General features: G+C 43.4%; 1 protein-coding gene across 2 annotated transcripts; it reads right to left on the bottom strand.

Annotated features, from left to right (window-relative positions):
• Positions 1-27,438: 27,438 nt before the first annotated feature.
• On the bottom strand, positions 27,439-143,366 carry MFHAS1 (multifunctional ROCO family signaling regulator 1). Of its 2 annotated transcripts, XR_007514994.1 has the most exons (4): positions 140,102-143,366; positions 48,127-48,253; positions 40,953-41,063; positions 27,439-33,942 (listed from the first exon to the last, which is right to left on the bottom strand). XR_007514994.1 is itself a non-coding variant. In XM_049866864.1 (3 exons), exons 1-3 carry the CDS (start codon positions 143,097-143,099, stop codon positions 33,909-33,911), a joined length of 3,159 nt encoding a protein of 1,052 aa, XP_049722821.1. In that variant the 5' UTR covers positions 143,100-143,366; the 3' UTR covers positions 27,441-33,908. The 2 variants fall into 2 exon arrangements, 1 of the variants encoding a protein (XP_049722821.1); XM_049866864.1 differs by lacking the exon at positions 40,953-41,063 and having other exon boundaries at positions 27,441-33,942.
• Between the last annotated feature and the right edge of the window lie 813 nt (positions 143,367-144,179).

Below are 144,179 nucleotides of genomic sequence, written 5' to 3'. Positions count from 1 at the left end.
CCCTGTCCTACAGGGTCGCTATGAGTCGGAATCGACTCAACGGCAATCGGTTTGGTTTTTGGTTTTTTTGGTTTTGCTTTTATTACCCTTTCTTCCTCTTTTATGGAAGGCCTTTCTCCAACTTGCTAGTGTGACAGGTGATATTCTTTATCTCTTGCTGGAATTTTCCATATCCTTATCATTATTACGTGAGGGGCTTGAATTGCTTTGTGTCCCTGTTGTCATTACTAGCTGGCCGTCATGTTGACCTCCGACTGATGGCATCCCCATGCATAGCTGAACAAAACTCTGCCCAGTCCTGCACCACCCCCGCCATCTGCATGATGAGATATGAATTGGACCCTTGTGATCCATAGAGTTTTCATTGGCTGATTTTCGGAAAATAGATTGCCAGGCCTTTCTTCCTACACCATCTTAGTCTGGAAGCTCTGCTGAAACCTGTTGGGCATCATAGCAACACACAAGCCTCCCCTGACAGACTGGTGGTGGCTTTGCATGAAGCACTTTGGCCAGGAATTGAACCTGGGTCTCCCGCACAGAAGACAAGAAGTTGCCCCTCTTCTTGTGTACCTAGGCAGAAAGTAAACCAGGTTTGACACATTGGCCTAAAAAACTTTGAAAGATAACTTTATTAATCACGAATCTGATCCTCTCATGCTTTTGCTTAAAAATGCCAACAGGCTGATCTTTTATTACCAACGGGATGACATCCACATTTCTTACATGGTAATCAAGGCCATCTAAGATCTGTCCCTAGCCTGGTTTCTAGTGCTACCTCTTATTACGTCTGCTTTATAAACATGCTCCACTCTAGCCACCATGCCCCATTAGTTCTGCTGGAAATCCTCTCAGTCTATGATTTCATGTCTTATTCATCTTTCCTTTTCTTCTCCTTCTGTGCAAATTCTACACACACTTCCAGATCAGCTTAGATGTTCCTCCAAGAAGCCTTCTCCAATCCATCTGCTTAAAACCCAATTGTCCTCTTCATTAAACCAAACCAAACCTGTTGCCATTGACTTGATTTCGACTCATAGTGACCCTATAGGACAGAGTAGAGCTGCCACATAGGGTTTTCAAGGAGCAGCTAGGGGGGTTGAACCGCAGACTTATAGGTTAGCAGCAGAGCCGTTCTCTTCATTAGCACCTGTGATATCTCGCCTTGTCTTACTCTTCAAAATATGTCCCCTTGTCTCTACCACAACCACAGTCTATTAGTTTCCTTGGACTGCCATAACAAAAGACTACAAATGGATGGCTTTCAACAGCACTAATTTGTTGTCTCAGCTCTGGAAGTTGGGAGTCTGGGATCAGGGTGTGGCTGTGTTGATTTCCTTCGGAGGTTTTGAGGAAGATCTGTTCCACGCCTTTCTTATAGTTCTGATAACTCTACACAGTCCTTGGCTCACAGTTGTAGCACCAGGTGTTGCTTTTTATAAGATGCCACTCAGATTAGATTAGAACGCACCTTATTCCTGGTATGATCTCGTGTTAATTTAACTGATTGCATCTGAAAAGACCCTAATTCCAAACAAGGTCATGTTCACAGGTACCAGGGATTAGGACTTCAACATAAACTTCTGGTGGACACCGTTCAATCCATAACACATGGTAAGAAATGGAATTTTCGTCCCATTCATCTTTGTATCCACACCTCCTGGCCAAGTGACTGACACTTAGTGTGTGCTCAATGGATATTTATTGTATGAGCGAATTAATTCTAGGTGAGAGATACAAAAACAAAATATATGTGAAGAATGGTTGAGGACTCCCCCTAACACAGGGTTAGTGCTCAGACATAAACACTAAAGAGAGGGTCAGTGATGTGGGTTAGCACAACCAAAATATAGCCGCCAAATCACTCATATTTGACTAAATAGATATTTGTTTCTTGCATTAAAATTATGTAGTGGGGGAAGGTCTATGGTGGGAAGGACAGGGTTATGCGATGGAAAAGTGGGGTTATGCCTTTGGGTTTAGGAACTATAGGATCTCAAGGTAGAATACTTGAAGACCTGTGTGCCTAAAGACCCTATAAGGCTCTTAGAAAACAGTCACAAGAACTTTGGGGTACTTTTTAGGACACTGGATACTGTGGTTAACATTTATGAGCCAAGCCTGAAGATGCTCCCCAATGTTGCAGAGATGAGGTGGTGACTTCAGTGAAGAACAAAAGCCCTAACTTGTTTCTCAAGCGCCCTTTGACTCAACACCTAAGAATTTATCTGAAAATTCTTAGTATAGGGGATTGTAAACTAAACGAGGAGCTGAAAATGCTAGTGGGTGAAGAATGCTCTCCATCTCATTGAGAAGGGCACAAACAAGGCGGCAACAGGGCATTCCAAAGCCACTGGCATCCAGTTGATTCCAACTCATAGTAGCCCTGCCACAGAGTGGAACTGCCCATAGGATTTCTGAGACTGTAAATCTTTACAGAAGCAGAGTGTCAACATCTTCCCCTGCAGAGCAGCTGGTGGGTTCAAACCACTGACCTTTTGGATGGCATCCGAGTGCTTTAACCACTGCTCCTCCAGGGCTAGGGCTCCTCATGTCAATACACGAATATTAGCATGGAATACCAAACCTAAACCCACTGCCGTCGAGTCGATTCCGACTCACAGCAACTGCTAATTGCCACCATCAGGTGGCACAGCAGAGCACAAAACTCTCAGCAGGAAAGGCAGCCCTCAGAACAGTGGCCCAAAGAGGGTAGAACTTGGGAACCTCAAAGGTTTGCCTGGAAGAGGGCTCAGAGTCTGAAACCACTGAGACCATAACCAAGACTTTAATTTCACCCTTCCACCAATTTTACACCTAAAAGTATTTCCAGAAAATGTAGGACCTGGTGGTAAAGAGGGAAGGAATGGGTGAGGCACTGCTGGTGCTCCAGCTGGCCAAACTGGCCCTTAAGAGACAGTTACTAAATTTTTAGGAATTAAAATTTTTTTAATTGGAATTAACTTACATAAGCTTACAGTTAAATAAATCCTGTTTAAAATAAAAGTAATGATTACTCCAATCTCATTTCCTAATTCTCTTATTGCATTGGCCATGGTGGGAATATTTACACCACGAAAATTGGCAAAGACCACAGGTCTTGGGATGGCTGGTTGTAAAACACTTGCCACACACCACTGGGTAGAGGGCAGGAGAGACCTCCTCTAATCATCTGGGAGGCTCAGGGACAAGAGTTCGACACTACAGTTTGCCTCCAATAATAATTCAGACATAGTATAATTATAATGCTGTAGAAGGACCCATAGTGACACAGTGGTTAAAGCGCTCCACTGCTAACCAAAAGGTCGGCAGTTCAAACCCACCAGCCGCTCAGCCAGAGAAAGGTGTGGCAGTCTGCTTCCATAAAGATTACACACTTGGAAACTGTATGGGGCAATCCTACTCTGTCCTATGGGATGGCTGTGAGTCTAAATAGGCTGGACAACAATGGGTCTGGTTTGGGGTTTATAATGCTGTAGCGAAAAGCTTGAACTCTGTAGGCAAGATTTAGGATTTGAATCTGTGCTCTGCCAATTACTAACCCTGCAATTGACTCTCGGTGCCTGTCTCTTTGTCTGTAAAATGGATATAGTACTGCCTACTCCTTTTTTTTTTACTCCGTAGGGAGAAACCCTGGTGGCATACTGGTTAAGAGCTCGGCCACTAACCAAAATATTGGCAGTTTGAATCCACCAGGCAATCCTTGGAAACCCTATGGGGCAGTTCTATTCTGTCCTATAGGATCATTGTGAGTCAGAATCAACTAAACGGCAACAATTTTTTTTTTTTTTACTTCATAGGGTTATTGTAAGGATTAAATGAATTAATATGTATAAGTCACTTTAAGTATATATTTATTTCTAGAAAATAAATATATATATTTCTAAAGGCTTTTATCCTGTTTCCTTAAATATTTTGTAAATATTGGAAAATTGGTTGGGTTTTGCCAAACAGCATGCCATATAAAACCCTTACATTGGGTGAGGAACATACTCTATCCCACCCACTTTTCATGCCTCTGGAGTTCTTTGAGAGTATACTTTTCCTGCTGAAGGTATTTGCTTCCCTCCAGTGGGGACTTGTGTAAGGGGAAAGGCAAACGAAATATTCGTTGAAGCAAAAGAGCTGGGGTATTAAGCAAAACCAGAGGTGCCCCACGTACCCAAATGGAAGGCGTCATGGAATAAAGCCTGTTACCCAAGACAGGTGGGCCAGGTGCACTCCCACAAATCATGTATTTTCAAATATTTCTCAAAATCTACACTACCAATAAAAAATTTAAACACAATGACTCAGCATGCATCCCATTACTGAAAACACATGGTATCAACAGAATATTCAAAGCAGAAAATAATTAGGTTATTTTCTTGAAAGTTTAACACACACACACAAAAAAAACCACAAGAGTGTACCTTAAAAGGTCTGAGTCAAACAGAGAGATGGCTCAGAAATTTGGATTAATAGAAACTCCGAGTCTCATTTCTCTAACCAGAGGTTAAGAATTTTTCCCGATATTTGAACGTTGGCAGCAGTTGACAATAAATTCAGGGAATGATCTCTCGTAGTAACAGAAGGGAAGGAGAAGAATTTGAAACAATTAGACCTGTGGCTTTCTCTCTCTCTCCGAAACCAAAAACTAAATAAAGGACCCAACTTTGTGATCTGAAGAGCTTAAGCAATTAGGTCTGGGTTTTGAGGGATATAAAATTCAGAATGTCTGCTGGCATAAAGTTGCAAAAAGCCTTTCTGAAAGTTTTGAAGAAACTCTGAGATCTTCGCTGATAAAGCACTAGCCTTTCTGAGGCCAGAGGAAAACTCAGTGACCTGCCAAAGTTACTTCCAAATGGTAGAAATTGGAAAGCTGGGAAATAAGTCGGCCAGAAAGAATGACAAACCCACTGCATAATCCAAACTTTAAAAGCTGGACTGCAGAGTTTTTGACTCATGCCAGTTACTCACGCATTTCTGACTCATTTATTCCAGTTAGCTCATCAAACTATTTATTGTCTGTCTATTATTTATGCCCAACACTGTGAGAAGTGCTGGTTTAAAATTTATTTTAAAAAACCATGACTAAATAGAAAAGAATACTTTTCCGAGGCACCTAAAGATTAAGAGGGCATGTTCTATAATCCATAATAAATAATCATTCGCTTTACAACATCAGATGATACTTTCAACAATGCAGACACCCTCCAAGGGCAGCATTCTGGAACTCTTCGGCTTCCAGAAATGACAGGATGCTTCCTCACCAAAGAGTACGCACAGAGCTGTTTTTAGAATTCCTTCTGTCCAACAGTATACTCGTCACCTCAGGGGAAAAACATGCGACACTCCTAAGTCATGTGAGACTACAGCTGTCTTACTGTCAGGATCGCACCCAGGACTATTTTGGCACCTCCACAGCTGCTGGGGGAGCCAGATGGGCGTATCCATACATGAGCAGAGTAGCGACATGCACCAGACAACTGATACTGAGCCGGTGCCATCGTGGTAGCCAAATCAAAGGCCATAGCCACTGGTAGTAAGTCTTAAATTTTTAAATAAATGTATATTATAAAAATAAAAACATGCTCATGGTTAAACCCCAAAAACCCGTTGCCGTCAAATCAATTCCGACTCATAGCAACCCAACAGGACAGAGTAAAACCGCCCTATAGGGTTTCCAAGGAGCGCTTGGTGGATTTGAACTGCCAACCTTTTGGTTAGCAGTGGAAGCTCTCAACCACTGCACCACCAGGGTTTCCGATGCTTATGGTTGGATATGTGTAAAATAAGAAAGCAAGAGGAATAAAATTTAATGTGATCATTTAAGTAACGTGTTATGGATTGAATTGTGTCGCGAAAAAAGCTATGATGAAGTCCTAACCTCTATCCCTGTGATTGTGACCTTGTTTGGGGATAGAAAGTTGTTTTTTTTTTTTTTTTGCAAATGTTTTCTGTTAAATTAAAAAAAGTCATATGGAGTACGGTGGGTTCTAATCCCTTCCAAGTGGCATCTTACAAAAGAGAAGGACAGACACAGAAACAAAGTCCCACACACAGGGAAGACAGTGTGTGAACATCTGTCTACACGCCAAGCTATGCCAAAAAATGCCCAGGGCTAGAGAAGCTGGAAGGGACAAGGAATTTTTTCCTCTAGAGCTAGCAGAAAAAGGACACAGCCCTACCTACACCCTGAATTCTGACTTCGAACCTCCAGAACTGTGAGAAAATATTTTTTGAGGTAATAAATTTTGTTCTTCAAAGCCGCTCACTTTGTGGTATTTTGTTATGGCAGCCTTAGGAAACCAAGACAATATGTAATGCCATCATCTGGAGATCATTTTCTCCAAACATGTTTCTATGTGTGTGTGTGTGTATATCCCCACTTCATCATGGTCATTAACAGGAGTACTACATTGTTTTAAAATCTCTGCTCATTTGGTAGGCACAAAGGTATGTATGATGGTTCTAACTTAATTTCACTAACAATGGGGTCCGACATTTGCATATGCACACTACTCGCTCCTTGTATTTTTCTCTTTTGTGAATTGTCCGTTTTTCTAAATCTAAATTACTTTTTAAGATTTCTTTGTATAGCATATCATCTCTTCCTTCACATATGTTGCAAGTGTTTCTTTTAGTCTATGGTGTCTTCAGACGGACAGAACTTTGGAGAGATGCTTATAGTCAGAAGTGGTGATTTCCTTCATGGCTTTTGTTAGAAAATCATATACTATTCTGAAATCAGGTAAATATTGACTCTATTCCCCTAGTGTTTCTTTAATTTCAATTCTTACACTTAATCTCTGTATTCCCCTGGAGAGTATATTAAGGTGGATGCAAAGAAGAACATTCTAACTTTTTTTTCCCTCCACAAGTAGTTAAACATATTTCTCAGGACCATTTTGGTGATATTTCTAATGAATTAAAAAAAAAAAAAAAAAACTCCAAAGATTTCTATTTTTCTTGTCCTGGTTTTCCTATCTGTAAAGTGGGTATAATAATCTCCACCTCATCCATCATGGCCTCCTACATAGAAAACATTAGCTCACGTCCTGCCAGGCTAGTTGCTTCCTCCATGCAAGATAAGTGCTTCACAAACGGGATGTGAATAGCTAATGCCCTGAACTAACGCACCACCAAGGGCTTGATTTGATTATACCTATGACCCATCTGCAGCCAAAATGAAGCGCTGGGGGCAATGTTCTCACTAAGGGTATCCCCAATGTCATTCCTAAACATCTTTTTCTTCTTTCCCAATCCCTGGATGGACCATTCATCAGATATAAAGGATTGAGAGGCGCTGCAAGACCAGGGAAGGGAAGCAAGCAAGCAAGTGGGTAGTAAAAGCCACCAGATTAAAAATGATATCTGTAAATAATTCCACCTACATGAATTTGACGCCAGTCTTACTGTCTTTATACATTTTTACTGTCACATTTATTCCTTAGTCACACACATTTGTTCAAAATGATGTAGCGATGTACTGATTCTGACTTTGACATATTATTAAACATTGCAAAGATAAACACAAAATCCTAATGTGTAAAACTCAAGTTTATATAAAATACAGAGAGTGACTATTTAACTACAAAATTAACTAGTCTATGGATCCTTTTGGGGTCCCTGGGTGATCTGAGTAGTTAATGCACTCCATTGTTAACTGAAAGGTTGGAGGTTCAAGTTCACCAACAGGCTTCTAAGCAGAAAGGCCTGATTATCTACTTCCAAAAAATCAGGCAGGGAATACTGTTCTACTCTGACACACACGGGGGTAGCCACGAGTCGGGATCAACTCTCTGGCAACTGGCAAAACCACAGATTTTTTTTTTTTTTTTTAAGAGTTAGCTCTCCTGGTACACTTAAACTCTGCCTCGGTTGACAAAATGCAATAATTTCTTCACCGAAAACCAAAACCAAGCCCATTGCCATCTAGTCGATTCTGATTCACAGTGACCCTATAGGACACAGTAGAACTGCCCCATGGGGTTTCCAAGGAGTGGCTGGTGGATTCGAACTGCTGACCTTTTGGTTAACAGCTGTAGCTCTTAACCACTGCACCACCAGGATTCCATTTCCTTCACAGGTGCAGAAAATGAGCTCGCGCCATGTCTACATACAGCTGAGCTTCTACCTGGGAACACTGTAATCATCTTTTTGAATAATATCCAGAAAGTATTTTATATGTGGCCTTACTATTTTTAATAATACAGGAACCCATCATAACAGCATATGATCACACAGACTTAGATATACCATTGGTTACATTGTATACTTATAAAAGAGAGTCACTGAACATACTTCTGCTTTATGAGCATTTTCAGCCTTGCGGATATTGGTCCTTTTCTTCTCTCCAGCCCCACGCAGATAGAATTTGAAAGGGTCTCTGCAGGGGTGAATTACGCTGACATACTACTAGTGAAGCCTCCTTCTTAAAGGGCTTGTATCTTCGTGGTCGGTCTCAGGAGGGGCGATGTCATGCTCCTTATGTATCTAATGGCATCGTGACATTTTAATGCTTTGGGATCCACTTTATTTTGAGTCCAGTTCTGAGGCATCTACCGGCTCATCATTTTTGGAGGGAATAGAACTCCTCCTGATCTTGGCGCCTGGAGAGAGGATAGGGAGCGGGCAGGAGAGGAACGGAATTGGGAGAATTCTGTTTCAGAAAGTAGCAGAGAAAAGTGAGGGCTGTTGTCAGATGCTGAAAAAGGAGGCATGGTGGCCTTGAGATCCGCCAGTAAAGGCTCCAGGATTCTAATGGACTGACTGCAAATTCTTCCTTATGCCTGTCCCTTCCCCCATTTTCAAAGCTTTCAGCAAGCCTCCGCCGTGACTCAGCTGGGCTCCTCCATCACTCCGTGGACCTCTCCTTCTCGCACATACTATGCAGTGGTTCTCCATGCACAGGTCCCAGGACGGCAGCACCAGCGTCACCTAGGATACCCAGTCCGGAAACTAGTTAGCCATGTACATCCTCGGGTCTCATTCCAGACTGGCAGGATCAGAAACTCTGGGGGCAGAGCCCAGCAACCTAAGCCTTAAGAAGCCCTCCAGGTCCTTCTGAAATCACCAGCTTTTGAGAACCACTACAAATGTCTATGAACTTACCTCTGTTCTCAGCAAGACAGGAACTTCCTTTAGGACAGAGACGAATGTATTTATCAGTGCACTTAAAGCATGCAATATAAAAAATGTTGGTTGAATGAATGAAGGAACCAATGACTGAAGCAAATGGGCTCCTGCAGGGACCTAATTAGTAGATGTTCAGTAAATATTAGTAACAACACCAGACCTCAGGTGTGTGGCTCTCCAATGAGCTGGAACCACAAAAATAAACGGACATCCAATGATGAAATAAATCTTTCTCCAAGATCCGTTTAGGACTCTCGGACATTTAAATAAATGCCTATTTTTTTTTTCTGATGTAAAATGGAATGCAAAACAATCAGAAAATGCAAAGTTTAAAAAAGAAAATAAAAAATATATTTCTTTGTTGTAAGTTGCCATCAAGTTGAGTCTGGCTCATGACGACCCCCTGCACCACGGGGTTTCCAAAGATGTGACCTTTAGGATAGAGGTGGTCAGGCCTGCTTCTGGGTGGGTTGGAACCATCAACTTTTTGGCTAGTTGTCAAGCACTTACAAGTTTGCACCACCCAGGGGCTCCTAAAAGCCACACATACTCACTCAGAACGATGAGGAAATACAGAAAAGCACCACAAGGAAAATAACACTACCGATAATTTCACCATACAGAGAAGTTTATGTCGTTAGCTGCCGTTCAGTAGGCCCCTGACTCATGGTGAGCCATGCACAATGGAAGGAAAGGCTGCCCAGTCTCAACCCATCTCCATGATGGGCTGTGACTCAGACCATTGTGACCCACAGGGTTTTTAGCCATGGTTTTCTGAAGTCGATTCCCAGGCCTTCCTTCTTAGCCTGGGCACTCCGCTGAAACCTATTCAGTATGAGGTTGCTGTTATGTGCCGTTGAGTGCATTCCAACTTTCATCGACCCTACAGGACAGAGTAGAACTGCTCCACAGGGTTTCCAAAGCCGTATCTAGTGCTGCTTTACTAGAAATACCACAAGTGGATAACTTTATCAAAGAGAAATTTATTCTCTCACAGTCTAGGAGGCTAGAAGTCTGAATTCAGGGTGTCAGCTCCAGAGGAAGGCTTTCTGTCTCTGTTGGCTCTAGGGGAAAGTCCTTATCATCAATAGTCCCCTGGTCTAGAAGCTTCTCAGCGCAGGGACCCTGGATCCAAAGGATGCATGCTCCCAGCTCTTCTTGCTTCTCTCTTGAGTTTGACTCAAGATAGAACCTAATTTTGTAGATTGAGTCCTGCTTCATTAACATCATAAAGGTAGGATTTACAACACAGAGGAAAATCACATCAGATGACAAAATGGTGGACAACCACACAATACTGGGAATCATGGCCTAGCCAAGTTGACACACATTTTGGGGGGACACAATTCAATCCATAACACCTGTCTACAAGGTCTGTAACACTAGTAATCCTCACCAGCAAAAGCGAATTCTGTAGCTTGGATTTTCTCATTTTAGCATGTGTATTATTCAAGGTTCTCCAGAGAAACAGAAACAATAGGAAATACATATACATAGAGAGAGAGTTGTTGTTAGTTTGCATTGAGTCAATTCCGACACACAGCAACCTCATGTGTTACAAAGTAGAACTGTGCTCCTTAGGGTTTTCTTGGTCGTCATCTTAATGGAAGCAGATCTTCAGGCCTATCTCCTGTGGTACTGCTGGGTGGGTTCAAACTGCCACCTTTAGGTTAGCAGTTGATCGCAAACCATTCACCCCGCCTAGGGATATGTGTGAATATGTATACATATACAGTGTTATTAGTCACCGTTGAGTCGATTCCAACTCATGGCAACCCCATATAAAGAGAGAGAGAGAGAGAAACTGGTTTTAAGAAATTGGCTCATGTGACTATGGAGGCTGGCAAGTCCAAAATCCACAGGTGGCAAGCTAGAAACTCAGGTGGAATTATGTGTTCCAGTCTTGAAGCAGAATTCCCTCTTCTCCCAGAAACTTCAGGTTTTGCACTTAAGGGTTTCAACTGATTGGATGAGGCCCCGTGACGTTACCGAGGGACTCTCCTCTACTTAAGGTCAACTGTTCGCAGATCTACAAAACACCTTTACAGCTACCTATACGCCGGCTTTTGGCCAGACCACTGGACACCACTGCCTAGTCACGCTGACACATAAAACTAACCATCACGGTGTGTCTGCAGAGAGGAAGCAAACGCGGTGATGAACAGGGAGACAAGACAACCTCAGGTAGAAGAAGGGGAGGTGATCTAAGGGGCGCGCACATCAGTTCATTATTGTTTTGATAATTTTTATAATTTCAAGGCAAACCATGCTTATTCTGGGTAATTTGTGAAACAAAATATAAAGAAGGAGAAAAAAAAAAATCACTGTTCTCCCAAATCTAACGTGATCTCTGCTAACATTTTCTCTTGAATCTTTTTGTCTGTGTTTTCCTTCACATGTGTTGAAAAATTGTGTATATACCATTTGCAACCTCATTCTTCTACTAGAATTGTAGCCAGAATTTTGGTATATTACTGTTCATTATTCTTCAGAAGCATCCTTTTAATGACATTTTTCCTCAGATGGTTGTTGTTGTGTGCCATGGTGTCGATTCTGACCCATAGCGACCCTACAGGACAGTAGAACTGCCCCGTAGGATTTCCAAGGCTGTGATCTTTACGGAAGCAGATTGCCACGCCTTTCTCCCATTGGTGAGTTGGAACAGCTGATCTTTCAGTTAGCAGTGGAGAGTCTAACCACTGTGCCTCTATACTGTACTTCATCATTTCCCAATTGTTGCTTTAAAGTTTTGCTAGGAACAACCTTACACGTGCATCTGTGACCATATCTCTATGATTTTGGGAGAGCTTCCTGAGAGGGGTTACTTGATGAAAGCGTTTGGGCTCTTGCAGCTATTCCTAGCTGCTTTCCAGAGAGGGCCAACTTCCACTGCCATGACTCCAGCATGTGAGTGCAGGGAGGCCAACCTGAAGGGGATGGGGTATGGGGATGTCCGTGGCATTCATTGCATGGCACAGATGTCAAAAATAAAGTGCATTCTTCTGACACGATCCCTCCTGGCATTCTCATTTTACACTTCCAATAATGCAATACAAGTCCATTTGGGATCCCATCTGGGGAGTATGGCCCCCCAAAAGGCCTCACTTTATAGTCTGTGGTCAGGCCTTGTTTCAAAAACACGGGTTCCAAGAGCAGTGTTATAGAACGTCCCAGGGTATACTCGTTTCTGATGAAGCAGGAGACTTACTGTTTTCCTCTGGCTGTGCTGAACGTCCTCCACGTTTTTACAAGGATCACTCCTGCACGGAAAACCTCACTCACCCAAACTCTCCACTTAAGAACTTGACATTCAGTTCTTTTCAGTTGAGTTTAAAATAATAACATTTAGTTCTTTTCCTTGAAGGTCGGTGATCCTATGGGTGGGTTCCTTTGCTGTCTGTTAGTCTGCTGCTAAGAAGACAGCGGTCAGAAACGCCCGGCCTTCCCAGGTATGGGTAGGAGGAAACAGTGCCACCGTCTTGCCCTAAGGGCTGCTGTGTGACAGGTGCCTGTTTGGTCACAAGCAGAGCCAGACCAGAACATGTGTGTGGATCAGCACACTCAGAAAAATGACCCTAATGTTGACAGATCAGCTCCAATAACTTTATAAAAGAGGAATGACAGTCTAGTAAGCCGGCAAAGATTCAACTCAAAATGTGGAAAGGACCCTAGGCAATCCTTGGCTACACAGATGAGCAAAACAAAAGCCTAAAGAAGTTCAGTGACATGCCCACGATCCCATGGCTAGTTAGGGGCTGAACTCAATTAAGTCGAAAATCTAGCACAGTCATGCTTTTTATTTTTGAGTATTATTAGAAGATATACTCCCATTCGGCGGTGTTCTTAGTTAAGCCATGGCTTTGTTAAAACTTCAAGCGTAAATTATGGAGGGTTTTGTTTATGTTTATTTTATATGTAAATGTTACCAAGCCAATTGTCATTGAAGGCCAAGGTCATATATTTGTTTATTTGGAAATCACATGCACTATTTTATCTTTGTGTCTCTCTTTTTTTGTATTAGTTGTGCTTTAGGTGAAAGTTTACAGCTCAAATTAATGTCTCATACAAAAACGTATACACATATTGTTTTGTGACATTAGTTGCAACCCCCACAATGTGACATCACACTTCCCCTTTCCACCCCTGGTTCCCTGTGTCCATTTGACTGGTTCTTGTCCCTTCCTGCCTTCTCATCCTGCTTTTGGACAGGAGCTGCCCATGTGGTCTCATATATCTGATTGAACTAAGAAGCACATTCCTCACTTATATTATTTTTTATTTTATAGTCCTGTCTAACCTTTGAAGAGTGGGCTTCGGGAATGGTTTCAGTTCTGGGTTGGCAGAGCGTCTGAGGACCACAGTTTCAGGGGTTTCCTTTGTTGTCTCTTCAGTGAGCATTTTAATAGCTCTTGGTTTTTTTTATTCATTGAAGGGTCCCACTCCCGTCCAGAGTTTTTGAATGTGACTGACCTTTCTCACAAGATGCTGTCTCCAGCGTGTACCTCCTCTAACGGGGGCCTTCTGCACTTGTAGAATGCACTTAATTAACCTGGCTACCGAGTACTCTCGCTTGAATTGACGTGTATGGTGGCCTACCATGTGCCAAGTATTATTTTGAAAAGGGTGACTGTTCATGTATTGTTGGAATGGAAAATGCCCACATTTACTGTATTAAACTGCTGCTGGAAGAAAATTTTAAGATTAAATTTCAGTCTAGAACTAAAGAAAAAAAAAAAAAACCATAAACTGCAGGTCAAGTTCAATGCTCTTTCTAGTACTACGTTGGACTGGATCTCAGGCCCATGTCCATGGGATCTTGGCAAGACCAACAGGGCTTGGAAGGACTGGCTGAAAGAGCAGCCTGACCTGTGAGAAGACATCTTTTATTATTCTCTATGTTGCTGCCACCTGCTTGTAGTTCGTGGAATTTTCTGGTACAGCCCGGAAGCTGTAAACTTCACCGAAGCATTCATTTCCCCAGCTCGTTTATAGCAAGCTTCCTATGCATGAAGGAATGGCTCCAAGGCAAGAGTCCTTCCCGATGAGGTGCAAACACATAACCAGGGAACTTTAATTTCCTGACCGCAAACATCATTAAACTTCGGCAATGGCATCACACTAGCCTGTTGTCATGTAATTGAATAAACACAGTTTTGCTGGTTCAAGGCACTTGGAGGTATTTCATTATGCCTTCTTGCTAGCTATGCAATACTGACCACATGCTAAGGCTGTGGTCACCCACGAGCTAGTGATGATTTGCTTGCGTAGGAAGACGACTGGACTAAGTCTTTAGATACATGTGACCATTTTATTTTAGGAGACGGGGTGATGAAGAGAAACTCATGACAATATTCTTGGAAATGAAAGCTGAGAATAAAGAATGAGGGTTAATGTCCTCTTCATAAACCAAAACCCGTTGCCATCAGGTCAATTCCAACTCAAAGAGACCCTATAGGGCACTGTAGAACTGTGCCATAGGGTTTCCAAGGCTGTAAATTTTTACAGAAGCAGACTGTACCATCTTTCTCCTGCAGGGCGGCTGGTGGGTTCGAACCGCTGACCTTTCAGTTAACAGTTGAGTGCTTAACCACTGCACCACCGGGGCTCCTAATCATAAAAAAAAAAAAAAATAGGCTGAGTTTAATTCCATTTAACCATTGAACGGATCCTATGGGGCAAGTCCATTGATAAACCCTGGGCAAAGAAAGAGTTGCTACCAAGAAGGAATTAGTCCCATTTCATGTTCTCCAGGAGTTTAAGTTCATAAAGATGAGACAGGCATACATATTAGTAGCTCAAGGCAGAAAGGAGAAAGTGCTGTGATGGCCGGAGAAGTACTAAAGGGTATATAAGAAAGGGGAAATTAATTTTGCCTGGAAGATTCTAGAAGGAGGTAGACTTGATTGTTGTTGTTGATAGTTGCTATTGAGTCAGCTCTAACTCATGGTGACCCCACGTAGGACAGAATGAAATGTTGCCCAGTCCCACACCGTCTTCATCATCGCTGGCATGTTTCAGTCCATTGTTGCAGCTACTGCTCAGTGCCTTCCAATCTGGGAGACTCATCTTCCAGCCCTGTATCATGCAATACTCTGCTGTGATCCATAAGGTTTTCACTGGCTAATTTTTGGAAGTATGTCACCGGGCCCTTCTTCCTAGTCTCAGTCTCAAAGCTCTACTGAAGCTGGCAGACAGTTGGTGGGCAAGGAAGGGAGGTGAAGGAAATTCTATGAAGAGGACATACTGTGAACAGCACACACAGGTACATGGTCAGCGGTGCTAGGGGTGAGAAATCCAGTGTGAGCAGTGTCTTTGACCATAGAACATTACCTACCATGGATGCCAGGTACCCTCTCTGCATTACACATCTGTTGCCGTCAAGTTGATTCCAACTCATAGCGACCCTGTAAGACAGAGTAAAACTGGCCCATAGGGTTTCCAAGGAGAGTAGGTGCATTTGAGCTGCCAACCTTTTGGCTAGCAGCGGAGCTGTTAACCACTGCACCTCCAGGGCTCCTGCGTTATCTGATGCCAAACCATCAGCACTCAGAACAGCACTCGGTACATAAACAATGCCCAGTGGTTGGCTGAAGGAATTCCTAGGACACAGGGACAGGGCTAGTGTTGGGCTGGGTGTTTGTGTTGCAAATGTAGGGAGCCATCCAAGTTACCTGTAGCAACCTGTTAGGTATGAGGAGGTGGCTCGTTTTAAGAATGTATTTGGGCTGGAACAATAGAGGCAGCTTTCAGGGCCCCTGATTTTCTCCAGTCCCACTCACAAAGTGTGTGGTCTCGGGCATGCTTTTCTCCATTGTACGGTTCTCCTTTCTTTCAGCTTCTTCTGCTTCATTCACACTCCTGCTCCCTCTTAGCTTTGCCCTTGATGTGGTCATCATGGTTACTCCGGCCTCTCTCTCCATCTTCCAACTTTCTCCCTTTAGCTCCTGCAGTTTGCTGGCTCAACCTTTCCCACTTCTAACCTAAAGAACAGTTGCTGTCAAGTAAGTAGATGCGGGCGGACTCGAAGTGATGCCCTGTGTGTCAGAGTGGAACTGGGCTCCTCAGGGTTTTTTTCAATGGCTGGTTTTTCAGAAGTAGATCTACAGACTTTTTAATGAGGTGCCTCTGGGTGGACTCGAACTGCCAACCTTCGGTTAGCAGCTGAGCGCGTGAACGGTTTGCACTACCTAGCAGGAAACTTTGTGGCCTGATCCCTCTTTGCATAGAAGATTTCCACGGCTACTTCAACCTGTAACCTTGGGCTGGCAGAGGGGCACTGGCCCGTGGGCTGAGTGCGTCCCTAGGAAGCCAGGGTCACTGCACTGATATTCTTGAGTACATGTGTGGAGGGAAGAGAATTAAGTTAGACTGGAGCCAATGAACCAAGGAATGTGTAGCGTACTCAGCAGGCAGGACGCTGCAGAAGGCTGTTATTGGGGGGCCATGGGCAGCTGGCTCTACTTCTCTCCATGACCTAGACTCCACCCTCCCACCCTCACCAGCAATCCCACAGTTCGTTCCCCTTGATTTTATCCTTGACTTCAGTTTTGGGCCTTTCGAAAATCTCCACACTCCACTCCCAAATTCCATCCATCACGTTCTGCGTACAGGCTCAGGGACTTTCTCTTAGAAGCCAGTATCCTCAGCTTTCCTACAGCAGAGAAGTAGTTGGTGTGGCCTGGGCTTCTGAGGCTGAGCTTCTTGGTCAGACTACATGGAATTACAATCCAAATCCACCACTTACCGGCAATGTGACCCCAGGCAAATCACTTTGACTCTATGCCTCAATGACCTCGGAGTAAAATGGGGCTGATAACAGTACCAACCCCATGTGGTCACTGGGAGGATTCGGTAAGGCACATAAAAGCACTTGGATCAGTATAATGATTAGTAATTAATTTTCTGGTCTCTTAACCCACCACCTTGTCCCACTTCCTCTTATTAGTATTGTCCAGTTCCTGCCTGCACTGCCCCACTGAACGTCTAGCTTCAGCCTACCCCCTGAGATCCATCGTAAGTAGATTTCTGAGAGAAGAAAGGAGAGCGATCATGTATGTCTAACGTTTGTGATGACAACCTTCTTCCCATGTTTGAGTCTCTTCATTCTTCCTTTGGATTTCTGTTACCATCTGGTGTTGTTTCCTTATTCCAAAATGTTTTTTTTTCCAACCCACCTCCTCTGTGTTGTTATTATTAAATATATTACACTCATGTGGTACATTTGCTTTAGGGCCAACAAGACAATTCCATATGGTTTTGTGCAATTGCTTTGTCAAATCAGTCAAGGCAAGAAAGGAAAAGACATAACTACATAGTCTTGTAATTACCTTGGAGTCCCTGAGTGGTGCAAATGGTCAATAGGCTCAGCTGCTAACCAAAAGGTTGGAGGTTCAAGTCCATCCAGAGGCACCTCAGAAGAAAAGCCTGGTGATCTACTTCCAAAAACTCAGCCACTGGAAACACTATGGAACACAGTTCTACTCTGACACGGATGGGGTTGCCATGAGTTGGAATAGATTCCATGGTAACTTGTTCGGTGTTTTGTTTTTTTGTAATTAGCTGTATAATTTCCTTTGATGTCTCTGCTCAGATGTTTTTTTTTTTTTAAATAACTTTTATTAAGCTTCAAGTGAACGTTTACAAATCCAATCAGTCTGTCACATATAAGTTTACATACATCTCACTCCCTACTCCCACTTGCTCTCCCCGTCTTGAGTCAGCCCTTTCCGTCTCTCCTTTCTTGACAATTTTGCCGGCTTCCCTCTCTCTCTATCCTCCCATCCCCCCTCCAGACAAGAGTTGCCAACACAATCTCAAGTGTCCACCTGATATAATTAGCTCACTCTTCATCAGCGTCTCTCTCCCACCCGCTGACCAGTCCCTTTCATTTCTGATGAGTTGTCTTCGGGGATGGTTCCTGTCCTGTGTCAACTGAAGGTCTGGGGAGCATGGCCGCCGGGATTCCTCTAGTCTCAGTCAGACCATTAAGTTTGGTCTTTTTATGAGAATTTGGGGTCTGTATCCCACTGATCTCCTGCTCCCTCAGGGGTCCTCTGCTGTGCTCTCTGTCAGGGCAGTCATCAATTGTGGCCGGGCACCAACTAGTTCTTCTGGTCTCAGGATGATGTAGGTCTCTGGTTCATGTGGCCCTTTCTGTCTCTTGGGCTCTTAGTTGTCGTGTGGCCTTGGTGTTCTTCATTTTCCTTTGCTCCAGGTGGGTTGAGACCAATTGATGCATCTTAGATGGCCGCTTGTTAGCATTTAAGACCCCAGACGCCACATTTCAAAGTGGGATGCAGAATGATTTCATAATAGAATTATTTTGCCAATTGACTTAGAAGTCCCCGCAAACCATGTTCCCCAGAACCCCGCACTTGCTCTGCTGACCTTTGAAGCATTCATTTTATCCCAGAAACTTCTTTGCTTTTGGTCCAGTCCAATTGAGCTGACCTTCCATGTATTGAGTGTTGTCTTTCCCTTCACCTAAAGCAGTTCTTATCTACTGATTAATCAATAAAAAACCCTCTCCCACCCTCCCTCCCTCCCCCCCCGTAACCACAAAAGTATGTGTTCTTCTCAGGTTTACTATTTCTCAAGATCTTATAATAGTGGTCTTATACAATATTTGTCCTTTTGCCTCTGACTAATTTCGCTCAGCATAATGCCTTCCAGGTTCCTCCATGTTATGAAATGTTTCAGAGATTCGTCACTGTTCTTCATTGATGCATAGTATTCCATTGTGTGAATATACCACAATTTATTTACCCCTTCATCCGTTGATGGACACCCTGGTTGCTTCCAACTTTTTGCTATTGTAAACAGAGCTGCAATAAGCATGGGTGTGCATATATCTGTTTGTATGAAGGCTCTTGTATCTCTAGGGTATATTCCTAGGAGTGGGATTTCTGGGTTGTATGGTACTTCTATTTCTAACTGTTTAAGATAACGCCAGATGGATTTCCAAAGTGGTTGTACCATTTTACATTCCCACCAGCAGTGTATGAGAGTTCCAATCTCTCCACAGCCTCTCCAACATTTATTATTTTGTGTTTTTTGGATTAATGCCAGCCGTGCTGGTGTGAGATGGAATCTCATCGTAGTTTTAATTTGCATTTCTCTAATGGCTAATGATCGAGAGCATTTTCTCATGTATCTGTTGGCTGCCTGAATATCTTCTTTAGTGAAATGTGTGTTCATATCCTTTGCCCACTTCTTGATTGGGTTGTTTGTCTTTTTGTGGTTGAGTTTTGACAGAATCATGTAGATTTTAGAGATCAGGCGCTGGTCGGAGTTGTCATAGCTGAATATTCTTTCCCAGTCTGTAGGTGGTCTTTTCACTCTTTTGGAGAAGTCTTTAGATGAGCATAGGTGTTTGATTTTTAGGAGCTCCCAGTTATCGGGTTTCTCTTCATCATTTTTGATAATGTTTTGTATTCTGTTTATACCTTGTATTAGGGCTCCTAGGGTTGTCCCAATTTTTTCTTCCATGATCTTTATCGTTTTAGTCTTTATGTTTAGGTCTTTGATCCACTTGGAGTTAGTTTTTGTGCATGGTGTGAGGTATGGGTCCTGTTTCATTTTTTTGCAAATGGATATCCAGTTATGCCAGCACCATTTGTTAAAAAGGCTATCTTTTCCCCAGTTAATTGACACTGGGCCTTTGTCAAATATCAGCTGCTCCTACGTGAATGGATCTATGTCTGGGTTCTCAGTTCTGTTCCATTGGTCTATGTGTCTGTTGTTGTACCAATACCAGGCTGTTTTGACTACTGTGGCTGTATAATAGGTTCTGAAGTCAGGTAAGGTGAGGCCTCCCACTTTTTTCTTCTTTTTCAGTAGTGCTTTGCTTATCTGAGGCTTCTTTCCCTTCCATATGAAATTGGTGATTTGTTTCTCTATCCCCTTAAAATATGACATTGGAATTTGAATCGGAAGTGCGTTAAATGTATAGATGGCTTTTGGTAGAATAGACATTTTTACCATGTTAAGTCTTCCTATCCATGAGCAGGGTATGTTTTTCCACTTAAGTATGTCCTTTTGAATTTCTTGTAGTAGAGCTTTGTAGTTTTCTTTGTATAGGTCTTTTACATCCTCGGTAAGATTTATTCCTAAGTATCTTATCTTCTTGGGGGCTACTGTGAATGGTATTGATTTGGTTATTTCCTCTTCGGTGTTCTTTTTGTTGATGTAGAGGAATCCAGGTGATTTTTGTATGTTTATTTTATAACCTGAGACTCTGCCAAACTCTTCTATTAGTTTCAGTAGTTTTCTGGAGGATTCCTTAGGGTTTTCTGTGTATATAATCATGTCATCTGCAAATAGTGATAACTTTACTTCTTCCTTGCCAATCCGGATACCTTTTATTTCTTTGTCTAGCCTAATTGCCCTGGCTAAGACTTCCAACATGATGTTGAATAAGAGTGGTGATAAAGGGCATCCTTGTCTGGTTCCCGTTCTCAAAGGAAATCCTTTCAGGTTCTCTTCATTTAGAGTGATATTGGCTGTTGGCTTTGCATAGATGCCCTTTATTATGTTGAGGAATTTTCCTTCAATTCCTATTTTGGTAAGAGTTTTTATCATGAATGGGTGTTGGACTTTGTCAAATGCCTTTTCTGCATCAATTGATAAGATCATGTGGTTTTTGTCTTTTGTTTTATTTATGTGATGGATTACATTAATGGTTTTTCTGATATTAAACCAGCCTTGCATACCTGGTATAAATCCCACTTGATCAGGGCGAATTATTTTTTTGATGTGTTGTTGGATTGTATTGGCTAGAATTTTGTTGAGGATTTTTGCATCAATGTTCATGAGGGATATAGGTCTATAATTTTCTTTTTTTGTAATGTCTTTACCTGGTTTTGGTATCAGGGAGATGGTGGCTTCATAGAATGAGTTGGGTAGTATTCCGTCATTTTCTATGCTTTGGAATACCTTTAGTAGTAGTGGTGTTAACTCTTCTCTGAAAGTTTGGTAGAACTCTGCAGTGAAGCCGTCCGGGCCAGGGCTTTTTTTTGTTGGAAGTTTTTTGATTACTATTTCAATCTCTTTTTTTGTTATGGGTCTATTTAGTTGTTCTACTTCTGAATGTGTTAGTTTAGGTAGGTAGTGTTTTTCCAGGAATTCATCCATTTCTTCTAGGTTTTCAAATTTGTTAGAGTACAATTTTTCATAATAATCTGAAATGATTCTTTTAATTTCATTTGGTTCTGTTGTGATGTGGTCCTTCTCGTTTCTTATTCGGGTTATTTGTTTCCTTTCCTGTATTTCTTTAGTCAGTCTAGCCAATGGTTTATCAATTTTGTTAATTTTTTCAAAGAACCATCTTTTGGCTTTGTTAATTCTTTCAATTGTTTTTCTGTTCTCTAATTCATTTAGTTCAGCTCTAATTTTTATTATTTGTTTTCTTCTGGTGCCTGATGGATTCTTTTGTTGCTCACTTTCTATTTGTTCAAGTTGTAGGGACAGTTCTCTGATTTTGGCTCTTTCTTCTTTTTGTATGTGTGCATTTATCGGTATAAATCAGCCTCTGAGCACTGCTTTTGCTGTGTCCCAGAGGTTTTGATAGGAAGTATTTTCATTCTCGTTGCTTTCTATGAATTTCCTTATTCCCTCCTTGATGTCTTCTATAACCCAGTCTTTTTTCAGGAGGGTATTGTTCATTTTCCAAGTATTTGATTTCTTTTCCCTAGTTTTTCTGTTATTGATCTCTAGTTTTATTGCCTTGTGGTCTGAGAAGATGCTTTGTAATATTTCGATGTTTTGGACTCTGCAAAGGTTTGTTTTATGACCTAATATGTGGTCTATTCTAGAGAATGTTCCATGAGCGCTAGAAAAAAAAGTATATTTTGCAGCAGTTGGGTGGAGAGTTCTGTATAAGTCAATGAGGTCAAGTTGGTTGATTGTTGTAATTAGATCTTCCGTGTCTCTGTTGAGCTTCTTACTGGATGTCCTGTCCTTCTCCGAAAGGGGTGTGTTGAAGTCTCCTACTATAATTGTGGAGGTGTCTATCTCACTTTTCAATTCTGTTAAAATTTGATTTATGTATCTTGCAGCCCTGTCATTGGGTGCATAAATATTTAATATGGTTATGTCTTCCTGATCAATTGTCTCTTTTATCATTATATAGTGTCCTTCTTTATCCTTTGTGGTGGATTTAAGTCTAAAGTCTATTTTGTCAGAAATTAATATTGCTACTCCTCTTCTTTTTTGCTTATTGTTTGCTTGATATACTTTTTTCCATCCTTTGAGTTTTAGTTTGTTTGTGTCTCTAAGTCTAAGGTGTGTCTCTAAGTCTAAGGTGTGTCTCTTGTAGGCAGCATATAGATGGATCGTGTTTCTTTATCCAGTCTGTGACTCTCTGTCTCTTTATTGGTGCATTTAGTCCATTTACATTCAGGGTAATTATAGATAAATAAGTTTTTAGTGCTGTCATTTTGATGCCTTTTTATGTGTGTTGTTGACAATTTCATTTTTCCACATACTTTTTTGTGCTGAGGCGTTTTTCTTAGTAAATTGTGAGATCCTCATTTTCATAGTGCTTGACTTTGTTAGTTGAGTCGTTACGTTTTTCTTGGTTTTTATCTTGAGTTATAGAGTTGTTATACCTTTTTGTGGTTATCTTATTATTTACCCCTATTTTTCTAAGTAAAAATCTAACTTGTATTGTTCTATATCGCCTTGTATCACTCTCCATATGGCAGTTCAATGCCTCCTGTATTTAGTCCCTCTTTTTGATTATTGTGATGTTTTACCTATTGACTTCCATGATTCCCTGTTATGTGTATTTTTTTTAATTAATCTTAATTTGTTTGTTTTTGTGATTTCCCTATTTGAGTTGATATCAGGACGTTCTGTTTTGTGACCTTGTGTTGTGCTGATATCTGATATTATTTGTTCTCTGACCAAACAATATCCTTTAGTATTTCTTGTAGCTTTGGCTTGGTTTTTGCAAATTCTCTAAACTTGTGTTTGTCTGTAAATATCTTAATTTCACCTTCATATTTCAGAGAGAGTTTTGCTGGATATATGATCCTTGGCTGGCAGTTTTTCTCCTTCAGTGTTCTGTATATGTCGTCCCATTCCCTTCTTGCCTGCATGGTTTCTGCTGAGTAGTCAGAACATATTCTTATTGATTCTCCCTTGAAGAAACCTTTCTTTTCTCCCTGGCTGCTTTTAAAATTTTCTGTTTATCTTTGGTTTTGGTGAGTTTCATGATAATATGTCTTGGTGTTTTTCTTTTTGAATCAATCTTAAATGGGGTTTGATGAGCATCTTGGATAGCTATCCTTTCGTCTTTCATGATGTCAGGGAAGTTTTCTGTCAGGAGTTCTTCAACTATTTTCTCTGTGTTTTCTGTCCCCCCTCCCTGTTCTGGGACTCCAATCACCCGCAGGTTATCCTTCTTGATAGAGTCCCACATAATTCTTAGGGTTTCTTCATTTTTTTAAATTCTTTTATCTGATTTTTTTTCAGCTATGTTGGTGTTGATTCCCTGGTCCTCCAGATGTCCCAGTCTGCATTCTAATTGCTCGAGTCTGCTCCTCTGACTTCCTAGTGCGTTGTCTAATTCTGTTATTTTATTGTTAATCTTTTGGATTTCTACATGTTGTCTCTCTATGGATTCTTGCAACTTATTAATTTTTCCAGTATGTTCTTGAATAATCTTTTTGAGTTCTTCAACAGTTTTATCAGTGTGTTCCTTGGCTTTTTCTGCAGTTATCTTAATTTCATTTGTGATATCATTAAGCATTCTGTAAATTAGTTTTTTATAATCTGTATCTGATAATTCCAAGATTGTATCTTCACTTGGGAAAGATTTTGATTCTTTTGTTTGGGGGGTTGGAGAAGCTGTCATGGTCTGCTTCTTTAAGTGGTTTGATATGGATTGTTGTCTCCGAGCCATCACTGGGAAACTAGTTTTTCCAGAAAATCCGCTAAAAAAAAAATGCAGTCAGATCCCTATCAGAGTTCTCCCTCTGGCTCAGGCTATTCAGATGTTAATGAAGCCGCCTGGGGAGGGTGGGGGAGGGAACAGAGAGATAGGAGAGTAGCACCTCAGAATATAGCCAGAGTTGCTTGTCTTGCTTGGAATGACTATTATATCTGAGATTCCCGCGGGCGCGTCGCCTATGTGTGCTGGCTGTGTGGAGATTGCCCCCGGGGGGTCTGGCCCGCTGGAGTCACGGTCAGATCCTCCGCTTCCAGCCCCACGCCCAGCGTCAAGGCTCCCCTACTGGGACGGTGCCCTCTCGACTCCAAAATCAGTCGCTGCCTCCCGGGGACTTCTCGTCCCTCCAGCCGCGTAGCCGTGCCACCTTCGAGAACCAGTTGGGCCTCCTCCCGGGGTTAGTTCAGGGGGGTGGAGCAGCTCTCTGTGCTTGTGCCGTACCTGACTGGTATGCTGGCTCCAGGCTCTGGAAACAATCGCTGCTTCCCCGTATTAGTTCGTTCTCCGTCTCTAAATCTGTGTTTGTTGTTCAGGGTTCGTAGATTGTTATGTATGTGATCGATTCGCTTGTTTTTCCGTGTCTTTGTTGTAAGAGGGATCCGAGGTAGCGTCTACCTAGTCCGCCATCTTGGCTCCACCCCCTCAGATGTTTTTTGTTATCTTTTTAGCCTGGCTACCTACAGGTCACTCCCGCTGCATTGGCATAAGTCACTTACTGGTCAAAGGTTGTGTTTAAGCCCCCTAGTCAGGTAGAGAATGAGCCCTGGAAGTGCAGTGCTTAAGCACTCAACTGCTAAATGAAAGGTCAGCGATTTGAACCCATCAGCCGTTCCATGGGAGAAAGATAGTGGCAGTCTGCTTCTGTAAAGATTACAGCCTTGGAAACCCTGTGGGGCAGTTCATCTCTGTCTAACAGGGTCGCTATGAGTCAGAATCCACTAGATGACATTTTTTTTTTTTAGTGGTTGCACAACTCTGTAAATACACCAATAATCATTGCACGTATATATTTTATGGTACGTAAATTGTAACCCTATAAAGATTTAAAAGCTGTATCATTTCCTTTTCTCGAGGACGTCACAATTTTTCAGAGCAACTGCACGGCAATGGATTGGTTGGTTGGAGCGGCTTGGAGCTCCCTCTGATCACTCCTGAGTGGGCAGAGTCTTGGGTACATACTCACTTTACGTGCTAGGAACGAGCGTGATTTCATTTTTTTAGCCTGGCTTCTTAGCAGTCGCATCTAGGTGGCATAGTGGTTAAGTGCTATGGCTGCTAACCAAAAGGTTGGCAGTTCGAATCCACCAGGTGCTCCTTGGAAACTCTATGGGGCAGTTCTACTCTGACCTATAGGGTCGGTATGAGTCGGTATCAACTCGATGGCAACAGGTCTGGTTTTTGGTTCTAGGTCAGTGCAGCTTGTAGCTGAGTCAGTGTTTGCTCAGAGGTTGTGGTCCAGCCCATTGCAAGGTGCCTGACCTGCATTGCTGGGTCTGTATGCAGCTGCGAGAAGGCTTTCTAGTCTGCTGCACCCCCTGCACTAGAGCTCTTGAGAGATGCTTCCTAGCGCATGTGTGTCCTCGCCCAGAATTAACTGTGACCTCAGGACAGCTCTGCCTGCCCATCTCTCTCTCTGGTTCTGTTCAACTTCCAGTTGCTGTGCTATTTACTTCTATCATGGAGCTACCAGCCACCTCTTCATTGCTCCCCAAGATCTCCACTGAGTATGACAACCCCTTTAGGCAGGCACTGTTCCAGGCTCTGTTCCAAATAAAGCCAGTCCTCTCAGGCACAGCAGCTGAGCTCCTTGTCCCAACGGCCTGCTGTTCCTGGTGGGCAAGCCCCTAAGCCTCAGCACTGGAACTGGGGGACAGGAGCCCTCTTTTTCTGGAAATGACAACTCTGCTCTACAAATAAGCCCTGGGAGAGGGGGCGGCTGGCAGCCCCTGGTCTCCTTGGCTTGTCTGTCCTGAGTGAGATCTCAGCCTACTGCCCCTGGAGTGGAGCTCTGCCCTGCAGCGGGGGCTGAGTGGAAGAAGGAAATCCCTGGTCTCCTCATTTGCCTGGAATAAAGTGTCTGCGATACGGAGCTGGGGAGGGTGAGAAACGCCAGCAGGCTGCCCCTCCCGAGGTGAACTGTAGCCCCAGAGAGCTCAGAAAAGATGTAGCTCCCATATTCTTAGCCACACCTGCCCAGAGTAGAGCACCCAAGGTAGAGATTCTGAAACCTGGAGCTGTGGGGGAAAGGAGTCAAGGAAGCAGGTCATGGCCAATATGCCATGGACTCTAAACTGCTCTTAACAAGATTTAGTAGATTTCCTTGAATGAAAGTTTCTCTGTTCACTGTATGCCCTTAGGACAATTTCCCGAGCCTTTATTTAAGTAATTTCACAAATTGTTTTATTGGAGAGAATTTCCACTGAGCTCCCTTCTCGACCATTCTGGAGGTCCAACTCACGTTGCCTGTTTGCCGGGGAATTATTACGCAAACCCCTTGACACCACTGGGCATGTGGCATGTACCCAAGTTCATTTCATGCCATGATTTCTCACACGCTGAGTGACCACTAGACAGATCCAAGCAATTTGTTCTGTTCCGTGTGTAGCAAATCGGTTTGCTTTTGTTTGTGATGACTGACACAAGTAGGCTCACTTTCCCAGTCTGGCTCCCGTGAAGCCTTCAGAGAAAAAGCGTTATAAGGACGCCTTCAACATTAATATTTTCACAATCAAATAAATTTTCCCATTTAAACATCAGACTTGTATTTATATGAGAAGTCTCTAAACAAAAAACAAAACTATACCCGTTGCCATCGAGTTGATTCCGACTTATAGCGACCCTATAGGACAGAGTAGAACTGCCCCATAGAGTTTCCAAGGAGCACCTGGTGGATTCCAACCGCAGACCTTTTGGTTAACAGCCATAGCACTCAACTACTACACCACCAGGGTGTCCTATGAGAAGCCGCTGGCAACACCAAAACAACATGAATGCGGGAGAACTGATTTTAAATTTCAAACTTGAGAAATGTTGATTTTCAGATAAATAAGAATTCCACAACCTACCAATAAATTTTTCTGGTGGGAATTTTAAAACTGGGGGCTGTAATCTAAAAAGCTTTTGGGGTCCCTTCAGACTCACCCAGGCAAATGGCCTGGTCTCTCTGGGTTGCATGAGATGAGAGATTCCCAGATTCTGTCCCTCCATTGTCACCCAGAAGTTCACAAACCGTTTTCATCATTTTTGCCACATCATCACCATTTTGTCTTTGTACCACTTGCTATATTATTCACTTAATATTTTTATTTCTAATACATTTCTAAGTGTTTCCTTGTAGAATGTATTTTTTATTTTTTTTTGTGAAAATATACACACAAAAGACATACCATTTCAACAATTTCTACATATACAATTCAGTGACATTGATTCCACTCTTTAAGTCGTGTTACCTACCATTCTTACTATCCTTTTCCATTCATTCCACCACCATTTACATAAACTCACTGCTTCCTGGGTTTCTCATCTACCTTTAGAGTTGCTGTTGTCAAATTCATCCCACATAGACACATCTCTGAAAGAGCACAATGCTCCAGGCAGACAAGCTTTACTCATTCAGCTGAACTATTGTTTGGTTCAAAGAAGACATCAGGGGATAGTTTTTTTTTTTTTTTTTAATTGTACTTTGGATGGACGTTTACCAAACTAGGTTCTCATTAAACAATTAATACGCATATTGTTTTGTGACATTGGTTGCCAACCACACAACATGTCAACGCTCTCCCCTTCTCGACCTTGGGTTCCCCATTACCAGCTTTTCTGTCCCCTCCTGCCTTCTCATCCTTGTCCCTGGGCTGGTGTGCTCCTTTAGTCTCATTTTGTTTTATGGGCCTGTCTAATCTTTGGCTGAAGGGTGAACCTTAGGAGTGACTTCATTACTGAGCTAAAAGGGTGTCTGAGGGCCATACTTTGGGTTTCTCCAGTCTCTGTCAGGCCAGTAAGTGTGGACTTTTTTTTTTTTTCTTTTTGTGAGTTAGAATTTTGTTCTACATTTTTCTCCAGCTCTGTCTGGGACCCTCTATTGTGATCCCTGTCAGAGCAGTTGGTGGTAGACTCAGTCTGGTGGAGGGTCCATTAGTCATCTGGACCAATCTTTCTCTTGTGTCTTGGTTTTCTTCATTCTCCCTTGTTCCAGATACGGTGAGACTAGTGGAGTTATCTTAGATGGCCGCTCACAAGCTTTTTAAGACCAGTGGATAGTTTGGGTTTGAGGTTTAAGGTTTAAAGATTATCTCAGGGCAATAGTTTTGGGGATTCATTCCACCTGAATGGCTCCAGCAAGTCTGGATTCCATTGAGAATTTGAAATTTTGTTCCACATTTATTTTCAAACTTAATCACTGGTGGCAATAACCAATTGCTGGTATCACATGCTATAAACAGAAGGTAACTAAAAAATAAATTCGATGAAAACAAAAATTGTTAAAATTCTTGCTAGATGCTGTTAAAGGCTCTGAGCTTGAGGCCTGACTTCACTGTAAAAAAGAGAATCATGCAAATAAATGGAATAAGATCAGCTGTATTTGCTTAGAGCTTCCCAGTGCTAGGCACTGCCATGAACACCTTGCATACAGACTCTCATTTAATATTCACAACAACTGAATGAAGAAGGTGGTTTCCCTCTTTTCATGCATGAGGAAACTGAGGCACCAGGTAAACAGATGGCAGAGCCAGGATTCAAACGGAGGCAGTCTGGAGGCAGTGATCTTGACCCTCACACCACCCTGCCTCCTACTAACATAAAAAGCCTCTGAAGAGAAGTCAATCTGTCACTTGATGCTGTCTGCCTCATGTAAGATCACCTTGGGTTGCATTGGTGGTACGTGTCCCATGCTCTGGAAACACAGGTCCCAGGTGATTCTTGGGAAAGGCTTCTGCCCTCCAGCATACATGGAAATGCTGCATGTTCTGTTTCCCTTCTGGAGACTCTCAGTCTATAGCAGCTCTGTCTTAGTCATCTAGTGCTGCCAGAACAGAAATACCACAAGTGGATGGCTTTAACAACAGACATTTATTCTCTCACAGTCTACTAGGCTACAAGTCTGAATTCAGGGTACCAGCTCCAGGGGAAGGCTATCTCTCTCTGTCGGCTTTGGGGAAGGTCCTTGTCATCAATCTTCCCCTGGTTGAGGAGCTTCTCAGCACAGGAACCCTGGGTCCAAAGGATGTGCTCCCTCGTCCCTCATTCTTAGTGGTATGAGGTCCCTCTCTTCTCATCTTGCTTCCTTTTTTTTTATATCTCCAAAGAGATCGACTCAAGATACAACCTAATCCTGTAGATTGAGTCCTGCCTCATAAATATAACTACCTCTAATCCTGCCTCAGTAACATCACAGAGGTTAGGACTTACAACACATAGGAAAATCACATCAGATCACAAAATGGTGGACAACCACACAATTCTGGGAATCATTGCCTAGCCGAGTTGATACACATCTTTGGGGGACACAATTCAATCCATAACAGGTACCACACATTCAAAGGTTAATAAGATCTGGAGCCTACTTTCAAAAAGCTCACACTTAAGTGGGGGAAATAACCTTGGAAGGGAACCATATATGTGATGAATAACACACTTCTGATTGTTAACTCTGCCACCAGCTTATCTATGTGACCTGCTCAACAAGCTTAAAGAACTCTGAGCTTCCTGATACAGAAAAACTCGGCCCAAATTTATGATTTATGCTTACTGTGCTCCCTTCAAAAGGAGGGCCGGGCGGTGGCCTTCACTGACTGCAAGCACCTTGCTTTACGTGGACAGAGCTGTAAGAGAAAGCCACTTTGCGTGGAACATACCTCTTCCTTCACACCTCTTCTAGAAGCTCTGAACACATGGTTTCAACTTTTCCATTGTCAAAACCAAAACCAAACCTCTTGCCATTGAGTCAATTCCAACTCATAGCAATCCTATAGGACAGAGTAGAACTCCCCCATAGGGTTTCCAAGGAGTGGCTGGTGGATTCGAACTGCCCACCTTTTGGTTAGCAGCCGAACACTTAACCACTGTGCCACCAGGGCTCCTCTATTGTCAAAAGCATGTTTAAATGCTGAGCACCCAAGCAAATACCTCAGAATGGCTCCACCTCCCTTCTCAGGAGTCTGATAACAAGACCCTCTCTCGGTCTGAGGTGCTACAGGGCTGGGCTTGCCTGGTCCTGGTTCTTCCCCCAGAGGCTGCTCCCTCTGTATGAAGCAACCATGATCTTTTCATTTCCTTATCTTCTCATCTGGAATCCCTGGGTGTGCAAAAGGTTAACTCAGTTGGCTGCTAACTGAAAGGCTGGAGGTTACAGGAACCTCGAAAGAAAGGTCTGGTGATCTGCTTCTGAAAAATTGGCCATGGAAAAACCTTACAGAGGACAGTTCTACTCTGTCATGTGGGGTCGCTATGAGTCGAAATCAACCTCACAGCATCGAACAACAATAACAATGCCACAGTGGTTCAAGCATTTAGCTGCTAATCAAGAGGCTGGCACTTTGAACCCACACAGTGACTCGGCGGGAGAAAGACCTGGTGATCCGCTTCCAGTCACAGCCTAGAAAGCCCTATGGGGCAGTTCGACTCTGTCACATCGGGTTGCTATGAGTCGGAGCGATTCGAAGGCACCCAACGACAAGAGAACATCCCAGGAAGTATTTACATGGTGGTAGCGATGACTTCTGCTAAAAGCCCTTGAAAGAAAGGAACTTTCAAATCCATCATAAATTCATGTGCTTTGGCTTAAGAATACAGTAGAAAAACGAGAAAAGGATATGGCTTAAGTGACAGAACAGATACTCAAGACCTGAATCCCCAGCCTGCAACAGGCATTTCAGGAAGGACTCTTCAGTTTTCCTCCCGTGGATGCAATCCTGAAGTACAGCAAGCTATCACCACGCACCTCCCAGAGCTATTCTCAAAAGTGACTTAAGAACTAAAAATACAAAGTTATTCCTTGAATAAAAAAAAGAACAATAACTAAATATAACTGCTTAACCATTTCCTTGTATTTTTATTGAACTTTTTTTTTTTTTTTTTAATTTTTAAAAATTTCTGCCCAGTTAACGACAATGAAATGGGAAATCACAATTACAATTCACAAACTGTGGCACGAAGAATAACACACACCTCATCAGGAATTACACCAAACCCTTTCCTTTTTATTCATTCAAAAGAGAGTTCAACGCACAAGTGGCAAATCTGAGCACTGTCATCTTTTTTTTTTTTTTTTTCTTAGAAGGGGCAAAAACATTTATTCTGGCAGCGCTTTTACAATTCCAGGAAGTGGTTTTGATACCACAAATTGCATGAATAGAAACCATAACAAACTCAGAGGGCACTGGTTTGAGAGGCAAGGGACGACCTGACTGGAAAAAATTCCTCTTGTGCTTAGTGAACTGCCTGGCAGCCTTGGCTGGCTGCTGAGTCTTCCCACGTGTTGAAAGACAACATGGAATTTCCTGCATAGACGGTGAGCATTCCTGCAGAGCAGAGTGCTTTCGTATAGCCAACCCTTCCCCCACCGGGAAGCAAGTTCCCAAACTTTTTCTGGAGCATCTTGTGGTCACATGACCCTCTATCACACTGACCTTTCACCAAAACACACGCGACACCAAGGTTTCTTACGCTGCTTCTCTAGGGTTCAGATGATAGCACACACCACCACTTGTCAACAAATAGCAGATATTAAGAATGTGGGCATTTCTGTTCACTCCAATATCAAACACTTTGCAGGGTATGTCACCCAAGGGAGTATTTTTTTTTTATTATTCACTATGGTCCCCTGGGAAGCTAGCCCTAAGTCACACCTATAAGAGGCTTTTCAAAAGACTGGTCAAAGCTGGTTAACGTGACAGTTTAGGTACCGGCTCATGCCAATTAAAAAAAAAAATTTTTTTTTTTTTGCCCAACAATTCAACGGTCCATAAAGCAATTACATGTTACCATTCAGATTACACTTCCACACACACACAGACAACTGTGACCAAACAAAAACAAAAAACAAAATAATTAACCAGATTCGTCTCTTGACTATATTCTAAAAGAAAATGAAAGCTAAAACTTGAGGCACCGCGTTCAAGTATTAAAAAATGCAAAAGCTGCCTGATTACGTGATTTTATGATCATAAGAAATCATACTATCAGTTTCATTGGAGGCTCTGGAGTCCGTGACGTTCACTCCGGGGGCATAAAATAGTCTACAAAAACTGATTCGTGATATTTTGCAGCGTGGCCATGTGTGTGTTATTTCTTTCAAAAATGTGTTGAGGCTTTGTATACTGTGGCATTCAAAGAGTCAATACTTTATAAAAGAAGTAAGAGATTAACACCAGCTGACTCACTTTTCTAGTTTTACGTTAGTGAGAAACAGTTTTACACGTTTTCCGATCAACACACAGAGGCGGCAGGTATAAACAGTCCTTTACACTCTTCAGAAGACTGTGATGCTATCACAGCCTATGCTGTTTGGCCCCATTTAGGAGTAGGATAGAGAGCAATTTATTCCATTTGCTTTTAAAGTTTTACTGCGTGGTCACCTGAAAACAAGGGTTTTGTTAGTTCTTGGCAACAGACCATCCAATCAGGGGCTCTGTGTTTATAAAAAACCAATGTAGGATTCTGTTCTCCAATTAGAAAACTCGGTATCTTAATATCTGATCCCCAGATATGGAAGACTTTCAAAGTGCTCTGCTAAATTTCAACAATGTTCTAGGAAAAAAAAAGGTACTTATTAGCAGAGCTCTTTGCATGTGTTACTCAGAACAGCTGACTCCTGATTATCTTAAGCTCTGGAATGACAGGTTTTCCATGGAATTGCTGTCCCCTCTGGATCCTCCTCTGGAGAATTCTAACATCAGGCCTCTGCTACTGAACGGAGGCTCCAGACCATCACGTACCACCACTTGGTGACAACCCACGGCTGTACACAAAACCTGGGCAATGAACAGTTCTGCCAGGCCCAAGCCATATGTGGGGAAAGAAAAGGAAAAATCCTGCTGCCCTGTCCAGGGATTTAGAGGCAGGGACCTGTAATTAAAAGAAGGGGAGGGGATAGCGCCTAAAATGCTTACTGAAGATTCTTGCTGACAGGTTCTTGGCAATCTCTGTGAACGAACATTTAGCCATGGATTCGTGGGCTAATAGTTTTTTTTTTTTTTTTCTAAGAAAAAGGAATAAAGAAATAAAAACAAAAAAAAAGTATGCTAAAATAAGAAATCAGCCTCATCTTGGCACAGTTCTCATGCAGAATATTGCACCCCAGTGTTAACTAACGCTAGAAGCTTCAAACTGTATAAATTTAAATGTATTTGCATATTATAAAAATAAAGATAAACATATACATATCTTACACGAGCTACGGAACAGCAATGAACGTCGGTTGATCCTTCTTTCACATTAACAGAACTGAAATCTCAATGCTCGAAACGCTGTCGCCTGGACTGCAACTATGGCTTATATGTGCGTGGAAAACAAAATCCCTGAGAAGCCATTAGACCTTTTTTTTTTTTTCCTTTTCTTTTCTTCAAGTAGCGCTCTCCTTGGAGGACCACAGTTCTGAGGTTCCGGGTGTAAAACATCTGCTCCACATTCTCTCCCACCCTTGCCCTCTCTGCCCCCTCCTCACCACCTCCCCGCTTCTTCAACAAGCCAGGGCTTTGCTCTCTCCTCTGAAAGCACCCTGAACGCTTATTCGCTGGAGGTCAGAGGCACCCTCGGGTGTGCGGAGGGCTGGCCAGGTACACAAGATGGTCCAGGTGAGTTCCGGTATTCTCTTCTCTCCACGGAAATTCCACAGCCACAAGAGTCACTGGTTTCTGTGCTTTTCGCCAACGTTCTTCCTATATGGGGAGGTGGGAAGAACGGAAAGAAATGACAAAAGTAACTAAGGAAGATATTCTCAATCATAAAAAAGAAAGCAATAATACAAGTCTATTTATTTATTTAGCACAGATTTTCATTTCTTCTCTAGAATTCCTCATGAAAAGGTAGACAGACGTCAGACTACTGATGTCCCCCCAAAAGAAAGCGTCTACTCGGTAGAAAATTAAGCAAACATTTCTGCTGGTGATGTTGAACTCAGTTCAGATATAAAGAGGGAACCACACTAATTGGCTATGCCACTTATTCTACCATAATTTCAGAGCTTAACTACTTTTCTAATTAAGAACCTGAAACTCCAAACAAAGAACTACTCCTTTCAATAAACCCACATGGGCACATACCAAATAACACTCTAAGTGTAGGAATATGCACTAAAAGGGGAGAATGGATGTCTATCTGGACTAAGATGTTGTTGCCGTTAGGTGCTGTCGAGTCGATTCTGACTCATAGTGACGCTACGTACAACAGAACGAAATGCTGCCTGATTCTGCGCCACCCTCACAATTGTTGCTGTGTTTGAGTCTATTGTTGCAGCCACTGTGTCAATCCATCCTGTTGAAGGTATTCCTCTTTTTCACTGACCCTCTATTTTACCAGGGACTGGTCTCTCCTGACAATATGTTCAAAGTACATGAAATGAAGTCTCACCATCCTCCCTTCTAAGAAGCATTCTGGTTATACTTCTTCCAAGACAGATTTGTTTGTTCTTTCGGCAGTCCATGGTATATTCAATACTCTTGGCCAACACCATAATTTGAAGGTGTCAATTCTTCTTCAGTCTTCCTTATTCATTGTCCAGCTTTCACATGCATATGAGAAGACTGAAAATACCATGGCTTGGGTCAGGAGCACCTTAGTCCTTCAAGTGACATCTTTGCTTTTTGAACACTTTACAGAGATGTTTTGCAAATTTGCTCAATGCAATGTGTCATTTGATTTCTTGACCGCTGCTTTTATGGGTGTTGGTTGTGGGTCCAAGTAAAATAAAATCCTTGACAACTTCAGTCTTTTCTCCATTTATCATGATGTTGCTTATTGATTCAGTTGTGAGAATTTTTATTTTATGTTGAGGTGTAATCCACAGTGGAGTCTGTAGTCTGATCTTCACCAGTAAGTGCTTCAAGTCCTCATTTTCAGCAAGCAAGGTTGTGTCATCTGTATATCGCAGGTTGTTAATAAGTCTTCCTCCAATCCTGATGCTGTGTTCTTCTTCATATAGTCCACCTTCTCAGATTATTTCCTCAGCATACAGACCGAATAAGTATGGTGAAAGGATACAAGCCCGACACACACCCTTCCTGATTTTAAACCACGCAGTATCCTTTGTTCTGTTTGAACAACTGTCTCTTAGTCTATACACAAGTTCCTCAGGAGCACAATCAAGTGTTCTGGAATTCCCATTCTTCGCAATGTTATCCATAATCTCTTAGGATTCACACAGTTGAACGCCTCTGCGTAGTCAAAGGGGGACTGGTGGTACAGTGGTTACACTCTCAGCTGCAAACAGGAAGGTCAGTGGTTTGAACCCACAAGCCACCCTGCAGGGGAAAGACACGGTAGTCTGCTTCTGTAAAGACTACAGTCTTGGAAACCCTATAGGGCAGTTCCACTCTGTCTTATAGGGTCGCTATAAGTTGGAATCAACTCGACGGCAACGAGTTTTATCTGGACTAAAATAAAGGCAGCGATTTCACTTAAAGTTTTATAAACAGGGTCATCAAACTAAAATCTAGAGGTGGGGGAATATAAAATAATGTCTGCATCCTGAGCTACTTAAATCAAGTGCAAGCAACATTCAGTGGCAGACAAAATGGTTAGAGGAGAAAGTGTGAAAGGTCCCCATCCCTTATTTCAGCTTTCCTACAATGACATGTGACGTGATGTTTTAAAAGTGCTTTGAACATTTAATAAAACATACAGTGGAAGGAAAGGAGAAAGGGGTTATGAGCTGCTGTCCTCACCCTATCTCTCCTAAGGCAGCTTGATCTCTTGGAAACTGATAATTCCATAAGAATCAGCCCGGGGCTCGTTGGCACATAATAGTAATAACCACCTCACCAACATGAAGCACCTTCCTTTTCCTAAGACCATACTGCATGCTGGGAACTGTGCCATTCATTGTGGTGCGTTTTGTGATTAATCCTCAACTCAAACCAACCCCGCCAGCTAAGCCCTTTCTTACTGTGCATTTTACAAAGAAGTAAGTGAAGGTCCCAAGAGATTAATAACTTCTGAAATAGTGTGTACGAATGAGTGGCAGAACCAGGGCTTTAACGGGGGTTATCTGACTCCCAAGCAGGCCTGACAGCTATCACAGAGTTGGACTATCTTGGGTCCTAGGGATAGTTTCGCATTTCTATGGCACTCAGCCATGAGGACTTTTTAAAGACCTTTTAATATACTAAACTTATGGGCACAGAAAGTTTTGAAAGTGGCCTCCAATTCAAGTTATAATAATAATAAATCTAGCTGTAAAGAGGATAGCAGTGTAAAATTTCATGTCTGAACCAAGCAGTTAATTCTGGTGTGCGAGTTTTGATCAGTGTGGGAGATGTGCTATGTAAATGTTTTCCTCACTGAATCTAATGAACCTTCAGGAATAGGGAAACGTCTGGCTGTTTGCTCCCCTGAGACAGAGGAAGACTGAGCGTAGGCCCGACCAGAGTCAGAAATGCAGGAATACCTCATCAAGGGCCCCTAGAGGGGATATCCCACTGTTCGAGGGAGAAAAAGGAAAACCAGTTTGCACATTTTCCCACGTAGATGGTAATTCTCATATTTGGTCTCTTACGGAAAGGAAATAGCCATCAAATCTCCAAACTGCCCCACCTCTCACTGCTTCTCCATCTCATTAAACTCCTCCTCATCCTTCAAGAACCACTTCAAATGCTACTTCCTGGAGCCTCTCCTGATTTTTCCTGGTAGAATTCTTTCTTCTCTGTGCCCACAGGACTCTGTTCATACAATTATCATGGCAGGTATCAGCTTTTAATTGCAACTAGACACAAGGTTGTCTGGTTATTTCCTTGATTCCCATTCTCCCCAAGGAGGCTGCTGGATTCTTTAGGGCAGTGTCTGTCTCATTTGTTTCTGTATCACCTACACCTGACACAGTGTCCCCCAAAAACCAAAAACCCACTGCTGTCAAGTAGATTCCAACTCTGAGCAACCCTACAGGACAGAGCGGAACTGCCCTATAGGGTTTCCAAGGCTGTAAATCTTTACAGAAGAAGACTGCCACGTCTTTCTCCTGTGGAGCTGCTCGTGGTTCAAATCGTCCAGTTTTCAGGTAGCAGCCGAGTGCTTAACCACTGCATCACCAGGGCTCCTGACACAATGCCCAAAAGAGGGCAAATACTCAACAAAGACCTGTTGAACGAATGATGAATATGATGTGATAAAGTCAGGGTAAAAATTTGCCAAGATACTAGAGATCATTACTACAATGGAGGTATTAAAAATTACTAAAGAAATATGAAGGAAAGAGAGACTGATTACAGTTAAAAAGAGCTGGGAATAGTTTCACGAAGGAGTTTGCACAAGGCTTTGGCCAAGACCACGCAAGTAGTTAAAAGTTGTGGTAGTCTACCAGATAAATCACGCAAGTAGTTAAAAGTTGTGGTAGTCTACCAGATAAATCACGTGTCTTGGGTTTTGACAAGTAAAACCTAGCAAAGCAAAATTTCACAAGAAGAAGGCCCACAAAGGTGAGGTGTCAGGAAGTGATGTTAGAATGAACGAGGAACCACTGAAACAACTGACAACGTTTAGAGGAGCAAGAGATTTGAGAAGAAATCAGAGGCATCTTCACATATCTGAAGGGCTATCAAAATGAAAGATGGGACTTATTCTGGGAGGTGCCTCAGAGACAGATGGAGAGAAGTTACGAGGAAGTATTAGAAAAGTTTTTTTTTTATTTAAAGCTGTTACTATAGGAACTGGGCCACCCCTATGAGTCAGCGGGGCCCCTGGGTGGTGCAAACAGCTTGCGCTACGCTACTAACCTAAAGGTCGGTGGTTCAAACCCACTCAGCAGAACTTCAGAAGAGAGGCCTGGCGATCTGCTTCCGTAAAGATCACAGCCAAGAAAACCCTCTCGGGCAGTTCTACTCTGTCACACGTGGGTTTACCATGAGTCAGAATCAACTTGAAGCCAACTGGTTTGGTTTTGGTTTTTTGTTTGTATGAGTTGGTGAGTCCTGAAATGCTCAAACAGTTATTCGACAGGCATTTCTCGATGGCTAGACGCTGAGAACTCAGAAGCAAAATGGGACACTGGACCTTTACCAGGTAGAAGAGAAGGCACGTCACCTCGTGCAGGACTGAGAACCAGCCAGGGGCACAGTATGGCTGTCCACACAGCAGAAGGCACAGTGACGGAGTGTCACACCCTGTCAGGAGAGGAGTTTGGGTCTGACTGAGAAGGCTTCTGAGTCCTGCTGAGGATTCTGAACGTCAGCCTTTAACTGCCAGGAAGCCATTCAGACTTCTAAACACGAAGAGATATGACTGAGCCTGACGTTGAAAGGCAAAACTAGTCTGAAGCGCAAAAAGACTAGAGAGTAGGAAGCCAGTTAAGACTCAGTCTCAGGAATCTTGGCAGAGCCAGACGGGGCTAGAAGAAAGCACAGGGCTGAAGAGAAGGTTATACAGCCAAATTCACTCATGCCAAGACACACCGATAAGAGGGGATAACAGGTCTCCATGAAAGCTACGTATGGGGAAGACCAGCAAGGAAGGCTTGAAGCTGACAAGACACCTGGCTTGAGCTGATGGGAGGACACTAAGCCATTGTGGGAGACAGGAAACTGACTGACGAAAAGCTTTGGGTGAGGATGTTTTGCACCAGTTTTGCAGGACACGCAAGGGAGCTCCAGGTAGGATGTTGGAAACGGAGGTCTGGAGTAAGGGAGAGGTCAGCCTGGGGGCTCAGACCTGGAATCCTCCTGGGCGTAGAGCCTGTCCTTCCTGGGATGCAACAAAGAAATCATCATTCAAGGTATTGGAAGGTTTAGGCTGAAACTGAAGCCACAGCATGGGGGAGAGAGAGCGTTCGCCATGGAGCGGCACGGTGCCCCAGGCCACAGCGCAGACTTCAGGCCCAGCCGTGTGGCTCATGAACAGTGTGACTGTCAGTAAATGGGTCATCTGCCCACGTGACTTACAGGGTGTTACTCAAAGCCCAAACCCACTGCCATCGAGCAAATTCTGACTCATAGCAACCCTACAGAACAGAGTAGAACTGCCCCATAGGGTTTCCCAAGGAACACCTGGTGGATTCGAACTGCCAAACTTTTGGTTAGCAGCTGTAGCTCTTAACCACTACATCACCAGGGTTTCCTACAGGGGTAAGGAGGCTCAGATGAGTCGGAGGGTTTTGCTCTGAGGAGTTTATCCAGGTACTGTAGGCACTTGTGACTATGATATGACAGAAATGATACCACCCATCTCTCCTTATTCTATGACAACAGGGCTGTTTGCTGATGTTTACTGAATACCTATAGACGGCCTTACCGACAGACCTCCTTGTACTCCACCTTGACCCTTTCATGGCTGTAAGGGGGAAGGTGAGCCAACATTCTTACCTATCTATCCAGCATATATGTTTCCCTTCCTTGGGCAAGTACCTCAATAACTTAAACAATGCCAGGTAAGTCAGGAGGGTGGATTTTACTCTCAGAGAAAAAAGAAAAAAAAAATTTCATAATCTTCATATGCCATCCACAGCCCTGGTGGTGCACTGGCTAAAGCACTCAACTGCTAACCAAAAGGTTGGCAGTTTAAAACCACCAGTGGCTCCGTGGAAGAAAGACGTGGCAGTCTGCTTCAGTAAAGATTTATAGCCTTGGAAACCCTATGGGGTCACTACGAGTCGGAACTGACTCGACGGCAGTGGGTTTGGTAATGTTTTTGGATATGCATCCGCAGTGCACACCGCTGATGTTCCTAACAGCCGTAACAGCAGCTGAGTTTACTGAGAGCGGTGGAGGTTCAGTGATGCTTCAGTGGTCGACTTCTTGCCGTCCACGCAGTGAGCCTGGTTCAATTCCCGGCCAACGCACCCTGTCTGTAGCCACCACCCAGCTGTCAGAGGAGGCTTGCGTGTTGCTATGACAATGAAAGGTTTCAGCAGGGCTTCCAGCCTAAGCGGTACTAGAAAGAAAAGCCTGGCAATCCACTTCTGAAAACCAGCCAAGAAAGCCCTTTGGATCACAACGGCCCAATAGGGGGCTGGCGCAGGACTGGGCGGTGTTTCGTTCCAATCGTGCATGGGGGTGCCATGAGTTGGGGGCCAACTCCAGGGCAGTGAACAACAAGGTTATTGAGCAATTTTTTTGTGTGTGTTAAAAATTACGCTAAATGCTTCACCTACAATTATCTAACTACTCGCAGCAGCCCCATGAGATGAGCACCCCTATCATCTGCATTTTGCGGGTGTCCACAGTCACAGCACTAATAAACAGTAAAGATTCACACTCAGGAAGCGTTAACTCCAGGGCCATCAAACTGCCTCCAGAAAATAAATACAAACACTGCTTTTAAAAAAGCGACATGCTATGTTCAACTTGAGCTTTTCCTGATACAATATTTCTGCAAAATATTACCGTAAACCAATTTTTAAAAATTATTTTTTTTTCCAATAACGGAGAAAAAGATTACTGACATGTGCAATATCACAGTAAGTTAAACACAACAATCATGCCACTTCTTCATTCCTAATTCCCAAACGTGAGCTGATTCTGAATAAATAAATGTTATCTTAACGATCTGCTGCTTTATAGGTCCCCTTCATCCCCAAACTCCCCCCTCTTTTTTTTTTTGGTGGGGGCCTAAACTCTCCAAGGAGCCCTAGTGGTGCAGTAGTTAAGAGCTCGGGTGCTAACCAAAAGGCCAGCAGTTCGAATCCACCAGCCGCTCCAGAGGGCCTCACCTATGCGGAAACCCTCTCTGCTTCCCAGAGACTTACCCTTAAAAACTGGTGCTCCTAAAGTCACAGATGGGATACAGTAAAAATGATGGCATAGGGGAAAGAAGCACTATCTTTTCCACTTAATTGTCCAAGAAAGAGTGGAGATACCTAAGCAGAGAGGGAACAAATTCCAGTATCAATGGGGCTGATGGGAGACGAGATAATTTAAGATAATTTAAGCCTGCGAACATAGCAAGCAATGAGCTGTCTCACTCCCAGCAAACAGCAGAACAAATCAACGCAAATCAATGAGATACACCATGGGGAGCCTCCCCACTTGGCCTTCTGTCCTTCTGAAATCCCATCCCCACCCTCCACGCTTTCTGTGGTCAGAGAGAAATTCTCCGATAGGACAAAACCAAATTCTTCGTGCTTCACTGCTTTGTTTTGTTTCGTTTTGTTTTTAACAAGTCCATACTAACTACTCTGAGTTAGACATACTTTGCCTGCTTATTTGTTGAGACAAAGGCCACAGGGTCTTCAACCTACTTTTTTTAAAAAGGCGGTTTCAATTGGTCTTACATATCTCTATGTCGTAACAATGTAACTGCCAAAAATACCATGTAAAATAATCACTGTACTTTTGAGAATACTTACAAACAGCGAGTAACTGAATTTAACTGGAATCCCGTTTGAATCGGAGGAAACCCTGGTGGTGTAGTGGTTAAGAGCTACAACTGCTAACCACCGGGAACTCCTTGGAAACTCTGTGGGGCAGTTCTACTCTGTCCTATAGGGTCGCTATGAGTCGAACCCTACAGTACTATACATAGGCAATAATCCAAGTTTTTAAAAGGTAGTTCTGAAAATGTCTTTCCCTCTATTATTACTCTGTAGAAAAGGAGAAAGCTTGCCCAACACTTTTCAAACCAGCCCATTTTTTGCTGACTGTAGCACATGGGACTGACTCCCTTTTCTTTCATCCCTGACAGCTTTCTCCATTCCACATACAGTGGTACATGTAGACATGATACCACCACCACAAGAGACACACCAACATCGGCAAATAAAAGTGATCTATCGCCAGTTCCTGTAGGTTCAAGGGTGAATCCATTAAAAGAAACCACATGGAAGACTGGATTGCAGGCGGTATGCCTCAAAGTAAAACATGTTCCTGTCCTAGCCTGTTGACGTCTCTCCAACTTTTAAATGAAAATCAGTAGATGAACTGGGCTGTCTGGCAGTATATCCCGGGCACAGAGTTTAATTGGTAGGGGAAAGGGTTAGTCTAAACCTCTTTAGGAAAGATAAGGTAAACATTCTGCATAAGAAAAAAAAACACCTAAAAATCACATGTGGCCAGCAAGCTGCCATTTGCCTAAAGCGGCTCAGGCTCCCTTCGAATTAGCATATTTTAAGTGTTTCAACCTCAGCTGCAACTGGACGGAGACAGAGGTTCACAAACAAAACACCAAAAAACAAGTATCCTCTACTCTCTCCTTACTTTTCTCACTGAAAAAATCATTTGTTCCTTAAGACTCCTCATGCCCAAGGCTCAGCATCCCTTTAATGTCTATGGGTCAATTATGCTGCCATGAAGGGTCAGTGGTAGAATTCTCGCCTTCCGTGCAGGAGACATGGGTTCAAGTCCCAGGAAATGCACCTGCCGCACAGCTATCACCAGTCTGTCTGTGGAGGTTTGCGCGTTGCTTGATGCTGAACAGGTTTCAGTCAAACACCACGTGTTCATAAGAACTTCTTTAAAACTCAGAAATCTGTTCAATACCAACACACCAGATAGCAAAATCGTCCCTGGAAGTGACACTAAAAATGTTTGCTGATGGCATAGACCAAGGTGTTGTATTAGACACAAGTGACTGAAAAAGGGCACGAGGTTTCTTTCTGAAGTGATAAAGATGTTCTAAAATTAGACTGCGGTAATGGTGGCACAGTTGCCCTGCTGGCGCAGTAGTTAAGGGCTCGGCTGCTAACCAAAAGGTCAGCAGTTCGAATTCACCAGCCACTCCTTGGAAATTCTATGGGGCAGCTCTACTCTGTCCTATAGGCTCACTATGAGTCAGAATCCACTTGACGGCAACGGTTTGTTTTTTTTTTTTAAATGGTCGCACAACTCTGTAAATATACCAATAACCACTGCATAGACATAGTTTATGACATGTGAATTGAAACTCAATAAAGTTTTTAAAATGGTATCATTTCCTTTTCTCAAGGAAGTCACAATTTTTCGGAGCAGCCCAGGCAAATGTGCTCTCGGATGAATTTTCATCTCATCCGAAAGGCAAGTTCAAAGCCAATATCCTTGAAAATCAGCCTGGGATATCCAAACTATGAAAATGACTCACATTTCTTTTTTTTGTTTTTTGGCTTTAACAAAGAGAAATTTATTTTCTCACAGTCTAGTGGATTACAAGTCCAAAGTCAGGGCGCTGGCTCCAGGGGAAGGCTTTCTCTCTCTGTTGGCTCTGGAGGGAGACTCCTTGTCCTCAAATCTCCCCTGGTTGAGGAGCTCCTCAGGTGCAGGGACCCCGGGTCCAGAGGATGTGCTCTGCTCTTGGTGCTGCTTTCTTGGTGGTATGAGGTCCCCCTAAAATGATTCACATTTCTATCTGGTAATCAGTAAAGAGGACAGGAAGTCACCCAGCTCCTAAGTTCTTCCCTGGAGGTGAGGGGCCCAGGGAAGCACGTCGGTCAGGTCGTGGAACCTCTTCCAAATGGAATGCTGGGAGAGATCTTAATTACCAACCACTGAGACAAGTTATAAAAGTAATCACATTAAAAAAAACACACACACACTAAATACTCCTTTTTCTCTGTCTTTCTTACCCAATGGGGGAATTAAGCACCTAGAATTTTTTAAAAACAAGAAATAGGAAAGCCTGGAAATCATAAGGAAGGTCCGATCAAAACCCAGTCACGGTTGTTGTTTTTTCTTAATGAACCGTATTACAGCACATTATTTTATGCACGGTCAAGGGGAGGTGGTTAAATGAGGGGTCTCAGGAATTTAACCTAGAAAGGAGAGGAACAAAGAAGAGCTTGAAATGACTCTTTAGAAACCACCATAAGACTGAAGTCAATGACGTCAGGGTAGGGAGATATTCTGGTTTACCTGGGACAGTCCTGGCTCCCGCCTGGTGACCCCACACAATTGTCACCAGCTCTCCTGTCACTCTCAGCTGTGTTCTGATCTGAATAATGAATGACATGTTCACCCTACCTGGTGGAAGATGCACTGTGCTGAGTCTGACTGCCAGGCAACACGCATCAGCTTTGCCTTGGTGCTGCCAATTGATACTGACCAGAGAGAGGTCCTCTAGCCAAGGATAAGACCCACTGACCAGGGAGCCCACCCTTAAAGCCATAGAGGGATCGGAGGGACTAGAGTGTCCAGGAAAATTCACATTAGAATCACCTGGGGACGTTTGTTTTTTCTTAAAGACTCATGCCTCCCTCCCCTGGGAAATTCTTATGTGTATACCTGAGTAATAGAGCCTCATCTGGTCCATCCAACTATGTTTTACATAGTTGATATTTTACGTAGGGCTGACAGTGAAGGGAAGGATCCTTCTACGGTGACCTGCATGAGTTAACTTGGCTGGAGCGGCAGAGCCAGTACAACAGCCCTCTTCTCCCAATTTCTAGTGCTTGCTTGGAGCCAAGTCTGAATTTCAGGCTCACATCCAAGCTGTGCTGATATAACAGCCACCTCCTTTGACAGCTTTCCTCATCAAGTCCCCCGATCTCCCAATGCCAATACAGTGTCCACCCACTTGTGAACCAGGCCTTCTCTGGGCCCAGGCTGCCTTTATGTTTGTTTTGCTTTCACAGATGCTACATGAGCTGTGCATGTGTGAGGGGGGACGTGAAACTGGGCAGCACGAACAGAGGCTTCAAATGTCAGCGTCCTGTTACGGACTGAATCATGTCCCCCCAAAATGTGTGTCAGCTTGTCTAGGCCGTGATTCCCAGTATCATGTGGTTGTCCATCATTTTCTGATCTGATGTGATCACGCTTTGTGTGATAAATTCTAACCTCTGTGATGTTAATGGAGGAGCCTTGGTGGTGCAGTGGTTACAGTGACTGCTAATCGAAAGGTCGGGGGTTTGAAACCACTAGCTGCTCCAAGGGAGAAAGATGTGGCAGCCTGCTTCCACAGAGATTTACAGCCTTGGAAACCTTATGGGGTTGCTATGAGTCCAAATGGAGTCGAAGGCATTGGGTTATGATGTTAATAAGGCAAGATTAGAGGCAATTATGTTAATAAGGACTCAACCTACAAGAAGAGGTTGTATCTTGAGTCAGTCTCTTTTGAGATATAAAAGAGAGAACTGAACAGAAAAAAGGACCTCATTACCACGAAGCAAGAAGAACCAGGAACAGAGCACATCTTTTGGACCCAGGGTCTCTGCGCTGAGAAGCTCCTAGACCAGGGAAATACTGATGACAAGGACCTGCCCCCAGAGCCGACAGAGAGAAAGCCTTCCCCTGGAGCTGGCCCCCTAAATTTGGACTTCTAGCCTCCTAAACTGTGAGAGAATAAACTTCTGTTTGTTAAAGCCATCTCCCACCTGTGGTATTTCTGCTCTGGCTGCACTCAATAGCAAAGACAGGTACTTTTATATAAGTGGTCACACAAAGAAGAATGTAGCCTCCATACTAAAAAGTGGCCATTTCCAAGAAAAGTCTTGCTAGGAATGAGAAATGTTCCTATTTAGAAAACATTTCTTCATTTACAGCTAAGAATTACACCCCAAACCTACCATCCATTTTATGAGTCACTTTCTTGAACTATTTTAAAAGGAAACTATTCAGATGATGTCTTAATCATCTAGTGCTGCTATAACTAAGGGGCGCCTGACCCAAGCCATGGTATTTTCAATCGCATCATATGCATGTGAAAGCTGGAAAACGAATAAGGAAGACCAAAGAAGAATTGACGCCTTTGAATTGTGGCGTTGGCGAAGAATATTGAATATACCATGGACTGCCAAAAGAACTAACAAATCTGTCTTTGAAGAAGTACAGCCACAATGCTCCTTAGAAGCAAGGATGGCGAGACTGCATCTTACATACTTTGGACATGTTGTCAGGAGGGATCAGTCCCTGCAGAAGGACATCACACTTGGCAAAGTACAGGTTCAGCGGAAAAGAGGAAGACCCTCAACGAGGTGGATTGACACAGTGGCTGCAACAATGGCTCAAGCATAACAGTGACTGTAAGGATGGCGCAGGACCAGGCAGTGTTTCCTTCTGTTGTGTGTAGGGTCGCTATGAGTCGGAACCAACTGGACTGCACCTAACAACACCTTAAAAGGAAACTATTTGGATGATGTCTTAGTCATTTAGTGCTGCTATAACACAAATACCACAAGTGGATGGCCTTAACAAACAGAAGTTATTTTCTCACAGTTCCATCTATAACAGATGGCTGGGTCAAGACTAGTTTGATCCCTGATGGCATTCCTTCCAGCATCTAGATGGTCATCTGCAACACGCCTCTGGTTACCCAACTTTAAAGCTACTTGTTCACTTAGGTTCAGTCAATTGCAAGAGAGAGAAGCTGAAAAGGTTGGCATAAATGGGGTCTTTCTGTGACAATACAAAAAGCCTGTGGGAAAACACTGATAAAGCTGGATACCACTGTGGTGTCTTGTGCAAGTGGGTATTACAACTCCTACCTCCATGCCCCCCTTAAATGGCACGTGGCTATGGCAAAACAACAGGCTAACGTCTCTTCTGGCTGAGGAGAATCTACAACAATGCAAAGCGGATTGAACAACTCTTTCCCTCTGTTCCTTATCCTGCTGTCTCTATAATATCCCCCATCCTCACCCTAGGGCTATCTGAAAGAAAAGACGCCAACGTACACAAATTCAAAAAACGCAAAAGCTCTGCTGTTGAACATGTTCAGGACCAGGGATGTTGTAGTTAATACAAAGTTACCATGCAATCCTAGTTTAACAATTAAGAAGCATTTCAAGATTTCGCAGTGTCTGAAGGTCATAAAACAAAGCAAAACCCATTGCCGTCAAGCTGATTCTGACTCACAGCGACCCTATAGGACAGAGTAGAACTGCCCCATAGGGTTTCCAAAGAGCAGCTGGTGGATTCAAACTGCTGACCTTTTGGTTAGCAGCCAAGCTCTTAACCACTGCGCCACCAGGGCTCCCTGAGGGTCATATTAGTGATAAATTTTATTATGCGCATGTGAGCTAAAATAGCATTTTGAGTAGGCGAGCACCAGATAAGGGTTCCCCTTGGGTGTTCAGTGACATTTTCCAGCCATGATGGATGATGGATGCTCAGCCTGAAGAGTCACTCAGTGTGGATAAAAGGGGCATCACACTTCTGCTGCAGCTGCCCATGAATGAGATGCCACCGTGGCCCCTCTCTCTGCAGAGGGCACCCCAAAGGAGGAGAGCCGACACTGCAGGGCGGAGCCATGAGCTCCTAGGGCACGGAGGTCCCTGGAACGCAGCCAAATAGCAGATTTCCCAAGAGGAAAGGACACATCACGGCTCTCCAGTGCAAACTGTGCAAACTCCCTGTAAGAAGTCTGTAAGTGAAAACAGAACTTCAACAGGAAGAAAAATGAAAACTTGCTGCTTAACTTTATCTGGTTTGCTTATGTCACCCAGATAACCAGATCTGCTCCCAAGAAGGTCTGTGGCTGTTACTTTTTAAGGTTTGAGGTTAAAAGTTATTTCATCTCAGGTGAAAAGTAGCCTGCTTGGAGTCTTCCCAAAAAACCAAAAACCCACTGCCTTCGAGTCGATTTTGACTCATAGCGACCTCTTAGAACCCAAATGGGAGGAGTTGCCTAGAATACTAAGCTAACATTCTATCCAAAAATTAGTTTGCATGTGTATATTCTCTGTTCATTTTGGGGGAAAGTGGTGGCAAACTGCACAGCCCCTGAAGATCACGAACGACCAGAGAATCAGGGTACCCAAGCAAAAATCATCCTATTTATAGTGACAGAATTAAGACTGCCCATCAAAACACGCTCTGATTTTTATCACTAAGAGTAAAACATAAGTGAAAAATCACAAAAAGAGAAAAGTTCCTATTTTGCTGTTGATGACGCCCAGATAACTAGGTCTGCCCCGAGGACTTCTCGAAGTTTGTTGAGATGCAGTTTTGTTATCGCGTCTTCCAGGCTAGGGTCAGGAGCGAGGGCCGGGGGCCAGTGTGGATGTTGCCACTTACTTGGAACAGGGGCTGATCACAGTCGGTGTGGGTGGGTAAACCAAGGCAACATTCACTCGCTCGCTGCCATTCTTGGGGCAAATGATCTCTGCCACTCCTTCAGGTCTGGGCTGACTCAGCAGCTCTCCTGCAGAGGGAGAGAGAAAATGTATCAATAAGATGTGGCTTAAAAGTAGGCACATCTTAGAGTGAAAGACAGGGCTTGGGGGTAGGGGAAGGGGGAGAAGGGTAGGTAGTGAGGATGCAAAGGGTCTACAGAGAATGGCGTAGAGAACAAATGTGTTACCAAGGATAACTGAATTGGCTCTGCTCCCACTGCCTGAATTCTCACCTGCGTCACCATGGAGAGCGGTCTAACGCTCATGGCACAAAGGCAATGGCTCCAGACAAAGACATCCTCCGCCCCCATCCTCCTCACCTTCCTTTTCAGATTGACTCTGGGGAGCTTTATCTAGACGTCGACAATTGAGCCAGGGTCTCTAGAGCCCAATGAAGCCAGGACTGCCAATGAGGTGTTCATAATTAGGATCGGGGACAGATGGGAGTCGGGCAGACTGGAGCAGCCTGTCCACAAAGCCCTGCATAAATGACTTGGAGATGCAGCAGGCTAAAGGTGCTCCCAAGGTAAAGAGCCTGAGAATAGCCCAGCTCTGTCCTGGCCAGGTATGTGTGCGCAGTTTAAAGGGCCAACACCATATTACCTTACAAGCAGTGCGGTCTAGTAATAACAGAAAATTAACTTAATGGATTACTGTAACATCTAAAGGAAATCTGTGTATTCTGCACACGCCAGATTTGTTCTCTCCATTGAGATTATAAGTCCTTAAGAGCAGCAAGGACTTCCGTTTCTTAGCTTCCTTCCCTTGGACCACTAAACCCAGTGGGTACCTTGCCCTTTCCCTCTTCTCCTGGCCATCTCTGTGCTCTCGCTCAGCAAGCACTCAATCAATGGCTTCTCAGCTGATGATGGTATACCTTATTGCCTAAATTCCCTTAATAAAACGGAGAAAGTAAACCAAACCAAGGATATAAAAGGTATGTCAACTGGGGAAAAACACTGCTGGAATTAAAATTTCAATGCTATGGCAGCCATCACTTCTATTACAGATTTGAAATGCTGGAGACCCTGAAGACTATGTGAACATATAATAAAAATCTTTTGGCTCAGAATGACATATTTCTAAATGCCTCACCATAAGTAGAACTCACACTGATGGAGGCTACCTGTGTATGGGCACTGAGCTGAAAGCTTTAGATGTATATCTCATTTAATCTTTACCATCACTCTATAAGGGTCTGTCCTCAGTCTACAAACCAGGAAGCTAATGCTCAGAGAGGTTGTGTGATGAGCTCAAAGTCAAAACTCAGCAAGTGGCAGACTGAGGATGTGAATTTGGGAACCCATCTTCAGGGCCTTTCCCTTCATCACCTCCCACAAAGCAGAAACTGCGTCCTCATGCCAGAACACTGTCTTGCTAGAGAAGCAATATAAAAACACTATTTTTAAACAATGAACTAAGCACTGACATATTTATACTTTTACGAAAGACGTTTCCTGATGCGAACATTTTATGTGCTTTTGCACAATAAGAACTAGATATGATTCGAATTCCTTAACCAGTCTAGTGCAAACACCAAACCACTGCAAAAGTTAACAGCATCCTCAGCTTGTATACCTGGGCCTCAAGACTGTACTCCAACACCAGTGAGAAAAGGATCTCACAATACAAAAACGAGTTTAAAAAATGTAAACATTACATGTTTTCAAAGTAATAACATGAACCAAAGTAATAGAATGTTAGAGCTAGAATGAAGCCTGGAGAGCATCCAGTCCAAACATCACTTAATATATCAGAAGCTCTCTAAGTCCAATAAACAGCTATGCACCTTGAAGCCAACCAAGCCACCATGTAGGCTGCAGTGAAAGGGTGCTCTGAGCACCCCTGTTCTGTAAACAACCCTGGTCCCAGGCTACTCCCACCTAGCTTGTCACCTTATATTCTCAATTCCCACTCTCTGACCTCAGATTATCCCCAAGGCTTGAATACCAACTGGGCTTCTCTGGTTTCCTCGAGAACTTTCTCCTGGCTGGAGCTTTGCAAAGGCCTCAGCTCTACTTGTTTTCAGCTGCCTGGGTACGCAGGAGAACACCTGCAGAGGCCAGGCCCTTGCCCCTGGCACCAGCCGGCACTGTTGGCTTTCCTGCTGGGTGTGCTGCAGATTGGAGTGAGGAGAAAATCCATTTTCCAGAGTGTTTGAAATAATTTGCCACAGATTATTAAGCATTAGTTATGAGTTCCTATTTAACCAAGAGTCTGCCCCCACAGACTCCCAACGTCATCAGAGCCAGGCAACTAGTTTTGTTTGGGTCCTATCCCTAAGCAGTGTTGCCAGTCAAAGAAACAGATTGCAAAGGTTGAAAGGACAAGAAGTTTCATGCAAGGGGAAACTGAGGCATAGAGAGATTAAGTAATTTGCCAAGAGCCGATGAAAACCCTATGGGTCACAACTGATCAGTGGGGAAGGCGCAGAACCAGGCAGCATTTTGTTCTGTTGTACACAGGGTCACCATGCGTCAGAGCTAATAAAAAGGAGCATCCGGTAAGTTCTTGAGAAATGGTAGCTATTTTTATAGTAATAAGGTTTTTTAAAAGCCTCGTCTTCCAAATACTTAAAGAATTGATACAGGTAAGATTAGCACCCAGAGTCTCTATGGCAAAGCAATACAGAAGATTAGATCATCAATTATCAAATGCAAAATATCACTTCATCAGAAATTTGAAAATATCAAATGGAAAAAAAGATTTTCTTACACATCTATCATCACTAGCAAAAATAAATAAAAGAGGTAAACCTCAAAGTTGGTGGGAGCTATAAAAAAACTATGTTTACAAAGAGAACACTGGCAATTCATTAAGGAGAAATATACTTTTGACCTAGTATATTTCCATTTCCAGGAACTCGTTTAAAGGAAGTAGGCCTTTCTCTCCAGCAAAAACTACACAATGATTGCTAATAGCAGCACTATTTGTAAAACAGTGAAAACCTGGTAACCCTCTCAAGTATCCAACCAAAACCAAACCAAACCCAGTGCCATCGAGTCCGACTCATAGCAACCCTATAGGACAGAGCAGAACTGCCCCATAGAGTTTCCAAGGAGCACCTCGTGGATTCGAACTGCTAACCCTTTGGTTAGCAGCCATAGCACTTAACCACTATGCCACCAGGGTTTCCCTCAAGTATCCAGCAATAGGGAAATGGCTAAAAACTGACTTATCACCAAGATGGAATCATCTGTAGATATTTAAAATGATGAGGTTAACATCTCTATGTGGAAATGTGAAAGTAATTAGAAACATAAGCTAACAAACAACAGTCCTGAGGTTACTTATCTATTTAATTTTAGGTTTGAGTTGATAACACAATGACTAAAGTATGCTTCCCACTGAAGGAGTTGCCAGGTTTCAACGCTGATGCTTCCTCCTCTGCTGGAGATTTCCTATTCATGCCTGTTTTACAATGTAATACGTCCTTCCGAAGATGCCGAGATCTGGGCTGATGAACAGAACACAGATTTACTGAAGCTGTATTACACAGTCCCTTTGTGCCCGTTTTGGAAACCCTGGTGGCGTAGTGGTTAAGAGCTACGGCTGCTAACTAAAAGGTCGGCAGTTCAAATCCACCAGCCACTCCTTGGAAACTCTGTGGGGCAGCTCTACTCTGTCCCACAGGGTCGCTGTAAGTCAGAATTAACTCAACGGCAATGGGTTTGTTTTCGGTTTTGTGCCCGTTAAAGTTATGAAAAACTGTTCTTAATTACTCTGGCTCAAGAGTTCTACCATTAAAATGCTAGCAACTTCTTGTTTGTTGTTAGTTATTTGCCATCCAGTTGATTATGACTCATGGTGACCCCATGTGTGCAAAGCAGAACTGCTCCGTAGCATTTCCAAGGTGGTGGCCTTTTGGAAGGAGATCGCCAGGCCTGTCTTCCGAGGTGCCTGTGGGTTGGTCCTTTTGGCTAGCAGAGGAGCGCTTAAATATTTGCAGCACCCAGGACCACAGCAAACTCTTTAATATCTGTTTTGGATTTTTCCCCCTCCCTTTGGAAGAACAGAACACCCAGTTTTATTACATTATTTTTTTAATCAAAAGAAGACAAATGAAACAAACATCTTTTTCTGACAATCATTTACCAGAATTTTCAAATATTGAGCACATTATGCCAAAATACTAAAATTTATATTTGCAATCCAAACTGAAATATTAAAAGCCCAAAGTATTTTTTCAATGCAAATAAGTCAGTTCCTGATCCAGAAAAGTCCTACATTATAAGCATTTCTCAAAACAGCAAACACAGTCTAGAAATTAAAACTATTTTAAAATAAACAATTACAGAAGGGCTTTTCTAGATGTCTTCGGGCCTCTTTCAGCTTTAATATTTAAAATCCATACTCCCCCAGCAAAGCCTTTCTTGCTTTCTTTTAATAACATGTAAATCTGGATGTCGCTGCAATAACTGCCTCTTCCCCAGGCCTCCTCGGGGCAAAGGTAGCACCAAACCAAAACCTAAACCAAACCCATTGCCGTCAAGTCAATTCCAAGTAGAACTCCCCCACAGGGTTTCCAAGGAGCAGTTGGTGGATTTGAACTGCCAACTTTTTGGTTAGCAGCCGAGTTCTTAACCACTACACCACCAGGGCTCCAAAGGTAGCAGCATCTGAAAGTAATGAGCAGGCAGACTCGGCACTTTGCAAGTCCACAAAGTAGCAGAGACAGCAAAGACTGGAGAGCTACGTGCTCACCTTTACATGGAAGAGAAGAGCCAGACAGAGATAAAGGACACCTTAACTGTCTTAAAGCACAGCACAGAAAGTATAAGGAGTATGCTCTGAATAATGGAGCGTTCAGCTGAAGAACGTGTCACTGCAAGTACTTTAAGTGTTAGAAAAGGTGGCAGAAAAGATCTCTCAAAATCTGTCATTTCAACCGTCTGCAGCCTGGGCTGCCCTTTCTCTGGCCGGGGCGTTTCCCCTGGTGTGAGGACCATAGCGCACGGCTCGGGCTCCTGGGGATGCCGATGCTCAGAAGAAATAAATAGGCTGGGTTGTATTTTTGGTAATGTTGATTAAAACAAAAAAAGCCATTTTGTGAAGTGATGTGGGTCTCCGTCCTTTGATTATGAATTACAACTTCTGCTTTTCAGAAGAGAAAGTGATGCCCAGGAAATAACATAGAAAGTCTGCGAGAAGAGCAGAAAGACTTAGGTTTTCAGACCCCAAACCCAGGACTGTGCCCATCTCTAGCAGTCACCTTTTTCACAGAATTAAAAAAAAACTGCAAACTATGGAAGCATTCCCTTTCACAATCTTTAACAACTTGTCTTCAACTGTCATTTTAGCCAACGGGAATAAATGTACAGTTTTCAAAATAAGTTTTAAAACCAAAAGATGCAGATTATAAAATGTCACTTAAGGGTATTTGCTATCATACTAAAGGTAAAGTTTAAAAGTAAAATGAAAATGCATTGAAATTAATATAGTTTCAAAATTGATCTTGAGAATTTTACCATAGCCTTTGAGAAAACCACCTGCCGTCAATACTGACTCACGGCGACCCCATGTGTGTCAGAGTAGAACTGTGCCTCATAGGGTTTCCAATGGCTGATTTTGGGGGGAAGATCACTAGGTCTTTCTTCTGAGGTGCCTCTAAATGAACTTGAACCACCAACCTTTTGGTTGGCAGCTGAGCACACTAACCATTTGTACCACCCCAGGGACTCCGACTTCTGAGAAAAGGGGAGGTAAGTTTACTGGAGCCAGGAATTACTTCCCTGGCTAAAGCTATCCTGGTGTAAATGCAGTAAGAACTGCAAGAGGAGGATCCTATGCCCTAGGCCTCGCTCTACCACTGATTTCATTCATTGAAGAAATACATACTGACCACCCTGTAAGCCAGACAGGCCCCACTGCAGGCTCTGGGAATGCAGGAGGGAATAAGGTACACAGGATTCACGCTTTCATGGCACTTACAGTCTAGACAGAAAAGGCTGGTAATAAATTGTGTAACTAAGAAAAAGTTGTTACACAGAGAGTTGAAACAGGGTGATGTGACAATGACTCGGCAGCTGCTTAGAGTGGGTTGTGAGACACCTCTCCCCAGGGGACATGTAAGCTCAAATGTGAATGAGGACAAGCCAGCCATGGGAGGACCATTTCAGGCAGAAGAAACCTTTAATGCAAAGTCTCGAAGGCCAGAAGAAGCCTGGCTGCTGTTGAACTTGCTGGGACGTTAGATGAAGAACCACTGGACTCCCCAGAAAGCTACCCCTCAGGGGATGCTGCAGAATTCATGGGAAGGGCAGCTGGGACACCCTGAAAACTCTCTGGGAAGATGCCTGAGGTGGCTCCTGCTGAACTTGCCTGGAAATGTGCTGGGCACCCAGTGAACTCAGCGGAATCTGCCTGCTGGGCTACCAAGAAGTCAGCTGGGGTTAATGTCCAGCACTTGGACACACAGACTCTTAAGGAGCTCTAGAATTCGCACAGGGTCTCCAAAACTGCACGATGCTACATTCTTCCTGTGGGCAGTTTGCTTTTGGCTCACTTAGTTCCTCTTGAAAAGGAGTCAAAGTGATAGGGCTACTTGATAATTTAGATACCTCCTAAGGTAGCTGTAAAAACTTAAAAAGTGGGATATACTTGTACGTAAGAGTGTGAACCTCTTCTAGAATTGTGTTTTCATTTTCACCACGTGGTCCTCAATTCTTCCAAATGTAGGAATCCACTGAGTTCCAGGCAACTTAACGATGCAAAGAAAATTCTGCCTCCACTCATCGAAAGAAACACTCAGAAATACCCTTCTGAGCCTTAAGTTTGGGGAGCAATTTGTAAAGTCTTAACAGTAGAGAGAGCACTCTACAAGCCAAACAGAAACAGGCCAACTTGGATTCCACAGATGCCCTTCATCTAAGGGTACATCTCAGTACCTATCTCCTATCTTCACCAAGTTGTCATCACCTGGTCATCGAGCTACACAGCACAAACGAAACACCAACACTTTCTTCCACTTCTTTGTAATATTCCCCAAAGTGGTGACAGCAGTGAGAGTTACAGGCAGAACAGAAGAAGGAAAAACAAAGATCACAATTGTGACTCCTTGGGTGACTGACTTAATGATCCTTACCTGTGAACTTCTCAGACGTTCCTGATGAATAATGCTATGGAAGCTGAGCCCCCACACTGGGTATAAATGACTGACACCTGAAATGCCTCCTTTTACGGCAGGTGCTCCACCTGGGGCATCAGCAAGCTTAGCTTTCCTCGTTCACCCAGTTCCTTACGGAAGATGATGGCTGCCCTAACAGTAGTGTTCGCCTACCAATTACACACAGCTTTGCTGTTGCTGTAGTCGTTGGGGCACAGAGAGGGGAAGCAATTGACTAGATATCTCAGGTGGGGTACACCAAAGGAGCCCTAGTGGCACAATGGTTAAGCACTCAGCTGCTATCTGAAAGGTTGGTGGTTTGAACCCACCCAGTAGCTCTGGCGGTGCAGTGGTTAAGAGCTATGACTGCTAACCAAAAGATCAGGAGTTCAAATCCACCAGCTGCTCCTTGGAAACCCTACAGGGTAGTTCCACTCCTGGAAACCCTGGTGGCATAGTGGCTAAGCACTATGGCTGCTAGCCAAAAGGTTGGCAGTTCGAATCCACCAAGTGCTCCTTGGCAACTCTACGTGGCAGTTCTACTCTGTCCTATAGGGTCGCGATGAGTCGGAATCAACTCCATGACAACGGGTTTGGTTTTTTTTTTCAGTAGCTCTGCAGGAGAAATACTTGGTGATTTGCTTCCATAAAGATTACAGCCAAGAAACCCCCAAGTGCAATTCTACTCTGTCACATGGGGTCGCTATGAGTCGAAATCGACTCAATGGCACCTAACAACAACAGGCTACACCAAAGACAGCATTTGGCCCACGAGCCCGTGGATGGGGGTAATCACTCAGGACTTTTCTAGATCCAAAAGTTGTGACCTGAGGTCATAGCACCTCTTTGAAAGCATTTGGCAAAAATTCAAACAGGAAGGGGGAAAAAGGGTGCTGTCAAATTTTCTTTTCAAATTGTCGCCAGAGTTTTGTCACCTCCCTCACATTACAAGCTTACACTTTCCTTTCATAATGTCTGTTTCCTTTTTTTTTTTTTCTTTTTGTCTTTTTATTCACACACATCCAATCCTCTGTACCATTCTTTCCTACCTCATCCTCTTCCCCATACTTGGGATGTGAAATTCCTTTCCTCACAGCACCCTGTTCCTCTCTCTTTTTTTTTCTTAATTATTTTTTATTGTGCTTTAAGTGAAAGTTTACAAATCCAGTCAGTCTCTCATACAAAAATTTATATACACCTTGCTAGGTACTCCTAGTTGCTCTCTCCTTAATGAGGCAGCACACTCCTCCTCTCCACCCTGTATTCCCCGTGTCCATTCAGCCAGCTTCTGTCCCCCTCTGCCTTCTCATCTCGCCTCCAGACAGGAGCTGCCCACACAGTCTCATGTGTCTACTTGAGCCAGGAGGTTCACTCCTCACTGGTATCCTTTTCTGTCTTATAGTCCAGCCCAATCCCTGTCTGAAGAATTGGCTTCAGGAATGGTTCCAGCCTTGAGCTAACAGAGGGTCCGGAGGCCATGACCTCTGGGGTCCATCCAATCTTAGTCAGAACATTAAGTCTGCTCTTTTTATGAGAATTTGAGGTCTGCATTCCACTGTTCTCCCACTCCATCAGGGATTCTCTGTTGTGTTCCCTATCAGGGCAGCCATTAGTGGTAGATAGGCACCATCTAGATCTTCTGGTCTCAGGCTGATGTAGTCTCTGGGTTATGTGGCCCTTTCTGTCTCTTGGCCTTATATTTACCTTATGTCTTTGGTGTTCTTCATTCTCCTTTGCTCCAGGTGGGTTGAGACCAATTGATGCATGTTAGACGGCCACTTGCTAGCATTTAAGACCCCAGACACCACTCTCCAAATTGGGATGCAGAGTGTTTTCTTAATACATTTTGTTATGCCAATTGACCTAGATGTCCCCTGAAACAATGGTTCCCAGAACCCTGTCCCTGCTATTCTGGCCTTCGAAATGTTTGGTTATATTCACGAAATAGCTTTGCTTTTGATTTAGTCCAGCTGTGTTGACTCCCCCTGTATTGTGTGTTGTCTTTCCCTTCACCTAAAGTAGTTCTTGCTAACTATCTAATTAGTGACTACCCCCTCCCTCCCTCCCACTCTTGTAACCATCAAAGAATATTTTCTTCTTTGTTTAAACTTTTTCTTGAGTTCTTATAATAGTGGTCTCATATAATATTTGTCCTTTTGCAGCTGCCTAATTTCACTCAATGGCGCCCTCTATTTTAATCACCTGCAGTAAAGCAAGAGCCTTGCTTCTCTTGGTTGCTCTTCCTCTGACTCTCAACTGTTCAAAAAGCTTAGAGGTCTCGGAATCTCCCAGAGTCCTTGGGAATTTTCCTTCCTCTCAAGTCTGTTATTACAGCATTGAGCAGAGATGCTAGGTAGCCTTCCAATGGATCCACTTGAAAGCATGAGGCTCCAATAGACAAAATAAATGTTCCCTGGAATGAGGGCAAACATCCCGGGACAGCAGGTAAACCTGGCTCATGTTAGTCATTAACAAGCAGAAGTGACTTCAGGGAAGTTGCAGGAAGGTGAGTCACTTACCAGGGAAGGCTTTTCTTTTTGTTCTAAGAGAGTAAACAATAGCAACATACAAGGTGGTTTGTAGCAAAGCTCACAAACCTTGCTATTCTTAGCATCTTCATCAGTTCCAGATTAGTGCAGATAACATACAAATTGCTGTGATATACATAGTGCCTTTTTTTAGATTCTGTTTAATATTTCTCTGGAATGCCTAAAAATGGGCTAAAAAAGCAGAACCTTAAACGAGGTAGTTTTATGACGAAATCACCCGTATTGATGACCCAAGCCCAAACCAAACCCACGGCCGCCAAGTTAATTAGGTCACATAGAGACCAATAGGGTTTCCAAAGTCTCTAGGAAGCCACATCTTCTCCTGTGGAGCCAGTGGTGGCTTTGAACTCTGACCTTTTGGTTAGCAGTCAATGGCTTTAACCACTGTGCCTCCAGGGCTCCTTCATCTTGATGACAAGCATACTTAAAGAAGTTACTACCCACAAGAAGTGGCTCCCGCCAGTCAAAAAAGGTTTAGACAAATTCATGCAAATAAATCAACAGCAGGACACAGCGCGAGAAGCCAAAGTTGTTCAGGGAAAAAAGACATCTCAAATCTTCTGAGGTTAAAGGCAACAGCTGAGGCCTTCCACAACCCTACTCTCTTAGCAAAAACAACAAAAACAAAACGAACCAATCCTATGCATAAGGAGTCCCGGTAGTGCAAATGGTGTCTGATCAGTTGCTATCCTAAAAGGTTGGTGGTTTGAACCCATTCAGCAGCTCTGCAGAAGATAGGCCGGCAATCTACTTGCGTTCAGATTATAGCCAAGAAAACACTAGGGAGAAGTTCTACTCTGTAGCACATGGGGTCGCCATGGGTCAGAATGAACTTGACTGTACAACAACAGTAACAACAGTCTTATATATGTATAACCTAATGCTGGTGTTACGATCTGCAAAGAATTGATTAGCTGCAGGCTCTGCCCCATGCTGTTCTCTATAACGGCCCTGTTGTCACTATTAGATGTCACTGAGTCGATTCTGACTCATGGCGACCCCACGTGTGCAGAGTAGAACTGCTCCATAGGGTTTTCAAGGTTGGGACCTTTTGGAAGCAGGACACCAGGCCTGTCTTCCAAGGAACCTTTGGGTAGATTTAAACCACCAACCTTCCTGCTAATAGCCAAGTACTTAATCGTCTGCACCACCGTAATGACCATACACGTATGCTCACAGGAAAATGTGCATGAGTACTGGCACCGTCCTCTCCTCCCTGACCTGCAATAGGTCTGGCAGCACCAGACTCAAGCCAAAGCTGACTCACTCGGGATAGGCTGTCCATGCTTCTGCCCACCACTCACTCGTTCCAGCTCACCTCCCCAGACGCAGGTGCCTGCACTTGGCTCCGTTCTCATTGCTAAGGGTTTATATAAACACAAATCCACCCAAGAAAGGAAAAATATCTCCCTTTTTCCTGCTCTGGATAAAGTTCCTGCAGACTTGGCTGAGGATTAGACAGGCTTCACAGATCAAAGTGAGTCTGGGGGTGGGGGAAGTGGGAAGGAGTAGAGCCCAAACCTAACTCGGCTCTCCTTTCTCTCAAAAGGCTCTCCTTTCTCTCAAAATGCAATTCGGGAAGCCCAGGCTGCTGGACTGACGTGTGTTCAAAAGGTTACTCTTTATTTTCATAGCCTGTCACCCACTTCTTACTGGAAGACAGTTCCAGGCTCAGAGAAGTTCATGCAGACAGCATAAAAGCACTCAGACTAGAGCTTTCTCCCTGTCGTATACATTTTCTTTTCAACGAAAATTAAAGAGGAATCTTTAATACCTAAACAGAAACTTGAAACACAGGCCTAGCTGTCTTAGAAAAATCAACCTGATTGTGAGGAGGCGCTGGGTGGTACAAACGGGGTTAACGTGCTCGTCTGCTAAGCAAAAGGTTGAAGGCTTGAGTCCACTGAGAGGTGCTTCAGAAGAAAGGCCTGGAGACCTAGTTCTGAAAAAAATCAGCCACTGAAAACCCTCTGGAGCACAGCTCTACTCTGACACACGTGGGGTTGCCCTGAGTCAGAACCGAATTGACAGTAACTGTTTTTCGTTGTGTTGTTTTTTACCAGATTGTAAAGTACTAACGGAGCCATGGAGCCCTGGTGGTGCAGTGATAAGTTGCTAACTAAGAGGTCGGCAGTTCAAATCCACCAGTCACTCCTTGGAAACCCTACGGTGCAGTTCTACTCTGTCCCATAGGGTCGCTATGAGTTGGAATCGCCTCAACGGTAAGGGGTATGATTTTTTGTTAAGGGAGCCACTTGAAGTCCTTAAGAGTGGTCAGGAACCATGTATTACTTGCTTCTTGTCTGCTAACATGGAAGAGGACAAGAATTTCCGTAAATTCATTTTCTCTGAGGAAGAAAGGAAGGAGGAGCTGTAAATGTTAGGGCTGGTGGGTGGTTTGGGCGAGGGTCCGTGAAGGGCCCAGGAGACAAGAGGAAACCCACAGACCGAGAGTGGGAAACACAGACAGAGGGCTGGATGGCTGAAGGGAAGCTTGAGAAGGTTCTGCTTTCTTATTTTGCAGATGAATAATATCCCCGCCGTGCATAAACAAACGCTACAGGAGACATGTCCCAGCTGGGATCCTCTCCCAACATGAGGTTTGTTTTATCCACTCCCGCGACCCAAGCGTCCTTCACAGAAGGCCCAGGCGAGACGCGAGGCCATTTCAAACAAATCAACAGAACCCAGGCAGGCTTAAAGAACTTACTGCCCACAAGAAGCGGCTCGGGCCAGTCAAAAAAGGTTTAGACAAATTCATGCAAATAAATCAACAACGCGAGAAGCGAGGCCATTTCAAACAAACCAACAGAAAGCATCTATGACATTTTCTAAAAAGCACCGAATTACACGAATAGTCAAAACCCAGCACTCTTTAGCCTCTCCCAACCACTTAAGCTCAGGAGTCGGAATCAACTCCATGGCAACAGATATGGTGTTCTTTTTTTTTTTTTTGTGGTAACCACTTCAAAGCTGTAACTGTGAACAAGAACAAATTCTTTATATTTCAATTACACTTCTACCCTCCAGCAGATGCAGTTAACTTCCCAACCGAAGTCCAAAGGCAGACAGTCAAAGCAAAGGAAATCATCATAAAAGCACTGAAGGCCAGGAAAAAGGTATAGGATGGCCAAGTATGAGAAGCTTCATCAGAGGAAAGGACGGTGACCTAGAGAAGTCACTTCTAGGAGTCTTTGTGGAAACCACCACTAACTCTCAGCGAACCCCTATATCGGTCACTTGCCTTGCCATGGACCCAGTTTCCTCTTCCCTGAAGTTCACAATACATATGACTGCCTCCTTGGCATTACTGCTTAGATACTGACAGGTCCCAAATCAAATGCTGGATTCCCACCTGGTCCCCAACCCTGAAAAGTTACTTTTTTCCCAGGCTTCTCCTGTCAGTAAAAATGTCCGTTCCATAGTGTCTGGGGTCTTAAAAGCCTGTGAGCGGCCACCTAAGATACTTCACTGGTCTCACCCCTTCAGGAGCAAGGGAGAATGAAGAAACTAAAGCTATGAGGGAAAGATTAGTCCAATGGACTACAACGACCATGGCCTCCACCAGACTGAGTCCAAGACAACTAGATGGTACCCAGCTACCACCACTGACTGCTCTGATAGGGATCACAATAGAGGGTCCCAGACAGAACTGGAGAAAAAAGTAGAACAAAATTCTAACTCAAAAAGAAAGACCAGACTTGCTGGCCTGACAGAGACTGGAGAAATGCTGAGAGCATAGCCCCCAGACACTCTCAGCTCAGTAATAAAGTCACTCCTGACATTCACCCTTCAGCCAAAGATTGAACAGGCCCATAAAACAAAACAAGACTAAAGGGGCACACCAGCCCAGGGGCAAGGACTAGAAGGTAGGAGGGGACAGGAAAGCTGGTAATAGGGAACCCAAGGTTGAGAAGGGAGAGTGTTGACATGTTGTGGGGTTGTTAACCAATGTTGTAAAATAATATGTGTACTACTATTTAATGAGAAACTAGTTTGATCTGTAAACCTTCATCTAATAATGCTAAAAAAAAAAAAAAGGTGCACTCCATTCTTCTGGTTACTTTGGACAAAAAAAAAGCGGAGTTATTTTAAATTCCTTTTTCCCCCTCACATGCCATATCAAATGCACCTGTATGTCCCGTTGGCTCTACACTCAAACACACCCAGAATCTGACCACTTGGCTCAGCCCCTAAATTTGGCACCATGCACTCGGGCTACTGCGGGGATCTATGTTCTCCCTGCTTCCGCCTGCACTCACTTCCCCACACCACAGCCAGAGGGGTCCTTTCAGAACTAGGTCGATTGTGCTACTCCTCTGCTCAGGACCCTGGGAACAAAAGCTGGTCCTCATGACCCCCCACAGGTTCTGTGTGATCCGCTCAGAGGACTACACCGCCTGCCCCTCTCACTGCCCATCCTGTTCTAGGCTCACCGGACCCTGGCAAAGCACATTCCTACCTCTTAGCTCCCTACCCCCTCCCCACACGCATACTTCCCTCAGGTCTCTGCTCAAATAGCTTTACTTCAAAAGCTCCTTCCCGATCACACTATAGAAAGCAGTACCCTCACCTCCTGGTCACTCCTTTATCAACTACTTTATTTTTCATCACAGTACTTATGTTCACCTGACAAATACTGGTTGTGTGTCTCCTCTAGCAGGCTGTATGCGCCACAAGTATAGGAATTTTGTCTTGTTCATGCTGCGTCCCAAGGAGCCCTGGTGGCCAAACGGTTAAGCGCTCGGCTGTTAACTGAAAGGTTGGTGGTTCAAACCCACCCAGAGGCTCTGCGGGAGAAAGAGCTGTGAAGATTACATAAAGATTACAGTCTAGAAAACCTCATGGGGCAGTTCTACTCCATCACAGTCTCCCATATCTCAGGGATCACTGTCCTTTTTTCCCTGATACTTGAGTCTTGAAAACCATTATTTCATATACGTGGCCAGGTGTTTTGCTTTGCTTTTTAACTTCAGGCGGGAGGGTAAGTCAGTCCCCATTATTCACTCCATGTTGGCTGGAAGTGGCAATGTGGCTAAAGGTTTTAAAGTGCTTTTGACAAGGTGAATGAAATAATTTCTTTTTAAATGGCAAGTCTATCATCAAAATTGGAAAAAAAAAAAAAAACCTGCTCTTCCAAACAAACACACTAGGTGAAAAGATAAGTCACAGACTGGGAGAAGATATGTGCAAAACATATAAGAGCATTATCTAACTAAAAGTACTTGTATCCAGAATATATAAAGAACTCTCAAAACCCGGTAATGAGAAAACAAACAACCCAATTTTTTAAAATGGGCAAAAGACTTGAACAGACATTTTGTCCAATAAGATATACACCTGGTAAATAAGCACAGGAGAAGACGTTTGATTTCATCAGGGAAATGCAGATTAATACCACAGTGAGATACTACTACACGCCTATTAAAACATCCAAAACGTGAAAGGCCAACCACAGTGTTGGTGAGGAATGTAGATGAACTGGAACTCGCATGCGCTGCTGGTGGCAAGGCAACATGGCACAGCTGTTCTGGAAAACAGTTTACATTTCTTTAAAAGTTGAAACATATACCTACCATGTGACCTAGCCATTTCACTCCTAGATATTTACGCAAGAGGAGAGAAAGCATACACCCACACAAAGACTTGTGCATGAATGTTCACAGAAGCCTGAAGGAGCACAAAACTGAAAGCAACCCAAATGCCCATCAGCACATGAACAGATAAATAAATTGTCATATAGCCATACAAGATGGAGCCCTGGTGGCACAGTGGTTAAGGGCTACAGATGCTAACCAAAAGGTCAGCAGTTTGAATCCACCAGCCATTCCCTGGAAGCCCCATGGGGCGGTTCTACTCTGTTCTATAGAGTTGCTATGAGTTGGAATCAATGGGTTCAGTTTGGCTATTCATACAATAGAATACTATACTCAGCATTAAAAAGGAATGAATGGTTGATATACACAAAAATATGAGTAAATCTCAAAATAATTATGCTGAGTAAAAGAAGTCAGACAAAAAAAAAGATTAAGAACTGTATGATTCCATTATACACCACTCTAGAAAACGACAACTGAAGTGACCGAAGTACATCAGTGATTACCTGGGGGGGAGGGGAGGGGGACAGCACAAGGTGGGAGGGAGCAACTAAAAACGGGCAAGAGACAGCTTCTGAGGAGGATGGCTATGTTCATGATTTTGACTGATAATTTTATGGGTATGTACATATGCCAAAACTTAATATATTGCACACTTTTAATATGTACATTCCACTGTATGCCAATTATAGCTCAATAGTTGCTGTTATACAAAAACAAAATCCTATAGTTAATAAAAAACAAAACAAAACTAAAGATCACTAAGAAACACCAACTGGTGTTGCAACATGACTACCCTCCCTCTCCCAGAAAATGAAATGTTTGACAGATTACAAATTTCATTTACTAATTCCCATGAGTTCCATGGTAAAGAATAAGAGAATCTCAGATCAAGTCTTTAGAAAGGCAGAAATGCCCTATAGGCATGTATTCTTCTCTGAGATTCCCTCAACTTATGATTATATGAATATATGATATACTTACATTATATTTATGATTATTTCATTTGTGCCTGATATGATATTTGTAAGAGGAAAAAGTGTATTCTATTAGATGAAATTCAAGCTGAAGGTACATTCAATCATGTAGAAAGTTCTGAGAGGTGACACTACCTACCAATTACTATTAAATTAATAGGCTAAAGCAGTTAACGATAATTGATAGTTACAAATTTTCAAGGAATAGCAATAAGATGGAAACACAATCTAATGACAGCTGCAGAAGGACAAAAACCTAAGAGCTGACACGCTTTCTTGCCACCCACCTCTAAACAATCATCTGAGCTTGGCTTCTCTCTCCTTTTCTTCCGCTTCAACCTCTGAAATTACCCTTTGCCTATTGCTAGGTTAAGAGTATCATAACTTAAAAAGTGAGACATTAAGATTTAGTTCATCTAACACCATCCCACTGAACTTTAAAGAGTAGAAGGCTTACAGCAAGAAGGAGCCCTCATGGTGCAAGGGTTAAGTATTTGTCTGCTAACCAGAAGGTCAATGGTTCAAACTCACCAGCCACTCTGAGGGAGAAAAGACCTGGCAGTCTGCTCCCATAAAGATTACAGCCTAGGAAACCCCGTGGGGCAGCTCTGCCCTGTCCTACAGGGTCACTAGGAGTCGGAATCAACTCCATGGCACATGACAACAACAGGATAAAAGGGAAGGACACATAGTCATCTACTGGCTGACTCATAAAACTAGTTCAGAAGACACCATCTTCCTCTCTACCTAGACTGCAAATTACACAGCTTTTGATAAAATGGGAGCTCTGGTGGCGTAGTGGTTAAAAGCTCGGCTGCTAACCGAAAGGTCAGCAGTTCAAATGTACCAGCTGCTCCTTGGAAATCCTATGGGGCAGTTCTACTCTGTATTATAGGGTTGCTACAAGTTGGAATCTACTCCACGGCAATGGGTTTGTTGTTGTTGTTTTTTAATAAAATAAACAGAAAAATAAATAACTTCCATAATAATCTCTTACCATCTATGAGAAAATTTACTCTGGCTTTTATGGGAATGAAAAAAATCTCCTTATTTCTTTTGCTGAGAAATTATAGCGAATTACATCCAAGCTCCTTAATTGAAGCCTATTTGTATCAGATAATTAGTCTAACAAAGCCATTTGAACTAAATAAGTACAGGCAGTCACCAACCTACAAATATCTGACTTGAAAAAAAATAATCAGTGGCTCCATTCCTCTTGCAGTGTTCTCTCTGATGCCTGTAACAACTCCACCTAAGCAAGCCCCCTATGGCCCTATATTCTCGGTCAGTCTTCAGTACTGCTGCAACCCCAAATGCTACTTCCATGCCCCTGAGTCCAAGTTCCACCCCACAGACTTGGGAGCTTCTGCCTCTCCTATTTTCTTCCTCTCTGTAGCTCCAGCTGTTGCATACCTATACAGCCTCGCCTATATGTTCCACTATGGCCTGAGTGCTCAAGAAATCACAGCCACCAGGACTCCTCCAGGACACTGTGGTTATGTGGGCTTTATCAATTGCCCTAGAAGCCAAACCAGCATTCAGAACATTACTGTTTCAGGGGTGTGTCTTCTACTTTACAGTAAGTTTACCAATAAGCAACATCATGATAAATGAGAAAATATTAAAGTTGTCAAGGATTTCATTTTACTTGGATCCATAATCAACACCCATGGAAGCAGCAGTCGAGAAATCAAATGACCTATTGCATTGGGCAAATCTGCTACAAAAGACCTCTTTTAAAGTGTTAAAAAGCAAAGATGTCTCATATGCAGATGAAAGCTGGACAATGAATAAGAAAGACTGAAGAAGAATTGATGCATTTGAATTATAGTGTTGGGAAAGAATACCGAATATACTATGGACTGCCAGAAAGAACAAACAAATCTGTCTTGGAGGAAGTACAGCTGGAATGTTCCTTAGACTTTGTCTCACATACTTTGGACATGTTATCAGGAGGGAGCAGTCCCTGGAGAAGGACATCATGCTTGGTAAAGCAGAGGGTCAGCGAAAGAGAGGAAGACCCTCAATGGGACAGATTGACACAGTGGCTGCAAGAATGGGCTCAAGCATAACAACGATTGTAAGGATGGCACAGGACCAGGCAGTGTTTCGTTCTGTGATACAAAGAGTCCCTACGAGTTGGAACCAACTTGACAGTGCCTAACAACAACAGACAAAAAGAATTTTTGGAACACAGTTCTTTGTAGGTTGGAAACCATCAGAGGTCAATCATAGGTGACACTGGTCTTCTATACCGAGTTCGCTGCTCAGTGATTCCCAGATTTTTCACAATACAACAGCTAGAGATGTCTATTTTTCTGAGAGAGAAAGGACTATGTGGTATTGAACAAAAAAACATGTACTTTGACAAAGTCTAAAAGCTGGCTCTGCCACTCATACACTATGTGACCTTAAGTAAGTTATATAACCTCTCTGAGCCTCATTTTTCTCGTCTCTGAACTGTGGATAGTAAATGCCAAATATCTGCCTCATAGGAGTGTTGCAAGACTTAAATGATGACATCTGCAATAGACCTAACCCTATGCCTGGCAGAAAGCAGCAGCTCAATAAATGTTGACTTTCTTCCTTACACTCTTGTTAATCTGAAACATAAAAGCCAGCGTTTGAACAAAGATAACTTCTGGAAAGAGAAGCGCCCGTTAGAAGAGCAACTGAAAAGGCCATGCCCTGACTCTCCTATTGGCTTGTCTAAGTTTCCATTGCTATCTTTATATTGTATTTCACCTCTAAAGCAGCACTTCTTCTAGGAAGAATATCTACCACATTCACACATTTCCAAGGGATGTGTAAAGCTGCACCTCCTCTTAAGAGAGAAAGCTGGAAAGACAGATCAAAATGCACAGCCCTCCTGACTTAGCAACTCATCTTCCAGATATTCATTCTATAGCCACACCCACAAACGTCAAAGGATATGTTCTTCAGTATTTACTGCAGAGTTGTTGCTACAATAAAAGACTGAAAGCAACTCAAAAGCCCCATGAAAGAAAAAACCGCTGCCGTTGAGTTGATTCCTATTCATAGCAATGCTACTGAACAGAGCAGAACTGCCCCCACAGGGTTTCCACGACTGTAATCTTTATGGAAGCAGTCTGCCACGTCTTTCTCCTGCAGAGCAGCTGGTGGATTCGAACTTCCAACTTTTTGGTTAGCAGCCAAGTGCTTAACCACTGCACCACTAAAACAAACAACAACAAAAAATCCACTGCCGTCAAGTGGATTCCAACTCATAGCGACTCTATAGGACAGAGGAGAACTGCCCTATAGAGTTTCCAAAGGAGCGCCTGGTGGTTTCGAACTGCCAACCTTTTGGTTAGCAGACGTAGCTTTTAACCACTAACCGACAGGGTTTATCCCTGTACCACTAGGGCTCCTTCAAAAGCCCTGTAGTTAAATAGTTAAATAAAACTATAGTAACTTATACAATGGAATATCATGCAGCCAATAAAAAGAATCAGACAGCTCTATATACGCACCAATAATCCAGAATACACATTTTAACTTTTAAAAGATACAAAACAGCGTTTACATTATGTTACCTCTCTGTGTGGTGGTGGTGGGAGGGATTATCTATTGCCCTGTGTCTTAGTCATCAAGGGCTGCTATAACAGAAATACCAGTGGATGGCTTTAACAAAGAAAATTTTATTCTTTCAGAGTCTAGTAGGATGCGAGTCCAAATTCAGGGCGTCAGCTCCAGGGGAAGGCTTCTTCTGTCAGTTCTGGAGGAAGGTCCTTGTCGTCCATCTTCTCCCGGATGAGAGGCTTCTCTGTGCAGGATCCGCAGGTCCAAAGAACAAGCTCTGCTCCTGGCGCTGTTTTCTTGGTATAGAGGTCCCCAACTCTCTGCTCCCTTCCCTTTCCTTTTACCTCTTGTAAGATAAAGGGTGGTGCAGGCCACACCCCAGGGAAACTCCCTTTACATTGGATCAGGGATGTGACTTGAGCAAGCATGTTACATTTCACCCTTATCCTCTCAACATAATCCAGTCTTGCCTCATTAACTACAGGCAGGGATTAGGATTTACAACATATAGGAAAATCAGTCCCAAAATAGAGGACAACCACACAATCCTGGGAATCATGGCCTAGCCAAGTTGACAGATATTTTGGGGAGACACAATCCAATCTGTGACACCCTATTTAACCATATAAATCTGTATTTGTTGAAGCACAAAGTGTCACTGCAAGGATACACTAGAACCTGGAGAAAGCGCGTGTCTCCAGTGAGGGGAGATGGATGGCTCCGGAGAGCTGAAAGGTGTGCTTTTGTTTGCATGGTAATCCCCCCTTATCAGTGGGGGACGTGTTCCAAGACCTCCCGTGCATGCCTGAAACCAGAGAGAGTACCAAACCCTATATATACTATGATCTGTCCTACACATACATACCTAGGATAAAGTTTAATTTATAAATCAGGCACAGTAAGAGCTTAACGATAACTAACAATAAAATAGAACAATTACAACAAATATACTGCAATAAAAGTTATGTGAATGATGGAGTGGAATGGCGTGAGCTTTCACCATGCTACGTACTCATTTAATATTTTCCAACCCAGGTTGACTGTGGGTAACTGAAACCGCAAATCGGGGGCCACTGCACAGCCTTTTACACCTACCACTTAAATCTAACCAGTTGCCGTGGAGTAGAATCTGACTTGGGGCGGCCCCATGTGCTTCAGACTAGAACTGCGCTCCATAGAGTTTTCCACAGCTGTGACCTTTCAGAAGTAAATTTCCAGGCCTTTCTTCTGAGGTACCCCGGGGTAGATTTGAACTGCCAGCCTTTCGGTTAGTGGCAGAGCACTTATGTGTTTATGCCACCCTCCATTTACATATATGATCTATTAAAAATCAAACTTCAAAGAATCTACCCCAGTGTTAATTTAATTATTTTCCTTTTTCTCCCTGGAACAGTTTTCTCATTTTTCTTTCTTTAAATTTTTAATTATAAAAGTTAGCATGTACTTGTTTAATAAGTAATTAATATAAACGTATAAAGAAAAGGGTAACCCCGCCCTCCCCCCCCCCCCCCCGAATCCAGTGTTGGACTGGTGTGTATCCTTCTTTTCCTTTCTCCTTGCTCAGACCTGGGATAAGTCCTATATACATACACCAGGGATGTTTTGCTGACTTCTTGCCTATCAAACAGAACCATAAGCACAGCTCTGGCATCCTTTTCTTTCATCTGACAGTAGAGTGTCTGGGAGGCAAGTTAGCGTGAGAACTACATTTGCTCCCAATTTCTTCACACATCTGACATCAATGTCTGTTTCGCCTGCACCCCCGACAATTTTATATACATGGGCTCATGTCACACATTCATTTTTTAATGGAACCCCCCCCCCCTTTTCTTGGCTCCTTCCCCCCACTTGCCCACTCTTTCCTAAACAATCTCCTTGAGTGTCCTTGGTGGGTGAGTTTACAGGTTCACAGTCTGACCCGGATCTTTCCTAGGCCCTCCCCACTGGGGCTGGTTCCTGCTCTGAGGGCATTTCAGACCTGGCCAGGAATGGGACAAATGTCAGGAGCGTGCTGGGCAAGCTCTAGCCAGCTGGCCAGTCACAGTCAAATGTCAGCTCTGGCCACACATGGAAGTATGACTCTAGGCCAAAGTCACAGTGTCATCTGCATGATGGCACTAACTGATCTAAAAGGAAAAGCCCCTGGATGCTCTCAACAATCCCAAACCACACATTTGATTAAGAAGAATGAGCTCTCCAGCAAGTAAAGGCCTCTAGTTTAACTGTCCTTCCCTAGACCCCTTCCTTGGAAACCCTGGTGGCATCGTGGTTAAGAGCTACTGCTAACCAGAGTGGACAGTTCATATTCACCAGCCACTCCTGGGAAACACTATGGGGCACTTCTACTGTATCCCACAGGGTCGCTATGAGTTGGAATCAGGTTTGGTTTTTTGGTTTTATCCTTCTTCCCTTAGAAGCCAGCAGAGACAGAGAACACGGGAGTCAGAATGGGCACAGTATCTGGGTCTCAGCTACAGGGCCCCTCCCTGCTAGGCCTCTGGGTCCTGCCCAGCCCAAGGGCCACTCCCTGCATGCCCTTTGCTGTGAGTGTGCACAGCTGCCAGATGGAGACAGAAGGAGCTGCTGAGGGATTAGCACCTTCTGTGTAAAGCTCACAAGGTGCCTGGGAGGTCCCCGTGGCAGGACATCAAGGAGTCTTAATAAGGATGTCGGCAGTGGAAACGGAAGGTCATCACCATGAAGCCTATTTCCGCCCTCGGTTTCTTGGTGCTTAGCTTCATCACAGTGGATTTCACGGAATGCAGCAAGTATTTACAATCTTTGTTTGGGGAGGAGGGTGGCGGAGGCAGGATCACCTCCCTTCCAAATACGCGTCCAACTCTTCGCTCCACACAGAATCTGAACTGATGCCGGGGCGTATGGAAATGCAAGTCAGTGATTCACCACCACCGATTAATCAAAATTTGCTTTATGCCGGAGCGTCACATTTTCTTCAAAAATGAAGGATGAGAGGAATTTAAAAAGTCTCCCAAGCCAGTCGGCGACCTTTAAACGTTACTTTCATGTTCATACAAGGACTTGAGCTATTCCCAAGAAATCCTCCTCAAACCCCAAGCTTGTGGACACGTTAGTAGGTACGATGCTGGGTCTTGATCGAGGTTTTAAGACAATCCTATTAATAACATCAAGCCTACGTTGATAGTCCAGGTGCTTTCAAAGTGTGTGCAAAAGACAGTTGGGTTCTACTTAGCCTCAGAGCATTCTGACTTATTAGTAACGCTTTAAGGAGCTACAAAACTCCACTGAGGAACTTCAGACAAGCACTGCATCAGAAAGGAGCTTGGTGGAGTACTGGTTTTGGAGGGTGGATCCCAGCTCTGTCACCTACAAGCAGTGGGTCCCTGGGCAAAAAGCTTTAAGAGCTCTGGGCCTAAGTTTCCACGTCTCTGGGGGGAATGTTGGAGCCCTGGTGGTGCAGTGGTTAAGAGCTCAGCTGCTAACCAAAAGATCGGCAGTTCGAATCCACCAGCCGCTCCTTGGAAACCCTATGGGGCAGTTCTACTGTGTCCTATAGGGTCACTGTGAGTCAGAATGAACTCGACGGCAATGGGTTTGTGGAGAATGTTGGAATCCCTGGGCAGTGCAAACAGTTAACACACTTGACTGCTAACTGCAACACTGGAGGTTCAAGTCTACCCAGAGGCACCTCGAAAGAAAGGCCTGGTGCAATCTACTCCCCAAAAACCAGCCACTGAAAACCCCATGGAGTACAGTTCTACTCTGACACATGGGGTCACCATGACTTGGGGCTGCCTTGAGGGCCACTGGTATGGGGGATGTTACAGTGGGCCTCAAGGGCTGTGGTGAGGAAAGAATGGGATTATATAGGCAAGTGTAAAGCAGGGGCCGGCTGCCTTACCCAGAGCCCCCGAGACCCTGTCTGTAGAACTAGCCCAGGGCTGTAGGCCGACCGTGGCAGCAACTCCTCAGTGTGGCAGCGACAGGCAGCCTGCTGAGAAAAGCTGAAGTAGGTGGAAGAGACAGCTCCCTGGGATATAGGACACTGGGATGTGAGACGGAATTAGTCTGTGGTGGGTGACGGAGGTAAAGAGAGAGGCTGGGCCCGTCACTTGGATCACATGGGAGTGGCGGGGGAAACTGGCCTGAGGGGAGAGAGAAAAACGGAGCAAGTCCTCAGGGACAGATGTGACTATGCTTAGACAGAGGGTCAGATAGAGGGACAGAAGACAGAAGGGGGACTGAGATGGGAGACAGGGGCCTGAGAGGGAGACAAGGGACCGAGGGACAGAGAGACTGAGAAAAGGGACACACTGACTGAAAAACACAATGACAGACAAGACAGCAGGTACCAAAAACTGGGAGGGGGCAGTACACACAGACAGGGGACCTGGGAAGGGGACATACAGAAAGACTGGGGTTGAGGGACAGAGAAAGATACAAAGTATCCCAAGTCCCAAGTCACATAGGAAGACATGAGCTTTGTTACATGTTCTCAGATTCTGAGGGATTGTTATCTAGCTGCCTGGAGTCAACGTGGACTCATGGCAGCTGCACGTGGGTCGGAGTAGAACTATGCTCCATTGGGTTTCCAATGGCTGATTTTGTGGAAGTAGATCGCCAGGCCCTTCGTTCGAGGCACCTTCGAGTGGACTTGAACTCCAGCCTTTTGTTTAGCCGCCGAGCTAACCTTTTGCATCACCCAGGAACTCTTTGACTAGAACTTATTTTTTTTTGTTTTTTTTTACATGGCTTTTATTCAGAGCTTTCATTTCTTTCCTTAACTATCAGGTTTCTTTGTTTTACAGCTTATTATGAGTCTCTAATAAATTATTATAAAAACAATGCTTGAAACCTTGGCGTTAGGACTAACAACGTATTTCCCTGCACCCAGAGAAACACTTTGCAAAGTCAGAGTGGGCATTCCTCCTAGCAGGGCAGTGGCCCCACGCCTGGCACTAAGCCCTGGGTTCTAACGCGGGTGCTACAATAACCCGCTGGAAATCATGACTCCTCTGGGCCTCAATCCTTCAGCTGGAAAAATGAAGACGTTGAACTAGTTTACTTCTAGGGTCTGTTCCCACTTAAAGTACTGTGGAAATGTACCTTCTACTTTACTTTCTAGGCTTCTCAAGTTAAACTCCTCACATATTAAGCACAAAGGAGAACAAACAGTCTCCTAAAGAGACCAAACACACATGCCCTCGGCTCTCCCTGGCCATCCCCCACCTTTTCCCCAGCTCACCCAGCCACAAGCACACAGGGCACCAAGGAGAAAGGGTGTTATCTGCGAGACGTCCACAGACCCACAGTGCTGGGCTCAGTCTCTCAGGCTCAGCACAGAGAACAGCCAGGGCCTGTTATGGATTGAATTGTGTCCCCCCAAAGTATCTGTCAACTTGGCTAGGTCATGATTTCTAGTATTGTATGATTGTCTACCACTTTGTTAGCTGATGCGATTTCCCTATGTGTTGTAAATCCTATCACTATGACGTAATGAGATGGATTAGCAGCAGTTATATTGACGAGGTCTACGAGATTAGATAGCATCTTAAGGTGATCTCTTTAAGACATAAAAGACAGAAGCGAGCAAAGAGACAGGCGGACCTCATACCACGAAGAAAGCTGTGCCGGGAGCAAAGAGCATCCTTTGGACCTGAGTTTCCTGCGCTGAGAAGCTCCCAGACCAAGGGAAGACTGATGACAAGGACCTTCCGCCAGAGCCGACAGAGAGAGAAAGCCTTCCCCTGGAGCAGGCGCCTACTGGACTGTGAGAGAATAAACTTCTGTTTGTGAAAGCCATCCACTTGTGATATTTCTGTGTAGCAGCACTAGGTAACTAAGACAGGGCCCAAAAAAGAAATCACATGGCCGGCAAAGCCCTCCATCGGGGACGAGCCTGTCTCCTTGGGCTTCAAGGAGCTTAGCCACGTCATACATAATGTATGAGCTGACTGCTCACAGAGAAGGCCTGAGACTCTGTTCAGTATCATTACAGGCTCCCCTGGAGTGAAGGAAACAATGGTAAATCATACAAAAAGAGGCAAAATCTAATCTTCCACAGAAAAAAAAGTGCTTTTCATTCCCCACTTAGCGAAACAGTACCCTCCAGGAGCTTGCAGCTACGTGCTGTTTACCCAGACCTAAATATTTACATCTGTGTAGCTCTCTGCTCTGACACAGTCCGTCACTCAAAGTGAACAAACTGACCAGGGGGCCGTCCTGGCCAAGCCACATTCCTCGCCTCCCTGAGAAGAAAGTGGTAAACAGGGAGGCAAGCTCCACAAATTAGGCCGCCCTCTTGGGGGCTCCGCAAGGAACAGGATGTTGTGAGGCCAACCTCTCACTCATCTTCAGCCATCTGACCATCCGCTTGACATGCAGGCCCCCTCCCAGCACACTAGGTGTCCCTGGAGTCACTACCAGCACCAGCAGGGAAAAACCGCCCCTCATTTTGCCCCAGAAGAGATCTGACCAGTAACCAGTTGCCATCGGGTGGATTCTGACTCATGGTGACCCCACGTATGTCAAAGTAGAAATAGGCTCCACAGTTTCAATGGCTGACTTTTTGGAAGCAGATGGCCAGGCCTGTCTTCCTAGGTGCCTCTGGGTGAACTTAAACCACCAATGTTTCGGTTAGCAGCCAAGCATATTAACAGGGACTCCAGAAAAGATCTAGTCTCCCTTAAAAGGGACTTCTGGCCATTCCAGTCTTTTGGTCCTAGTCCTGCCCAGATAGAGCTGGGCTGGAGTGAATATGCCAGCCCCAGGGGTTGAGGATTTAAAGGCCATCTAAGATACTCCACTGGTTGCACCCCGTCTGGGGCAAGAGAGAATGAAGAAAACCAGACACAAGGGAAAGGTGAGTCCAAACAACTAACGGACCACAACTACCACAGCCTCCATCAGACTGAGTCCAGCACAGCTACATGGTTCCTGGCTACCATCACTGACTGCTCTGACAGGGATCACAGTAGAGGATCCTGGAGAGAGCGGGAGAAAATTCTAACTCACACACACAAAAAAAAAAGACCAGACTTACCAGTCTGACAAATTGGAGAAACCCTGACAGTACGGTCCCTAGACCCCCTTTTAACTCAGTACTGAAGTCACTGCTGAGGTTCACCCTTCAGCCAAAGATTAGACAGGCCCATAAAACAAACAATAATACAAGTAGCTCAACTATGTACATGAGACTAAATGAGCACACTAGCCACACTAGCCAAGGGGCAGGGATGAGAAGGTAGGCGGAGACAGGAATGGTAGACAAATGGAAACGGGGAACCCAGTCGAGAAGCGGACAGTGTTGATGCATCGCGGGCTTGGCAACCAATGTCACAAAATAATATGTGTATTAATTGTTTAATGAGAAGCTAATTTGCTCAATTAAAAAAAAGAGGGAGGTGGGTGCCCATCGATTCTTAAGTTTAAGGAAAGAAATTAGATCAGAGACCACAAGCAGCCTGGAGGCAAGGCCCGGCATGGGTGAATGACATGTGAGCGCAACGAGGCTTGGGGAAGGCCAGAGCTGGGGTCACAGGAACAGAGATTTGCTTCTTTCTGTCAAAGATCTGTCTCTGCTCCTAGCCCATGTTCAGTATGTCCAGGGTCCCAGGCTAGACTTGCCATGGACCACCATTCACCAGAGAAGGGAATAAAGATAGCCAACTCTAGTACAATCTCACACTCTTCTGGAGATTCTGCAAATACCAACTACCCACACAAGAGTTTAAAGGGATGGAAGACTAAGTGAGAACCTCTCTGAAGTCCTAGTTTTCTTTTCTTGCTAGTGGAGCTGACTCCTCACCTTCTTCAGTTCCTGGAGACGGTGTAATTCAGCGGAGGAGGCTTGGAGCTAGAAGGAATCCAAGAAGTATCTAACTTCCCATCTTACGGCTGAAGCTGAAGCCCACAGGGTTAAGTGACGCGGCTCCGAGTAATGGGCTGAACGGCTGTACCAAGGGGCTGATAATGGCCTGGTGTCGACTTCCTACCAACTTCCTTCCTCTAAAGGAAAAAAAAGTCTCAGCAGGAAAGAAAATGTAAAGTGAAAAACAAATGTCCCCCCCCCTTCCTCCTGACTGCTGGTCTATTCTGGCGAGGTAACTACTGTATCCATTTCTAGGCCACCTTCTAGAATACTGTATGCAATATTGCATACAAACACAAATGTGTGTGTGTGTGCATGAGACAGAGAGAGAGTGTGTGTCAGAAACCCTGGAGAGAGGAAAACATGCCTAATTAAAACACTTGCCTTTGCAGATGCCCTTGAAGGTCTGGGTACCAGCTGCAGCTGACTCAATTCCAACTCACACCAACTCTGTGTTTCAGAGTGACACTGGCCCCACAGGGTTTTCAAAGGCCAGCTTTTCAGAAACAGATTGCCAGGTCTTTCTTCCAAAGTACCTCTGAGTGGACCTGAACCACCAACCTTCCAGTTAGCAGCTGAGTACATTAGCCATGTGTACTGACCAGGGACATCAAGAATGTCTGGGTAGCCCTGAAATGTATGCAGACGTCTGCTAGGGATTTCTGGAAACATTTTGTCTTTCACGATAGAGGAGCTATCCTCTTTCCCTTCTTTTCTGCTACCTTTTTCCTGCCGGGAAATGCAGATGTGAGGCCTGGTGGAGCAGCAGCCATCTTGCTGCCACAAAGGGAAAAATACAAGGACAGACACCCACGTAAATGGCACTGTGGAGCAGAAAGACGGCAAGCCTAAGTCTGGAAGGACACGGCTGTCACTGAGCCGACCCTGTACTGCCCTACAGTTACATAGCCTTATGCACAACTGGTCCCAATAGACAGCTGCTGAACAAAAGTGGAGAATCCAGGGGATGGGATGTGCCCCTTCTCAGAGAGGTCTGTTATAGCCCAAGACACAAAGACCTAGGTCCTTGCCTAAAGCTCAGTCCTCATTGTCTTCTCTTTACGCTCGGTCAACAACATGCTGACCGCGCTCCCTGCCTCTGCTTCTCAGTCCTCTCGTCCATCTTCCACACTGCAGCTATCTTTCTAAAACACAAACCTAGGCTCTTCCAACTATCTAGATTAAAGTTAACCTCCTGGGCACTGCCTGATGGGCCCTTGGTGATTTGGCCCCTGTCCATTTCTCTGGTCCCCTGCTGCTTTATCTAAGCGATATCAAACATCTCATCTCATCTACCCAACATCCAAGTCATCTCTTCACAGCTTCTGCCAAGCCCTTCCCTGTGTCTGGAATGCCTTCCCTCTTTATCTCTCCTCCAGGAGCCCCTTCTGCGACTAGCAGACTCCAACTCAACCTGCACAAAGAACTGCACCACCACCTGGGAGCTCTCCCCGACACCCTGAGCCTGAGAGCATCAACCACTCACTCCTCTGGGCTACCTGGACACCCTCTATGTAACTCGCGTTGAGTTTATCACACAGGGACACTTCCACGTCCAATGTTAGGCTGTCTGTGCCTCGGAAAACAAGGCTGTGTCTTATTTATTTCCACATTCTCAGTGCCTGGCACATCATTAGTATCGATGGATGACTGTAAGTTAAACAAGAAGGAATAGGGAAATATATTTGAGATCAATATAAAAAGCACTTTGAACAGAGCCATGCCCAAACGGAGCAGACTGCCCCTGCTGAGGTCATCCTCAGAGGTGTCTAGAGGCCAGTGGCCTCGGGGGAAGGCCATAGATGAGATTCCCCACTGTCCAAAAGGTTTTTAGATTTGAAGAGTGCATCTCAACCTTTAACGTCTGTGCCTGTGCACAGCTGGCTCTGTAGGTCTGGGGTGTGGCCTGAGATTCTGTATTTCTGACAAGCTCCCAGGTGATGCTGGTGCTGCTGGTCCAGAGACCACTTTGAGGAGTAAGGGCTGAATGACCACCATGTCTCTTTGGTCCTGAGATTTATCCACGTACACTGACATGAACGGTGGTCCCACAGCTGCTGGCCTACAGAGCCATCACCTAAGAATTAAACATTAGTTGTACATGCTGGGAAACACCAGGCTAATAGGCCCAAGGAAGGAATGACTATAAAAAAAAAAAAAAAAAAAGGCTCCTGAAATAAGAGTCTAGTTCTGCATCAAGATTTTCCTGAAGCCTTTGGACTAAAAAGACACAAGCACGTACTTATTATTAAATGTCAACCACTGATTCCATCAAGCTATTTGGCGTCAGTATTATTTTTGCTTTGCTATTTCAAAACCTAAACCACAGCACACCATATAAGCAAAAGGGAAAATCATTTGTGATCCATCTAAAATTACGTATTATTAGATTTAAAAAAAAAAAAAAATGCTGTCTAGTTGATCCCAACCCATAGCGGCCTCATGTGCTTCAGAGCAGAACTGCTCCATAGGGTTTTCATGACTGTGAGCTTTCAGAAGCAGATCACCAGGCCTTCCTTCCAAAGAGTCTCTGACTGGACTCGAACCGCCAACCTTTTGATTAGTAGCTGAGGGCTTAACCATTCGCGCCACACAGGGACTCCATATGAGGTAGAAAAGGGACATTAGCAGGGACTATTTTGGAGTCTTCTAGGCCAATCTTTTCATTTCACGGGTAAGGAAACTGAGGCCCAAGGTCACCAAAGCTGGCACTGAAGCAAGATCTCCTCAGGTTTTATCCTATATTCTCAGAATATTGTCCCTGCACTTAAAGAATGCTCAACGACCAAGTCTGAAAAGAAATATGCTTATTTCCGGTTGCAGAGGTCACTAGAATAATGAATTAGAAAAAAGCTTGGCCAAAGAAATCAAACAAAAATACATTCTCTCAACCACACTACCTAATTTCAAAATTTATCATAAAGTAACAATAATCAAATCAAGGCAATGTGAACAGACATATAAATCAATGAAGGGGATCAGACAAACACATAAGTGCCAACTGATCTTTGACAAAAGTGCCTAGGAAACTGAAAAGGAAAAAGACAGCTTTTATCAAAAATGGTGCTAAAACAATTCAAAAAAGAATGGTGCTAAAAAACCGGATCTCTGCGTGGAAAACACAAACTTTCATTCTTATCTCACATCAAACACAAAAAAAAACTTGAAATTGGGCCTAAATCTAAATGTAAAAGCCAGAATTATAAAACTTCTAGAAGAAAACTTTAGAGAAAATCTTTTTTACTTTGGGATAGGCAAAACAAGATAAATTGGACTTCATCAAAATTTAAAACTCTTGCTCTTTGAAGGGCACTATGAAGAAAATTAAAAAGCAAACTACTGACCAGGAGCAAGTATCTATTATCCATATACCTGACAAAGGCATATATCCAGAATATATAAAAAGCTCTTACAACTCAATAAAAAGACAAGCAACCAAATTTAAAAAATGAGTAAAAGATTTGAACAGACACGTCACACACACAAATGGCCAATACCAAACAAAAACAAACCCACTGCTGTTGAGTCAATTCCAATTCATAGTGACCCTAAAGAACAGAGTTGAGCTGCCCCATAGGGTTTCCAAGGAGCAGCTGGTGGATTAGAACTGCCAACCTTTTGGTCAGCAGCTGTAGCTCTTAACCACTGCACTACCAGGGCTCCCAAATGGCCAATAAGCCCCTGAAAAGATGCTCATCACTAGCCATCAGGGAAATGCAAATGGTACCATAATGAGATATACCACACACCCACTAGACTGGTGAAAATTAAAAAGACTGACAATACCAAGTATTGGTAAGTATGTGGAACAACTAGAAGCCTTACGCATTGTTGGTAGGAGTGTAAAATCGCATAATCACGCTGGAAAAGTTTGTCCGTTTCTTTTAAAATTAGACACGCACTTACTATATGACCCAACAATTCTCCTCTTTATTCATAAATGCCAGAAGTGGAAACTGCCCAAATATCCCTCAACAGGTGAAGAGACACTGTGCTGCATCCTAAAATGGAATGAATGCTACTCGGCCATAAAAAGGAACACACAATACATGCAACAACGTGAATAAATCTCAAAAATACCACGACCAGTGAAAGAAGCCAGACCTCTGACTCCCAAACTGTGCGCTGAGCGAATTCACAAAGGTGCCCTGTGGTATTTTACATTTCTGAGGGATATGTAGCAACCCTGACACACACCATGCAAGCTGACTGCTGAGTTGTTTGGCTAACTTCTTAATAAATGGAACTATCTGGTACTTCTTCTGGTTTTTAGGCACTGTGAATAAATTACTGAGTTTCTAAGGGTGTTTTTTTTTAAGGGTGTTGTCAACTGAGAAGGTTTGGAAACCTCTAAGCCATACACAAAAGGAGTATATACTGTAAAATTTCTTATAATTTATATGAAATTCTAGAACAGGCAAAACTAACATACAGTGACAGAAAGCAGATGAGTGGCCGTCTGGGCTGGGGGTAGAGGGCCCTTTGGGGATGATGAAAATGTCCCATATCGTGACTGCAATGGTGGTTACATGTCAAAACTCAATGAATTAATCATACTTATTCTAATGGGTGTATTTTTACTGTACATAAGTTATACCTTATTAAACTGGATTTTAAAATAGTCCAAAAAGTTAAAAACATACATCTTTCTTGTGTGTTTGATTTTAATTTCCTCTCTTCATGGGCCTTCAGCATCTTTCCAAGATGGTAAGCACCTTGCAGCGGCAACTATGTGTTACCCATCACCATAGCTGGCCTCACAGCACCTAGTCAGAGCCATCGTTCTCACTCAAGAAACATTTGTTTATTAATTTCATAGTTTTTCTCACAGTGAAGATGTTTGCAGAAGGAAATGAAAGCTAAAACTGAATTCCAAACTTGCTATTTAATTATCTTTTTATGAGAAGAAATTTTACTTCAGCAATTTAATTTTTAGCATTTATAAATACGTATAAAGCTTTTTCCTCTCTTACTCCCTCAGGATTCCGGCCACTGAATACAGTTTCAAATTAAAAAAATCGTATAACCCATCCAGAGTCATATTTGGAATCCCAATAATACCGTGTAGAAGAGTTAGCCTTCAGAGCTGGCTTCCATTAACCATGTGTTGAGATTAAACTTCTCAAGATCCCCCGCCATTATTTAACACAGGGATCAGTAAACTATGGCCCACAGCCTGCTTTTGTAAATAAAGTTTTATTGGAACACAGACATGGCCGCTCATCTATGTATCAACTATAGCTGCTTTCATGTTAAAATGGCAGAGCTGAGGGGTTGTGATGGACACCGTGTGGCCTGCAAACCTGAAAACACTTACTATCTAGTTTTTACAGAAAAAGTTTGCCAACCATGTTCATGAGCTAAAATAACGTACCAAACCATGTAAGAGAGGGAGGAAAGATGAGGAAGACAGCAAAAACCTAAATGAAGTGTTTCTTTTTACATAGGACTAAGCAATTACACACAGGTTGGGATTCATGAGGAAGCATAGTGTTCAAAGCTAACTTCAGGCCACAGCTTCCCACAAGTACAGTTTAAGTAGTGGCAGGTTCTGAGTGTGTCCCGCTCCGAAATCTCCTTGTGTGGGTTGTTTCAAGCTGCAATTATCAATGGCTCTAAACCGCTTGCAAAAAGCACCCCAGTGCTCTTTTCTAAACACCATCTGCCTGGGTGTGTGAATCGCTCTAGCCACGGACCCGAAGTCTTCGTGTTCAGTATTCATCTGGGAGATGAAGAAATGAAGAGAAAAAGGTTTGCTTTTTCCCTCCTTCCTCATATGGGTCTGAAAAATCTGATTTCCTTCCTCATCTGAATTTCATCGTTTTTCTGGAAGTTAACCAACCCTTCTTCTTTCCTCTTTTTTTTTTTTTCTTCCCCATAGTAACAGCTATCTCCCTGTTACTTAAACTGGCTCTTTCCATGTGTGTCTTGTCTGCCTATTGTAGAGCCTATAGCACAGGTATGTGTAAAAAATATTAAGTATTTTTCTGTAAGTTAAACAGGGGAAGGGTGGACCATTATGAGGGAATAGTGACCCTCGGCCTTTGGCAAAATACAATAACTCAGCTCTCTGCCTGCAAATGTTCATTGAGCATTTTGAAATATGAACTGTTGTATACACATAATCAGCAACGAGATGTTCATATCACTGAAGTTCTTAAATGATGACATAAATGCTAGGCTAAATTGGACAAGCTCTTTATATATTCTTTATATTCTTGGAGCAGGTGACCAAACAAGTCATCCTACTAAGCTCTGAAGTCAAAAGATTTTGAAAAGTAAAGCAGCAAAGGACTTGAACCCAGAATGTATAAAAAGCTCTCACAAGTCAATAATAAGATAAACAACCCAGTAAAAAAATATGCAAAAGGTCTGCGCAGACACTTCACCAAAGAAGATATATGAATAGCCAACAAAGACATATAAAGATGCTCAATGTCATGAGTCATCAAGGAAATGCAAATCACACACCCACTAGAATGGCTAAGAAATAAAAAAACAATACCAAGTGTTGGCCACGAGGCAACTGGGACTCTGTTGCTAGTGGGAATATAAAATGGTATAAGCACTTTGGAAAACAGTTTGGGAGCTTCTTAAAACGTTAAACACTCACTATATGACCTGAAAATCACATTCCTAGATGTTTACCAAGAGAATTGAAAACAAATGTCCACACGAAGACTCGTATATTAATGTTCGTAACAACTTGGTTTACAGGAACTAGAAGCTGTAAACAACCTAACTGCCCATCAGCAGGTGAATGGGTAAACAACCTATGGCATATTTACACAATGGAATGTCCTTGTTGTAGCTGCAGCTAAGTCAGCCCTGGACTCACGGAGACCTCACGCACAACAGAACAAAATCCTGCCCAGTCCTGTGCAATCCCTATGATCGGTTATGGATTTGACTGCTGTGATCCAGAGGGCTTTTCACTCAGCAATAAAAGGAATGAACTATTGATACATGCAACAATTTGGATGACTCTCAAAAGCACTATGCTGAGTAAAAAGGCCAGACAAAAGACTATCCCTTTATGATTCCCTTTATATTAAACTCTAGAAAAGTCAAATCTAATCAAAAGTGACCAAAAAAAAAAAAACAAAACCAAAAACAGTATTTCCCTGGGGCTGAAGCGGAGGATGATGGAGAGACAAGGGATAAAAAGAAACTTTTAAGAGTGGTGAAAAAGATCTGCATCTTAAATTTGGTGGTGGTTATACACGTATTAGAGCCCCCACGGCACAGTGGTTAAGAGCTCGGTTCCTTGGAAACCCTACTGGGCAGTTCTACTCTGTCCTATAGGGTTGCTACAAGTTAGAATCAACTCAACAGCAAGAGGATTGTTTTTTTAATACCTGTGTTACATACAATTGCCTCATATGCACGCGAAAGCTGAACAAAGACCAAAGAAGAATTGATGCCTTTGACTTACGGTGCTGGCAAAGAATATTGAAGACATCATGGACTGTTGGAAGAACAAACAAATCTGTCTTGGAAGAAGTACAGCCAAAGTGCTCCTTGGAAGCAAGGATGGCGAGACTTTATCTCACACACTTTGGACATGTTATCAGGAGGGACCAATCCCTAGAGAAGGACATCATGCTTAGTAAAATAGACGGTCAGCGAAAAAGAAGAAAACCCTCAACAAGATGGACTCACACAGTGGCTGCAACAATGGACTCAAACATAGCAAAGATTGCGAGGATGATGCAGGACCAGGCAGTGTTTCCTTTTATTGCACACAGGGTCGCTATGAGTAGGAAGTGACTCGACAGCACCTAACAACAACAACATACATGTGTATAAATTTACCACAACTCATTGAACCATACACTTAAGACAGGTACCCTTTATTTTATACACCATATTTTTTTTTTTTTTGGCAAATAATGTGCCCATGTAAATAACACACCCACATATATAACATGTGGAAATGATGAAATTAAATAAAACAGTTCTGGCATAGCACACCCATGCGTATACCACGCATGTCTGCTGACATTTCCAGAAGTGAATTTCAGCCTCATTCACCCGTCCTCCCAGATTACGGGTAAATCATATTGTTCTGTTCATTTTCTTTAATCTCCTGCTATGTGTATAAAAATAGTTGGGAAATGTTACTTTTGATCATAATTATATAGTGAAGGTATAAGCCATGGTCAAGAAGCCATGGATTGAGTCTGGTAGTCCCCCATTACCTTACCTTACCCATTGCCGTTGAGTCAATTCTGACTCATAGCGACCCTACAGGACAGAGTAGAATGGCCCCATGGGGTTTCCAAGGAGCACCTGGTGGATTCAAACTGCTGACCTTTTGGTTAGCAGCCATGCACTTAACCACTATGCCACCAGCATTTCCAGTAGTCCCCAGTATTCAGAAAACAAACAACTGAAACTGTGCCTTTGTTTCTGTTAATTTAGGTGGATAATGATAGCACTAGCTCAACAGTTGAATGGGAAAACCTTATCGGATCATCTTAAGTGAAACCATTAGGTCTGCTTATCTCATAGTTTAATTATACCTTCGTAATGTCAACTGAAGTCAGCAACACATTAAAAAAACTGAAGTCAGCAACACATTAAAAAAAAAAAAAAAATTGGCATAGCGTGCTTCCGAAAATAATGTGCAGGGGTGGGGTTGCATGGCTGGCAAAAAAAAATACAGTGCAAGCATTACTCGCAAAAAAATACAATAAATGACACATCAATGAAGTTTTTAAAAAATTATCCTGGTGTGCTCCCAAATCAAAAGATTAAAAAACACAAGGCAATTTTCAGAGAAATGCAAATTAAAATAACAAGAAGTCATTCTTCCCCGCTCACACGGATGAAAATATAAAATATTAATGAGATCTGGTGCTGGTGTGGGTGTGGAAAAACAAGCACTATCATGCATTTACTGATGGGTGTATAAGCTGCTACAATGCTTTAGGAAAGTAATCTGGAGGTATCTTTAAAATTTTAAATCTGTGTACCTTTGACACAGAAATCTTACACGTAAGATTTATATCTACCCTTCAGAAATAAAATTGCCTAAATCCTGAAAAAAAAAAAAAAAAAAAGGCAAAGCAACAAACAGGCCTCTTCCCCAACCCCCCACCCTCAGTCATAAACCTAACACACAAAATTCCACATAATATCTTCAACTTTCTCTTTTTCTTTCCTGAACACAAGTCATTTTCATATTTTAGAGGACTTTGTCTTCCTCTAGGAAACCCTGGTAGCGCAGTGGTTAAGTGCTACGGCTGCTAACAAAATGGTCAGCATTTCAAATCCACCAGGTGCTCCTTGGAAACTCTATGGGGAAGTTCTACTCTGTTCTATAGGGTCACTATGAGTTGGAATCCACTCGATGGCCCTGGGTTTGGTTTTTTGTCTATCTCTGATCCAACGCAATGCAAATTAAGCAAAGCAGTGTATTCTTTTGTGATAAACGTAAGGTTTGTTTGATGTTTAACTCTGAAAGGCAGACTTTAATTCAATTAAAGTTGCTACTTAAGAAGACAAATGCTACTTAGAAATGAGAAAAATATTGACAAACTAAAGTACTAAACTTTTTGAGATCAATAAACCCATTTCCTACAGGAACTACCTACTCTGGATACTAAATGCTACTACACAATTTCTCCTCGGTTCCTTTTAAGAAAACCAGGCAGTGTTTCATTCTGTTGTACATGGGGTCACTATGAGTCGGAAGTGACTCGATGGCACCTAACAATGACAACATACATGTGTCAACATACATACAATCAAAAGAAATAAGGATTATAACTTTAAAAGGCTTGATGCAAACATTCACTAAGAAAGAGAAAAAAATAAAATTGCTTCTTCTCAGGTCTTGTTCAATATAAATAACTTAAGGAAAACATTTTTTACTCAAATCGTGAAGAAAATGTGGTACCTATGTAAAAGCTCTATCAAACCGTAAAGCGCTATACATTCGAAAGCTATTATGATCCATAAAAAACACCAAACCCAGTGATTCCGACTATTAGCGACCCTACAGGACAGAGTAGAACTGCCCCATAGAGTTCCAAGGAGCACCTGGTGGATTCGAACTGCCAATTCTTTGGTTAGCAGCCGTAGCACTTAACCACTACACCACCAGGGTCTCCTTATGATCCATGAGCCTCGTTTATGACTGCCTCCTTTAAGAAAGAACACTGAACTAGAAATCAGATATCCACGTCCTGGTCCCTACTCCACAAGTACCCACTCATCTTAAGGCTCAGTTTCCTTATGCATACCAATCCCTGCCTTCCTTATCTCACAAGCTTGCTGTGAACATCAACAAAATCATCAAGCAGTCTCTCAGTCAAAGGCAATATTATTTACTCTATTAGTTCAGTTTGAACAATATACCGCATCATCGATCACATGTAGCAATGGAAAACTCTTATGATATTCTTATAACATAAGCCCTGATCGAATCCATCTGCTTCTAGGAAAAAAAGAACATCTCATTTTATGCAGAATTTCAGCAGAAGATCCAGTACCTAACAATGTCTGGGCCTCACCTGTCTCCGATAAATATTTCCAGAGTTTTGAAAGGCATTCTCTTAGTTCCATTATATGGATTAAAGAACAAATGTATTTGTATGGTGTAACGCAATGTTTTTAATCAATTGCTACCCATCAAAACATAGAACCAAGCCCCAACTGCCCCAACTCCCCCATTATCAGGGAGACTCCAGAGATGTAACAAAATGGTTCATTACCATCTGTACCTCTGTGTTCAAATCTCAAGAACTGGGCAGCCATGGTATCACCAAGTTGCTCATGGGCGTAGTGATGACATCTTTACCCAAAATGACACACTACACATGAGATCAAAGTGGCCTTCATTGTTACTATTAGGTCTTGTCTGTTTCATTGGACGATCATTCCTTAAACATACCTTTAGGAACAATTCCATTGGTTGGATGCTACCGGTATTTAGCATCTCACCCCACTACACTTGTACCATAATTCTATCTGCCTGGAAGTCTAATTCAGTGACGTGCCTTGCCTTGTGTTATAACTGTACTCCTTAAAAGACATTATAAAAGGTAACACTTCCAAAAGTCCTAATGGAACTCGCTGTTTGTAAATATCACTATAAATCCATCTGTAAAATGATTGACCTCCACTTCTTATACAAACGTATATTTTCACATTGGATTTATCTTGAGCAAGGCACAAAGACAGTCATGTTATACTTGGATCCACAGTCAACAGCCATGGAAGCAGCAGTCAAGAAATCGAAGGGTGCATTGCATTGGGCAAAGCTGCTGCAAAAGACCTCTTTCAAGTGTTCAAAAGCAAAGGTGTCACCTTAAGGACTAAAGTGCCCTTGCCCCTAGCAGGGTGTTTTCAATTGCCTCATATGCATGCGAAAGCTGGACAATGAACAAGGAAGACTGAAGAAGAACTGACACCTTTGAATTGTGGTGTTGGCGAAGAATATTGACTATATCACAGACTGCCAAAAGAACGAACAAATCTGTCCTGGAAGAAGTGCAGCCAGAATGCTCCTTAGAAGCAATGATGGCAAGACTATGTCTCACATACTTTGGATATGTTATCAGGAGGGATCAGTCCCAGGAGAAGGACATCATGCTTGGTAAAGTAGAGGATGAGGAAAAAGAGGAAGACCCTCAAGGAGATGGACTGACACAGTGGCTGCAACAATGGGCTCAAGCATAATAACTCTGAGGATGGCGCAGGACCAGGCAGTGTTTTGTTCTGTTGTATTCAGGGTTGCTATGAGTCAGAACTGACTTGATGTCACCTAGCAACAATGAAAACAGATTAAGAAGCTCGGTTGTATGTAATACTTTCAATGTCTTCATTTAACTCTAAACAACTAAAAAATAATTTTAAAAAATGAAGGGCAATTACAAAGCTACCTAACAAAGATCATCAAATTAAATATGCAATATCTCCTTAAAGATATTTACTAAAAATATTGATGGCAGGCTATACCTTGATACTTCTCGCTGTTGCATGGCAATGAACCTGCCAGATACAAACCTAACAGACCTACCGCAAGGAGCAGGGTGAGCTAGCAGTAACCCTGTCAAGTTGAGGGCCCTTGTTTTAGAAATGGCCACACTAAGGCCCAAAGGGTTGCAGAAAGAATAAGACACCCCCACCCATTTCCTGTTCTTCACCACTCCACAAAGCCTCACTTACACCACACCACCCGCAATCACTGTGTTGAAAAGAGACGGATGTTAGATTTGATGTTACTAACCTAATCCCAGAATAAACTGCTCCTTATGTTGCTACATGATTTTGGGAAATACGCCATCCTATTTTGGCAATTCTATGTAAGATTTTCAGACTTTAAAGAAAGGGGGATATACGTTCTGTATCGATGCTAGAAATAACAACTCTGCCTCAGTTTCAGCAAGGCATGGAGCTAAAATTAATCTGGGCCAGATTCTACAGTGCAAGAATGAAATGAAGAGCAAAGCCACTTGACAGGCTGAGTGTCAACAGGCCTTTTCTTTTCAATAGCCCCATATAAGCCATGGGACATCCCAACGTAGGTTTGAAAGGGAAGCCTTGGGAAGAAGCACTACCCCTTCAAATTTCTTGAGAGACTACAATTGCAGATATCTAATTTTAGCTACTAACACTTTCTCAGTAGGCTTGTATACCCAGAAGAACCAAACCCAGTGCCGCTGAGTCGATTCTGACTCATAGCGACCCTATAATACACTTGTATATATACTCAGTAAATTATTCAACTTCAAAACCATCTGGCAAACCCATCCCTTATAATGGGTACATTTTATTTTATGAAAATTACACATAAACCTGTTGCCACCGAGTTGAGGGTTTCCAAGGCTATAAATCTTTACGGCAGCAGACTGATGATACAGCTTTCTCTCATGTAGCAGCTGGTGGGTTCAAACCGCCAACCTTTTGGTTAGCAGCCAAGTGTTTTAACCACTGTGCCACCAGGGCTCCTCCATCCTTCACAGCCTTGCCTGTGGTACCTGGACCAGCAGCACCAGCACCACCTGGGAGCTTACTGGGAATGCAGAATGGTGCGCCCCACCCCAGACCTCTGGAATTGGGATCCTATATTTTTAACAACATGCCCAGGTGATCCATGTGAACACTGGGGTTTGAGGAACAATGCCTTATAGTACAGGAAGACCCACACTGCACTGTGACCCAATCCACCCACCTTACAGACCAAAGAACCCTCACCACATGTACCATCACAAAGAAATCCCAGGATGCTGCCTCAAACTCCTCCCCAACCAGTGCTTCAGGGCACACGGGTGTTTCATGAAATTTGGTACTCTCTCTCAGTTTTCCCACTTGTCTTTTGGAAACTCTGATTTACAAGGTAGCATAGCTGTAATCAATATGCTAATGCCAGGCTGTAACAAGTCTCCACGTTTTACTTCTTTGTCCAGCTCTGACTCCAGCTGCCCATGCGGCACTTCTCTCTGACCCCAGTCACCCAGAGCTGGGTCACACTGCACAAATTAAAGGGACACTGTCCCTTAGACTGGCAAACAGGCACATGCCAGTCGCCACTTCGGGATTCCTCACTATGTCCTCACTTCTGAGCTGCTGGCTAGATTCAGGGTTTTCCATCCTTTCAGGATGCCAGCTGTGAGCTCAGGGCCCTGGGCCCCTCACTTCTGACCAGAGCCACCCAAAGCTAGAGCAAATCTTAGAAGTTAAAAGGACACCTCCCTTCAGACTGTCAAACGGGCAGTTGCTAACTGCAAGTTTGGGAATCCATATGACACTCTAACTTCTAACCTAAAAAAAAAAAAAAACCTACTGGCTACAAATTCAGAGTTGTCCGTTATCCCTTCAGGATATCAGCTGCAAAAACAGAGTCCCACTGGGCTCCCTTACTTCGACCTGCTGGCTTCTACTCTCTGTTGGGTTTGATAATTCGCTGGAACAACTCACAGAACTCATGGAAGGTACTGTACTTACCATTACAGTTTCACTGTAGGAAAAAACAATACAAATGAAGAGACACATAGGACAAGGTTTGGGAGGGTTCCCAGCACAGAGCTTCCATGTTTCAAGGGACTCACTACCCTCCCATGTACAGCGATATTTTCCACCAACCAGGAAGTCCATGGAGCTTCCATGTCCAGAGCTTTCAGTGACTCCATTACATGGTCATGATCGACTGGATCAGGCTCCCCTCCCTTTCCTAAGGTTAGATCACGGGGTCTTTCTGGTCAGGCCAGGCCCCACCCATTAGCATAAATCCTCAGGTCTGGTTTAGATAACAAAGGCATTTAAATACTCAAGAAATTCAAAGGTGTAGGGTTATCTCTAAGGGGCCCTGGTGGCTCTGCAGGAGAAAAGACCTGGAGTCTAGGAAACCAGATGGGGCAGTTCTACTCTGATCTTATACAGGCTCTATGAATCAGAACTGACTCAACAGCAAACAACAACAGAGCTATCCTTCAGGAACCCAGGACAAAGGCCAAATTACTTGAGGTAAAATTAATCTTCACCTCACAGATAACAAGCAAGTAGGTGTCTGGTTTGCATGTAACAGCATGAGAGAGAAAGAGAGGTGGGTCTGCATGAAAGAGAGAAAAAGAACACTAGGTGGGTTGGTCTGGGAAACAAAAAGCAAAGAATGAAGAGGAAGAGGAGCCAGAGTACAGGTAGGGTCCTTTCTCCCCCACCCTTGGCCCTGAGCCCCCACCCAATGCACAAAGAACAATTCCTCAATATCTTATGGGCAGAAAATGCAAGACTGGCATTTCTCTTAAATTTAGCTTTTATACTAAGGTCAGAGATGACAAACTAAAAATGGAAAGGTAGAAATTAAAAAATTGCCTATTGTGTAATTATCTGGGGCAGAATTACCTGCCTAAAGAGGACAAAATATAAATAGCAGAATCCTATTTTGTAAATGATTGTAGGATCGATTTAATATAATTAAAAACCTGCTCTTTTCTGGGACTCTAACTGCATGGATGTCATGCTGAAAGACAGAGAGACACAGATTCTAATCACTTGGGAAAGTGTGGTAGATGACAGAGAAAGAACCCTCAAGTCAGGAAGCCTGGACTGCAGAATCAGGTCCTTCCCAAGCTAGGAGGGAGACCATGGTTTTTCAGCCTCAGCTTTATCATCCAAAGAAGTGGGAAAAGTCAGACTACATTAAAAAAAAAAGAAAAAATTTCTTTTTTTTTTTTTTTAGTCTCTAAAAAAGCCAAACCAGTTGCATCAATTCCAATCCATGGCGACCCCATGTGTGCAGAGTAGAACTGATTCACAGTTTTCTTGGCTGTGACCATTCTGAAAGGAGACCTGGTGGTACAGTGGTTAGAGCAATCAACTGCTAACCAAAAGGTTGGCGGTTCGAAACTACTAGTGGCTCTGTAGGAGAAACGTGACAGTCTGCTTCCACACAAATTTACAACCTTGGAAACCCTACGGGGTTACTATGAGTTGGAATCAACTCAAGGGCAGTGGGCTTGGGTTGGGACCTTTTGGAAGCAGATTGCCAGGCCTTTCTTCCAAGGCCTGTGTGGGTTTGAACCACCAACCTTTCAGTTAGTAGTCAGGCGCTTAACTGTTTGTGCCACCCAAAGACTAGATGGTCCCTAAGGATTCCTAAAATCTTTACAACATAATTATTTTCCCAATATTACTGCATCTCTAAAAAACGAGAATAACAACCCACAGATGTTCTCACCATATGTCGGCTTCAAAAGGTGTGATTTGCTCATTTTAGGATATAGTACAGGCTTCTTCAAAATCTGATTCTATTCACACTTAACCAGTTTTCTTGACAAAAACACAAATAAAATATGCATGGGTACTTTATCATTCCCTCCATCATTTAAAATTAGCATGACACTCATACAAGCTCCTTATCTGAAAAGATCTAAAACTACAATATCAACATCCAAAATTAACATCCTATGATTCTGCAGAAGCAGAGCCTGCTCCAATCAACCTTCTGTCATAAACCAGGAGGCTCATGTAAGTTCAGGTCTCTGCCCCAAACGCCTCCTTCTCAGATAATGCCCCACCCACCGCCCATCACTCTCCATCCCCTTTGTTGTTGCTGTTAGTTGCCATCAAGTGGGCTCCAGCTCATGGCGACCTGATGTACAGCAGGACAAAACGCTGCCTGGCCCTGCCGCCATCATCATGATCTTTGAAACATCTGAGCCCATTGTATCAGCTACAGTGTGAATCCGTCTCACCGTGGGTTTCCTTCATTTTCACTGACCCTCTTCTTTACCAACCATGATGTCCTTTTCTTGTGATTGGTCTTTGCTGATGGCATGTCCAAAGTAAGTGAGCTGAAGTCTCACCATCCTGGCTTCTAAGGAACATTCCAATTATATTTCTTCTAAGACTGGTTTGTTCATTCTTCAGGTAATCCATAGTATATTCGATATTCTTTGCCAACACTGCAGTTCGAATGCATCAATTCTTCTTCTGTCTTCCTTTTTCATTTTCCAGCTTTCACCCTGCCTTGTATTTCCTCAAAACTTAACTCATATATTTGCATATTGGATTACTGCCCCTGCCCCCCGCCCCACACACACACTAGATTTTAAGTTGCTAGAGAGCAGAGGCTATCCTTGTCACTGATGAACCCCATCTCCTAGAGCAGTACCTGACACATGCTTGGTGCTCCACGAACACGCTAAATATGTGAACTGAGGTTCTCATACTGGTCAGCTATGTTGTTGCTTTATTTATTTAAAAAAAAAAAAAACAACAAATACTACCAGTATAACAAAATAACTCTTGGGTGAACTTTTGACCACCGCCAACAACAACAAAAAAGATGAAGAAAAATAACCCTATTTAGAATAAGAAGAGAACTAGGATGCCACTGGAAATCCTGGTGGCGCAGTGGTTAAGTGCTACGGCTGCTAACCAAAAGGTCAGCAGTTCGTATCCACCAGGCACTCCTTAGAAACTCTACAAGGCAGTTCTACTCTTTCCCATACGGTCACTATGAGTCAGAATCGACTGGACAGCAAAGGGTTTATGGGTTAGGATGCCATTTAAAATGGACTACCCTCCGTAAAACCAAACCAAGCCAAACCCATTGCAGTTGAGTTGATTCCGACTCATAGCTACCCTACAGGACAGAGTAGAACTGCCTCATAGGGTTTCTCCAAGGAGCGTCTGGTGATTCGAACTGCTGACCTTGTGGTTAGCAGCCGAACTCTTAACCACTGCGCCACCAGGGTTTTTGATACCCTTCGTAGGAACATAGTATTTTCAATGCAAATATGTTCTTCTTCCCTTAAAGCTGGGGCTAGAGATTTTAAAACTGGCCAGCGTTCACTCATATGCAAAGAAAAGAGTCACATGAGTTTTTTTTTTTAAACTTCTGTTTCAGCTGCTATTCTTTCCCACACTCTATCATCTGAGCAAATAATGGTGTTCTCCAGGTTAAACATTAACTTTTAACAGTTCCCACTGAGTCAACACCAACTCATCACGACCCCATGTGTGTCAAAGTCAAACTGCGCCCCATGGGGTTTTCAATGGCTGATGTCTCAGAAGTAGATGGCCAGGCTTTTCTTCCGAGGTGCCTCTGGTTGGATTCAAACCTCCAACCTTTTGTTTAGCAGCCCAGCACATTAATTAGTTTTAGTTAGTATAAAAAGCAGAAAGAGTTCATTTAATAATTTTAAAAAAGCTACTTCCACAGTGAATACCAACGTCGGCAAGATTACAACTTATTTGTGAAGCACCAAAAGAGTCTATGGTCCTTATTAGTAACATTGGCACCATGACCCAGCAGGTCAGGAAGCAAAGCGCAAACCTGGGTGGACACCAGGTTCGAGCCAGACCCAGGAACAAAAGCTCTAAATGCAATCTGTGAGGTTGGCTGCCTAGACAAAGAGTCTCAACTGGACACCTAGAGTTTACTTAAATTGCCTTTTACAAGACCCTCCTCCTGGTGCTCATCATACCACACTCCCCGGGGGTGCTGCCCCTTAACTGCTTTTTCTGGTCTTTATGCTGAAGTTCTCCTTCCTTGACTTAATGCTTCCATATCTTAAACTTAGTGCTACCCAGAGATCAATTAATAACACATTTATCCCTGCAGAAAGCATGGGGAAGATTAAATAAGACAATAATAGCTTTTAATAACTACCATAATAAAAGCGAAACTAATAGGTCCCACGCTCAACTTCTGGTTTTCCCCCTCAAAATCTGCTCCTTCCAGTCTTTCTCATCTCACCAAATGGTGACTCCATCATTCTGGTTGTTCAGGCTGAAAATCTTGATGTCTTCCTTTACTCCTTCCTCTGATAACCCAGAGCCAATCTATCGACAAAGTCTTTTAGTTCTATCTTTCAAACAGACCTAGGATACGACCACTTCTCACCTTCTCCACTCTGGCTGCCCAGGCACCATCATTTCTTACCTAAACTAATGCAAAAAAAAAAAAAAAAATTCCCAGCATGATGCCCCCATGGGCTTCCCATCTCATTAAGGATATCCTTCTGGCACCTGGTCCCTCTCTGATTTCATCTATCATTCTCCTGCTGGTGGCCATCCTGCTGAGCCTCAAACTATGAACACTGCTGCCTCGGGGCCTTTGCCCTTGCTGTTCTCTCTGCCCCAGATATTCTTCCCTCAGATATCCATAGTGCTCACTCCCTAACTTCACTCATGTTTCTGCTCAATTGTCACTTGCCAGACAGGATACCCTTGGCCACCTTACCTAAAATAGCACCCCCCACTCCTGTCACTTGCTACTAGCATATAAAAATCCACAAAGGCAATGACTGCTTAGTTTGCTACTGCCTAAAAGGAGCCTAAAAGGAGCCCTGGTGGTGCATCGGTTAAGTGCTCAGATGCTAACCAAAAGGTCTGCAGTTCAAACCCACCAGCCACTCTGCAGGAGAAAAGACCTGGTGATCTGCTCCCATAAAGATTATAGCCTGGGAAACCCTACAGGGCAGTTCTACTCTGTCATATAGGGTCACTAAGTGAAAATCGACTTGACGGTACACAACAACACAGCTGGCATTATGTATCGCACACTACCTGACGGGCTGTGTGATAGTGCTAATATTACGAATTAAAAAACCCAAACCAAACCCACTGCCATAGAGTCAATTCCAACTCATAGCGACCCTATAGGACAGAGCAGAACTGCCCGGTAGAGTTTCCAGGGAGTGCCTGGCAGATTCGAACTGCGACCTCTTGGTTAACAGCCGTAGGACTTAACCAAGGTTTCCAATATTACGAATTAGGACCTATTAAATTAAGGCACAGCCTTGTAACAGATAGGAAACCCTGGTGGCATAGTGGTTAAGAGCTACAGCTGCTAAGCAAAAGGTCAGCAGTTCAAAACCACCAGGCAGGCGCTCCTTGGAAACCCTGTGGGGCAGTTCTACCCTGTCCTACAGGGTCACTATGAGTCAGAATCGATTCAACGGCAATGGGTTGGTTGAGGGGTTGCAACAGATAAAGGCAGTGATTACAAATAACATTCTAGAAGAATAGTTAATGATGAAGCTTAGCTCATTTACTATGTACCAGACACAATAAGTATTTGCTGAATGAATGAATGAATGAATGAATGACTTCTAACACCTCTCCTCGAACCACACTCAGCAAATGAACAACTGTCTTAGATTTCTCAGAGCAATCACTTATCAAATCAGGCTAACTCCAATGATTAAAACAGAAAAAAAAAAGGTGGTAGGAAGAACAGGGATAAACAGATAACTCTTGTCTACTGTTAGTGGGAATACAAATAATACAGTAAAGTAATGTAATCTGCTGGAATGGCAGCTTGGCAGTATGTATGCCACTGAGTCAACACTGGCTCAGAGCAGCCCTATAGGACAGAGTAGAACTGCTCCCATAGGATTTCCCTAGGCTGTAATCTTTATGGGAGCAGAATGCCACGTCTTTTCTCCCACAGAGTGGCTGGTAAGAACGAACCGCTGACCTTTCGGTTAGTGGCCGAGCAATCAATCACTGAGTCACCTGGGCTCCTTCAGCATTTATTATGAATCTCACAAATATGCTGCTGGAAGACAATCTCCATGAGTTGCTCAAATTTCTGCACGTCTTGCAAACAGAAGCACTAACAGCATTTATACCTGATCATCTTTTCAAGAATGTTTGTACAGCCAGCAGCCTTCAAAGGTGGAGATAGCGTCCCCTTCTGGAGTAGAGGGCAGGTCTGCTGAATGTCCAGCGTAACAGTGTCTCTCACCAGGGCAAAGGTCAGGCAGGTTTACTGCCCATTATAAAAGATTTAGGTTTCCAGTGTGTGTGTATCATCCACCTGGGCTGTACTACACCTCCAGGTGGGACAAAGGGAACCAATGCAAACATTGCACGCATGCTGGTTGCTATACTGTCAGTAATAAAGTCCTTCATCGCTGACTCAGGAGTCTCAGCCTTTCTGCCAGCATCCATGACACTGCAGGCTAACTTGTTAGTCTGCCTGTAGGGGAAAATCTCAGACCCTTCACGGTCCTTGACAGATGCATTAACAACCCGAAAGAAGACACCTCATTATGCATGCATAAACCAATTTGCAGTGAACTCTTTGCACGTACTAGACATTCAGGAAATGCGTCTTCACTGACTAAAATTCTGCTTATCGTAAACGCTGAAAGACATATTTCCCGATCCTGACCACTTCGAGTAACAGGCATCTAAAGTCAAACTCTGTGATGAAACCCTGGTGGCACCGTGGTTAAGAGCTACAGCTGTTAACCAAAAGGTCAGCAGTTCAAATCCACCAGCTGCTCCTTGGACACCCTATGGGGCAGTTCTACTCTACTCTATGGGGTCACTATAAGTAGGAATCAACTCAACAGCACACAACAGCAACAACGACAAAGTCAAACTACCCAGCAATGGCACACCCTGCTCAGACCTTACAAGTCTCATTCTAAGAGTCTGTCTTAAGAAAATAGCCCTGGGTGCACATAAAGATTTAAGTATCAATCACGATATATAATTAGATTGGAAAGAGCATAAACAGCCAATAATTTAGGACTGGCTGACTTAAGGCACAAGGAAATAATTTATTCCTTGCAATGGAATAAAGGTGATGATCACAGATAATGTTTTAGAAGAATAGTTTGATGACGTTTAAACTTTTTCCTGATGTATAATGTAAAACAGCAGATAAAAAAAATGCCCAGTATGCTCCTGATCTTATTTCGTGTGTGTGTGTGTATGTGTGTGTGTGTGTGTGTATACACAGGTAGTCCCTGACATACGACATATTCAAGTTCCCATGCTTGCTGGTGTTATCATTCTTAGATATTCACTCACATATGTTCAATGTTACAATTTATGAAGATACTGATAATACTCGTTGCTGCAGAGTCAATCCCAACTCATTACAGCCCTACAGGACAGAATAGAACTTCCCGTGGGGCTTCCAAGGCTGAAATCTTTATGGAAGTGGACTGCCACATCTTTCTCCCACAGAGCAGCTGGTGGGTTCAAAGCTCTGACCTTTCAGATAGCGACTGAGCGCTTTAACCACTGTGCCATTTTTTTACTGACAATAAATGGCATTAATAATGGATACTAAAAAAAAAAAAAAAAGAGGTGTTAGACTTGACATCAGAACTGACTTTCGACACCGTCATGGAAACAGAACCCTGTCATAAGTCAGGGATGACCTGTGTATGAAAAAAACCTTAAGGACAAAGTACATCAAAAATGGTAGCTGTGGTTATCTCCAGATGGTGAGATTACAAGTAATTTCTATTTTCTTCTCTCTAGTTTTACTCATTGACAATAAGCGTATTTTATCTCTATAATTATTAAAACAACAAATGCTAATTTTTTTAAATAACTGCGGCCTTCTCTGGCTCATAAACAGCAGCTCAAGGCTCTAGAGCAGGGGGGACCTCGCTAGCTCAGAGGCAGTTCCCTGCTCGAAAACGCTGTGGCACTAATACACACCGCCACAAAAACATCGGAGACTGGGAGTCCCTACAAGTGACAGCCCCAGTGTTTTTATTTTTTGCTTCCAACAGGCCAGTTAGAAAAGTCTTCAGAGATAAAGAGTCTCAGAAGCACATAAAATTTACTTAAATTGCAGAAAGAAAATACAAGTAAGAATATGAATTCATTATTAAGACAGCTGGTAGTTATATACTAAGAAATAAAAACCACCTATGTTAAAAAATGTCATTTATTAAACACCTGAGTGATGACGCCTCATGATATATGTACGACCCTATTTTGCAGGAAGTTCCCTGCACATCCAAGACACTCTGAAAATGTGTGTTGACTAAAATTCTGTCTTATCATAAATGGTTAAGTGAATATTTCCATTCCCAACCACTTCAAATAGAAGCGTTTAAAGTCAGACCGTTTATCAATGGTGCACTACTCTCAGTAGAGCCAATACCTGATATAACCTATACGGTTGAATAATCTTAACTTCCTATCACATTTAGGCTTTTAAAAATCTGCAGACAATCAGAGGGGCAGTGTATCTGGCATGGCACAAACAAGTAACAGATGAAGAGGCAGACAAATATCCTTCTTAATTTGGGGATTTTTTTTTTTTTTTCCCATCCTATGATAAGAGAAGAAAAGACACAGTACAACCTAGAGGCCAGTATAACTGGGCTGCTCTGAAATTCACCAAGAACATTCGTTTTCAAGGTGGCAGCCCAAGGCTTCACCAGGTCAGTGCCTTTGCTTCTCCGCCTCTTTTAGCTGGACTCAGAGGACGTCCTCCCTGACACCAAAAGGTCTGAGACTCTGAGTGTCCTGGTGGACTCTTCTCCTGAATCCTTTTTAGCATATTTATCACCAGAGCGCACTTTCCAACCCTCAAGAAAAGATTACGTCCCCAGTTTACACAGGGCGGAAGACGCGTCAACCATTTTGAGGGAATGATGCCACTCTCCATTTTATAAAGAACAAGTCAGGTTCAAAAAAGAAAAGAAAAAAAAAAGCAAGCCATCCAATTTCATTTCCTTCTCCATCTCAAGCAAAGGATTCAAAGTGAAAGCCATTAATCTAAAGAAACACAAGTAAAACAGCAAATGGAGTTACAGGGGAATTGAAAAAACCCCTCATCCGTTTACCTGAAACTGAAAAATGAAAATACTTCATGAGGTGAATACAAGGCCTCTGACTAACAGCAGAGCTGGGAAATAATTTACTTTTAGACAATGAATAAAACATTCACCAGAAAACTGACAAAGCTTTTTGTCTTTGCATTAGGGCTTTTTTCTTTTTTTAACGCAAAGAAAATAAAAAAAAACACAGACTGCTGTAGCGAGCCACCGGCCTACAGGCTGCTTCGCAAAAAGGAAGAAACGTCCACAGAGCCGCCCTTTATGAAACACAGCGCGAAGTCTGCTCCCACACGCAGAAGGACCTGGAAAATGTGGTAAATCAAATGACCGTTTACTTCCTGCAGGCAAGAGGGGGATTTACTTCTGAATTCAAACCACTATACTCATTTTTCTCCTGAACGGCTGTCTGATGTGTTCACTCTGGTAGCACGCATGTTAAACAGATGTCTGGTTTTACTGAAACAATGAACTTCACTGGTTTTTATTTCTCCACCCACTCACCTGTCCACATATGTATATGTATGTGTATATATTTTTTCCCTGTCAGTAAAAAGAAAAAAAAAAAAAACCCCATTGTTATCAAGTGCATTCCCTACAGCGAAAAGAAGGTTGAGTTATAATAAAGACATTTTACCCAGTAGCACATTTATTTATACCTTAGCAGTTCCCTCAGTGTTCAGCCCAAGTCTGGCATCAAGAGAGCCTCACGCGGGTTAAAAATGAATTGTGTCCTTTAAGTACCAAATGAACAGCCTACACAGCTGCTTTATTGTGGTCAAGAGAACCAAGCTTTTGTATAATTATTCCTTTCTCTAAAATGCCAAACAGGTAATGGTAGATAAGCTTCATTTTCTAGCAAGGGCAAAAGTCACCTCTTTTTCCCATTGTCCCAAAGAGAACCAAATCCTGGGAGATAGTCTATGGCTGAAAGCCCTAATTACCCCGTGTGACCCAGGGAAAGTTCCCATTTGAGAAAATGTGCCTTCCTTTACATATTCTGTGACAGAAAGCAGCCAGGTTTCTGAAGAAGCCAGTATGATGGAAACGTTTAGGAAAGCAAAGGAAATTAAATTACTTAAACCCAACAGAGAGCTTTAACACTGATAGCTAATACTATGCTGGTTCTAATGAAAATGGTTTAAATGAATCATCTATTCTTGACTAGGTTTGAGGCTATCAAAAATAAAAATCAGATTATAAACCTTTAAATCCTGTAGCAACTACAGGCTACTAGTTAGACTTATAAACTAGCAACTCTCAGCTACATTCCTCGATAAACGTTAACAGTCACCTAAAGTTATCTTTCAATCATTGAAGCACAAATAGCTTAACAGAGGTATGACAATATACACTAATACTTTCTCACTTTTTATAAAAAAGCTGAAAATATTTCCCATATTAAAGAGGTAGATGGGGTTATTGATATTTTTCTGACAGTATATATCCCTGGAGAAGGACATCATGCTTCATAAAATAGAGTCTGAAAAAGAGGAAGGCCCTCAATGAGCTGGATTGACACAGTGGCTGCAACAATGTTCTCAAACATAGCCATGACAGTGATGATGACACAGGACCAGGCAGTGTTTCGTTCTGTTGTACATAAAGGTCACTATAAGTAAGAACCGACCTGACAGCACCTAACAACAATGACAATATATTTCCAAATGATAATAGAGTTTTTAAGCTGGAAGAGACTTTACAAGTCATTTAATCCAGCTCCTCATTTTACAGATTAGGAAACAGGACCAGAAAGTTGAAATGTCCAAGGTTATAGAGTTTATTAGGAGAAATAAGATCAGAGCATCCTCAACTCCCAGGCCACCATGCTGCAACCCCAACCCACCTAACCCTCAACACTCATGTAATCACAACAGACTTCTTCCCTTTCCCAAACTAATGTACCTCCAGTGGGTTCCACATTTACCTGAACAGCACCATCAACTTTTATCACCCCTGGAACCAATCACCAACAGCTAACCAACCTCTCCTTCAGAGTTTACTTCCTGTACTTTGAGGCTAGTGTGTTGTTATGATGCCGAACATGTTTCAGTGGAGCTTCCAGCCTGAAATGGACTAGGAAGAAAGGACTGGTAACCTACTTCAGAAAATCAGTCAGTGGAATCCCTGTGGATCACAACAGTCCGATCCACAACTGATCATGGGGAGGGTGAGGGCTGGGCAGTGTTTTGTGTTCGTGAGTCAGGGGCCAACCCAAAGGTAGTTAACAACACAACTTCATAATCCTCATTGCGTTTAGTTTCCCTCAAGGGCTTAGTAGAAAATTCTAGGCTGGATGAACTACAGAAAATTAAAGATAGAAAGTTTATTCTCCCTATTTATTAAGCTTTCATTGTTTTCAGGATGCCCAACTCTACCAAAAAGAATTGGCACTTTTCATTTGTGCTCGGGTTTAGTCTTGGGTGTCTTACAGGAACTAGATTTGTTCTCTGACCCCAAACATTGGTGTTTATCATTCCTCTAGTGCTTAACATTTACAAAGTATCTGTCATTTAAATGAGTAACACACTAACAGGAAAGACACATGGACACATAACGAACAGCCAGCACGCAACTGCTGAACAAACTCATGAATAGAAGCAGAGAACTTTCTGAAAACGTGAGATCTGGAAGCCACAAAACCACCTCTGCAAACTCTATGTGGTGTTGCTATGTAAATAAGAACACTAATTTGCCTCGCAGCGTAACCAAATTCATCATATTATGCAGTACTATAAAATGGACTTTTAATGTGCTATTAACAACCAGAGAATGGAAAGTTTAAGGAACTTATGTACTGTTGCAAAACAGAATTGGAAACACAACTCTATTCTTGAATGCTCTAATCCTCCCTCCCTCTTGCCCTCTTTTTCTCTTTCCATTCACTAAGTAACACTTTAACCAAGGATGCACTTAATACAAGAACAAACAAGGAAGGTAATCCAACTGAAACATCTGCATTAATATTAAACAAAGGTAAAGGAAAAATAGCAATTTTTGATGCCTCCCACAAAACAAAGGTTTTCTAACACGTGAGATTTCAAAACCAGGCATCGTATCCTCCACTTTCAGTAAGTTTTTTTTTCAGTGATGGTAGAAAATATTTTCTCTGGACAAAGTTGACACAGAAGTGAAAATTCCAGGTCACCAAGGTGGTCCCTGATAAGGACTGAATGCTCCTTCAGAAACACTGATGTAACTCCCAGTTTCAGAGGTGCAGGGGATGGGGTGCTAGGTTCCTCCCAGGGAAACCCATATCCCAGCACCATGGGAGTTCCAACTCCTACCAGATTGGCTTTCCTCCAGGGTGTTAAGGCTTCAGGAGTGCCTAGCACATCACAAATGTCATCAGCATGACTACTTACATCGTACCACAAGAGTTTTTATACTCAAGCTTTGCAGGTTTCAAAGGCTTCAAAACCAATGAGACTGTACAGTACCTGTCCTTTTGTGACTGATTATATTGTATGATCCCACTTGTATGAAATATCTAGAATAAAAAACCCTTAGCTAAGTGTTTATTAGAGACAGGTGGGATGGGAGGGCAGCGGAGGGCTCAATGTTTAGAGGACACTGAGCTTCTGTCAAGGGTGATAATTTGGGAACAGATAAGGGTGATGGTTGAAAAATATGATGAACATAATTAATGTCACTGAACTATACCGGTGAAGGTCCTTAAAGTCATGTGTTGTTACATATATGGTTACTACAATTAAAAGACAATGGCACACATTGCACAGCTGATTATTGTAATTGCTGTCAATAAGTTGTACACTTGTAAAAAGTTGCACTGGCAAACACTGTATGATAGTACATTTACAACAACAACAACAAAAGAGTAGCTCCTGAGGATACTCATTTACAACTAAACATTTCCTGGGATCTGATTCCTCGGGTTGGAGGCTTAGGGTCAGGTTTCACAGGATATCCCAAATAATTAGCCTAACAATGTGTTAAGTGCTTCCACTCTACCTCCAAGTTCCTTGCATAGTGCCTGGGGTCTTAAAAGCTTGCACGCAGCCATCCAAGGTAGAACAATTGGTCTCTATTTACCTGGCAAAACACAGGAAGAAGGAGTGTCAGGAATGGGAGGAGGATATGGAATGTGTGGCTAATTGCCTCCATGAACAACTGCCTTCTTTGCCAGGAGACCGGAAGTACTGGCTGGCACCCAGCTACCATTACTGAGCGTTTTGATCAAAGATTCCACAGACGAATCCTGATCCAAAAGGGGAAAATGCAGAACAGAATTTCAAATTCTCATGGACTCTAGACTTTCTGGAGCCACTGAGGGGGGATAAACCCCTGAACTATTGCCCTGAGATAATCTTTAAACCACGAACCAAAAATATCCCTTGAAGTCATCCTAAAACCAAACAAGAGCTTAGCTTAACCCAAAAACCGCTTACTTAGTAAAAAAGGCCTGCCTTGACCATTATGCTCTTGTAAGAACTATTTATATGGATGGGATCAAACTGACAACAGTAACTTGAAAGATTAGATAGGAAACTTAGGAGGTAGTGAGTTCATGTTTTAAAACCTAAGACGAACAACTTAGAACAGAAGGTTGAGAGTGGTGTCCACTGAATTGGACACAAAAAACTGTTAAGTGGTGTATATTTTGCTGGGTATATTCTCAACAACAATAAAATAAAATTTAGGAAAAAATGGCAGCATTTTGCTTCTCTGCAAACAGTGTGTTCTCTAGATAGCACCGCCCTTCATTAAGGCTGAGATTCTGACTTTCATGGCTACTTGCCACTGCTGCTTTCAGTAACTATATATTGATTTGGTTCTGGAGTCTAGAGCAAAAGCTTTCTATTTTTGTTTTTCCTAATAGGGTACAGTCAACAGAGCACACCTCGCCATACAGAGTTCTAATTTGGCTGCCATCAGGATAAAGTCTGTTAAACGGTTTCTTTTATCAGGCTAGAATTGTTTTCAGCACTAATGAGTCAAGCTTACATTCTGAGAGAAGAGTTATGAGTCCTTACTTCCAAATACTTAGGTCAGAACTGTTTACATTTCCACAAAAACATTTATACCCAGGCACATTTCAGAGCCTGTTTTCGACTTACTTTGTGGACGGGAAGATGGCCTAAAAAAACCAAACCCATATAACCCTATTCTATTCTCAGCAGCAGCTGCCTGGCTCAGCCTCTCTCTCTGCTCTCAAGGCCCTGACTTCACCCCAGCCTGCTCCACTTTCTCTTACCGTAAAAATGAGGGTATTACCAAGTCACTGATGCTCATTTAGTTATACTGGGTATATACATCAACCCAACCACACATGTGCACACCTCAGAGACTTAAAATACCCCCATATTGTCACAACTTGCTCTGAACCTACCTGCCTCTAACTCTTCGCCATTGAGGCGAGTCAACTCCGAGTCATGGCGATCCCACGTGTGTCAGAGTAGCACTGTGCTCTATGGGGTTTTCAATGCCTAATTTCTTGGAAGTAGGTCACCACGTTTTTCTTCTGAGGCATCTCTATGTGAACTCGAGCTGCCAACGTTTGGGTTAGCTGTTGAGTGGTTTAACTATTAGCACCACCCAGAAATCCCCTCTAGTTCTCCAAGTGGCAAACTCCTGTCTTCTCAGACCCTATTCATCCTTGAGGAATGAAGAGGAATGGGGGACTGTACTGAGAGGAACAGAAATGGTGAAAAATGCAGATGCAAACCAGTACCTGATTCTTATTCACAGATCTGTAACCCAGACAACTATGTTATTATTCACTATCCACAGTCTCCCCAGATGGCTGCTCGTTAACGTTACAAACTTGGACGGGAATGCTTGGTACCTAGAAGCCAAGAGGCAACAGCAAACCCATTAATTCAGGTCCCAGCTACCTACGTCTATTGTCAAGGCTATCTAGGTGCCATATGTGAAACGGTGTCTCTTCTAAATGCCACTGGTGAAGGAAATGCTTTCAATAAGTAATCACTCCCATTTGCGATACCCATTCTGCATCGCATGGATGATGAATATCCTGATTTGCCTTAATTGTGGTCACATTTTACTTGTTTCAGTTCAAGAAAATGGTATCTAAATAATGGACATTGTACAGGGTTGCCAGATTTAGCAACTAAAACACAGATTGCCCATTTAAATTTCAATATTGCCTGGGACATACTCATATGAAAAAGTTATTGGTTGTTTATCTGAAATTCAAATTTAACTGGTCATCCTGTACTTCCTCTAGCAACTTGAATATTGTACTAGGATCTGGGAAAACAAAGATGAGAAAGGCATGGTATCTGGCCCCTAGGGGTTCACTATCTGGTAAAGAACCAGATCTGAACAAGTTCAATACAGTAACAATAAGACCTTACAAGGGAGAACGAGGTGCTTACCAAGCACTTGGAGGACTCGGGGAAAGTTAAATCCTAATTTAGATGTACACTGATGTCCCTTCACAGTGAAAACAAACAGAAGCCTGGTTCATGAACTTGCTAAGTGTTCTTCCCCGACTGGACATCAGCCACCATCCACCCTCCAGGAGCTACAGCCATGGCAGAAGTCAACACAGAGCTAGGCAGGAGTTTCTGAAACTTCTGGGAGTTGCCTTACCCAGAACTCTGTTCATCAGCTCACAAGAAGCCATGTAAATGCAGAGAGCACTGTGGCCCACACGCAGGGGCGTTCCGTAAGGGTCGCCTGCATAAGGAAGCAGAACCTCCCTAAGGACACACCAACTTCCGGTGTCAACCAAAAAAACTGAACAATGGTTAAGAACACTTATCCTTTCTGCTATTGGAGCTCTGCTGGCCCAGTGGTTAAGTGTTTGCCTGCCAACCAAAAGGTCAGCAGTTGGAATCCACCAGCCACCACCTGAAAACCCCATGGAGCAGTTCTGCTTTGTCCTACAGGGTCACTATGAGTCGGAATCAACTCAACGGCAACGAGGTTTTTTTGATTCTTGGTTTTCTGTCATTATTAGCTCCTGAAGTTAGTTACTATCAAGTAACCTGAAGGGAGAAAGAGATAAATGGCCATAAAACAGATCAGAAAATATGATGAGTCATTGACAATGACAAGTCGTCCTCATCACTTGTGTGCTCTGAGCCAGTAAGGGCTGAAAGCTTACCTATCTCAGAACTACAGCTGAGAAGGCTGTTTTCATCTCTGCTGAGATGAGGGACTCCACACATACTATTCACACGCACAGCTCTGAGAGTAAGATCTGGAGGCCATATTTGGAAAACCAACTCTCCTCTTGTATCTCTACTCTTCTGCACCAGCAGCCAAGGGAGCTGGGTGAGGCACAGAGTAGACTGGAAAGGAGGGGCCAGGCAAGGACAGCGCTACAGAGGCCTACCTCAGACTCACATTATTCTTATTTCATGGTGCTGTACTCGACGGCAGTGGGGTTTTTTGGTATGATGCCATATATTTCCCTGGTGAAAACCTACTTCATTTCCCCTTGATTTTGAGATCACAGGAAAGAAAATAGAAAGTAGGGAGGAACAGAAACCGGAAAGTCTGAGCGGTGGGTGGTGTGTACCTATTTCCTTCTGGAATTTCCCTGTCGATGCATGCTGTCGAGTCAGCTCTGACTCATGAAACCTCACGTAGAACAGAATGAAATGTTGCCCTGTCCTGCACCATCTTCTCACCTCCTAGCACTATATCAGACAATAGTCTGTTGTGATCCATAGGGTTTTCACTGGCTAATGTTCAGAAGGAGATTGCCAGATTCTTCTTCCCAGTCTGTCTGAGTCTGGAAGCTCCACTAAAACCTGTCCACCATGGGCGACCCTGCTGGTATCTGAAATACTAGCGGCATAGCTTCCAGCATCACAGCCAACACACAAGCCACCACGGTAGGCCACACGGACAGATGGGTGGTGAGGGATTCCCGCAGACCACAAGGAAAGGGCGTGGTGATGACAATGTGCGTTTAGGTAAAGCTTTGAGATTCACTGGTGGGAAACCCAGGGCATACTTAACATTAAGAGCAATCATCCAATGATTTAAAACTGGATAACTAGCCTAATATCATTTTACTCACCAGTTCTCACATTTTAGCAATGAAAACACAAGCACCTTCAAAAAAGAAATTGGCTTTTTATTCCTAACCTATTCCTCTTTGCATACCTAGCACCAAGCACCGTTATGGTACTTGGGAGACACTTCAATGATGTTGATAGAATGATAATTATTTATGATGATTATTAATGGTTAATGATTATTAATGGATGATGTCCCTGTTTCAACCTTATGAGCCATATCCCCCCATCATCAGCACTTATTAGTTCATCATTGTGCTAAGGTCAAGTGTATTGCAATAACTGGTTTTGTTTATACATTTTCCTAACAGCCCATAGGATCTCATAGGTATAATGTATACTTGAACTCTCATCTGTCAAGGCCCACCATTAAAACTTACTCAAAACCAGACCCTTTCACAAATAAAAAAAAAAATTTTAAACAACTATTTTATAATATATAAATATACTTAAGTCAACCTATTTATAATTTTGTTTTGGAGGGCAGTTCTGGAGGAAACATTTTGGAAAACATTGCCAAATTCTAAAATTAAACAGCCAAAAATAAATTCAGCCCATTTACAAAAGTAAAAAAAAAAAAACCTATCAAGTCAATAAAGGTTTAACTAGGAAGATTGCAAGTGATCAATTAAATTCCTTCCTACATGTGGCCCCACTGTTTAATTATTAAAGTCAATCCCACTTTCACTGGTTAATCAACACAGGACATGTTTGCTTCTAATTCAACGTCACTTTCAGATCTCTGATTCCGTAATGAGACACCCTCCAGGCCAGCATTTGCCAACTTTTTCTGCCTTGACATAAAGCTGTGTGAACTTTCTGGGTTTAGGTACCTTCGTCTCCCTCTTATTCAGCCACAAATGCTCTAGTCACCTCAATTAGATTTAATAATGTACATAGCTATTGTATAAATAAAAACATATGTATGTTTATATATAAAAAACATGTAAGTATCATATATATAATAGGGAAACCCTGGTGGCGCACTGGTTAAAGGTTGGCAGTTCAAATCCACTAGGCACTCCTTGGAAACCTTGTGGGGCGGTTCTATTCTGTCCCTTAGAGTGGCTATGAGTCGGAATTGACTCGACAGCAATGGGTTTGGGTTTTTTTTTGTATCTATACAATATATATAGTGTACTTATAAAATTAGAAACAAACACTGAGTACAGACAACTGCCAAGTGAAATACAGACAGTCCTCAGATTACGAAAAAGTTCTGTTCCTAAGTCTGTCTTTAAGCAGAATTTATTTGTGAGTCGGACAGGTACAGTTCGTATCATACCTAAGGTTAGTTAGTCAAATGTTTGTCTTAGTGTATAGTGTACCTTTCTATGGATAAAAAACATTAAAGAATCACTTCCAGATACACTAAGACATCTTAAACATAATAATAATAATGATACAGTAATAATAATGTTTTGATACACGTCGCAAAGTAGCGCCCATTTGTTATTAGAAACCACTGTACATACCTTGAATTTTTAATATAAGAGGCTTTGGGGGGGTCGGTTCTTAACTACAGGTTGTACGTGAGTTGGACATTTGTAACCTATAAATTTTATGATGAATACTAAAAGAATTTTAATTAAAAATAGTGAGTTCAAAAATAATTTAGTCTTCCGTTTTGTGAACTCAATAGACATATAACTGTCTTTCAACTATCTGATAACTCAATAAAAGGCAACTTTCCCAAATTAAGAACATCTAAATCCTAAGGCAAGTTTTCCTCTACAGTTGGACAGATCCTATTTGTTGATCTGCCCAGCTGGCCGATACATGCACACTGCTACCAGTAATTCACCGATACCAACTTTTGGTAAAATATTTTCTAAACAGATTGAGAAGAACCAATATGACTCAAATACTTGAGCTGAACCAAACAAAATGTCCCAGTCCAAAGGCTGGAATATATTGACCTGAGTTATTTTCTTATCTCCAAGGCTGACAACCCTTGACCTATCTTAATCCATAGCCATCTGTCCAGTACCTGAATACACACTGCGGGAAAGGATGGGCAACTGATGGGGTGGTTAAGGAACCAGGAAGGGAAGGAAGAAAACTGTTTACTAAGTGCCTACTATGTGCCAGGCATTGTGCTATGCACTTTTACACCCATTATCTTACTCGGTCCTTTCAACAGTCCTATGAAAGATTGTTTTTTATAGCTAAGGAAATAGATTTGCCCTGTGTCATCAAAATCTAAGTATATCAAATCACTCTTCTTCACATCTGTTTTTACTGCCATTTGGTATACATTAAAAAAAAATTCTATTTTTGGTTTTGGAAAGTATAAGAGGGGTTCAATACTGACTTATTTATTTTACTAGGCCCTAGAGTCACAGCCTAGGCCTATGTTACTTAAAATGATTATACAATGCCATGATTACAACTATGTGAAAAATTCTTATGACTTTCAGGGTTGATAGATACGTTCATTATTTTGATTGTGGTGATGGTCTCATAGATATGTCTATATGGTCCGTACAAACATGTTTGACATACATATGGGCTTGACACGTCAAAACTTATCAAATTGTACACTTGAAATATGTACGATTTATTGTATATTAATTATACTTCAATAAAGCTTTTTTTTAAGCCCATGGATTAAACCTAAATAGAAATAAGGAAAGTAAAAATATTCATAATTGATAAAGCATCGTGATGAACAGTAAGTTTCTCTGCTCAGAGCTTCTCAAAGTATATTCCATATAACACTAGCTCCAAGGGATGTTAGAAAGTGTTGTACACACACACACACGTACACAGGTTCTGTGGTCAAATAAGCTGAAGAAGTGCTTGGTAAAACAAAGCTAACTATGTTTCTTAACCGTGAAGTTTCACACAGGTGTCCGTATGCTAAGATACTTGGAACTTTTCAAAGAAAGCTCTGTAAAACATAGCTTTTCTCAAAGTAGTTTAACCAGAAACCCTTTTTCAGATAATCTCTTGGAACTAATAATCCACAAAACAAACTCTGAGAGATGCTGCTCTAATTCTCAGACTCATGGCATCTGCATTTCATAGGACTTCAGAGATCACTGAGGCCATTCTGAGGGGTTCTCAGAACTCAGTCCAGAGTTGCAACTGCAGCAATGAACTCACGAACCCATCCCTCATTGTTCATTAGCAATGGAAGTCAGTGAGCAAAACTCAGAGGCACTGAAGACAAGAACAACGCAAGCATGTTAACAGAGATCCCTAAGTTAAGCCAGGCTGCAGAAGCCCTCCGCCCCTTCAATAGCACTAAGCTGACGAGATGCATGAGAAATCAGATCCTCACCATCCAATGTTTACCCTCTCTGGGGAAACTAAAGAGTCCCTGGGTGGTGCAAACAGTTAACATGCTCAGTTACTAACCCAAAGGCTGGAGGTTCGAGTCCACCCAGGGGTATCTCAGAAGAAGGCCTGGCCTTTCGGAAAATCAGCCATTGAAAACCCTACGGAGCACAGTTTACACTGACACATGTTGGGTCACCATGAGTCAGAACGGACTCGTTGGCAACTAGTGGATTGTTGGGGGCAATTAAAACTTTATAGATTTTGTTACTTGAGTATCTTTCTGTAATCTTTGATGCTCTAATTTTTATTCTAGTCTGGTGAAGTATCTTTATTCCATTATTAAATAGACTGTAAAAAAAACCTTTCTCCCTTACCTGATACCTACATGTAGATGGCTTTATTGTGGTCTCTGTTGTTTTAGCATAAAGCATTACTTTTCTGGCTATAGTGCTGGGGGATAATGTTAGTATCTACCGAGCTGACTGTCAGGCACGTTATTCATCAGTCTCACATCGCTTTGTAGAGTATTTTTCATATTTAAGGAGAAAAAATGTGGAGAACTTAAGTAACCTTCCCAAGGTCATCAAGCTGGCAAAGAGGCAAGTGTTGGAATGAACCCAGGTCTGACTCCAGAGTCTCTGCGGTTCCTCTCCACCACCCCACAATTCTAAATCTGTGATGGCTGAACTGCCCCTGTACTGTAGGTAAACAGTAGTCATATTTACTAGGGTGGAGTTCACAGAGTGGCTTTGAGGGGGGAGAAGGCAAGAGCTCTGTTGTGGACACAAGATTCCTATCGGATATCGAAATGAGACATAAAATAGGAAGATGAAAATATTAGTCTAAAATTCAAGGGATAGCTGGGGTTAGAGGTATAAATTTTGCAGTCATAAGTATATCAAGACATAGGAATAGATGAAATCGCTTAACCAACAGCAATTATCAGCAAACTTCAGCCACAGGCCATGCCATCTGTTTTTGCATGGCCCTTAAGCTAAGAATGGAGCCCTAGTGGCAGAGTGGTTAAGAGCTCAGCTGCTAACCAAAAGGTGAGCAGTTGGAATCCACCAGTCACTTCTTGGAAACCCTACGGGGCAGTTCTACTCTGTCCTATAGGGTCACTATGAGTCGGAATAGACTCGAAGGCAACGGGTTTGGGTTGGTTTGAGCTAAGAATGGTCTTTACATTTTTAAATGGTTAAAAAAATCAAAAGGAAAATAATATTTCACAACACATAAAAATTATATGAAATTCAAATGTCAGTGTCCATAGATAGTTTTACAGGAACACAGCCTCATTCATTCATTTACGTAATGTCTGTGGCTGCTTTTGTGCTACCACGGCACAGTTGAGTAGTTCTGATAGAGATAGTATAGGATGGAAAGCCTAAAATATTTACTGTCTGGAGTTTTACAGAAAAAGCTTGCCAAGACCTCATGTAGAGATAGGAAAGAAGCTGGAAGATGGCCAATCCCTGGTGGGCAACACTTAGAGATGCTGGGTGAGAAGGCACATCCAGCAGAGGAAACTGAGAAGAGATCCAGTGATGTAAGAGGAACACCAGGAGTATAATGTATGAAAGGCAAGGAAGATACCGGAAGCCTGGAGAGTTGGCGTTTCCAGGAGAGAGTCATAAATTGTGCGGTCAAATGAGAGGAAGACTGAGAGTTGACCACTCACTGTGTGGACATCACTGGTGAGCAAACAAAAGCAGCTCTAGAGAAGTGGTGGGGACAAAGCCTAAGTGAAGTAGACATAAAGGAAGAAGAATGGGAGGCAAGGATGTGAAGGTGAAGCATAAATAACTCCTTCAAGGAACTTTACTACTAAGAAAGCAGAGAAATGAGGCAGTAGCTAGAGTCGACCGTGAAGTCAAAAAATATTGTTTGCAGAGGAGCCGTATTATACCCTGACTGTATGCTGGTAGGAATGATCAAGTAGAGGGAAAACTGGTGAAGCAGGAGAGAGCGGAGCATTCACCATAAGAATGGAGAGGTTCAGAGTGGGCAAGAGCCCAATGTGTCCAGTGAAGAGGAGGGCAGGAGCAGGGATGGTTCACTACTGTAGCAGGCAAGGTGGAGAAAGTATATGGGCATGGATACAAGTAAGATGGTAAATATGGTGATTGGAAGATGAGGACACATTCTCTTCCTACTGCTTCTATTTTCTCATTAAATATTAAAAAAGGTCATTAGCTGAGAGAGAGAGGCAGGACGAGTGCTGGACATTAAAGGCCAGGAGAAGGTAAGAAACTGCCACCCCAGACAGTCTCATCACTCATGGCTGGGGCAATGTAGTAGATGGTCTCATAGTCCTTAGGGGCCAGTTGAGAGATATGATGTGATAAATTTAAAGTGAAACCAGTCGGCATGTTTGTTTTTCTCCAAACGCCTTCAGTTATTTGAGCACCAAAATAATTAGGCAGTGAGGGAACTGGGCTGCGGGGCTTGAGGGTGTATACAAAGAATGATTATTCAGCGATGGGCCATGGACTTTCAACGTAGCAAGGAGGTCAGGACATAAGGAGGGTTTAAAAAATGTAAAAGTGGTTTAAAAAAACTCAACTGCCACAGAGTTGATTCTGACTCATGGTGACCCCAACGTGTGTCAGAGCAGAACTGTGCTCCATAGAGTTTTAACAGCTGTGATCTTTTGAAAGTAAATCACCAGGCCCTTCTTCTGAGGTACCTCTGGACAGGCTCAAATCACCAACCTTGTGGTTAGCAGCTTAGTGTGTTAAACATTTGTACCACCCAGGGACTTCTGTAAAAGTGCTAAGGTCAATACATTCTGGAGTTCCCAATGGGATCAAAGAATGTTCAAAACAGATTATTTAAATAATCAACCAAACATGTCCAACGAATTTGGCTCTTCAAATATTATGTTTTTAAAACACCGAAACAAAGTCTTGTCCAGAACTCAAGGTGCAATGTCATGAGTTTACTTGTGCAAACATTTAATAGATTAAGCAGCGGTCACCCCTAACTACCTATTAATCATTAAACTTCTCCTGTTGGGGCAGAGGACTGGATGAAGGAACAATATCAATCAACTCACATCTCTGTGCAGCCGTGAGTGATGAGACATCTGAGCAAAGCAAAAGGGGGAGAAGGAAGCAGGCTTCAGGAGGAAGAGATTAGGCATGCATGAGGGAGAAAAAAGAACTGGGAAGAAAAAGGGAGTGAGATATGGTTGAGCGAAAGAAAAAGGAAGAGAGATGAGGATGACAATAATGACAAAAATCACTTCAAAAAACAATAGAAAAGAAAGTAATGAGGTGCACACATGGTGACACCAGTGTCAGGAAATGTCACACATCATATACTGAGCAGTCACTAGTAAGAGACCCCAAATTAACCCAACACCAGTATGACCTTTTTTCAAATGCACAAAAAAAAAATCATTAAAAAAAATTTTTTTTTGAAAGGATGTGGAGAAACCAAAACACTAGGACATTGCTGGTGGGATTGTCAAATGGTGCAGCCACTGCAGAAAAGCTTAGCAGGTCCTAGAAAAAGGTTAAACAGAGACTTACCATATGAGCCAGCAATTCCACTCCTAAGTATACAGTATATACCCAAAAGAATTGAAAGCAAGGGCTCGAATAGATACTTGTACACCAATGTACACTGCAGAACTATTCACAATAGCCAAAAGGCGGGAGCAACCCCAGTGCCCATCAACAGATGAATGGATAAACAAAACGTGGTACACAGGTACAATGGTGCAGTGCTCAGCTGCAAAGGAAAGGCAGTTCTCATACATGCTATGATATGGATGAACTTTGAAAACATGATGCCGAGTGAAACAAGCCAGACACAAAAGGACAAATATTCTATGACCCCACTTACATGATTTATTACAGGTAAATCCATCAACACAAAAGATGAGTGGTTACCGGGGGATGGGGGAGGTAGGAATGAGGAGTTAAAAAAACACATTCTTAAAAATAGCAACTTTAACACTGAGTAAAATACTTATTTTATTAATCTTTCTTATAGATCTTTCTTAATGGTTGAAAAAACTAGTACATGTTTGGCACTTGATTGTACAACCACTAGAAAAGAGAGATTTCTGAACATACTTCCTGGGATGGAATTCCAGAGGTGAGCATTGTGGGATGCCACCTCTAAGGAAGGCAGAGCAAAGCCACTCTTTTGAAATGCATTGTACAGCTTTCCAAAGAGGGAGCAAAGGTTAATTATAGGGAAATTAAAAAAAACTGTGTGACTGTAGATTCCAGCCTGATGATGGTGACACACACACATTTTCACTAAGAACAGGAAGCTTGTCTTAGCTTTGTCTCTTAAGCTAGACTGCATGTAACCTAAGGGCAGATATCATTTTTTAAAGCACTCTGATCGCCCCCAAAGATGGAGGAATTTTGCAGACAAAGTACCTATCTTACAGCCTCAATTGGGGCTAATGCTAAACATGACACAAAACACACTTTTGTTAAATTTCATGTCAGCATATGATTTTCATTAGAAAGAATGTCAAAGAAGAGGAAGTGGTTTGGAAATTAGACTTTCTGGAATTGAGATTTTCTAATGCATAAGACTGTGTAAGTTCTTGCTTGGAGGCAAGGAGTGAAGCTAGAAGAAAACAGGAGAAAATTATCTATTGTCTCTCCACTTCTGACTCAACAGAAAAGAGTAATTCTGAATATATATAATATATAACATAGGAAAATCTTTCCCTTCTGGAAATATACATATTCCAGAAGGGAAAGATTTCCCTAAGTTTTGGGTGATATAAAATAGAAATCAAACATCATTTGTACCTCGAGACCCTTCTCAAGAGCAAGACTTTGTGATGGGGAGGATGTGGCTCTAAAGGGGTAGCAGAGGGAGCTTTGGGGTAAGAGGTCTCACTGCATCCTGACTGTGGGGATGGTGGTTACACAAAACGACAGAGGGTTCAAATTCACAGCACTGCATGCCAGAAACAGTCAACGCCACTATGTGATAACGCAGTGAACGGTATACGGCTCAGCCATAGAAAGAAATGGAGTTCTGATACATACCACCACATGGACGAACTTTGATAACATTAAAACCAAAAAACCAAACCCACTGCTGTCAAGTCGATTCCGACTCATAGCAACCCTACAGGACAGAGTAGAACTGCCCGACAGTTTCCAAGGAGCGCCTGGCGGATCCGAACTACCGGCCTCTTGGTTAGCAGCTGTAGCGCTTAACCACTATGCCACCAACGCTTCTTTGATAACATTACGCTAAGTTAAATAAATCAGAAACAAAAAGACAAATATTGTATGATCCCATTTATATGAGATATCCTGAACAGGCAAATATGTGGAGACCAAAGCTTGTTAGTGGTTACTAGGGCCGGGTGGGAGAAGGAAGGCTGAGTTATTAATCCAGGGGCAATGAAATGCTGATAAGGGTGATTGAATCTGCAAACGGATAGTGGTAATGTTTGCACCACCTGGTGAATTCAATTAATTTCACTGAAGTGAGCATGTAAAAAATGTTGAAATAGCAAATGTATTGTTAAACATTTTTTTATTCTTTTATTTTTTACCACAATAAAAAAGAATTGTTTCTTTTTTTCCTTTGGAAAGCAATTTCATATGGTGTCATAGCATGGTATATTACGGTATCAAATAGTATAACGTGAAATGTTTTTTATACTATGTTTTAAAATTAGGAAATGTGAGTCCTTTTACTTTATTATTCCTCTTCCAGATTGCTTCATCTGTTTGGGGCCCCTTGCCCTTCCATATAAGTTTGAGGATTGGCTTTTCCATTTCTATAAAGAAGGCTGTTAGAATATTAATAGGGATTGCACTGAATTTAAAGATTGCTTTAGGCTCCCTCTGAACCAAACCCGTTGCCATCGAGTTGATTCCGAACCTATAGCGGCCTATAGTGACCCTATAGGACAGGGTAGAACTGCCCTAGAAGTTTCCAAAGAGCACCTGGTGGATTTGAACTGCTGAGCTTCTGGTTAACAGTCGAGCTCTTAACCACTACACCACCAGGGTTTCCTTAGGCTCCCTATCCATGTTTAATCACTGTATCCAGGAGTTTCTAATTTTTACATTTTGTGTTCTGCCATTTCAACTAATTAGAACTAGGTCTTTATGAGGACAATTTTCTCAGCTTCTGATTTTGAGGGTGTAACTTTTTTTTTTTTTTTAACCTAGGTGGACTCCTAATCTAATTGATTTGTTTAGAAACTAGACACTCTCTTTAGTAGCTAATTTAGGTGAGTCACACAAAAATTCAAAAAAAAAAAGTAATCTATTGGGTGATTGTTGCATATGAGAAAATTTTAGCATTTGTTATATGACTTCATGATATCATCTCATCTCAGAGTTTAAGGGTAAAATGACTACTAAGCGACCCCACATTCAAGGGCTTTTATCCTGGGATGCTACTGGAAATGTTTAGCTTATATGATAGAGAAAATAAATTTCAAAACTATCTGGTAGGTACTGGTACAAATTATAGGGAAAAAAACCAAACCCGATTCCATCGGGTTGATTCTAACTCATAGCTACCCTATAGGACAGAGTAGAACTGCCCCCATAGGGTTTCCAAGGAGAGGCTGGTAGATTCGAACTGCTGACCTTTTCATCAGCAGCTAAGCTCTTAACCACTGTGCCACCAGGGCTCCAAATTATAGGAAGTGAGTAGCTAATTTTGTGCTCACTGTGGTTCCATTAGATAATATAAATATATGTTTGGGCATCTTAGGGAGAAAGAAATGAAAAATTTAAAAAGTGATTTCACTGACACATTTATTTGTGTGATTTCACTTATGTAAAATAACCAAATACATAAAAACCAGGAATGATTCCAGGGGTGGGAAAGAGGGGGAAAGGGGGGAGCTTTTGTTTAGAGGGCACTGAGTTTATGTTCATGGCGGTGGGGTAATTTGGAAAAGGATAGTGAGATGGGTTGCACAATTTGAAGACCATCATCAATGTGATTGAATTGTACACGTAGAAACTGTTCAGATGGCCATACATTTTGTTATATATATTTTTGCCACAATAAAAATAAAGGAGTAAAATGGGTAAGGAGACAAAAAGCAGAGGAGAGAAGGGAGAAAATTATGAGTTACCCTAACTCCCCCAGATATATATACATAATAACCCAAACAGGGATATCGCCCAGAGAAGCCCAGTAGAAAAGGAATCACCCTGAAAAGCAGCAAACGACATATATTAATTATTCTCCAGAAAACGTCTTAGAAACCTTTTAGAAAGTAGCTGTTAAGTACACTTTTATATCAGTCAACTGTCAAGTCTTAGGCCATTCAAGGTGAGCTGCCTACACCTTCAGCTAAATTCCTTTTAAATATTAAGTGACCACTATTTAACTCTACAGTCACTTAAGCCAACTACATTCTATTCCCAAATCTGGTATTCAGTATCTTAGAAGAATTTAAATTTCATAGTCGCTATGAGTCAGAATCGACTCGACGGCACTGGGTTTGGTTTTTTATTTTTTGTCTGAAATGGGTCAGAAGTTTGCTTCACAGAAAACAATTGGTGTGTATTATTTTACTTCGGAAAACAGAACAATTAGGGCAGGAATTATTCCCACTACAGAATACATGTTCCCCACATCCCTCACTAACATTGCTTGGTCTGCCTCTTGACAGTGCAGCCAGAAAAAAGCACCAACCATGCCAACCCCAAAAGGAAGTGATAATGAAGAGGTTTAAATGCTGGATCCCTGGGACTTTGCTGGATGACTTTAGGAAAGCTTTACTCTTTGCTAAAATGGGTTATTCTCTTTCTCTAAACAGGAAGAAGATGGAAAAAGAGGGCCAAGGAAGAGAAGTTGCAGTGGCTGGGGTCTTGGAGAGCTACTCTTCGTCAGTCCACAGCCATTTGAGAGCCAGCACTGTGCCTGCCCCGAGTGCTCTGTAATTAGGACTGCTCTTTTCAGAAGCTAAAACTCAGGCATGAAACGGGGCCTAAGAAGAGGGGTCTATGACTACCTAGAAAGGATCATTCTCAGAGCAGATAAAAAGAATGAACGACACCAAACTGCCACTGAGTCCCTTTCCTCTCCCTAGCCTCGTATATATGCTCACAGACAGCGGCTGCTCCATTTATTCTCTGGACGACGTAGGTAGAACTGGATGACAGAAATGGAAAATGTCCATATCACTACTTGAACCTCTGTGGTCTCATGAACTACCCCAATGTGCAATTACCTTGAGGAATCCTAAAATAAAATCACGATATGAATTCATAAATCAAGAAAGCAGAGTCTACTTGTATAATAGCCTTTTTTAGAAAACAGACCTAGGGATCTGTTACAATACAATTTATAAGGCATAATTCCAACATTTGCAAATAACTATAAAAAAAAAAAAATTTTTTTTTTTTTATATAAATTTAGAAGGTAAAAAAATTGGGCAGAAAAAAGGGACAGAGATGGTTCAGTATGATCTACTTTTAATATTCAGTTCAGCTACACACAACGCATTCACGGTATTTCCTACATTGCTAAAATGCATTCATGTAACAGAGAAGCCAAACGGGCCTTCACGCTGAAGGGAACAGACGATAAAGCAGACGGATTGAGCTCTTCAAGCCTGTGCTAGCAGAGAAGGCAATTAAGCAGAGGCACTTGTTCCATTAGAATCACGACGGTTATTAGTGTAGATAGAATCCTTAAATTGTTCCTCATATAAACTTTGTTGTATTTTTATGGCATAAGTTAAAAATGTAATCTCACACCATTGAGAGTATGCTTTTAACTGCTCCTAATGAAAAAAAAAAAAAGAAAAAAAGTTTTTTTCTTTTTTTAATGAAAAAAAATTTACATACGTGCCTCTTATGTGTCACATGGGAAAATAAAATTAAAAAATCCTCATTATCAATGCTTCAACTCTTTTATTATTAATCTAGTTCCAGGATTTTTAAAGCAATGCAAAATATTATGACATGAGAAAGGGATATTGGTGATTTAAAAATTACTAATTGATGTACTTTTTTGGAAACATGTTAAAAACCTAGGGATTTGATGTTTCTAGGAAAAAAAAAAAGACCATTTTTTTAATTCTGACTTTCACTCACCAGATGCCTTCCCACCAGTGATAAATGGAACTCTAGTTTCTCCATAGGAGCCCTGCTGGCACAGTGTCTAAGAGCTCAGCTGATAACCAAAAGGTCTGCAGTTCAAACCCACTCGCCACTCCTTGGAAATTCTATGCGGCAGTTCTACTCTGTCCTACAGGGTCACTATGAGTCGGGATCGACTCAGGGGCAATGGGTATTATTTATTAGTTTCTCCATGACCCACCCAGTTGGAAAGATTCTACTCTGAACTCCATGATACTTTGTTCAGATTCACATTCTACAATGAGGCATAGTACACCTTGGCTGCTAACCAAAAGGTCAGCAGTTCAAATCCACCAGCCATTCCTTGGAAGCCCTACAGGGGCAGTTCTACTTGGTCCTATCTGGTCGCTAGGAGCTGGAATTGACTCAACGGCAACTTTTTTTTTTTTTTTTTTTTAATATTTGTAGATAATCCTTTTCTCTCTTTCTGGCCCAAGTTCCTTGAAGCCAGGCACTGAGGGCAATTCCTGCTGCATCTCCTAGGACGCCCTAGCAGAGTGCTTTGCTGGAGGACCTCAGTAAATGCCTGCTCAATGAATACAGGATTAGATGAATAAATACCTACCCACATGTTAACCCTAAATGTTACCCCATTTCTCTATATTATATGAGTACTGTGTTGCATCTTTCAGCTAATAATACAAACTAAGTTAAATGATTATTCTTGCAAAGATTAAAAAAAAGAAAACCTAGTCTTTTATGAGCTACAAACCATAATTAGCCACAGTTGCTGACTGCAACTGAGAAGGAGAGCCCCAATATCTCAAAACCGACTGTGAGCATATAGTACACAGTGGCATCTGGCTACCACCCTGGGGCCAGTCCTCCTCAGAAGCCACTTCCAAACAGAAGTGGTGACCAGTAGGCCTTGGGCTCACCTCAGTTTGGAGCCACTCCCAACTACCCCAATGCCTGCCTACTCCATCCCCACAAGTGGTTGTGTTAAGAAAGATGAGGCAGCTCAACAATCCACAAGGGAACACATGGGTGGAGCCTGTTCTAATTAATGACTGACACTCCAGGCATGACACTTGTGCCTGGGAGGGGACTATCAGAACAGGCTCTAGCTTTCCCTATAGAAAGTTACGAATAAGTAAAGTAGCGTTACAACTGGCTTCCATTTATAGTCATCATGACTTCATTTGTGAAATTTAAATAGTATCTTCGATATCTTACTCAGATCCTAAATGAATCTTTGCCAGGGGAGGAAAAAAGAGAGGAAGCACAAATCTACCTCTCTGCTTGTTCCATCTTTTTAATCTTCTCTCATTTCATCCAGGCTCTAAATTAGTGGGAGAAAAGATCATGGCTGTGTTGTTAATTATTTATCCCAATTTGTTTTAGTTTATTATTGAGTTAAAAAGTGGTCAAGATTCAGCCTGTTCTTACAGAGTGTAATGATGGGGAGGCCCACTGTCTTGGAGAGTTCCAAGGGGTTGCAGGGAAGAAGAGCTGGTTTAGGAGAGCATCTGAACCAAGAGCAGCTGGGTCGGCTCTAGCACAAGCCCAGCCCACAGCTGTTAACACCAGAGGGGCTTCTCCCATGGTCCCCAAATCCCACCCAAGTGTGACCAATTCATTAATAAAAAACAAAGCACAAACAGAAGAGGACAACAAAAACCATCACCCTGCACCAAGCAGATCTCTTTAATGCGTTTGCTTTGAGCTCTTCTTTTACAAGCACTGCTGCTGAAAATAAGCTAGTACAAAAGCCATTTCGTGAAGCACAGCCATAAAGAACTCCAGGGCACGCTGCATACATAATTCATGATGCAAGGCAAGCCAGCATCAGCATCATCGATCCTTTCAATATTTTAAAGCGGTAAAAGGTTAGTAGATATTTTTACAGTCCCTTATTTCTACACCACCCTTCTAAATTTAAGAACAAATGGGGAACCTCACTCTTCTGCAGACCACTTTACTTACCCAACAATATCTGCTCCCATAAGGACTGCAGCCTAGGAAGCCCTATAAGGCAGTCCTATTCTGTCCTATAGGGTCACTATGAGGTGGAACCAACTCAAAGACACATAACAACAGATCTTTTAGAATTCACTTGGTATCCATCCTAAGAGAGTGCCTAAAAAATCGTAACAAACCAATTAAGTCAGTAGGCAGCAGGCATCAGTTCTGTTGAAATTAATCACCAATCACTGCTGCCCTGTTTAAAAAAAAAACCCTCAGTTGTTTGTTTTTGTTTTTTCCCCCACTGTAGTTAAAATTCATCCTGTTTCATACACTCAAATCAAAGAAACATGATTTCCAACTCACAGGCTAGGTGGTGTGCCCAGGATTCCTCAGCCAGAAGGAGAAAGGCTCAGACTCCATTTCACTCACACCCTGGACTCTGGTTCCTTCATCCCTTATTGTCTGCATTACCCCAGAGTGGACTCCCGACTCCATGCTTGCTGCACTCAAATCCACCTTCCAGGCTGCTGCCCTGAGTGATCTTATACAATGTAAATCTGACTAGGCTTCCGAAACCCAGGTGGCGTAGTGGTTAAGAGCTACAGCTACTAACCAAAAGGTCAGCAGTTCGAATCCTCCAGGTGCTCCATGGAAACCCTGTGGCGCAGTTCTACTCTCTCATAGGGTTGCTAGGAGTCAGAATTGACTTGACAACAATGGGTTTGGTTTGATTTATGCTTCCCCAACTGATGCTTCAATATTTCCCCCTGGTCTGAAAAAAGAAAAAAAAAAATCCACAAGCTTTATTCTAGCTTGATACCAAGCTGACAGGATTTCTGTTCTGGTGGAAAGGCCTGCGGTAGATCAGCTAAAGAACACCTGCATGGCATACATACTGATATAAAATAGCACAGCTCTCATTCATCTGTACAACTCTCCCTACAATCGTACTTCAAAGATCCAGGCCTTTTACAGAAAACCCTCAATCTCTGTGTCCTCTAGAGGCCTTCTCCCATCCATCCGACCCCATCCACCTGGCTCAAGATGGCCACTCCTCAGGCCACTCCGGGCCCCGGAAGATCTTTTTATATTTGTAGTTATTACACAACACTGAAACCGTAGGCCTTCTGCTGGGCCCCGCTTCCCCTAGGCTGCAGTTTCTCGGGATCAGGGTCTCATTCACTCCGAGTCCCCACGACCTGGTGATGCCTGGTCACTACAGAGTCCCAGTTAGTGCTTACAATTCAGAACGATAAGAGTTTTAAAAAGTCACATGCACGTCACATACATTATTTCATTTTTTCACTCAGCCACCCATTTTTTTTTTACAGTGGAAAGCTGTTTTCCTGAGAGGCAGTCCAGAGTGGTGGTAAGGAACGTGGGTTCTGAAGGAGGACCGCCAGGGCTCTGCCATGTAGTGCTGTGTGGACCTGGCTAAGTTACTTAGCCCTCCTGTGCCTTCGTGTTTCCTCATCTGCACACAGAGGTCAGGAACCAGAGCGAACATCTACTGAGCACTTGCTCCATGGTAAGAACCACTCTGCATACTTGGCATCTATTTATTCACTTAATCTTCACAACCTCTAAGAGGCCATTCCAAAAAAAAGTGTCTGGTGAGTCAGTTCTGACTCACGGCAGCCCCAAGTGTGTCAGGGTAGAACTGTGCTCCTTAGGGTTTTCAATGCCTGATTTCACAGAATTAGGTTGCCAGGACTTTCTCTCAAGGCACGTCTGGGTGAACTTGAACATCCAAATTTTCGGTTAGCGGCTGAGCATGCTAACCAGTTTGCACCACCCAGGAACTCCAAAGAGGCTGTGGCAGAAGCTAAATGCTTAGGACCTGTTAGAATTATTTCTTCTCACTTACAAATGAAGAAACTGAGGCTCCAGGAGGGTAAGTGGCTTCCTAGAGGTCCAGGTCTGTTTCCTCCCGCACTCCATTGCCTTTGATTTTATCCACAGATAAAGGAGGTATGCCCTCTTTCTCCAGTGCTGGCTTAGCATAAAACGAGAAAGCGTAAGAAACCAGGTGCCGTCGAGTCAATTCCAACTCATACCACCCCACGTGTGTCACCACAGACCTGTGCACTACAGGGTTTTCAATGGCTGGTTTTTCAGAAGTAGATTGCCAGGCCTTTCTCCTGAGGTACCTCTGAATGAACTGGAACTGCCAACCTTTCTGTTAAGCAGCCCAGTGCATTAATGAGCACATTGTTTGCACCATTCAGGGACTTCTATTCACCTCTGTTGTTGTTAGCTGCTGTCGAGTTGATTCCAACTCACGGAGACTCCATGTGTGCAGAGTAGAGCTGCTCCATAGGGTTTTCAAGGCTGCAACCTTTCGGCAGCAGATTGCCCAAACTGTCTTCCAAGGCACTTCTGGGTACGTTCGAACTGCCAAACTTTTGGCTAGTAGTCGAACACTTAAGCGTTTGCACCATCAGCAAAAGCACGTGCCCTATGTTGCCCTCCAAGGAAACGTACAGGCTCCTTGGGGTAAAGAAGCTCTGCCCCATTACAAAATGAGCTCGATTACTGGGGAGGTCATAGCGAGAGGAAAAGGATGAAGCGCAAAGCTATTAAAACTTTAGTAGCACGTACCCAGGCTCCAAACATTATAAAATGATCTTTGTAATGTGTGCTTCTGCACCCTTAGAAGGCAGGAGAGTACGTGTCTGTGTGTGGACATGAACAAAGCCCCTGACACACCGCCAGGTTCTTCAAAAGCAAATATTTGTCTACAACTGAAGGATCTCGATTCTTCTCTAACAAAGAACAATGTACGCCATTCTAATTTCTGGTTCTTCCTCCTGGTTTACAGCGGGTTATGATTTAAATGGAAACTCCCTCCATATACACGTGTCTCGAATCACAAATGGTACAATCCATCAGAAGATTTATGAACTGTAAAAAGTAATGCCACGAGTATTCCAACCTTGCAGCCTCCTTCGTGTGGAACACCTGGGCCGGATACGCAGGGGTGGATCTGTTCCTGGAAACAGTCACCTGTCTGTGGCTAAGCAAGAGAATTTTACCAGCCCTGGTAATCACAAGACTCAATCCTCTCTGCTGTTTGGAGAAGCTTCTGATACCTGACCAGGTCACACAGACTGACCATGTCACACAGACTGACCATGTCACACAGACTGACCATGTCACACAGACTGACCATGTCACACAGACAAGGCTCAGACACATTCAGAGTTTTCACAAGCGGTTGGGAGAGGTGAAACACGTAGGCTCAGTCTGGCTGCAGGGAAGCCTGGCCCAATGGCCCTGAAGGCAAATTCCCGAAATGATTAGGCAGAAAATGACTGAATTTTCCTTTTTTATACACCAGGTGGGAAAGAAACAATGTCCAGACCACATTGTAGGGGAGGCAGAGAGCATGTACGTGTGTTTTTCTTGGTTTGGGGAAAAGGCGTACCCAGTCACAGAGGATTAATAAAAGAAAGAAATTCAAAAGAACAGCTGCCCCAACCCAGAGAGTCAGCAAAACATCAAGGAACAATGAGAGGAGACAAGCAGGGCTGTGCCACTCCCGACCATCTGCAGGTGAGATGTGTCAGTAAAGGGGACAGATACATCCCACCAGGCTTGGTAGCCTACTTTTGGTTACCGTAGCCTGGGCACGAAACAGCCTGGCTCTTGCCAGACCAGGAAGCTGCTCCAGGCATCAACAGTGTTCTGGAAAATTCACATTTCTATTTTTAGGTCTTCCCCATGTAATTCACCACCAACAACCCTCCTGAATCAAAGGCACCACTGCTAAACTATGCTGGTATGTGGCTGGTGTGAGTCAAGAACAAGGCAGTGAACGTATTTTTCAGGGGCAAGTTCAGAAAGAATGTGGCATGTACCTGTCCACCACATTGCCTGCAGGGATTTGGACAGTTAGTATCAGATGTAGGATTTTAAAGACCAAATCTCTTACATCAAGAACCTGACTGGTCACTTTGTTAGCTTTACACAAACTACACAATTAAGTATCTTTTAAATGCAACAGTATCTAATTGTTTACTGCAGTTTATAGGTCAAACACCCCTAAGTGGGCTGGTTTAGAGCCATTCTTTATTCATTCCACACACAGAAGAGCAAAGAGGGTGAGTAATCTCTTAAATTTTAAATCCCTCTGGGTCCCAGGACAAAACATCCAAGGTATGTTTCCAATGAAGGTGTCAAGCTCGCACTCAGGCCTAGGAAACACAATGGTGTGAAACTCTAGACACTGGTTACAGGATTGAAATTAAAAAAGTGCCGTTCTGGCACGGGTGGGTTTTCACTTAGATAGCAGTTCTTGCAGAAAAACAGAAGCAATGTTTTGAGTCAATGAAATATGGCTCATTATCAATTATTTTTCATTAATTTCTCACGTGGACACAGCTTTGTTCTTGCTGCCAGTCTTAACTTTTGATCCGTGGAATTTTTTTTTTTTTTGTAGACATGTAAGATTTATAATAATTGCTGTGTCTAAACATTACATCAAATTAAAATGGATGGATTAAACTGTGAGGTGCATAATTACACTGAAAATAATGGTATTCCAACATGCATCACAAAAGCCAATTAAAAAGATTACCCTTATTTTAAATCAAAAAGTTAAGCTTTGATAATTCCCAGACTCCTTTTTAGGTCCCACCACCAGGACTGGGAAAGTCATCTTTTCTAATTGCATCTCCACAGTGCTCCAGCACAAAGAGGGAGTAGAATTTAAGAATGCTGAGTACGTCTAAAACCTTGAGAAGGTAAAAATGTTACTTAGCTCAAAATCCATGAAACAACCTGCAAAGAACCAAAGGTCTGGCAATACAGGACTGACTAAATAGTATGTCCATTGACATAATATCATGCAGCCATTTAAACACACACACACACCCCACACACAGTAGGTCTGTTTTTGCTGATATGAAAACGGCTCCAAAATATATTATTAACTGATCAAATACAATGGGTATAGCATGATCTCTTTCAGGTTAAAATACATGCAAACATATGTTTTATTTTCTCTGGAAGAAATCACAAGGAACAGTTTGCTAGGGAAAAAGAGACCTCAGAGAGGAGGTTGTGGGAGACAGGTCTCTCCTTTTGAATTTACCATCCATGCAGAGATATTGGAAACCCTGATGGTACAGTGGTTAAGAGCTACGGCTGGGAACCAAAAAGTTGGCAGTTTGAATCCACCAGCTGCTCCTGGGAAACCCTAGGGGGCACAGTTCTACTCTGTTCTATAGGGTTGCTATGAGTCAGAATTGACTCAGTGAATAGGTTTGGTTTTGGTTTTTGGCAGAGATAATTACTTTTTTTTATTCTCAGTGAATGTTACAATGGTGGAGAGATTATGATTCACTCTGTGATACTGTTATCTCTTTGGATTAAAAAAAAGTCATATTTTTTAAGCTCTAAAAAAAAATCACAAAGAAAACTATCAATATATTGAATTGAATGAAATTTAAAACTTGAAAACGTCAAAAGTTTTTTAAACAATCAAAAAGAAAACAAGCCAGGAAAAAAATATCTTAAGCATAATAGACAAAAGGTTATTCTCTTTAATAGATAACGAGATAACAGAAAATGATAAGAAAATATTGTAATTAAAAAAGCAAACACTAAGGTGATGCCAAAAGATAATATCAGGTAATTCCCAAAAGAAGCCACACAATGAGTCAATATTCATAAAGGAAAACACATTACACTAATTAAAATTTTGGAGCATCGGTGAGATATTTTTTCCACTAAACTTTAGTACACTTTAAGTCCGCTTTAGCTGATATGAAAGTATACCCAGAATACGTGAGTGTGATCAAATCTGCCGATGAAGTACAGTGAAACAGATTTACACAGGCTGCAAGGAGGAGCACGAATTGTGCAACCCTCATGGAAAGCTATTTGAGCAAACATGGACTCAGCCTTAAGAACATTCTTTGCCTTTGACTCAGTGATTCCACTTTGGGGATTATTGCCCAAATAAGACAGAAGTTTTATAAAGAAGTCCAGTCCTCACAGGGTTACACACCGCAACAAAAACTAGAAGCAAGTCAGGTGACCAATGGTTAAGTAAACGAAGGTAAAATCACCTCGATGAACTACAGCAACGCCAGCAGTTAGAGCTACCGGTGTGCCACCACCCACCGCTCCGACGGAATCACAGGAGAGGCTCCCAGACAGGGCTGGAGAGAAATGGAGAACAAAATGCAAACTCACACACACACACAAAAAGACCAGACCTACTGGTCTGACAGAGACTGGAGAAGCTCTGACAGTATGGCCCCTGACGCCCTTCTAACCCAGTACCGAGGTCACTCCTGAGGTTCACCCTTCAGCCAAAGATCAGACAGGCCCATAAAACAAACAACATCACACGTAGTTCAACCATGAATACAAGACTAAATGGGCACACCAGCCCTGGGGCAAGGACAAGAAGGCAGGAGGGGACAGGAAAGCTGGAAGAATAGAAATGGGGAATCCAGTCGAGAAGGAGAGAGCATGGACACGTCACGGGAAATGAATTAGATCTGTAAACTTTCACCTAAAGCACAATAAAAAAAAAAAAAAATTTGCACAAGTTGAAGAATATAATCAGTGTCACTGAACTGTACATATAGAAATTGTTGGATTGCTATTATGCTTTGCCGTGTATATATTTTCACCACAATAAAAATGATAACCATTTTAAGAATCAACTTAAAAAATAAAATTCTTGTGTAGATGCTAGTAACATGAAACACTATCAATGACAGCTTATAATAAGAAAAATAAATTATTTAAATTATACCATATGATTATAACTACATATTTTAAAAACCTAAGCTGAAGGGGGGAAAAAAACTGAAAAAGAAATACAGCAAAATATAGAGTGATTTTGTTAGCAATCAGCTATGAGTGATTTTTTCTATACTCTCTAAATTTCACATAGTTTAGTAAGGTAAAAACATTTTTTTAAGAACATAAAGTGTTTATAAATAGGGATCACGCTGTACTCCAACCCTTCTGTGAATAAACCAAACCAGATGCTGTTGAGTCGATTCTGACTCCTGGTGACCCCACATGGGTCAGAGTAGAACTGTGCTCCACAGGGTTTTCAGTGGCTGATTTTTTGGAAGTAGATGGCCAGGCCTTTTTTCCGGGCCACCTCTGGGTAGACTCCAACCTCCAACATTTTGGATATCAGTTGAGCACGATTAATAGCTTGTACCATCCAGGGACTCCCTTCTATAAATACATAAGCTTTTTATCCACAAGGTTATGAGACTTCTAAGTATCCGCCTAGACCAGTGTGCTTTCTGGCACAGAACAGCAGCGAGCATTTACTGAACTCTTGCCACATGGCAGGTATTGTTCTAAGTACCTGTATTAACTCATCCTCAGCCCACACTGAGACAGACACCATTATGATGCCCAGAGTCACAAAGCTAGCCCATGGTGGGACAGTGGTTAGAGTCTAAGCGGTCTACTCCAGAGCCCTTGCAACTAACCAGCATATTTTAAGGCTTCGAATGCAGCACAAAGTTCCAACTGTCTCAAGTCAGACAAAATATAAAGTAAAATTTTAAAAATACCATGCACTTTCTAGACTTTTGATTAAAACACAATTGAATATAGTTTGATAAATTGAAAAGCAAGGGAGGATAAACTAAAATACAAGAAAACACCGTTAGAGCAGCATGTGGTCCAAATAGTGAAATGCATAAAATATGGGGTTCCATCAGTGCACCATTAACACACTTACAAATAAAAGAGTATCTCCTGTCAGTCAGTAGTATCACAAAAAGTACAAAGTAAAGATAAACCCACTGCCGGCAAGTCAGTTCTGACTAATAGCAACCCTATAGGACAGAGTAGAACTGCCCCATTGGGTTTCCAAGGAGCTGGTGGATTTCAGCTGCTGACCTTTCAGTTAGCAGCCAAACACTTAGCCACGGCACCAACAGGGCTCCAAAGTAAACATGGTGAAACTTAATCAGTCCTCGATTAAATGGTAATCGTGGTATATCCAAATTCGCCTTTATCGCAGCAGGGCCTGTTACGGTAAGACTTAAAGAAAATCAATGTTCCCGGACACATGCTTGGGGACTACAGAGGTATGCAGCTATCTGCCTCACAGAACTCACACTCTTTTCTCTGGCACTCAGGCATGGAAAGCGAGCAAGGACACGCTTAGACCCAGAACTCCGAACAGGTGTTTCTGTCAGCCCAACGATAACTTGACTGACACTGAGTAAATCATTTGAAACTACCCTTCCATTTTCTCAGCCATAAATCTCTTCCCTGGTCCAAGTAGTCCTGAGAGACGGTCTGAGCAAAGGAACAGGTGAGAACAATACCTCTGATATTCCCATTTACGAACAGCAGCGGCCACTGGCAAAAAGTTTACCAGTCCAGAAATTTAATTTAAATAAAACGGCCTCTTTAACCAAAAAACCAAACCCACTGCTGTCAAGATCCCAACTGAAAGTGACCCTATAGGGCAGAGTAGAATCGCCCCATAGGGTTTCCAAGGCTGTGATCTTTAGGGAAGCAGACGGCCGCACCTTTCTCCACAGGAGCAGCTCGTGGGTTTGAACCTCGGACCTTTTGGTTAGCAGCCAAGCTCTTAAGCACTGTGCCAAATAAACTTGGTAAGTCAAACAACAGCACCTAGGAGAAATACCACTTTCCTGATTTTATATTCCCTCTTTGTTAACTTTTTTCTTTTAACACCCTCTTTTCAGAAGGAAGGAAGGAAAGGAAGGAAAGATCCTTGCTCTGCTAGCCCAGAATTCACTAGCGCTGTAAGGTGATACTAATACAATGTTCAGGTCACAGGCTTCAGTGAGGAGTGGGGAGGAACTAAGAAACTTAACTCTTTAATTCTCTCCACGTTTCATATGCTAATAATAGAAAGCTGCCTCAACAAAGTGTCCCTCGACGAGGAAATCTAAGTAGTAGACACACATTTTTACTAGGGCAGCACTCAACGTAATTTATGCTGTTTCTGGAGCCAGTTTCACATAGTCTTTGACGTTCAAAAATGACTGGTGACTTCAATCCGTCTTAAAGTGGAAGAAAATCCATAAAAAACATAAAGATTCTTGGAGAGGAGGCATCCCTCTCCCCCCGAGAAATGATTAGTTTAGGAAGTTTTTTGAAATCCTCAGACACTATGCATTTTCCTTCTCAAGCATCCTCTCAAGATCGCCTGAGATTTCTTACAAACCAATGATCCAAAGTGAAAATCAACAGAAAAGAATGCCTTGGGCGTTACTTTCCACATAGTCATCTATATCGAGCAAATTCAAAGTGGTAGCCAGTTTTTCTCAGTACTGTCATCCTTTTTTCCTGGGAAAATCACGCCAGTTTTTTGTTTTTTCAGTAATTACTCAAACATGCAAATGATTTCCTCCATATGTGGTCAGATCCAAGTATCAGAGAATCAACGATTACATCAACCAACATCCCCAGAACTCAGCTCCCCACTGCCAAGACCATAAATTTTACAACATTTTCCTAAGACTCCCAGTTCACTAGAGACTTCTGTACCATCACCCACTGCTGTTGAGTCGATTCTGACTCATAGTGACCCTTTAGGACAGAGTAGAACTGCCCCATAGAGTTTCCAAGGAGTGCCGGATGGATTTGAACTGCCGACCTTTTGGTTGGCAGCTGTAGCTCTTAACCACTATGCCACCAAGGTTTCCAAAGACTTCTGTATACATCAGGTATTCAATAGTGACTGATGACAGAGTCAAGCTAACTCATGTAATAACTTTGTATCATTGCCTCCCCACCCTCTCACCCTCATATCTGCCTACGATCTTGCCCATCATTCCGGAAGCTCTACTCAGTGTGTATGTAAAGAAAGCTCTGTACAGGGTATACCATTCAAACCAAAAACCAAACCCAGGGCCATCAAGTCGATTCCGACTGATAGCAATTACACGGTACTCATCTGTGCTCTCTTCTGTTGCTGTTGCTAGCTGCTTCGAGTTGGCTCCTGACGCATGACGGCCCCACGCACAGCAAAACAAAACACTGTCCGGGCCTGTGCCATCCCCATGATCGGTTTGGGATTGGACTGCTGTGATTTACAGGGTTTTCACTGACTGGTTTTGGAAGTAGATCGCCAGGCTTTTCTTCCTAGTCCATCTCTGTCTGAAAGCACAGCTGAAACCTGTTCAGTATCATTGCAACATGCAAGCCCCCACGGACAAATGAGCGGCGGCTGCATATGAGGTGCACGGCCAGGAATCAAACCCAGGTCTCCTGCGTGGAAGGTGAGGATACTACCGCTGAACCACCGCTGCCTCTTCCATGTGTTCTTGACTGTGCTGTGTGCTCATCAGCTCCGCATTAAATCACATGTGCCACAGAAAAGACCAGAAGGTCCGATGTCCTACATTTTGTCCTGCGCAATACCACGTAAGAAGATTCTAATATAACCATGTTAAAAAAAATGTTCAACCAACATGGCACTTCAAGGCCTAGCCTAAAAAGCCCTACTCTTCTTAGATCTTGGAAAGAAAGTTGCCAAAGAATTTCAGGTCAGTTGGCCCCGGCTAATCAAGCTACCAAGCTAATCTGCTTCTTGTCCCAGGAAGCTCTGGACTCACAAAGCCACCACACCCAACAAGCAGAATGGCACACGCAAAACAACCCTCCAAGGAGCAGTCTTGTCATAACTCCAGTTTTCCCTCCCTCCTTGCCCTTCCCCCAAGTGCCTTTGTGCACAGATCTGCTGAAATGAAGAAAACAGCTGGAACAGCCTGGGTGCCTGGAACTGCTGTTCAGTGAAGCGCTGCCTGGGTCCAGGGCAGGAAGTTCCTCCCTGCGGCTGGTAAAAGTGCCTCCGGGGCCACAACGCCCCTGCAAATCCATCACCAGCCAGCACTTCCACCCTGTCCCACCCCACATTCTCTCCCCACTCCAACTTTCACCTTTTCTACTCCTTGCCTTCTGTAAATGTATAGCTAAAGAAAAAAACATCTGCTGAGAGTGTGTCACTAATTTACTCTTTAAGAAACCAGGCACCAGCATTCTCTACTAAGAGATTATGTTGAGGAGGGGAAGTGAGAGAATCTTTTCAAGCACTCAGTGCCAAAAATAAAACTAAGAATGTCCCCTCCTCCCTCCCCACAGTAAGTCAGCCCTGCTGGCAGTATCTAGGAGTTGTTATCCATGCTGCCATCACACACATGGGACCATTCCTCAGCTCTACCCAGCAGCTCTTCCAAGGTCTTCCATGTACTTAAACCAGCAACCTTAACCCTGTACAAAGCTTCTGAAAGCCGCATCACCTGGAAGAAGGAAAACAGCTGGTAGGACCCAGTGAACACACCTTTATTGCTGTACCCGCCCCTCCTCTGCCATCATCTTCATTCTCCTCAGGACCCACACTTTCTCTCTTACAGAGCCTGTGTCAAGGAAGGGCTGGAAGTGGTGAGAAAGAAGGAGCAATGGAACTTAGGCTTTGGGGTGGACTCAAGGACAGCAAATGTGAGAAGGCTTTCCAAAGCCAGCTCCTATACTCCGTGCAGTTTGCCATCCTGATAAGCTGCCCCGTGCCCGCTCCTCCCCCATTTCTGTAAGAGTTAGCAGATACACACAGAAGGTGGGAATGTAGGTACCAAAAACCTCATGTGGGGGAAATTATACATATTTATCTTTAAGTATACATTTTAAGATGAAGTACATCATAAATAACCCAAAAAAGCACTTTGCCAAGAATCAATTAAGAAACACTAGAATGAGTTCTTTAAAAATACCCAATCCACACTGAGCGCTTTCTACCTGTCCAGCCCTGTGGTGGACCCTGCCCACCACCTGAAATGGCAGTCCTCAGAGCACAGAGTCTATAACCCTGAGTAATGCTACCACACCTTACACAGCAGAGGGTCTTCCTGGTTTCACAAACTTCCTCTCAAGCATTCTGTGGCTGTTTGAGATGCCTGTCAATCACTTTGGGCTCTACAGAATGAACTTACATGAGGACCCAACGGGGATCGGAGGGTCAGCTTCATTGATGGCAAAGCTTCATAATGGAGAACGCAGGACAAAATGGGGGTCTCCTGCCCCTCCCCGGAGCCCTGGTGGCATAGTGGTTAAAGCCTTGGCTGCTAACCAAAAGGTCGGCCGTTAGAATCTGCCAGGTGCTCCTTGGAAACCCTATGGGGCAGGTCTACTCTGTCGTATAGGGTTGCTTGCTATGAATCAGAATCGACTCAATGGCAACGGATTTGGTTTTTTTTTTTTTTTGGTTAACCCCTCCCCGCTGAAGTGAAGGTAAGCAACCTCCAGAGGGAGGTCAACCTAACAACTACCTAGCAATCAATCAGTTCTGCAGGCAGAGAAGCAGGGAGAAGAGAGTTGGCTGGGCCTGCCCCAAGCAGATCCTACCTAGTGTGCTTTCCACAGAGCCTGGGAACACCCAAGAAACTCTCCACCCTGGACACAGGACCACCAACGCTGCAAGAAACTGGAGAGGGCGAGAGCCTAGGCCAGTGCCCATCTCTGGCTTAAAAAAAAAGGTCCTAATGGATGGATGGTCAGGCTCTGAATCAAGACAGGCTCCCGTGGGGAGAAGCAAGTGAATGGGGAGATGGAGAAAGCATCTGGAAATGATGTTCACTGGGGAGTAGGGTCACCCCCTCCCCACGCCCTCCCTTCCTGCGAAATGGAGCAAAAGCGTCTCACACCTCCACAAACACAGGGTGAATAACTGCCGTCCTCAATCCATTCTCTCACCTAATCCGCCAACAACCCTGTGAAGTACACTCTATAAATGTTTTAGGTGTGAAGGTGAAGTAAATCAGTAAGAACTGAAATAGGTAAGGTTCACTGGGGAGTAGGGTCCCTGGGTGGCGCAAATTATGAAGCGCTCTGAATCGACTGGAATGCAACCGGTTTTGTTTGTTTGTTTTTGTTTTGTTTTTACTAGCCAAAAGGTCGGCAGTTCGAATCCACTCAGAGGTACCTCTGAAGAAAGGTCCTGATGATCTGCTTTCAAAAGGTCACGGCCTTGAAAACCCTACAGAGTGAAGACTTTGCAACACATGGGGTCAATGTGAATCAGAACTGACTTAATGGCAACTAGACTGGGCTGAAGGAGCCCTGTTGGTGCAGTGATTAAAGTGCTTGGCTGCTAACCAAAAGGTCAGTGATTCGAGCCTGACAGCCTCTCTGCAGAAGAAAGATGTGGCGGTCTGCCTTTGCAACGATTACAGCCTGGGAGACTGTATGGGGCAGTTCTACTCTGTCACGCAGGGGCACTATGAGTCGGAATCGACTTGACGGCAGTGGTTTTGGGTTTTTGGTTTAGACTTGACTGAGAACTAACAGGTGCATGCAGCAGAGTATAACAAAGAATGTCTGTAACAAACAAAAAACACTTTCTCTAGGCAATTCTAAGCTACTAGCGCAGCAATGGACATGAAGTTCCATTTTAGAGCTTAAAGCAGACATGCTTGTTGTTAGATGCCGTCGAGTCAGTTCCGACTCATACCGACTCCATGCACAACAGAACGAGACACTGTCTGCTCCTGAGCCAATCTTACAATTGTTATTATGCTTGAGTTCACTGTTGCAGCCACTGCGTCAATCCACCTCGTTGAGGGTCTTCCTCTTTTCTGCTGACCCTGTACTCTGCCAAGCATGATGTCCTTCTCCAGGGACTGATCCCTCCTGCTTAGGCATCTTAAAATAATTTGAACACTCCAAAGGCCTTTCTAGTCTTTGATTCTACTCTGCACAGTCTTTCTTTCTTCCACTGCATGATTAAGATTTCGATTTTTATATGAAACAAAGCCAAGAGAGTTCAAAGAGGGCTGTCCACAAAAAAAAAAAGCCAGGAAGCATCAACATTAATAGAGCTAAACTTAAAAGATGCTTAATAAGCTTTGTGACATGAAAAACAATGACTAATTCAGTCCAAACAACTAGGTCGTGCTCAAATTCTAAAACTTAAATATAATAAGGCGAGAATTTTGCTTTGCTTCAGTGGTCAAACTGAAGGACCCATTCAAGGGAAGGCTGGGTAATACAGCCATAATTGGAACACTGGAGAATGTTTAGAGGAGGGCAATGAAAGTTGGGAAAGAGAACAAAGCAAGATTATCATTATGAATACTACCTGGAAATTTGACAAAGCTTGTCAACAACAAAGAAAAAAAGATATTTCTCAGAAAAGCCCAAACACAATCATTTAGCAAACATCTGAGCGCGTCTCTCGCAAAGGCTACAAAGCCTAGGGCTTGTCTGGTGCTGAGAAGAAGCAAGTGCACAACCTAATAAAGAGATACAATGACTTATACAACACCAGCCGAACCAGGCAAAATACACTGAGTGCTGAGGCGTAGGAAGTGCTCACAAAACTGAAGAAGGGCAAGAGACACTCGGCTGGGAGCTATGCAATAGCATCGCGTTCCTGAATGAATGAAAAACTAAATTGAAATAAGAAAACTGTTGACCAACTGGGGATGCTTCTAATTATTCTTAAAAATGAGCTTTAATAATTTGGAAGGTAGGATATTTCATGAAAAATCACATTCAGTGTAAACCCAACTCACCTAATAAGGTACACTCTTCCAATTTAAAAACACACAGCACTCAACCATTAAATAAAATATCAAATTACTAGAATCTTGCTGGGAGTCTCTGAGTGGTGCCAATAGTTAACGCTCCTGGCTACTAACCAAAAGGGTGGAGGTTCATGTCCATTCAGAGTGCCTCAGAAGAAAGGCCTGGAAATCCACTTTCAAAAAAATCAGCCACTGAAAACCCCATGGGGCACAGTTCTACTCTGACACTCACGGGGTCACCATGAGAGGAATCGACTCGCCAGCAACGGTTAACTGGTTTAGAATCTTGCTGTGGGCCTACATTCTAGCTTCTGTGATATACTCAATATAAATACATCATCTAACGTCAGAAGTATTCAACTTCTCTGGTTTCGATCTCGTATTGGTATACCAGAACAAAAGCATAAATAAATATCCCACAAGAAGGAACTTGTTCTAGGACAAAAGCATAAACCCAAAACCAGACACAGGGTTTTCAAGGCTGTGACCTCTGGGAGCAGATTGGCAGGCCTTTCTTCTGAGGTGCCTGCGGGTGGGTTTGAACCTCCAACCATTCAATTGGCGGTCTACTGCTTAACTGTTTGCACCACCCAGGGACTCCAAAGGACAAGAGCATACTACCAAGTAAAAAAGAAGAGAGGGTAAAAGGAAGAAGAGCCTGGCTACCAGATACTCCCAGTATAGTCAGTATCTGCAGAAAGCAGGGAAAGATTTACACATCTGACACTTAGCTTTCAGCGTAGGCCTCCTTGAGTTTCCCAGAGAAGGTCCTTTTACTTGACTCATTTATTGTGAGAGAGGCAGTCTCTGACAGCGTCATTAGATCTTTTTCCCAAGAACTTTAAAAACCATAGAAGAATCTTGTTCAAAAGGGGGAAAATGCAGAACAGAGCTCCAAATTCCCATGCACTCTAGACTTTCTGGAGCCACGGAGAGGGGATGAACCCCTGAAACTACTGCCCTGAGATAATCTTTAAGCCTTAAATCAAAAATATCCCTGAAAGTCATCTTAAAACTGGACAACACTTTCACTTAACTAGTAAAAAAGGTCTGCCTTGAGCATTACGCTCTATTAAGAACTACCTATATGGGATCAGACTGGCAACAGCAACCAAAAGATTAGAATGGAACCTTAGAGGGCAGTGAGTTTAGGTTAGTGGGGGAGGAACAACTCAGAAAAGGAGGGTGAGAATGGTTGCACAACTTGAACAATGTGATCAATGTCACTGAACTGTACATATAAAAACTGTTGAGTCTGTGTATGTTCTGCTGTGTATATTCTCAACAACAACAAAATAAATAAAATTTAGAAAATGGAAAAAAAAAAATCCAAGTAGTTGGTGACTGAAGACTATTCAAAACATTACGTTTCTTATGTAAACCGAAATGAGGAAAGAGAAATCCAGTGTGATGCTTCTCAGGCCAGCTGTATTAGTGCAGTTCATGCTAGAAAATTAAATGGGACAGGGTCAAATACACGTCTCTTTTCACACAAAAAACATTTTTTAAAAGGTATTAATTCAAGTTTAACCTTTGTTCTGTCTATGATACCTGGTGGCACAGCGGTGAAAGTGCTCACCTGCTAACCAAAAGGTCAGCCGTTTGAACCCGCCAGCCGCTCAGTGGGAGAAAGATATAGTAACCTGCTTCCCTGAAGATTTACAGCCCTGGAAACCCTACAGGGCCGTTCTCTCTGTCCTATAGGGTCCCTATGTGTCGGAATCGACTCGATGGCAGTGGGTTTGGGTTTTTTTTTGTTTTGTTTGATATAAAATCAAGGGAGATGGTAATTCGCTATCTAACATTGTTACAGTCTACAGGAGAACTTGACACTTTAATAAACGTGAAACTAAGTAACCGATTTTTGAAGTCTCTAAAAAGTAAAATGACTTCTTAAAACGATAAAGGGTTACCAAGAGATTTGAATGTTCCTGCTGAATTAAAATGTATTTTAATAATCCAGAGACTCAGTGGACATATTAATGTATGCTGTAACTTACCAAACACTTATCATTATAGTCTGTTTCCACATCACCGACCGTCTAGCTTTTTATTATCTTAGCTCTTACCAAGTCTTTCAGAAATGTGAGTTACCAGCTGACGACAGCTACCAAAGAACGTGAAAGAGTAAAATGTGGTTTTCTCCCCTCTCTTAATTTAATGCAAAACGTACTATATTTCTTTTCCCCACTTTGCTACTTTTGGAAGAGGTACAATCCTAAATGAAGCAAAGGAGATAACCTACTTTCCTGGCCATAAAAAAGACTAAAATGTACACTTTATATTGTAAAAACAACTAATGATTTATTCCTGTTCAAAATATAATTTTACAATTTTCAACCTTTTGTTTTCGTATTGAAAAAAAAAATCTTCCTTATACCCTGGGGGGCAAACCAGGTACACGCCATTTTAAAGGCAAATAGGAAGGTAATAACAAGCAAATGAGCTTCCTTATTTATCTCCGTACAAACTTGTTAGCGGGATTTATGGCTGTCGAAAATCAAAAATAAAGAGCTGAAGTTGAGTGGGGGGATCCTGCCTCACTGTTTACTCCTCCAAGTTCTTGGAATTCCTCTGCACAGCTCTTGTTCAATAACCTATTTCTGCCCCTTTGTCGTTAATGACATTAATTCCATTTATGCTCCATTTTTGGATGGATTAAAAACTGGCTTTAGGGTGCTCTTTCAACAAACTACCCTACCCAGTGAATATGTGATTTCAACGACTTCATTCAACTCAGTGACACAATAAAGACACATTTTGCTTCCGTGAATAAAATACAATAGCAAATAAATATAAAACAAACCGAAGACCTACTGAGGCGTAGAGTGGGGCAAGATACCAGATAATCATACAGAACGGATGGCTCAGTTGACTGGTAACTAAATACGGAGTTTTTTTCCAGCAGAAGACTTAAACCCAGCCTAGATCTAGCGCAACCGGAAGATGTTACCTTTGGAAATATTGGAATCCAATTCCCTCCTGATACCATTACAAGCTACATTTTGTTGGCTCTCAGGATAGGACAAAGACCTGAGTGACATGCAGTCTTCCATTTCATCACCCCTCAATGTACCTGGGGCTGGGGGACTTAGGTGCGGCACGAGCAATCATGCTATCATTTGGTTTGTGCTTAGGGAGCTTGGAACGGTGTTAGACAAGCCTGTTGCACAAAAAATCCAGAGTTATTTAAAAAAGAACTACAAAGAACAAGGAAATGGACATATTTCCAACTAAAGACTCTACTGTTACCAAATAACCAGGTTCAAAAAATGCCAGACAACTCACCCTGGAATTCTCCCACTCACCTATAAAAAAGTTGGCTGGAAAACACTCCCCAGAGAAGAAAACTCGTATCAGCTTTTTGTCCCTTCCACTTCCTCCAAAGCACTGTCAAAAAGCTCCATTCTCTAAACAATTCCCGAAAGTCGAACCTTAAGGTGTCTGAAAAACTCAAAATTATCAGAAAATACCCAAGGAAATTCCCCTGAGAGATTTGTCACCAATCCTTCAGGCCCTAAAGCATACTGGGTGAAAGAACCATCCCAGGATTTAGTTTTGCATTACCGTATTTTCACGTAAATAATGTGAGCCCTTGCTAGCCAAGCCCTCCCTCCAAGGCACCCTCACAAGTGCTGCCCTGCCAATCCTCTTTCACAGACTACTGCCAAAAAAAAAAAAAAAAAAGTTAGCATAATATGATTCTAAAAACACCTGGGGCGGTGGGAGGGCGTGGCCATACCGGCAAACAAACACGGAAGGCACATGCTATTTGCATGAAAACACAGTATAGACCGGAATTTTTTGTCTTTCCTCATCCATCCTCATACCCCGATGATGAAAACATTCTTCTTTGGAATTTCTTAAGAAAAGTGAGCAATAATTTTTACTTCATGACTACACTCTGAATTTCAACAAAAGAAGATGATAATGGACACTTAAAAGCAACCCTCCAAGATGTGACTCATGCATCATAGCCAAGGCTCAGCAGCAGGCTAACATCAGACACGGTGCAGTTTCAACTACCTGAAATTTCCTTCCACAAAATGTGGGCGAAACCGGGGAGAGGGAAAAGTCGGAGATCCAGACTGGAACTCACTTTGGAAGTCTGAGGCCTTCTATTAGAAAAGGATGATACTTGTGACAGTATTTCATATGGCTCACACACTGACTGCCTTTCACTTGCCTCCATATCCTCCCATTATTTACCTTGAAAACCTTTCCCGGGGAACCTGCAATGTTAATTAAGCATTCTGCCAAATGAGAAACACACACCTTCACAAACGCATCTTAAAGCCCATCACAGAAGAGCAGGAGTCCTTTCCCCACTTACCTGGGAAAGCGTGTGGATTGGGCGACCCTCTCTTAAGGCACTTAGAACAGAGGATGTGCACGGTGTAGTGCAGTCCAGGCCATTCCTGAAGCAGGACATTCAGTTCCTCCACCAAGGGGGTAATGGCTTGCCATGCCGTCCATATATTTGGTAACGACGCATGGCTGGCAATAGACAGTGTGTCTGGCTGCAAGACCCCCCTGGCAGGTCTGTAACTCACGACCACAGGAACTTTCCCTCTATATGCAAAGATCTGAAATTTACCATCTGATCTGTGCACCACGTGGCTGTTGATCTGGACGCTGTAGCGTGCGAACAACCCAGGTGGAAAGGTAAAGGGAAAACTATACTCAATCTGCAACTGCTCAGCCACGAAAGACTGCCCAGCCAGGTTGGTCCCGTTAATCCAGGCCTCTGCATGGGGCACCTCGTTCTGCACGTAGCACGGGAACTTGTACCAGGCTGTGGACCCATTCAAAGGCTTGCCCTTGGGTTTATTGAGGCAGTAACAGAGTCCCATCTTCTCTAGGAGCTCCAGCAGCAACTGCAAGTCCTCCTGGGCCTGGACGTGAGGCTTAAGCAGCAACCTAATGACATGGGCTGGCAAGAGTCCATGCAGCAGAAAGCCCTCCACGTAATGATGGAGCTGCGTGGCCCGGAGCAGGTCCTGGCTTGGGGCAGGCAGCCCCGTCAGGGAGGAGCTTTCTCCATCCGCCTCCCCATCTCCACTGGTCCCTAAGAGCAGCTTATGCAGCAACAAGGAGGCATCCCTCTGGAAAAAGACATTGAGGATGTCAATGAGGCGGGTGAGGTTGTGGAAGACATGCTCCTTGAGGGCTGGGCTGTCCTCAAAGTAGAGCAGCTTGCCGCTCTCGTGCAGGTAGGAAAGGGCACTCTGCAGCCGGTCCTCGGTCAGACCCGCCTGCAGGCCCAGGCGCGCTGAGTCCCACCAGCTCAGCCAAAGTCGTTGTGCCTGAGGTGGCTGGAAGTGCAGTTCCTCCAGCACCTGCCAGGATCGAGGCAGTACTCTGTGTAAGTTGGGGAAGATTTCCCGGTGCTCAGCGACCGAGAGCAGCTTGTCCCGCAGGCGTTGCAATTGGCGAGGGTCCCTGCAACTAACAGGCAACACGGGGGAGAGAATCTGCAGCCGGTGGTTGAGCAAGTACTGAAAATGGGCCTTGCGTCGCCGAAGGTTCTTGTCCGAAACGCCATAGTAGGCTGCATGGGGGCTGGCGGAGCGCAGCTCGAAGTCCTGGGCCAGTGCCTCGTCCACCACCTGGGCCAGGCGGCTGAGCCCCTCTGCATCATGCTTCTCCTGCAGGGCAATCTGGCGGTGAATGTCCAGGCACTTCTCCTCCAGCTCCCACTCCCCACACAGGTCTGCGTGCGTGCCCACAATACACACCACGGCATGCGGCACCCGGGCCCCCAACCGATGCAAGAAGGAGCCCACTGTGGTGGGAAAGCGGCGTGGCTCGTAGGAGGCCAAGTTGACTACTAGCACGTAAAGCGCCCCTGGGGAGAGGAAGAAGGGCTGGATCACCTCGTAACTCTCATCACCAGCTAAGTCATAAACAACGAACCGCAGGCCCCGGGAAGCATCGGCTGTCCAGCTAGTCACCTCGATGCCCTTGCTCACGGGCGGAGGTGAAGGTGGGTAGCTCTTCTCCCTGTCCCCTCCTCCTTGGTTTCCCTCCGCTCTCTCTTCGGTGAGGCAGTGACGGAGCAAGGTCTTTCCTGCCGCCTTATGGCCCATGAGGAGCAGCTTGAGGCGGGGCTGCACCGCCGGCTGGGAATGAGCCAGCTCCTTCTGGTAGGCTGCGATGTACGGGATGCCCTTCATACAGACCTCGTAGGGGGGCTGGATCAGCGGGTTGTCCTTGATCTTCCACAGGCCCACCCGGGAGAGCTGGCCAAAGTTGTCCGGCAGCACAGCGATCTGGTTCCCTTGCAGCACTAGCTCCTCCAGGCCCGTTAGCTCCACAATGGAGTCGGGCAGGTAGCGGATCCGGTTATTATCCAGCCACAGGGTGAGAAGGCGGCTCAGGCCGGAGATAAGGGATGGCACTGAGGTGAGCTGGTTTCGACTCAAGTAGAGTTCCTCCAGACCAGCCAGGGGCAGCAGTGCAGCAGGGAACTCCTCAAAGAGGTTGGAAGAGAGATTGAGCATTTTCAGCTTTTGCAGGCGGCTGAACTGGGCGGGTAGGGCCTGCAGCCCGTTGTTGTCTAGCATGAGGCTCTCCAGGCTGGCCAGCTCACAGAAGCTGCTGGGCAGGGTGCCAAGCTCAGCCCCACTCAGCCAGAGGATCTTGAGGGCACTCAGGGCACTGATATCCTCAGGTAGGCCCCGCAGCCGGTTGCTGGACACGTCCAGCTCCTCCAGGGCCACCAGCTGCAGCAGCTGCTGAGGAAAGGCAGTGAGCTGGTTGTGGTCCACGTCCAGGGTGCGCAGACGGTGGAGGCAGGACAGGGAGTCGGGTAGGTGCGCCAGCCGGTTGAAGCTGACATCCAGCTCCTCCAGGTGGGCGAGGGCGCCCAGCTGGGCGGGCAGAGAGGGCAGCTGGTTGTGGCTGAGGTTGAGCTTCCTCAGCTCCCGCAGGGCACTCACCACCTCCGCGCCCAGGGCGGTCAGCCGATTGTGGCTCACGTCCAGTTCCGTGAGGTGGTGGCCCAACTCGGCCACCGCCGGGGGCAGCCGGGCGAAGCGGTTTCTGCGCAGGACTAGTACGCGCAGGCTGCCCAGCGCCGACCCCAACCCATGTGGCACCTCCTCCAGGCCGTTGTTCCCCAGGTTCAGCACCTCAATGTCCCCGATGTTGGCCGGCAGCACGAGCTGGGGGGCTTCGGGGGACTCCAGCGGGTCGGCGCCGGCCCCCGGGCAGCCCCCGGCCGCGCTGAGGGTGAGCTGGCGCAGGTTGCTCCGCAGCTTCCTGGCGCGCAGGGCGGCGTCGCGCCACAGCCTCACCGTCTTCAGGTTCCCACTGTCCTTCCCAGCCATGGCGGGACCCCGGGCCGACCCTGAAGCGGGCGCGGGAGCCGGCAGCTACATGTCGCGCTGCGCCCGGACCGGCGCCCGTCTCCCGGGCCCTGTGGCTCCTGCTCCTCCCTTGCCAGCAGCCCTCGGCGGCCGGCCGCTGTGGGTCCTAGCGCAGCCAGCGGCCGGGCGCCCGCAGCTGGGGGGCGGCGGCGACACGAGCAGCTCCGGGGAGCGCCGAGCACGCGGCGGCGGCCGGCGGGGGGTGCAGCTCGCATTCTCCGTCCTCCCGCGCCATGGGCGCGCGCCGCAGCCGCCGGGGCAGCCGCAGCCGCAGCCCGCCGCCCGGGGAGGATGCCTGCCGGCCCGCCCGCTCCGCCCGCTCGCCGCCCGCCTCCGGGCCCGCTACCCTCGCAGCCGCGGCGCCGCGGCCCGCAGCCTGGTCGCCTCCGCGAGCTCCGGGAGGAGGCCGGCGCTCGGCTCCGCGGCGGGCATGGTGCGGGCCAGGGCCGGGGCGCAGCGGAGGACGGGGCGGCGGCGCCTCCTGCTCTGCCTTCCCCGGGCTCGGGCGGGAGCACAGCGCCGCGGCCCCGGCTCGGAGGGCGCGATCGGGAAGCGCAGCGCCGCCGGGCCCACGTGACGCCCAGGCGCCGAGTGTTCCCGGCACCGCCCCGGGGGCGGGGGCCGCCGGCGAGCGCGGGGCGCGGGGCGCGGGGCGCCTCCCCGGTGCGGGTGGAGGGAGACTTGTGGGGCGCTCGGTCCGGAGCCCGGCGGGGGGACGGTCCTTGCCGCTGACCTGGGGCTCCGGGGGGCTCCTGGAAACCGGCATGTGTTCACCTGGTCTCGCTCTTTGTTGCGCCTTCGCCTCTAAGGGTTTCCTTTTCTTCCGTAATCGGATCTGCTGGTTTCCCGGGCTCATTCCCTCCCCCCGCCCCTTCCCCTTCCCCTTCCCCTTCCCCTTCCCCTTCCCCTTCCCCTTCCCCTTCCACTGGCCCTACATCCACCCCGCAATGAAACTGGCAGAATTCGGGGTCTGGGATTCCTTTTAGGAGCCCCATACCAGAGTGACTAAACAAAAGGAGAAGAGCAGGCGCTCATTCATTT

Source organism: Elephas maximus, chromosome 22 (assembly GCF_024166365.1).
Source record: "Elephas maximus indicus isolate mEleMax1 chromosome 22, mEleMax1 primary haplotype, whole genome shotgun sequence".
Taxonomy (NCBI): Eukaryota; Metazoa; Chordata; class Mammalia; order Proboscidea; family Elephantidae; genus Elephas; species Elephas maximus.
This window is presented reverse-complemented; position numbering and strand designations above follow the sequence as displayed.

Coding starts and splice junctions, on each gene's coding strand:
- MFHAS1 (XM_049866864.1), bottom strand. CDS start 143,099: ATGGCTGGGAAGGACAGTGGGAACCTGAAGACGGTGAGGCTGTGGCGC. Junction 48,254..140,101: donor CAATCCACACGCTTTCCCAG/GTAAGTGGGGAA, acceptor CTCCCTCTGCAG/GAGAGCTGCTGAGTCAGCCC. Junction 33,943..48,126: donor GTGATCAGCCCCTGTTCCAA/GTAAGTGGCAAC, acceptor CTCCCCATATAG/GAAGAACGTTGGCGAAAAGC.